Genomic DNA, 144,179 nt, shown 5'->3' on the forward strand with positions numbered 1-144,179 from the left:
AACTCCGCATATAAAGCTGGACATCCTGAAGCTGACGGGGTAAACTTAAACTGACGGCGTCAGTCTATGGAATGATTGATCTGCACGTTTACGTATATAAGTAAATAACTTGCTCCCCACGTTTCATGAAACCTAAGGATTCCTATATGGAAAGAATCCCGTAAAATACGCCCAAGAAGACTCCTATAAGGAAAAGACTTCTACTCCAAGGAAAAGAGGTCGACCCTCTACTACTATAAAAACCCAAGCACCCTCACAAACCAAGGTACGCATAATTTACCCTCTCTAGCACTCTAGAGCAGTGAGAATAGTTCTAACTTGACCTTTGGAGGGTGTTTGGCCGGTACCACACCGGTACTCTCTGCTAGGTTATTCCTTTTCGTTGTGCAGGTGCCATTTGCGATCGTACGAGGAACATGTGACTCATTGGTGGTATTATTTCCGGCATCATCAATTGGCGCCGTCTGTGGGAATCGTAGCACATTCTCGCTTCCTAGACAAAAGAGTTACATGGTACTCACTCGCTCAATGGCGACCACCAACGATGTTCAAGAAGAAGAAGTCCCTACGACTGCGCTTGAAAGACAGGTGAGGACACTCGCCGCTGTCGTAGAGCGCCTCACCAAACAAAACCACGACCTAGAAGAGCAACTGAAACAGAAAAATACAGCTCCCAACAACCAAGGAGCAGATCAAGAAGGAACCAGCGCCGACGGAAGAAATCAGGAAGGACCCCAAGCCAGCAACGCCCCGAGCAAACCAGAACGACAGAACACAAGCATCCCCTCCCTCGCAGAAACCACTCCGCCACTCGTTATCGCGGAGATGCAGGCCATGAAGGAACAAATAGAGGTTATGATGAATGCTCTCAAGGGACGAGTATCAAGCGACCTGGACGACCTTGTCAACCGAACTGACTCGCCGTTCACCGCCACCGTCAACTCCTACCCTTTACCAAGTAAGTTCCGCATGCCACAGATAGACAGTTATGACGGGGTCAAGGACCCACTGGACCACCTGGAGACCTTCAAGACCCTAATGCACCTTCAAGGAGTAGCGGACGCCATCATGTGTAGGGCCTTCCCTACAACACTGAAGGGCGCAGCGAGAATTTGGTTCAGCCGACTGACACCAAACTCCATCAGCACCTTCAAAGAGCTCAGCGCTCAGTTTACCGCACACTTCATTGGAGGCCATCGATACAAGAAGTCTACGGCTTGCTTGATGAGTATGAAACAGCGAGAAGATGAAACTTTAAGGGCCTACATCTCCCGCTTCAACAAAGAGGCACTCTCGATCGATGAAGCCGACGATAAGATACTTGTTGCGGCATTCACAAATGACTTGAAGAAGGGCAAGTTTTTGTTTTCCCTATACAAAAACGACCCAAAGACCATGTCGGAAGTACTTTATCGCGCCACAAAGTATATGAACGCTGAAGATGCGCTGTTAGCTCGAGAAGAGAAGCCCAGGAAAAGAGAAAGGCAGGAAGACAATCGGTAGGACCAAGGCCGAAAGAAGACAAAAACAGGAGACCGAAGGGAAGAAAGGCGCCCTAGACCCCTGGGGGGAAGGTTCACGAGCTTCACTCCGCTAACAGCCCCGGTAGATCAAGTCCTTATGCAAATCAAGGACGAAGAGGCTCTGACGTTCCCGGGAAAACTGAAAAGTAACCCCAACAAATGTTCCCGGGATAAGTATTGCCGTTTCCACCACGACCACGGCCACGACATGGCTGATTGCTATGACCTTAAGCAGCAGATTGAGGCCCTTATCAGACAAGGAAAGCTGCAGAGATTCGTTAGTAAGGAGAAAGCGGATCCCCCCCGCATAAGACCAACACCCCCGACGGGACAATAAGCGACCGAGGCCTCCAATCGGGGATATAAGGATGATCGTAGGAGGAACGGCTACCGCCGGGTCATCCAAGAAAGCCCGCAAGACCTATCTTCGGATGGTACAAAATGTTCAGCTGACGGGAGTCGTGCTGAAGATAGCACGGAGAGAAGGTCCCGTAATCGGATTCTCAGAAGAAGATGCGCGACGCCTTCACCATCCACATGACGATGCACTTGTCGTCAGCCTGCGTGTGGGAGACTACAACATGCACCGGGTGCTGGTCGATAATGGCAGTTCAACAGATATTTTATACTACACGGCGTTCCAGCAGATGAGGATCGACAGGGAGCGATTGATCCCAACAAATGCCCCGCTTGTTGGCTTCGGCGGGAGCCGGGTATTCCCATTGGGTGCGGTCACATTATCCGACATTATAGGCGATTACCTTCAACAGATAGCCAGGGACGTGACATTCTTGGTAGTCGATTGCTCATCAGCCTACAACGCTATCCTCGGGCGACCCACGCTCAACTCATGGAAGGCAGTAACTTCCACCTACCACCTAATGGTAAAGTTCCCGACTGACTACGGAGTAGGGGAACTGCGCGGGAGTCAGATGGCCGCACGCGAATGCTACATAGTCATGATGGAAATGGAGGATCAGGTTCAGGCTTTAAACATAGAAGAGCGCCGGACGGTAACAGAGCCGGTTGAGAAGTTAGAAGAGATACCCCTTGACAGTTCCGATCCTAGCCGAACGACCAAAATTGGAACGCTCGCTAACACCACTATCCATCAGGAGCTCATAACCTTCCTCAGACGCAATCGAGACGTATTCACGTGGGGTCATGAAGATATGCCGGGGATAGATCCTTCAGTCATGGTGCACAGGTTGAACGTATCGCCCGCCTTTCCACCTATCAGACAAAAGAAGAGAGTGTTTGCCCCTGAGCGAGACCGAGCCATAGCAGAAGAAGTCAGAAAGCTACGGGAAGCAAGTTTTATTAGAGAAGTATACTATCCCGACTGGTTAGCAAATGTAGTGATGGTCAGAAAGGCGAGCGGGAAATGGCGGATGTGCGTGGACTTCACCGACCTCAACAAGGCCTGCCCCAAGGATAGCTACCCCCTCCCGAGGGTCGATGTCCTAGTAGACTCTACGGCTCGACACCAGTTGCTGAGCTTCATGGACGCTTTCTCGAGGTACAACCAAATCCGAATGCATGAAGCCGATCAAGAGAAAACGTCGCTCGTAACCAGCTAAGGCCTCTTCTGTTACAAGGTGATACCTTTCGGCCTGAAGAACGCAGGCACAACGTACCAGAGACTCATGAACAAAATGTTCACGTAGCAGATTGGGAGGAATGTCCAAGTCTATGTGGACGACATGTTGGTAAAGAGCCGAAGGGAGGAAGATCATCTAGGAGATCTCAAAGAAACATTCGACACACTTCGCTCCTACAACATGAAGCTCAATTCAGGAAAATGTGCCTTTGGAGTAACGGCAGGAAAATTCTTAGGATTCATGGTGTCTCAGAGGGGAATCGAAGCAAACCCGGACAAGATCTGGGCCATCTTGGATATGGCACCACCAAGAAATGTGAAGGAGGTGCAGAGCCTCAACGGAAAGATAGCGGCACTAAACAGGTTCGTATCAAGGGCAACGGACAAGTGTTTGCCCTTCTTCCGAACATTGAAGAAATCCTTCGAGTGGACTGACGAATGCCAGCAAGCATTCGAAGAATTGAAGGCTTACCTCTCCTCCCCACCATTACTAAGCCTATCGCAGCCAGGAGAAGAGCTTTTTCTCTATCTAGCTGTCTCCCCCGCAGCCGTTAGCGCGGCCTTGATCAGAGAAGAAGAGAAAGTGCAAAAGCCCGTATACTACGCAAGCCGAGCGCTTCATGGTGCCGAAGAAAGATACCCGCCCATGGAAAAACTTGCCTTTGCATTAATTACGGCAGCCCGCAAGCTCAAACCGTACTTCCAAGCCCATACAGTGAACGTCCTGACTGACAAGCCCTTAAGGCGAGCAATGAACAGTCCCGAGGCAACGGGACGATTGGCATTATGGGCTATAGAACTGAGCGAATTTGATATTCAGTATCGCCCACGGACCGCCATCAAGGGACAGATCGTCGCCGACTTTATAGCTGAGTTCACTCATGATGAAGATAAGGGGGCAGCAGAGTCCCCTCAATGGAGTATATATACGGACGGGTCATCCAACAGACAAGCCGCAGGGGCCGGCATTGTGCTATTATCGCCCGAAGGAGACACCATTGAATGTATGGTCCGTCTCGACTTCCCTGCCACCAACAATGAATCAGAGTATGAGGCTCTGATAGCAGGGCTCGACCTCGCCAAAGCAGCAGGAGCCGCGAAGGTAGTCATCTACTGCGATTCACAGGTCGTCACTAACCAAATAAATGGAGACTACGAGTGCAAGAGCGAAAAGATGAAGAAGTACCTTGATGAAGTAAAGGCGAGAGTGGATGACCTAGAAGCCAAAGTCGTCCAAATTCCCAGAGAAGAAAACGAGCGAGCCGACCGCCTCGCGAAGGCCGCTTCAGCAGAACAAATGGTCATCCCAAGTAATGTACTCTCCTTCGTGCAGCTTTCTCCGCTAATAGATCTCAGCAACATGCAGGAAATATGCTCCGACAGAAGCTGGACGACGCCGATAGTTTCATACCTGAAAGAGGGGGTCTTACCAGACGAAAAGGAAGCCGCAAGGAAACTTAAGGTCCAAGCAGCGAAGTTCGTCCTGATAAAAGACGTCCTTTACAAAAGAGGTTTCTCCCGACCATATTTGAGATGCTTGGGTATGGAAGAGGCAGACTACGTCATGAGAGAGGTGCATGAAGGAATCTGCGGAAACCACTCAAGGTCCAGGTCGTTGGTACACAAGCTTGTGCGAGCAGGGTACTATTGGCCCACCATGCAGAAGGACGCCGAAGCCTATGTCAGGGCCTGCGACAAGTGCCAAAGGTTTAGCAATATTATTAGACAACCAACCGAAGAGCTGACCCTGATGACGGCCCCATGGCCGTTCGCACAGTGGGGCTTAGATATTATGGGACCCTTCCCTACAGCAGCAAGACAGCTAAAGTTCCTGGTGGTAGGCATCGACTATTTCACAAAATGGGTGGAAGCTGAAGCTTTGGCCACAATCACGGAGAAGAACGTACGAAACTTTGTTTGGAGATGCATCATATGCAGGTTTGGCATTCCTAGAGTCTTTGTCTCGGACAACGGACGGCAATTCGACAACGACCCCTTTTGAGATTTCTGCTCACAACTAGGAATAAAGAACCACTATTCCTCCCGCGCCCACCCTCAGGCTAATGGCCAAGTCAAAGTAACGAACCGATCCTTGCTCAAGATTATCAAGACTCGGCTCGAGGGGGCAAAGGGTATATGGCCCGATGAATTCCCAAGCATATTATGGGCATACAGGATGACAGCAAGGACACTCACAGGGGAAACACCATTCCGACTGATGTATGGAGGCGAAGCGGTCATTCCGGCAGAAGTTGGGCTCACAAGCTACAGGGTGCACAACCACAACGAGAACAAAAACGACGAGGCTATGCGACTACAGCTGGACCTAATAGACGAGATCGGAGCAATAGCAGAACAAAGGCTCGCTCGGTACCAGGACCGTATGGCTAAACATTACAACTCTTGGGTCCGACACAGGGACTTCCAGGTTGGAGACCTTGTTCTTAGAAAGGTCATGGGCGCCGCTAGGGACCCTACCCAAGGGAAACTCGGCCCCAATTGGGAAGGACCCTACAGAGTCACGTCGTGGCAAAGGAAAGGCACATACCATCTAGAGACGTTGGAAGGAAAGAAACTGCCGCACCCATGGAACGCCGAACACCTACGAAAGTACTACCAGTAGAAGCGGCAGCATGAAGTTCAACTTTTTCTTATTTTATCTTACATTCCAGCAAAACTTTAGTCTCACTCCTCAGAACTATCATTTACTTTAATCTTTTGCAACAATTCTTCTTTTTAGCCCAAGGGGGTAGGATTTGGTTTTAATTACTTTTATTTAAATGCATGGCAATAAGAGGAGTTTTATTCAGAAATTGCTGAAGTGTATTTTTTCTACGGTCCACTAAGTTCACGGCCAAATCACTAAGTCCATAACATACGGACCAACGAAGATGTTAAATACATCAAGGCCTAAAAAACTGACGGGCCAAAAAAGATGTCAAAGACATCAAGGTTAAGGTCGTGAAAATGACGGTCCGGAAAAGCTAAAAAGCTGACGGTCCAAAAGATGAAGCAATCATCATATGGACAAGGTCCTAAAAAACTGACGGACTAACGAAGATGTTAAATACATCAAGGCCTAAAAAACTGACGGGCCAAAAAAGATGTCAAAGACATCAAGGTTAAGGCCGTGAAAATGACGGTCCAAAAAAGCTAAAAAGCTGACGGTCCAAAAGATGAAGCAATCATCATATGGACAAGGTCCTAAAAAACTGACGGACTAACGAAGATGTTAAATACATCGAGGCTTAAAAAACTGACGGGCCAAAAAGGGATGTCAAAGACATCAAGGCTAAAAAACGACGGTCCGAAAAAAGCTGAAAAGCTGACGGTCCAATAGATGAAGCAATCATCATATGGACGTAGCCCTCAAACCAAGACATACAATAATGAGTCATCAAGCTGACGGATTTACGAGATTGACGACCTTAAAACAGTGTAACCAACCAACAAGAGCTGTAAACCGATGGTCACCAAGCCGACGGAGCTTGGAGCCTTGGCACGATGTCATGCCAACAGGGGCTTCCAATAGTTCAAAGAGCTGACGTGGTCCAAGCAGACGGGAATATTTACCAAAATTTCGTCTAGGGCCACCATCAACAAAGAGATATAAAAGCTACGGAAATTAAACACATACACAACTGTACATAAACAAAAGCCCGAAGAAAACAAAAAGAGCACTTAAACATTGCTTAAAATTACAACTGTTCTCTAATACAACTATTTTATATACATGGCCAAAATACGAAATAAAAGCTAAGGGGCAGGAACGTCAGCATCATTGCCGTCAGTTTGATGGTCTTCAACATCCACAATCATGGCACGAGAATCAAAAGCAACAGGATTGGCAGCAGGCTGAGCAAGGACCACACTGTCGTCACGCCTCGGAGTAGGCTGACGGAGGCTGTTGTCTCCGTCATCCATGGTGATCCCGGACAAATCCAACTCCGGGTAGGCTGACGCAACCTGCTGAAGGCAGTCTTCGAATCCGGTGCCATAATATTCACCACACGAGTCAAAGAAGGACTGCGACACTTTGAAATCTCTGATCGCGTCAGCCCCCGCCGTCTGCAGCTTTTCACCTAGATCCGTCACCTTTTCCTGGAGTTTATCATTCTGACGGTTGACCTCCGTCAACTTCTCCTTAACTTCCTGCAGCTCCTTGTTGAGGATACGGACGGCTTCCTTGTACTGAGCTTGCTGGTTCAACAGGTTCGTATTATGCTTGCGAACTCGAGTGACGACCCCTTCCTTCGCCGCACAACGGTCTTGAAGGGCCTTGACGCGCACGAAGGCCTAAGAAAACATATCCGTCAGTTGAAAATATATACCAAAAGCAAAGCAAAGCTTCCCCAAATAAAATTGTAGTAAACATACCCTAGTGAGGTCGAAGAGGGCTGACGCCCCTAGGTCCTCCGTCCCCACCTGGTCACAAGGTTCAATGTCCGTCGGTTTTATCAGGGACCCAACCTCCCCGACAGCATAATCCTTGTGAGTCAGGAGACGGCAGGGGCCCTTGCTGACGGGACCGGTAGAAGTCATCACCCCCTTGCCCGCGCCATGGCTAGGCTTAGGAGGGGACTTCTCCTTTAGTGGTTCGTCCCCAGGAGTGACGGCAACCTTCTTTGTGGGACGGCTGTCACCACCGTCAGGCTTCCTCTTCGTTACCTTAGCGACGACCTTTGGAGTTGACGAGGCCTCCCCTGCTGCCTCCTTATTTTTTCTCTCCTCCTTCTGACGGGCTGCGGCAGCCCTTATCCTTTGCTTCGCAGAGTCCATTTCTACAACACAAAGAACACCGTTGGGGCAAGTAACGGAGGAATAAAACTGACGGGATAAATGAAAGTTTACTCACGTCGGCGTGCAAATTGCTCCAACCTTCGGGCAGCCGCTGACGGTTCTGGACCCCCACAATATAAATGAAGGGTGTCGAGGGTAATCAAATCCCTGCACTTACGATCTTCCAAAGGGATTTCCAGAATCCATTGGATGAACTCCTCTTGCTCGTCAGTTACGTGTGGACGGGTATAAGCCGAAAGAAACAAAGTGTTAATGACGTCACCTCATAAAATAAACGGAAAGAACATAGCTGACGGGGTCAACCTGAGTCCTTGACAAAGGCCCAAGTGTTGTCAAAATAGCCGCGAGGCATCGTCGCCCACTCTTCCTGACGGCAAACCCAATCCGTCCCTTCAACAAAAAAGTACCTACTCTTCCAGTTCCTATTTGAATCCGGCATGTCTGATACAAGCCGTAACCCTTTCTCCCTGGCGTTGAAATGATATGTCCCCTTGGACGAGGCGATATGATGAGGCCTATAGCAATAAAAGAATTCGTCTAGCGTAAGCTGACGGTGTCCTCCACTAAGGTTGCCCCATAGGATTTCAGCTCCTATGAATGTCCTCCAGGCGTTAGGGGCAATTTGGGTGATGGATATGCCTAGGAAGTCTGCGAGTTGACGGTGTAGGGCCGTCAATGGTAACCTAAGTCCCGCAGCAAACATGGCATCATACATGCCAACGTCAGCTGTCCTCCCAGAGTAACACCTCTCGTCCTCTCTAGGGAGACGGATTGGGATATGGTCTGGGATTTGATAACGAACACGTAACTCCCTGAAAACTTTGCCACTCATCCTAGGCGAAAATTTGTTGACGGCCCAATCCTCAGGAAGAATGAAGGGACGGTTATCTCCGGGACCCTCCGAGGTTCCTTCACAGGATCCCTCATCCCCGTCGCTCTCCTCTCCGTCAACATCCATTCCATCCCCTCTCTCCTCTTCCTTATCTCCCTCAGCCAAACTCTCATCAACGTCAGGAGATTGTGCCGACGTCTCTCTCTCTGACGAAAGGGAAAAGTCTGACTCATCTCCAGAACCATAGGTCTCGTCGTAGCCCGCTCCTTCGCGGGCTGACGACTCCTCACAAGACGCGTCACTTGACATCTGACTACCTACAAGTGACGGATCCAATCTAAGTACCTAGACTGACGTTCTCACTAATGAGGTAGAAATAAAAAAGAGAGAGAAAGAAGAAAGAAGTGGAGATGAAAACTTACCGGTATGGAGGCCTTCTGGATGACTCTAAAAGACAGCGACGGATAAGCCGACGGAAGTAAAGCTGACGAGAGGAGAGCGACGGTCTTTCTCTCCACAAGATCAGCAAGGATGAAATAGTGAAAAATGAGGGGAAGTGCTGTTTATATATGGAAAAAATGGCGCGGAAGACGAAGCGACGTCTCATCAAAAGCAGAGCCAATAGGAACGAGCCACCTGTCCAAGGCATTAAATGCACAGATCCACGCGAACGATATCCCTACCTCTTTAGAAAACACTCCACAACCCGTCAGTATAGAGTCTGACGGAGGTATGAAGTAGGGGGCAAGTGATGAGGATAAAATTAGGTAGACAAGAGTGACGGCATACGCTTGACAAGGGTGACGAGGTGTTTTTGCCGTCAGCATTCCTTCAAGGCTGACGGGGATATGAAGAAAAAGAACTCCGCATATAAAGCTGGACATCCTGAAGCTGACGGGGTAAACTTAAACTGACGGCGTCAGTCTATGGAATGGTTGATCTGCACGTTTACGTATATAAGTAAATAACTTGCTCCCCACGTTTCATGAAACCTAAGGACTCCTATATGGAAAGAATCTCGTAAAATACGCCCAAGAAGACTCCTATAAGGAAAAGACTTCTACTCCAAGGAAAAGAGGTCGATCCTCTACTACTATAAAAACCCAAGCACCCTCACAAACCAAGGTACGCATAATTTACCCTCTCTAGCACTCTAGAGCAGTGAGAATAGTTCTAACTTGACCTTCGGAGGGTGTTTGGCCGGTACCACACCGGTACTCTCTGCTAGGTTATTCCTTTTCGTTGTGCAGGTGCCATTTGCGATTGTACGAGGAACGTGTGACTCACTGGTGGTATTATTTCCGGTATCATCAGAAATATTTGCACATAAGTTGAAATATTTGTGAACAAGTATAATATGAAAAATGTTTGATATACATTACATACGTTTAATTATAGTTTACAGTATTTTTGTCTGATATGATAAATTGGTTATATTTTTTTTAAAGGTACTTTAATAAAGCACTACAAAGGATATATTATTATTTATTTATCATCGTTAGATTATCACTTGAACCTTAGTTGTTGACTATTTGACTGTAAACAATCACTTCTAGACAAACCCAATAACAATTATTTTACCACCACAACTTTTTCAATAACCAATGAAGTAGACCACAATTTTTTAAATTTTATCATTGAGATAGATACATAGTGGGAGAGGAGGTGATATAAAACACAACAAACGTTATATAATTATTTATTTATTATCATTGGATTATTAATTGAATCTTAAGTGGTTGACTGTTCGACTATTAGCTCACTATTAAAAGAACCACCCAATAATTTTTCTTCACCTTCACTCTGTCATTGTACATTTGAGTTCTAGGGTCAAAAGTTGTTGCCTAAAACTTAAAGTTGCCCAAAACTTCAATTTTTCCTCTTATTTTCCTCTGTTTCATTCTTTTATTTTAGTGTGTTTCTTAGTTTTATTAAATTAGGCTTTTGTGTGAGAATTCCTAATTGGACAAAAATGGTTACTAGCATTATTAATTACTTGTTTTATGATAGAGACGAGGAATAGCACATATTCAGATAGTGCTGACTCCACTTTAACATACTTTGAAGACTCTCTAAGTAGAAGGGACCTCAATGGAACTAGAAGAAATTCAAATTTGCCATTATTTGATCTAAGAACCATAAATGTAGCTACAGATAACTTCTCTATTGCTAACAAGCTTGGCCAAGGTGGTTTTGGCCCAGTTTATAAGGTAGTCTCATTGAACGAGTCCCAGAATTTGCATAATCTCATTTCAAGTGTGTTTATGCATCATAAATTCCATCATGAATGTTTAGGGTACTCATTGAGTATGAATTTGTTGTGTGCAATTGGGCTTCCCCAAATAATTCACCAAGTTGAGTTTCTTTCAACAATTGTGCACTATGACAATGATATTTGGACTTTAATTGCAGGGTTTGCTATAAAATGGAATGGAAATAGTAGTAAAAAGACTATCAAAATGCTCTGGACAAGGAATAGAACAATTCAAAACAGAAGTTGAACTAATTGCTAAACTCCAACATAGAAACCTTGTGAGAATTTTAGGTTGTTGCATTCACAAAGAAGAAAAGATGTTGATCTATGAGTACTTGCCAAATAAAAGCCTGGACTCTTTTATTTTTGGTATGTCTTCTTTTTCACATTAACCTCACTCATCATCACTAGGAAACGATCCTCCCATTACAAACATATCAGTTCCAAGTAGCAAAATTTTATACCTAAGTAAAAAAGCCACGAATGCAATGCAATCTAATCCAAGTTCTCATTTCTTCATTTAGATGAAAAAAAAGGTCATGTTTAGATTGGGGAAAGCGATTTGAGATTATTTGTGGAATTGCTCGAGGGATCTTATATCTTTATCAAGACTCAAGATTAAGAATTATCCATAGAAATTTAAAGGCCAACAATGTTCTACTTGACAATGCATTGAATCTAAAAATTTCAGATTTTTGTATGGCTAGAATTGTTGGAGGAGACCAAATTGAAGCTAATACAAATTGCGTTGTTGGAACATAGTAAGTATGGTAGAAAACAAAGATATATTTTTTTAACTGATTTCTTGACTACCATTTTTACATCTAAGGAGAGTCCAAACTACTAGCCTTTGTAAGAAAAAAAAATATTAAGGATATCTCTATAATTCGTTTTCATATTGTGTTACTTCAAATTTTACATGTAAGTTAGTGCCCAAAGGGCTATCTTTGATCATTTTATGTTGAGGTTCAATATCTTCCTTTTCATTGTGCTATGACAGTGGTTATATGTCACCTGAATATGCAATGCAATGACTATTTTCAATAAAGTCTGATGTATATAGCTTTGGGGTATTGCTGCTAGAGATTATTACTGGCAAAAAGAACAGTACTTATCATCATGATGGTCCTTCCTTAAATTTGATTGGACATGAAAACAAATTCAATTATCCTGTTTCTACATGGTATCAAAGCTATTGTGACATACGTCCTTTTTTTTTCAATGGCTTCCAACTTCTTCTGTTAACATTGCTACTTCTCCTTCTCCCACTTCACTTACTACTATTCACCATCTCATCACCATCAAACTTACCTGTGACAACTACCTACTTTGGAAAGCTCAGATTGTTCCTTACCTTAAGGGGCAACATCTTTATGGCTATCTCGACAGAAGCACACCTACTTCGCCTCGAATTATCACCATTGTAGTTGATGATACCACTCAAGCTATCCAAAATCCAGAGTTTCAGCACTGGTATTTGCAAGATCAAATATACTCGGTGCCCTTATTTCTTCTCTTTCAGAGAAAATTCTAGCCCATGTGGTTAAATTTCGAGATGTCTGGCAAGCATTAGAACACATGTTCACCTCCCAATCTAGGGCTAGGACAATGCAAATCCACTATCAGCTCGCCACTTTGAAGAAAGGCAATTCATCTATTGCTGATTATTTTCACCAGTTTACTACATTGGTTGACACCCTTGCTGCCATTGATCAACCCTTGAACGAGTTTGAAATTGTTTCTTTTCTTCTCGCTGGTCTTGGATCAGACTATGATTCATTTGTCACCTTAGTGACTACAAGAGTTGATCCTCTATTAATTGAAGACTTGTATGGGCATTTATTAGCTCATGAACTCCGGCTTGAGCATCAACAACCAACCGTGGACCTCTCACTTGCAAGGGGTAAATTTTGCAGAGCAAGGGTGATGCAAATCACGTTATGAAGAACAAAGAGTTTTTACTATTTTCTTTTTCCTATTTGAATTAGGATTTATTTACTCTAGTACTTTGAATTAAAATCCTTTTCCTAGTTGAATTGGGATTTTAATTGTTTTTCTTTTCCTAGTTATATTGTTTTTCCTTTCTTAAGTAGAAGTAGGTTTATTATTTCTTTTCCTAAAAGGAGTAGGAGAAATTCTATTTCTATAAATACTCTTTATAGAGAGGTTATTTATATTATGTGTGTGTTTTGAATAAAAGTTTGCTAGAGAGGTTTTCTCTATTATTTTGCCTATTAGCCTAGTGTTCTTGTAGAACTTAGGTATAGTGGAAGAGTTGTAGTATTTGTGTGTTATAGATTTTGGTTCTACACGCCTACGTTGCATCAGTTGGTATTAGAGCCAGGTTAGGTTCCTACCATGGCACGAGGATCACGTGGGGGAAGGCACGTTGCTGTAGATGGTGAGTATGAATGCGATGAGATTGCACGCAATACACAACTAGAGGCACGCTTTCAGCGGATGGAAGAGCAGTTTGAAGCGCTAACGAAGCAACTTGCTGCCTTAGCCGTTGTTAACCAGCCTCGAAACTGTTTTCCAACTCTACATTTTGTGGAGGAAGATGAGGTAGACTATAATGTTGAGGATGAGATAGAAAATCTGTTTGTTGGACATAGAAGGAGGAGGGAGAAACCCTTGGTTTCATACAATTCAAACAGATGGGAATCTGGGTTCAAATTAGATATTCCAGAGTTCAAAGGTTGTTTACAACCTGTAGAATTCCTAGATTGGGTTGCTGCAGTTGAAGAAATTTTGGAGTTTAAGAAGGTGCCACAAGACAAAAGAGTTTCTTTGGTGGCGACCAAATTCAGAGGATGTGTTGCTGCATGGTGGCAACAATTAAAGCAAAGTCGTATTTGCCAAGGTAAATCTAAAATCAATACTTGGGAAAATTTTTTGAAACATATGCGTGCTGCATTCTTACCCTATAATTATATGTGTACATTATATCAACAACTACACAATCTTAGACAAGGTACACAATCTATAGATGAGTATACTCGAGAGTTTTATCAACTTTTAGCTAGAGTTAACCTTGCAGATTTGGAAGATCAATTAGTTTCACATTATATTGGGGGCATGAGGCAACAATTTCAAGATACTTTGAATTTATTTGACCCAATTTCTGTATCCGAAGCCCATCAGAGAGCTTTGCATTTAGAGAAGATGATGAATAGGAGGACTAACATGGTTTCAAATAGTAGTGGCAACTGACTACCACCAGTAGCTCCTCCTTATGGTGCAACTACACAATCTACACAAGGAAAAGGCCAAGTTAATCAAGCTAATCCACAACCCAACCGCACTGCAGCTAGTAGTTCTGGTCCTCAATGTTTCAAGTGTGGTGAGGCAGGGCATAGAATGGCTGATTACAAGAAGGGTGGCCGGTATGGTAAGGGTTTATTTATTGAGAGTGAAGAATGTACTAATGATCATTTAAATACCTTTAACCAAGAAGCTGTTTATGATGCTGAAGAGGAAGAGGAGTATGTGCAAGGGGATGATGGCCCTTTGTTAGTCACAAGAAGGGCATGTTTCACACCTCGCAAATTTGAAGGTGAGGATTGGCTCCGAAGCAATATCTTTCAAACTACATATACTATGGGGGGCAAGGTATGTAGACTTGTTATTGATTCTGGAAGCTGTGAGAATGTAATATCAGAGGAGGTTGTTCAAAAATTGGGATTAGCAACAGAGAAGCACCCTAACTCTTACAAACTATCTTGGCTTAAAAAGGGCAATGAGGTAATTGTATCTAAACGTTGCTTGGTTTCTTTTTCTATTGGGTTGAAATATAAGGATAATGCATGGTGTGATGTGGTAGTTATGGATGCATGTCATCTTCTCCTCGATAGACCATGGCAATATGATAGAGAGGTTCAACATGATGGTAGGAAGAATACATATAGTTTCATGTTTGGTAGCACAAAAATTGTGTTGTTGCCTTGTAAGGAGGTTGAAACTAAGCCAACTTCAGGAGGGGGTAAGAATCTCTTAGCTAAAAGGGCATTTGTTGAAGAGATGTTTGATTCAGGGTTGGTGATTGTATTGTTGGGAAAGGAGAGCTCAAAGGGTAGTGTAGTACCAGAGGCTGTAAAATATTTATTAGATGAATTTGCAAATGTATTTCCTAATGATCTACCTGAGGAGTTACCGCCATTCCAAGATATACAACACCAAATTGATCTTGTACCAAGTTCTAATCTACCTAATCGCCCACACTACCGCATGAGCCCAAAAGAGCATGAAGAACTTAGAAGACAAGTGGAGGGTTTGTTGTTAAAAGGGCACATTAGAGAGAGTCTTAGTCCTTGTGCCATGCCAGCCTTACTAACACCTAAAAAGGATGGATCATGGCGAATGTGCGTCGACAGTCGTGCCATCAACAAAATTACGGTCCGGTATAGATTCCCTATTCCTCGATTGGATGATTTGCTTGATCAGTTGAGTGGTGCTACAGTGTTTTCTAAGTTGGATCTAAAAAGTGGGTACCATCAAATTTGAGTACTTCCTGGTGATGAATGGAAGACAGCATTCAAGACACGTGAGGGGTTGTATGAGTGGCTAGTAATGCCATTCGGACTTTCTAATGCTCCTAGCACCTTCATGCGTGTTATGAACTAGATTCTTTGCCCCTTCATCGGCAAGTTTGTTGTAGTTTAGTTTGATGATATCCTGATATATAGTGCCAATATTGATTTACATCTCCAACATCTTCGAGAGGTACTCATAGTTCTAAGTAGGGAGAAATTTTATGCTGCCATAACCAAATGTTCTTTTATGACAGATAGTGTTTTATTTCTTGGTTATGTGGTGTCCAAGGATGGACTATCAGTTGATGAATCAAAGGTTACTGCTGTTAAACAATGGCCAATACCAACCACAGTCCACGAGGTCTGCAATTTCCATGGGTTGGTGTCATTCTATCGGCGGTTTATCCTTGACTTTAGCACCATCATGGCACCGATTACAGATTGCATGAAGGTTAGTAAGTTTTTGTGGACAACTGAAGCCACAAAGGCGTTTCATCAGATCAAGGAAAAGCTTACTATAACACCTATTCTAGCTCTTCCTGATTTCTCTTAACCATTCGATTTTACATTGTAATGCATCCAAGATTGGAATTGGAGCAGTTCTTAGTCAAAATGGCAAACCAGTGGCCTACTTTAGTGAGAAGTTGAGTGGGTCAAAATTGAATTACAACACTTATGATTTGGAATTTTATGCAATAATTTGCGCTTTGAAGCATTGGAGTTCTTATTTGGCTTATCGTGAGTTTGTCCTCTATTCTGATCATGATGCTTTGAAGCATATCAATAGCCAAGACAAGCTCTCATCTCGACATGCAGTTTGGGCTGCTTATATTCAACAATTTTCTTTTGTCATCAAGCATGAATCCGGAGCATTGAATAGGGTGGCAGATGCTCTTAGTTGACGGGCCTCTTTGCTCATCACAATGCAAACCAAAGTTCTGGGGTTTGATTTATTTCGTGAGTTGCTTTCTAGTGACCCATACTTTGGCCCTATAATGGATGATGTGGCAACATGAAAGCGGTTTGACTTCCTTATACACGATGGTTTCCTTTTTAAAGGGAATCAACTATGCATTCCCGATAGTAGCCTACGCTTAAGGGTTATTCAAGAGCTGCATAATGAAGGCCATATGGGACATGATAAAACCATGAAGCTTGTGATAGACTCTTATTTTTGGCCAACCATGCGAAAGGAGATTACCAAGTTTGTTGAGAGGTGTCATATTTGTCAAGTTTCCAAGGGCACCACAACCAACGCTGGCCTATATATGCCTCTTCCCATACCAGACCAGTCATGGATTCATGTTAGTATGGATTTTGTCTTGGGATTACTGCATACACAACGAGGTAACAATTCAATTTTTGTTGTTGTGGACCGGTTTTCCAAAATGGCCCACTTTATTGCTCGTAAGAAGACCTCAGATGCAGTTAATGTTGCTCAACTTTACTTTGGAGAGGTCTATCGCCTCTATGGCTTACCATAATCAATTGTTTCAGACTGTGATGTGCATTTTCTTAGTCACTTCTGGCGTTGCTTATGGCGTTTGGCCAACACCACACTTAATTTTAGTAGTGCCTATCATCCTCAAACTGATGGTCAAACAGAAGTGCTAAACCGTTCCTTGGGCAATTTACTTCGGAGCTTGGTGAGTGATCATCTTAAATCATGGGATCAGCGCTTGTACCAGGCAGAATTTGCTTACAACCGTTCTATTAATCGTAGCACAAATTCAAGAAATTCATACGGCTACTGCTAAGCGTTTGCAGGAGACTTCTGCTAAGTACAAACAAGCCGCTAACAAGAAACGTCGAGTAGTAGAATTTGAGATTGGTGATTTTGTTTGGGCAATTTTGACCAAAGATCGCTTTACTGTGGGAGAGTACAACAAACTAGCTGCTAGAAAGATTGGCCCTTTGGAGATTCTTGAGAAAATTAATCCTAATGCCTATTGGTTGAAACTTCCAAGTCATATGTGTACATCTGACATCTTCAATGCTAAGCATCTCGTTCCATATCGAGGAGAAAATTCCAATCCAGACTCCAAACTCGAGGACGAGTTTCTTCCAACCCAGGGAGGATGATGCAAATCACGTTATGAAGAACAAAGAGTTTTTACTATTTTCTTTTTCCTATTTGAATTAGGATTTATTTACTCTAGTACTTTGAATTAAAATCTTTTTCCTAGTTGAATTGGGATTTTAATTGTTTTTCTTTTCCTAGTTATATTGTTTTTCCTTTCTCAAGTAGAAGTAGGTTTATTATTTCTTTTCCTAAAAGGAGTAGGAGAAATTCTATTCCTATAAATACTCTTTATAGAGAGGTTATTTATGTTATTTGTGTGTTTTGAATAAAATTTTACTAGAGAGGTTTTCTCTATTATTTTGCCTATTAGCCTAGTGTTCTTGTAGAACTTAGGTATAGTGGAAGAGTTGTAGTATTTGTGTGTTATAGATTCTGCTTCTACACACCTATGCTGCATCAGAGGGCCTTCACGTGGTGGTTGTGACTCTTCATCCAAGAATCAACGGAATTTTCGAGGCCGAGGGCGTGGTCATTCTTCCTCTTCCTCCCAAAACCGTCCCATCTGCCAGGTTTGCCACAAGACAGGACATACGGCCTTGAAGTGCTATCATAGGTTTGATAATTCCTTCTCCACTGACACTACCAGCAACATGCATGCTCTGCTCGCCACTCCATAAGCTTCACCCGATCTCAATTGGTACCCTGATTCTGGTGCAACTCATCATCTCACTTCTGATTTTGCAAATTTGAATGTGAAGGTAGAGGAGTATCATGGTCCTGATCAGATTTGCATTGGTAATAGTATTGGTTTGAATGTTAAACACATTGGCTTTACTAAATTATCAATTCCTTCCTCTTTTTTTTTTTTTTTTTACATGATGTGCTCTATGTGCCTCATATTACCAAAAATTTGATTTTTGTTCACAAATTCACATCTAATACTAATACCTCTATTGAGTTTCACCCCTCTTATTTCTTTGTGCAGGATCGAACAACATGGAGGGTTCTGTTGCACGGGCTAAGTAGAAATGGGTTGTACCTTTTTCCTTTTACTTCCAATAAATTGCCTTCATCGTCATTTGTCTTTGTTAATGAATGTACTTCTCCAGCACAATGGCACTCATGCTTGGGACATCCTGCTTTTTGTATTGTTAATCATGTTCTTTCAAAATTTAGTTTGCCTGTTATTTCCAGCAAAATTGTTCACCCTTGTTCTGCTTGTTTCAGTTCTAAGAGTAAACAACTCTTTTTTCATTATCTTGTACTCAAATAAATTTTCCTTTGGATTTAATTCACACCAATGTATGGGGTCCATCTCCTATTTGCTCAAAATTTGGCTTCAAATATTATGTCTCTTTTGTTGATGTGTATAGTCGCTATACTTGGCTTTATCCCATCTATATATTACTAAAAGCTGAAACGTAGCGTTTAATGCTGCTGCGCTCATGTTGAGCCATATCAGCATCTACGTCATTATCTTTTTTCTTTCCATTTTCTTATAATTATTTTTAATATTTTCTTATTTCATATTTACATTTCTCCAACCTTTCTCCATCCCTTACCTTTTCATCTCCCCACTACTTCTCCAACCTTTCTCCTTCTCTCACCTTCTCATCTCCCCACTACCTTCTACATTAATATCATTCTTCATCTTTCCCTTCATCTTCTTCTATTTTTGTCTCTTCTTATTCACACCCTCTTCCTATAAATTTGTCACTATCTCTTTCATTCTATGCATAGTTTTCCCTTACTGAAAAAAGGTTCTCTCTCTCTCTCTCTCTCTCTCTCTCTCTCTCTCTCACAATTTTTGGGTGGATTTTTATTTTTTATTTTTCTTGCATCTTCACTTTAGGTTGATAATTTTATATATTCTTTAATCTACTTTAGGTTAATGCGATTCAGTTTTTTTTTTTTCTCTCTCTCTCTTTGATTGTTAAATACTATCCTATTGCATTATAAAGGATTAAATATAGTATATAAAAATATAATATTATTCTATTACATAGCATGATTTGGATAATTTAATTTGGTAGTTATTGTAATTTGATAGCATGATTTTTATAGTACTCAATTTAGATGTTAAACTATGAGACTTTAATCATTTTTGTTTATTTTTTAATCCTTTGTGGTGGACAAAGTACTCTTAATAATTGTATTAGAAGTACTCTATAATGCCATTTATTTAGAGAAAAGCAAAGGTTGGCTAAACAAAAATTATTGGATGAGAGACAAATTTTATCTTTCGCAATTTTACTTTAATTATTATTATTATTTTATAACAATGCATATATAGAAATTTAATTCTTAGGTTTTGCTAATAATTGTTTATTTGATAATATGTTTTGGGTGGATGAAATTACAATTTCTGCAAAGAAAATAACCTTAGTAGATTATAAACAACAAATTGTTTTCCTAATTGGTCCAATTAATCATAGTTAAGTTTTATTAATTTTTTTAGTTACTTTTTTCAATGTTTTGGATTGTAGGTAGAAAAAATAAGTTTGAGAAAGTTTGTTTAAAACTAAAAGAATAATTTCCAAATTTTATATTCTTTTTAATGATTCACAAAATGTTATAACTTTTATAAAAATAAATAAATATTTTCGTTAACTTGCCTTTTGAATTTCTGAGAAAAATTGTATTTTTTTCATTTTAGTACGACAAAAATTATTAAATTTATGATTTATGATTGTTCCTATATTACATTTATGATTATTCTTATAGTAAATAAAAATATAATTACAAAATGCATTACTCTTTATTAAATTAGTTTAAATTGTATAAAAAAAATTTAATAAAACCACTATAAAAATAATTATCATACGCAACGCGCAGGTCCGCGACTAGTGACAAATAAAAGTGATGTGCTTCCTGTTTTTATTAAATGGCAAAAATATGTTGAGCACTATTTTAATCACAAAGTAAAAGTTGTTCAATTTGATTGGGTGGTGAATATCGCTCACTTAATAAATTTTTCCAAAATTGTGGCATTACTCATCATGTATCTTGTCCTCACACGCCCCAACAAAATGGTGTTGTTGAGTGCAAACACCATCATCTTGTGGAAACTGGTTTAGCTTTATTAAATCATGCTCGCATTCCTCTTCAATATTGGGAAGATGCATTTCAAACAGCTTGTTATTTGATAAATAGACTCCCCACTTCCACAATACAAAATCTATCTCCTTATGAAAAATTGTTTGCTCAATCACCTGATTATAATTTCTTGCGTGTTTTTGGTTGTGCATGTTGGCCTAATTTACGTCCTTATAATTCTCACAAACTTCAACCACGCTCAACTGAGTGTGTCTTCCTTGGTTACAGTTTACTTCATAAGGGATATAAATGTTTGCATCTTCCATCAGGTCGTGTCTATTTTTCCAGAGATGTGCTCTTCAATGAAGATGTCTTTCCCTTTGCTAGGCCTTGTTCCACAAATTTCCAGTCACTGTCTACTTCAGATTTAAATTCTTTTCAGGTACAGTCCTCTTCTAGGCTTCACGCAGTAGCCCCTCTCTCTGTGGGACAAACTCACCTCTTCGGCCCACAATGAATCTCCACAGGCCCATTCAGAAACACTTGCTAGCCCACAATTGTTGGCCCATCCCCCATCTCCTTTACCCCATTCTGAATCCCTTCCCTCACATATCTCTCCGCCTCCCTCAACTCTCCCTAATAATACCCTTGACGATGGCACTGTTTCTTCCACATCCACCGACCCATGAATTTCGAGTTTGATGCCTTGCTCAAAAATCAGACATGGGATCTTGTTCCTCCTCACACTGCTCGCAATGTCATTGGATGCAAATGGGTATTTCTGGTTAAGCGTAATGCCGATGGTTCCGTTGAACGCTATAAAGCTCGCTTGGTGGCCAAAGGATTTCATCAATTGCTTGGAATTGGCTTCAGAGAAACCTTCGGTCCTGTAATCAAACCCACCGCTGTCAGGACAGTTCTCTCTATTGCTGTTTCAAGATGTTCAGAATGCCTTCTTACACGGCCATCTATTTGAAGATGTTTATATGTCTCAGCCTCCTGGGTTTGTTCACCCCCAATTTTCTAATCATGTTTGCAAGTTGAAGAAAGCTCTTTATGGGTTGAAGCAGTCCCCTCGAGCTTGGTTCTCACAGCTCTCTTCTCACTTACTTGCTTTGGGCTTCAGAGGATCGAGGTCTGATTCTTCTCTATTTATTTATCATAGTCCAACCGTTACTATATATTTTCTCATTTATGTGGATGATCTTATTGTTACTGCCTCAATTTTTTCCTTGGCATTGAGGTTCTGCCAAACTCCTCGGGTCTTGTCTGAAAGCAAACCACATTATATCAACATAGTTTATGGCAGGTCACACACCAAAGGTATGAATTGGGGATTTCTTATCTTTGGGAGTTTGGCCCTGTGCATATTTTGCGCATTGATGCTTCACCCTGACACTATGCTATATATAGTCATAGGGATTGAAATGAGTTCACTGAGGTGGCTGTGTCCCCTCAATTTGTTGAAGACAGTTTTTAAGCCATCTAGCCTACCCCCAGAACTTAGATTATTGTTCATTTAATGGAAACTTTACTGTTTCTGCGTAGCTTCTTGATTCCCATTCTACCATTCATCCAAATCAGATATACAATTTTGATAAGTAATAAATTGTATTAAGAGGAAAGAAAACAAAACAACAAAACAAAACAAAACAAAAGGAAGTCCTAGTGCATGGGAGGTACGCAAGGAAAGCACTTAAAAAAAATTTATTTAAGTAACAGTTTTCTTTTCATTGAGAAAGTGCAAAGTGGGTGCACAATCCTAGTACATGGGATCTTTACAAAAAGAAGAACCAAAAGAAATAAAATTAACATGTACAAAAGATAAACTAAAACTAATGAGGTCCGGCTTAAAGGGAATCTCCTCCCTTTGTAAGAAAATACTAAAAAGAGGGGATGTCTATAAATTCCAGAAACAAAAGTAATGGTAAGCTAGAAGTAGATGTCAACGTCAAAATCAGATATATATGCCCCTGATCGCCTTTCCTCTCAAATTTCTCTACCATTTTACTCAAGTCTCCTATCTTTCCCCTTCATTTTGCTGTTACATCCTATAGTAAAGGCTTTTCAAGCATGGACAGACTAGTGTAGGATTGAATATTAATTTATATTTGAGATATCCATAGCCTTTGAAGTGAAAGTTACAGCCTTTTAGTAAAGATTTTTAGAAGGCTTTGGGTAATATAGCTTGAATGACAAACACTTCATCTTTGAGCAGGCCACAAGAAGTAGTCATATTCATTGTTGGAGGGACGACATATGAAGAGTCACATTCTGTTGCTTTACAAAATGCCAGCAATTCTGGAATTCGTTTTATGCTTGGTGGTTCTGTGGTTCTGAATTCTAAGGGGTATGTATGCTTTTGAATCATCATTGTGATTTTAGGAGCACACTATTGCTGTGCTAGCTGTGGTTCATGCTTGGCACTCACTAGCTCTAAATGCTAACTTCTATGGCCTTCATCTTTCTTGCATCAGCTGGAAATTTGAGAATGTAGTTGTGGGTTGGATTGCATCATGTTAATTTGACACTTGGTGAAACTATGTTGGGCTTGTGGATGTTGGTTTGGCATTATTCATCCCATGTAGGTTGCAAGCATGCAATGATTTGTGGCTACTTAAAATCTACAAATCAAAATTCTATAACTTCAGTCACACTTTACTGAACTTAAATCTTAACTAATACAAATATCCATAAATTGTATTTATTTGATACTTTTGTCATATTTATAGGATACGTTTAGTTATATAGTGATAATTTGAGGCTAGTTTAGTTATTTGATGGAATGTAGTTAAGTGGAAACTATCCTTGCTTTACATGATTTCCTCTGATCCAATGATCGCTTTGGCCAAAAAAAAAGCAGGTTTCTGAAAGACTTGGAAGAAGCTCAAAGGAAAGCTCATTCTAGCACAGTAGTGATTTGAAGCCCCATCATATGTGTCTTGAGAGCCAAAAGATAATTTTTATGGCTTTATACGGAGCTTTTGACTTGGTGACTGGCAGTGGTAAGATTGTTAATGAATATTGGGAAGAGGAACTTGATGATCATCAGAATCAATACAATATTCACCAATTTGCAAAGGAATAAAAAGTAAATAGGTTTTTTGGAGACTAAACCCATTACATATTGGAATATGAGATATCACTTATACGCGGGAAACAATTTGCAGATAGCCTTATTGCTTGTTTAACAACACTACCTTGCCTTGTGAACGAAAATGTAAAATCACATACAATTTTTTTTTTCTTTCTTTTTTGGATTGTATAGATGCTTGATTTATCCTAGGTAGTTTTGTACTTGGACCATATTGTGAAAAGTTACGGCTGAGCATATGGTTGAGCCAGGGCCAGGGGTTTAGTTTATACTTTAGCAATCAATGTTCTGGTGAAATGGGAAGTTTATGAATATTTGTGTGTGCATAATTGGTATTGAAACTTTTGCTATTACATATATTTTGATCATGTTTTCTGGTGAATTATATTATCAAGGAGAATCTTTTGCTTTTATTAATTGGTGTTGTGTCCAATTATGCGCCTGTGGACCTTGGTCCTCTCGATTCAGTTGAGTCATCTTCCAAATTACACTATCTTTGCTTGCTTTGCCTGAACACAAACACAGACAATCTTTCATATAACCAAGCTGTTAGTAGATTGGCGTCAAAATGTACTTGTGATGCTTTCTACTTGCTAATGAAGGATGGGTGTGATCAATTTAAAATTTTTAGTAGTGAGCTACAAGTTCTTAAACACTTAGGGGCCATTTGGTATGGTAGTTTAAACAAAACTTTTTAGTTTTTAAATAACATTACTCATATTTTCACACATTTTTTCATCTACACATATTTCCAAAAAATACAAACAACATTACCAAACTGCCACTTAAACTCTGTTGTGGGAATATCTAACTGTTAGCATGCTCTCCCTGCTCTCTCTCTCTCTCTCTCTCTATCTTATGAAAAAAAAAAAATACCTTGATCAGGTCATTTCATTTTTTTTTTTTAATGTATAAAAATCATATCATGTATGGATTTTAACCGCCCAAAAAATTATAAAATTTAAGATAATTTGTAAATTTTATAATTTAACTAATGCCATGTGGGTGAGTTGGGCCATAAGTTGTGCCACTTTATGGGGCACCAACACAACTTGTTATTAAAAAGTCTCATAGGGGAATTGGAGATGATGCCATGACAAAGACACACAACGCGCAACTTTAATTAACAAGTTCAACTCAAGAGATGAAAGTCAAGACAAAGACACGCAACGCGCATCATAATTAACACGTCCAACTCGAGATGAAAGCCCAGACAAAGACACAACACGCATCTTTAATTAACAAGTTCAACTCAAGAGATGAAAGTCAAGACAAAGACACGCAACGCACATCATAATTAACACGTCCAACTCGAGATGAAAGCCAAGACAAAGACACACAACGCGCATCTTAATTAACACTAGTTGCGAACCCGCGTGTTGCGCATGATAATTATTTATATGGTGGTTTTTTTTTTTTTTTTACAATTTAAACTAATTTAATAATGAATAATGTCTTTATAATCATATTTTTATTTATAATAGGAACAATCATAAATCATAAACATAAATTTTGTCGTACAAAAATGAAAATAATACAATTTTTCTCAGATTCAAAAAGCAAGTTAATGAAAATATTTAGTTTTTCATAAAAGTTATTTATAACATTTTGTGCATCATTAAAAAGAATATAAAATTTGGAAATTATTCTTTTAATTTTAAACAAAATTTCTCAAACCTTGTTTTTCTGCCTACAATCCAAAACACCAAAAAACAAAACTAAAAAAATTAACAAAACTTAACGATGATTAATTGGACCAATTAGGATAAAAATTTGTCATTGATAATCTATTAAAGTTATTTTCTTTGCAGAAATTGTAATTTCATCCACCTAAAATATATTATCAAATAAAATTTTTTTAGCAAAATCTAAGAATTAAATTTCTATACATGTATTGTTATAAAATAATAATAATTATTAAAATAAAATTACAAAAGCTAAAATTTGTCACCCATCCGATTATTTTTGTTTGGTTAACCTTTGCTTTTCTCTAAATAAATGACATTATAGAGTACTTCTAATATAACTATTAAGAGTACTTTTTCCACTACAAAGGATTAAAAATAAACAAAAATTAGTAAAGTCTCATTGTTTAATATCTAAATTGAGCACTATAAAAAATCATGCTATGTAATAGAATAATATTATATTTTTATATGCTATATTTAATTCTTTAGAATGCAATAGGATAACATTTAACAATCAAAGAGAACTAAGAAAAAACAACAACAACAACAATTTAAAAAACAAAACTAAATCGCATTAACCCAAAGTAGAGTTCTGAAAAATATAAAAAATTATCAACCTAAAGTAGAGCTGCAAGAAAAAAATAAAAATACACCAGAAAATTGAGAGAGAGAGAGAGAGAGAGAGAGAGAGAACATTTTTTTTGTGAGGGAAAACTATGCGTAGAATGGAAGAGATTGGGACAAATTTATAGTAAGAGAGTGTGAATAAGAAGAGACAAAAATAAAGGAATATGAAGGGAAAAAGGAAGAATGATATTAATGTAGAGGATAATGAGGAGATGAAAAGGTAAGGGAGGGAGGTTAGAGAAGTGTAAATATTTTAAAAAATAAATATTAAAAAATTATAGGAAAGTTGGAAAGAAAAAAAATAATGACGTGGACACTGATATGGCTCAACTGGAGTGTAACAACAATAAATGCTACGCTTTAACTTTTAGATAGAAGTAAAGTAATTTATACATTTTCCTTATCTGTTGGTAAAAAGTGTTACATACGTAACGACACACCTTAACAAATACTATCAATAGATTCAATACTATCAATAAAAGTAATGAAGTTTGAAATATTTGCACATAAGTTGAAATATTTGTGAACAAGTATAATATGAAAAATGTTTGATATACGTTTAATTATAGTTCTATGTATTTTTGTCTAATATGATAAATTGGATATATTTTTTTTAAAGGTACTTTAATAAAACACTACAAAGGATATATTATATTATTTATTTATTATCATTGGTTATTACTTGAATCTTAAGTGGTTGGAAGATATTAAAGTGTTAATAAGGTGGCTCATGTGTTAGTGCAACATGCTAGAACTAGTATTGAGGATTTGTACTGGATTGAGGATTCCCCTTCTCTATTCATTGAACAATTGTATCAAGATGCTTGCCTTTTATAAATGAATGAATGCCATTTCCTTTTCAAAAAAAAAAGTGGTTGACTGTTCTACTATTAGCGATAAACAATCACTATTAAAAAAACTACACAATAAATTTTCATGACCAGTCACTCTATCATTTTACATCTAAGTTCTAGGGTCAAAGTTGTTTACCTAAGACTTAAAGTAGACTAAAAAGACTGCAGTTTTCGTTTAAGTATCTTTCACTAAGGTGAACTAGTTTTCATATGTCAAATAACTGATTTAATTTATTTTTAAAAGAAGAATGACTAATTTAAGCTATTTGAGTCAGACGTGTTAATTAAGTTGCACATTGTGTCTTTGTCATGGCTTTAATAGTTTCATCTCCAACTCCTTGTCAGACTTTATTAAAATCCATATGGCACTACTGACCTGAAATTTGTGTAATTAAAAAAATAATTTTGTAGTCGATATTACTGAAATCGAGTATCTCTTTATAGTACTTGAGCTTAGTGCAGTCGAGTATTTTGTTTTTTTTTTTCTTTTTTTTTCCTTTTTCTACTTTTTGTTTCTGTTGGAATGGCTTGAATAGTCAAACTTAGTGGCTTGACATTAGCTAACAAACCATTAAATGGCTTGCATGCCCATGTCAGGAAGATGCATGATATTCAAGAAGTTTCATGCATGAAGAAATGCAAGAGCTTGCATTAAATGTTCTTCATGAATTGTCAAAGAAGATGGCCAAGAACAACACCTAACATGCAAACCAAATTCATGCTTCTTTTCTTTGGCCATAAATGCTTGCCATTTTCTTTGACTTGACAAGCTTCTTTGATTTGCAAGAGTGAGTTCCTAAGGGAGATTAAAAAAAAAAACGAAGAAGATGAAGAAGAAGAAGAAAGAGTGCCTTTACATGAGACAGAGAAATAGAAAAGAACTCGACTGTATGAAAAGTAGAAAAAGGGGGGGGGGGGGGAAAGGTACTCAACTATATGAAGCTCGAGTACTATAAAGAAGTACTCGATTTCATTAATATTGAGTACCGCATTATTTTTTTAATTACACGAATTCCAGGTCAACAGTGTCATGCTGGCAACTCACTAGGAACTCGAGTTCACTAAACTTGAGTATTATTTAGAACTCAATTTTGTGGAACTTGAGTACTAAAAAAGTGGTAGATTGCTAAATATTTTCGAAACAATGCTAGTTCGCCACAAATTTTACCAAAACGTGGTATTTGAGTAATGTCTTTATAATCATATTTTTATTTATAATAAGAACAATCATAAATCATAAACATAAATTTTGTCGTACAAAAATGAAAATAATACAATTTTTCTCAGATTCAAAAAGCAAGTTAACGAAAATATTCTGTTTTTAATAAAAGTTATTTATAACATTTTGTGAATCGTTAAAAAGAATATAAAATTTGGAAATTATTCTTTTAATTTTAAACAAAATTTCTCAAACCTTATTTTTCTGCCTACTATCCAAAACACCAAAAAAAAAACTAAAAAAATTAATAAAACTTAACGATGATTAATTGGACCAATTAGAATAAAAATTTGTTGTTGATAATCTATTAAGGTTATTTTCTTCGTAGAAATTGTAATTTCGTCCACCTAAAATATATTATCAAATAAACAATTTTTAGCAAAATCTAAGAATTAAATTTCTATACATGTAGTGTTATAAAATAATAATAATTATTAAAATAAAATTGCAAAAGCTAAAATTTGTTACCCATCCGATTATTTTTGTTTGGCTAACCTTTGCTTTTCTCTAAATAAATGGCATTATAGAGTACTTCTAATACAACTATTAAGAGTACTTTTTCCACTACAAAGGATGAAAAAATAAACAAAAATTAGTAAAGTCTCATTGTTTAACATCTAAATTGAGCACCATAAAAAATCATGCTATGTAATAGAATAATATTATATTTTTATGTGCTATATTTAATTCTTTAGAACGCAATAGGATAACATTTTAACAATCAAAGAGAACTAAAAAAAAAAAAAAAAAAAAACAACAACAACAACTGTGGGGCCCAATAATTTATGGGCCAGGCCCATTTGCCCGTGGAGAGTCCGAAGGCCCAAGCCGAGGAGAGCTATGACCCAAGCTCTACAATACAGAGCACAAAACAGTTTTGGGATGCAGCCGAGGACAATTCAGTCCTCGGCAGATCCAAAATCCCACCGGAAAAGAGGGGTAAAACTGGTATAGGGCCAAACTTGAAAGAGAATCTAAGAATATCCGGGAAAGCTGCTCTCATTGCCATTCAATGCTCTGCACCTGACAGAGCCGTATTCTTCAGCTTTATCAACCATCCCCAACAATTCTGGGATTGGACTGATGGGACAAATGTCAGTCTTGTAAAGGTTGACCCTACACGTGGACGAAGGACAGCAAATGCAGGCTAGTATAAAAGAAGAAGTAAGTGAATCTGGTAGGAGGCGATCATCCTACCTCCAGAAAGAAAGACTCCATGGGTGGAAACACCCTAACAACACATGCATATCATAAAAAAGAACCACCGTCGGGTAACCAGGGTAAGACCTCAATGGTCCTCGGATCAAGTCCGAGGAGCCCAATCCCATAGGATGCGACGCTGTAGGGCTTAAATATTCAAACCCAACTCCTTTTTCCACAGGAATTCCTCTAAAATCAAGACCGGAACATCGCCCCGTGACCAAAGCCAAGCTTTTCAAGCCCACTCTCTACAAATCATATTGTGAGGGATCTTTCATGTGCGAGCCCAACAACATTAATGGGCCGCAAAGGAATCGTGTCCCTACAACAACAATTTAAAAAACAAAACTAAATTGCATTAGCCCAAAGTAGAGTTTTGAAAAATATAAAAAATTATCAACCTAAAGTAGAGATGCAAGAAAAAAAAAATACACCAAAAAATTGAGAGAGAGAGAAAGAGAACTTTTTTTTTGTGAGGGAAAACTATGCATAGAATGGAAGAGATTGGGACAAATTTATAGTAAGAGAGTGTGAATAAGAAGAGACAAAAATAAAGGAAGATGAAAGGAAAGAGGAAGAATGATATTAATATAGAGGATAATGAGGAGATGAAAAGGTAAGGGAGGGAGAAAGGTTGAAGTAGTGGGGAGATGAAAAGGTAAGGGAGGGAGGTTAGAGAAGTGTAAATATTTTAAAAAATAAATGTTAAAAAAATTATAGGAAAATTGGAAAGAAAAAAAATAATGACGTGGACACTGATGTGACTCAACTGGAGCGTAGCAATAATAAATACTATGCTTCAACTTTTAGATAGAAGTAAAGTAATTTATATATTTTCCTTATCTGTTGGTAAAAAGTGTTACATACGTAACGACACACCTTAACAAATACTATCAATAGATTCAATACTATCAATAAAAGTAATGAAGTTTGAAATATTTGCACATAAGTTGAAATATTTGTGAACAAGTATAATATGAAAAATGTTTGATATACGTTTAATTATAGTTCTATATATTTTTTTCTGATATGATAAATTGGATATATTTTTTTAAAGGTACTTTAATAAAACACTACAAAGGATATATTATATTATTTATTTATTATCATTGGTTATTACTTGAATCTAAAGTGGTTGGAAGATATTAAACATCTTATTAGGGGTCTACAGTGGGTATCTATTTCTCACACATGGCGTAGTGGTAATAAGGTGGCTCATGTGTTAGCGCAACATGCTAGAACTAGTATTGAGGATTTGTATTGGATTGAGGATTCCCCTCCTCCAGTCATTGAACAATTGTATCAAGATGCTTGCCTTTTATAAATGAATGAATGCCATTTCCCTTTCAAAAAAAGAAAAAAAAAAAAAGTGGTTGACTGTTCTACTATTAGCGATAAACAATCACTATTAAAAAAACCACACAATAAATTTTCTTGACCAGTCACTCTATCATTTTACATCTAAGTTCTAGGGTCAAAGTTGTTTACCTAAGACTTAAAGTAGACTAAAAAGACTGGAGTTTTCGTTTAAGTATCTTTCACTAAGGTGAACTAGTTTTCATATGTCGAATAACTGATTTAATTTATTTTTAAAAGAAGAATGACTGATTTAAGCTATTTGAGTCAGACGTGTTAATTAAGTTGCACGTTGTGTCTTTGTCATGGCTTTAATAGTTTCATTTCCAACTCCTTGTCAGACTTTATTAAACTCCATATGGCACTACTGACCTGAAATTTGTGTAATTAAAAAAATAATTTGGTACTCGATATTACTAAAATCGAGTATCTCTTTATAGTACTTGAGCTTAGTGCAGTCGAGTATTTTGTTTTTTTTTTTTTTTGTTTTTTTTTTTTTTTCCTTTTTCTACTTTTTGTTTCTGTTGGAATGGCTTGAATAGTCAAACTTAGTGGCTTGACATTAGCCAACAAACCATTAAATGGCTTGCATGCCCATGTCAGGAAGATGCATGATATTCAAGAAGTTTCATGCATGAAGAAAAGCAAGAGCTTGCATTAAATGTTCTTCATGAATTGTCAAAGAAGATGGGCAAGAACAACACCTAACATGCAAACCAAATTCATGCTTCTTTTCTTTGGCCATAAACGCTTGCCATTTTCTTTGAGTTGACAAGTTTCTTTGATTTTCAAGAGTGAGTTCCTAAGGGAGATTAAAAAAAAAAAAAAAAGAAGAAGAAGAAGAAGAAGAAAGAGTGCCTTTACATGAGACAGAGAAATAGAAAAGAACTTGACTGTATGAAAGTAGAAAAAGGGGGGAAAAAACAAGGTACTCAACTATATGAAGCTTGAGTACTATAAAGAAGTACTCGATTTCATTAATATCGAGTACTGCATTATTTTTTTAATTACACAAATTCCAAGTCAGCAGTGCCATGCTAGCAACTCACTAGGAACTCGAGTTCACTAAACTTGAGTACTATTTAGAACTCAATTTTGTGGAACTTGAGTACTAAAAAAGTGGTAGATTGCTAAATATTTTCGAAACAGTGCTAGTTCGCCACAAATTTTGCCAAAACGTGGTATTTGGCTATTTTCGCCCTTGTTGGGAAAAGCTGCTTTAGACCATACTAGTTCCTACCATTCATTAAGACATACATGTATCTTATTTAATTCTGCTTTGAATTGCAATTCGTCCTTCACTACCAGCCAAAGACAAAGATTTAAGGAATGCCTAGAAGCAGCTGCTTTAGACCATACCACTTTCCACCATTCAGCTGTATCCATCTTGTTTCTTATTTCACTCCAGGTTGAAATCCATGTGACTTTTCCATATTTAGATGAAATCAAATACATTGAGTTGCCTTAGCTAATTTTAATTGATGAAAATAAGCTTGTAGGGTAGTATCTTTTGATCTGATAGGTTTCCAAGGCTACTGCATTTCTTACAGAATACTTGATACTTTTGCAAATTGCAGTATCATACACCACCTATTGGACAAAGTTGGGGATCAAACACCTTCAAGATGCCAATTATCATGCCACATGGATAATTTTTTCACCCTTTCAACTAAAAGCTCAATGAATGGCCCAACCAATTCCCTGACATTTCAAGATTTTCTCTAGCCCCATCAACAGGCCTTAGGAACTTTCATCACCCATTAGCACAGACCTCTTAGAAAAGTGCATTTTAACCAAATGGAATTTCCTATCAATGATAAATAAAAAATTTTAAACTTCAATTTTTCCTCTTATTTTCCTCTGTTTCATTCTTTTATTTTAGTGTGTTTCTCGGTTTTATTAAATTAGGCTTTTGTGTGAGAATTCCTAATTGGACAAAAATGGTTACTAGCATTATTAATTACTTATTTTATGACAAAGACGAGACATAGCACATATTTAGATAGTGCTGACTCCACTTTACCATACTTCGAAGACTCTCCAAGTAGAAGGGACCTCAATGGAACTAGAAGAAATTCAAATTTGCCATTATTTAATCTGAGAACCATAATTGTAGCTAGAGATAACTTCTCTATTGCTAACAAGGTGGTTTTGGCCCAGTTTATAAGGTAGTCTCATTGAACATGCCCTAGAATTTGCATAATCTCATTTCAAGTGTGCTTTTGCATCATAAATTCCATCATGAATGTTTACGGGTACTCATTGAGTATGAATTTGTTGTGTGCAATAGGGCTTCCCTAAATAATTCACCAAGTTGAGTTTCTTTCAACAATTATGCACTATGACAATGATATTTGGACTTTAATTGCAGGGTTTGCTATAAAATGGAATGGAAATAGTAGTAAAAAAACTATCAAAATGCTCTGGACAAGGAATAGAACAATTCAAAATAGAAGTTGCACTAATTGCTAAACTCCAACATAGAAACCTTGTGAGAATTTTAGGATGTTGTATTCACAAAGAAGAGAAGATGTTTATCTATGAGTACTTGCCAAATAAAAGCTTGGACTCTTCCATTTTTGGTATGTCTTCTTTTTCAAATTAACGTCACACATTATCACTAGGAAACGATCCTCCCATTACAAACATATCAGTTCCAAGTAGCAAGATTTTATACCTAACTAAAAAGGCATGAATGCAATGCAATCTAATCCAAGTTCTCATTTCTTCATTTAGATGAAACAAATAGGTCATGTTTAGATTGGGGAAAGCGATTTGAGATTATTTGCGAAATTAGTCAGGGGATCTTATATATATCTTCATTAAGACTCAAGATTAAGAATTATCCATAGAGATTATAAGGCCAGCAATGTTCTACTTGACAATGCATTGAATCCAAAAATTTCAGATTTTGGTATGGCTAGAATTGTTGGAGGGGACCAAATTGAAGCTAATACAAATTGCATCATTAGAACATTGTAAGTATGCTAGAAAACAAAGGTATACTTTTTTAACAGATTACTTGACTAACATTTTTACATCTAAGGAGAGTCCGAACTACAAACCTTTGTAAGAAAAAAAATATATATTAAGGATATCTTTATAATTCTTTTTCATATTGTGTTACTTCAAATTTTACATGTATGTTAGTGCCCAAAGGGCTATCTTCGATCATTTTATGTTGAGGTTCAATATCTTCCTTTTCATTGTGCTATGATAGTGGTTATATGTCACCTAGTATGCAATGCAAGGACTATTTTCAATAAAGTCTGATGTATATAGCTTTGGGGTATTGCTACTAGAGATCATTATTGGCAAAAAGAATAGTACCTAGCATCATGATGATCCTTCCTCAAATTTGATTGGACATGTAAGTACACGTGCAAACAATGACTACAAAATTAAGCCTATATTGTTGAGCCTAATATGATTAATATCTTGTCTTAGGTTTGAGACCTATGGAGAGAAGACAATTCCATGAAAATGGTCGACCAATTACTAGATGAGGCATACCCTGCTAATGAAGTTTCAAGATGCATTCAAATTGGACTTTTGTGTGTGCAAGAACATGCAATAGACCATTCAACCATGTCAACTATTGCTTTCATGTTGGGTAATGACACACATCTTCCTTCTCCAAAACAACTTGCATTTATTTTGAAGGGTCCTTACACTAGTACAAACAAATCAACTAGTTCAGCACCTAATTCAATAAATGAAATAACACTTTCTACAATTGATGGTCATTAAAACCCCAAACTATTTGTGGCAGGTGTACAAATATTCCATTTCAACATAGGATTGAGTTACTCTAATTCTACTCTACATTACAACTTTTTTTTTTTTTTTTGTATGAACAAGTGAACACAATGTAGATACTGTAAAATTAATATATAAAAAAAAAGATAATATATTATTACACAAACTATTATTGTCCAGAACTTGCGATGAAATCACTACCATCTACTTTAGCTTTTCCTATCAAGTGGTTTTTGAAATTAGTATACAACAGGTTAACTGCGTATATATGTTCTGCGGAGATAACTTCCAAAATTACAAAGAGCTTTTCTTTTGGGGAGAAAGTTACTAAGTTTAACCATGGAGATTTAAAAGAGGAATTCTAAATACATAATACTGGTATTTAATTTGGATTTCAGGGTGTTTTATTATTGATATGCTTGGGTATGGCTAATATGTAACTTTAAAGAACACTTCAATCCAAGACAATATTACCAAATAAGTTAGAACAACAGTTTATAACTTTGATGGTAGATCCTCTTGTATAGCAAGGAGAAGTGTGAAGAAATGGGTGACAAAAATTTGTAACCATTTCCTCCTTTTTGTTTAAAGTTGGCCCAATTCTACTTTTGTGGTCACTTATATTTGTGAAGGTGCCTTATTGAGAGTGTGTCATTATCTCCTTGAAGTCACTTGAAAAAATTAAAAAAAAAAAGAGCAAACTAGTTTTCACAACGTCAACATCATATGGAACAAATTAATGTTATATAGCAGGACAGAAGTGATGAATATAATTGTAGAAAAATCTTATTATGTTGGACATCTACAAATTTTACACATATTTCAACTTGGCAACCTGCTGCTTATAGGTTTGCAATTTTTTTTTTTTTTGGGTGAAATGGGGATAGGTTTGGGAAAAAATTAAGAAAAAGAGAAGATAGCCATTGTGATTTTTTTTTTTTTTTTTGGGAGATGTTCTGGAAGTGCGAAATATTTGAAAATGTTAGAAAATGTGAGACTGATAGCTATTATATCATGTTATAATAAGAAATTATTAAGAAGACTTGAAAAACCTAATTGGAAAATCATCCTATTCAAACCTTTATTTTCCTTTCTTTCTTATACTTTAAACAGATTTTCCTGTACTTTCAGATTTTGGTATGGCTAGAATCATTGAAGGTGACCAAATTGAAGCAAATACAAAATTGCCTCATTGGAACATAGTAAGTGTGCTAGAAAACATAAATATATTTATACTTTCCAATCAATAACTTGCTACCAATTTTATATCAAAGAACTGTACAAGCTACAGGCCTTTGTAAGAAAAAATATAAAGGATATTTTTTGTTGATCTTTTTCGCCTTATGTTATTTCAATTGCTACAAGTTCTTAAACCCTCAAACTCTCAGCATGCCCTCTCTCTAGCATACACACAAGGGGGGAAAAAACACTCCTTGACAGGGTCACTTCATTTTTTTTTTTTTAATGTATAAAAATCATATCATGTATGGATTTAAACCACCCAAAAAATTATAGAATTGATGAAATTTTATAAATTTTTACTTAAATTAGAGAAGTAAAGTAATTTATATCTTTTCCTTATCTGTTAGTAAATAGTATTACACACGTAACGACACACTTTAACAAATACTATCAATAAAAGTAATGAAGTTTGAAATATTTGTGTACAAGTATAATGTGAAAAAATTTTGATATACATTTAATTATAGAAAACATGTATGTTTCAATGTATTTTTGTTTGACATGATATATTGGATATATATATATATATATATATATTTTAAAGCTACTTTAATAAGACACAACAAAGGATATATTATTATTTATTTATCATCATTGGTTTATCACTTGAACCTTAGTGGTTGACTGTTTGGTTAAACAATCACTTTTTAGATGAATCTAATAACAATTATTCTACCACCACAACTTTTGCAATAAATGATGAAGTAGACTACAAATTTTTTTTTTATTGAAATAGATAGATAATGGAGGAGGTGATATAAAACACAACAAATGATATATAATTATTTATTTATTATCATTGAGTTATCTCTTGAACCTAGTTGACTGTTGGTGGCTCCAGGAAATTTTTTCATGGTGGTCATTAAAAAAATTTAATAAAAATAAAACTTGAATATATTAACATCACCAAAACACTCGCAATTGCATAAAGTTTTAAAAAAAATTTCACAAGTTTTCATATTTTGAAATCGTTGTATGATGTAATAGCTTTGCTATCAATATTATCAACTACATCTTTTTCAATATACAGAATTAAGCAATCATTAAACTACTGATCTCCTTTTCAATTACCAACATATTGCCTAAATAAGTAACAATATAAACAAAATGCATTACCTTTTTTTAAAAATGTATCACATAAATCTAACAAATTCAACTAAAGACTGAAGCAAGCACTAACAGACTAGCTATTTAAAAAGTGTTCATTTTTTTGAAAAAAAAAATAGCAATTTTAAAATATGCCATTTGAAAACACAATTTAAAAAAACACAATTAAATGTTTGATTTGGGCTTTTAGGTTAATTTATTTGTTTGGGAAATTTTTGAAAGGGCTATGTCCAAAACATTTTTATTACAACACTTACACAACAAAGCCTAAGTGGTAAGTTTTTACTAGCTAGTTCTAATTTGAACATATCATTGACATTATTTTTTTGTCCACAAGTAACAACCTACTACTTAGGATTTACTGCAAAAGTGTTGTGAAAATGTTGTGAACATAGCATTTCTCGTAATTTTTTTGTTCAACATTCAACGAACCAAAATTTTGGAGAAGTTGAATTTAATTTTTAATGGTCTCAAATTGTTATTTAAGGTGTTCATGTTTTTTTAGAGTGATCAAGTTTTTATTTTTTATTTTTTATTTTTTATTTTTAAAGCGGTCAACAACCCATATTAATTTAAAATTCAATTTTTTTAAGGTATTTTTTTTAAAAAAAATTCAAGTCAGGGTGGTCACATTTGGCGCCTCCCCCATCTGTTAGCAATAAACAATCACTATTTAAAGAACTCAATAATTACCACTACACATCCTTAGCACAATGGTCACTCGACAATTATAAATGTTTGTAAGGTGTAGGGGGCAAAAGACAGAGTTCAAGTTTTCAGGAGAGAATTTCACACATATACACTTAGATTAGGCTAGAGTAGAATTTTTATCTTGTTTAAAAATAAATAAATAAATAAACCCAATAATTTTTCTTCATTAGTCAATGTACATCCAAGTTCTGGGGTCAAAAATTGTTTATGTAGACTTAAATGAAAGTTGCCAAAGAAGACCGGAGGTTTTGTCAAATATCTTTCACTGATTAATACTATGAATATATTAAAATGCACAATTTTATGCTACAACTCCTCACGTGGTGAGTTGTGATTGGTGGATATGTGGTTATGGGCCATGTGGAGACACACTTCCACCACTCACAACTCGCCATGTGGCGAGTTGTGGCCAAAATTATGATTTTTATCCATCCATAGCATGACTCTAATGTGAATGGGTTTTCAAGGTAAACGTGATTAAGTGTGTGGGTCCTTGACAAGTGGACGATAGCTTGCATATGTCAAATATCTCATTTAATTTTATTTTTAAAAGAAGAACAACTGATTTTTTTTTTTAATATATATATATATATATGGTTATTAAGTATCAAGTTATCTATAGTCTATGCTAGCCAGCCCGCCACAAGTCCTATTACTGTTCTCTTCATTAGAAAAAATGATGAATCCTGCTAAAGGGAATACAACATTGCTTCTTCTCTCCCTTCTTCTTGTTTGCCCAATCTGCACTTCCCTTGACACCATAACACCAGACCAACCCCTCAAGGATGGTGATGATCAACTTCTACTCTCAAACCAAAAAACCTTTGCACTTGGGTTTTTCAGCCCCGGCAGTACCAGTCGCCGCTACGTTGGAATTTGGTATAACTAAATCACCGAACGAACCATTGTGTGGGTTGCAAACAGAGACACTCCTCTCAATGATAAATCCGGAGTCCTCTCCATCAACGGTAAGGGAAACCTTGTACTCCACACCCAAAACCAAACCACTCCTATTTGGTCCACCAATGCTTCTTTTTCTGTCTCATCCACAAATAATTCTATGGCTAAGCTCTTAGATATAGGAAATCTTGTTTTGGTTCAACAAGACAGCCAACGTGTTACATGGCAAAGTTTTGATTATCCCACCAATACTCTGCTTCCGCTTATGAAACTTGGGCTGGACCGGCAGACCGGGTTGAATCGGTTCCTAACATCTTGGAAGTCCAAAGATGACCCGGGAATTGGCAACCATTCATTTCGAATGGTTCCAACTGGGTACCCTCAGGTGATCTTATACATGGGTCAGACTCTATTATGGCGTATGGGATTTTGGAATGGCGTAACATGGAGCGGTGTACCCAAAATCGCATCACCTTACTTCAGAGTTAGCTTTGTGAATAATCAAGATGAAAGCACCTTTATGTACAGTATTATTCCAAATTTACCCACCAAAGTTATTGTTAAAATGGTGGTGGATGAATTAGGAATTGTGGAACGGTCCTTATGGCAGGAGACTACATGGGTCCAATATTGGTCCGCCCCACAAGGGTTGTGCGATAAGTATTTGAATTGTGGTCCAAATAGTTATTGTGACCCACACAATAATATGGTCATTTTTTAGTGCAGGTGCTTTCCAGGATTTGAACCCAAGTCATCTCGTGATTGTATGAGGGAAAAGCAAGGAGTGTCCATGTGCAACAACGGAGAAGGGTTCGTGAAGTTGGCACATATGCAGGTGCCGGATACTTCAATAGCACATGCAAACATGAGTTTGAGTATGAAAGAGTGTGAGCAAAAGTGTTTGAGGAATTGTTCTTGTATGGCTTATGCAAGTGCAAATGAGAGTGTGGGAGGGATTGGTTGCTTGACATGGCATGGGGACTTGGTGGACACAAGAACATCTCCTGAAGGAGGACAAGATTTATACATACGTGTGGATGCGGTTGTATTAGGTACTCTTAAATATTTTTTCTTTAAAAATTTGGTAATACATTTTATGAAAATACACAGTGACTTTTCTCACTACATTTGGTGGCTGGGTCACCGGTTCGGAGAGCTAGGCAGATGACGTCGGTAGTCCGGTGGTTATAGCCACCACTCCGATGATCAGCGCCAACATTCTGGTAGCTAGAGCCATCACTCTGGACACTGATGCTAGTAATCCGGTCACTAAAGCTATTTGCTAGAGGTTTGATAACCGAAGCCACCATTCTAGTGGCCGGAGACATTGCTCTGGCAGCAATTGCCCCTTGTCCTGTTGTAGAAGACATCATTCAAGCTAAAATTATGACAGTCTGTCACTAGACCTCCTACACCAGCAATTCTGGTGACTCAACTATAGATTTTGTTTGTTTGCTTGAAAATATTTATTTGTCATACTAAATACCTGAAAATTTTATTTATTTTACTTCAAAACAAATAGAGTGTTAGTCAAAGTTCATGTCTATTGTATTATATTAGTCTGAAATTTATGCAGAATACTAGTTCAACATCTAATTTGCCCTATGGTACTAACCTTAAAGTTGATTTAGGTCATACTAATGAAAAATGATTTTCTCTACTTAAAATAGATCTATTTCATATTACAAATCTAAATGAGTATTACATTCCATATGGGAAAGAAATTATATATGGTTTTGTTAAATTATCTAAAAATATCAAAATTTTCATAATGCTGCCTTATCTATTTCATATAATTCAAAACTCAAATGATGTGTGGAGAAGTCGAAATTATTTAAGAGTTGTATACCCCTAACAACACAAGATTTCTACAATTATATTCATTACTCGTAGTAGGTCCTACTATGTAATACTTGTTTTATTTTATTTTTATATAGTTACAATAATAGGAGAGAGAGAATTTGAATTGTGATTCTACTTATATTAATAAGAAATACTCTCTTGGCGTTTGACATTGTTGTTACAAAAATAGGTTTGCAATTTTTGTTTTTCGTTTCTTCTTTTAACACGTTTTCGGCCTCAAAAAAGAGAATCACATATGGACATGACATTGTTGTGAGAACATGTTTGTCTTTTTGTTTTGTTCTTTTGATACATTGGACCTCAAAATGAGAAACACATTTTCTCCTTTTAAAAAAAATAATAATAAAATCACATATTTTCCTTAAGCCCATTGTTTCATCCTTACTCTCATTTTCCTGTAAAACTGCATCAATAAATATTTATGTTCAATCAACTTTTGAAATTTATGATGTCATTGGAATTTTTTTTTTTTTTTTACTCAGCTCAATATGCTAAGAAAAATGGTCTTACTCAGAAAAAGAGGATGCTGGCAATTCTGGGAGTTTCTGTTGCTATAATGTTTCTTCTTATAGTCTCAGTTGTGTATTGTTTTGTAATGAAGAAGAAAAAAGGTAAGGAAGTTTAGAGCAATTTTTTTAAACCTGTTTTTATACTTCTAAGGCCAGTGAACAAACGCTCCCAAGATTACTCCAACACTATGTTTCAGAGTTTATAAAAGAATAGGCAGAATACGTAAATCATGAAATAAAATTGAATAAAATGGAATGGAACTTGATATATTTTTGAAGCGTAGAAGTTGATAAAAGAAAAAATGAAAAAGAACTTGATATATTTTGTTATTATACTCATAATCATTTCTTTGGATCCAAAGATGGAATACTGAAGCAGCCAGGGAAATTTTTCAAATGCTATTCTTAAACTTCTTGCCTTTCAGCCTATGAATAAATGCATTAGCTCATTCCATTTGCACATTCTTATGTCTACCATATCCAAGTGTCAAATTCAAAAGAAAGAACACTCGATCTCGAGATGACATGATCAAAAATCCCTTTTGACTTCTACAAAAAACATACGTGAGCACCATTGTACCCCATTTTACTAGCCTTTCTTGGGAGGGAAACCTGTCCTTCACTACCAGCCAGGATATGAAGGACTTGTTGGGAAAAGCTACTTTAGACCATACCGGTTTCTACCATTCATTGAGACATACATGTTTCTTATTTAATTCTACTCTGAATTACAATTCGTCCTTCACTGCCAGACAAAGACAAAGCATTAAGGAATGCTTAGAAGCAGCTGCTTTAGACCATACTACTTTCCACCATTTAGTTGTATCCATCTTGTTTCTTATTTCACTCCAGGTTGAAATTCATGTGACTTTTCCATATTTAGATGAAATCTGGTACATTAAGTTGTCTTAGCTAATTTTAATTGATTAAAATAAGCTTGTAGGGTAGTATCATTTGATCTGATAGGTTTCCAAGGCTACTGCATTTCTTTCAGAATACTGGATACTTTTGAAAACTCAGAAATTGCAATATCATACACCAACTTTTGGACAAAGTTGGGGATCAAAACACCTTCAGGGTGTCAATTATCATGCCACATGGATCATTTTTTCACCCTTTGAACTAAAAGCTTGATGAATGGCCCAACCAATTCCCTGACATTTTAAGATTTTCTCCAGCCCCATCAGAGAGCCTGAAGAACTTTCATCACCCAGAAGCACTTACCTCTTAAAAAAGTGCATTTTAACCAAATGGGATTTCCTGCCAATGATAAATAGAAAATTGTAAACTTCAATTTTTCCTCTTATTTTCCCCTGTTTCATTCTTTTATTTTAGTGTGTTTCTCAGTTTTATTAAATTAGGCTTTTGTGTATGAATTCCTAATTGGACAAATATGGTTACTAGCATTATTAATTACTTGTTTTATTACAGAGAAGAGGCATAACACATATTCATATAGTGCTAACTCCACTTTACAATACTTCGAAGACTCTCCAAGTAGAAGGGACCTTGATGGAGCTAGAAGAAATTCAAATTTGCCATTATTTGATCTAGGAACCATTGTTGCAGCTACAGATAACTTCTCTATTGCTAACAAGCTTGGCCAAGGTGGTTTTGGCCCTGTTTATAAGGTAGTCTCATTGAACGAGTCCTAGAACTTGCATAATCTAATTTCAAGTGTGTTTATGCATCATATATTCCATCATGAATGTTTGTAGGTACTCATTGAGTATGAATTTGTTGTGTACAATTGGGCATCCCCAAATAATTCACCAAGTTGAGTTTCTTTCAACAATTGTGCATAATGACAAAATGATATTTGGACTTTAATTGCAGGGTTTGCTACAAAATGGAATGGAAATAGCAGTAAAAAGACTATCAAAATGCTCTGGACAAGGAATAGAACAATTCAAAATGGAATCTGCACTAATTGCTAAACTCCAACATAGGAACCTTGTGAGAATTTTAGGTTGTTACATTCACAAAGAAGAGAAGATGTTGATCTATGAGTACTTGCCAAATAAAAGTTTGGACTTTTTCATTTTTGGTATGTCTTCTTTTCCACATTAACCTCACCCATCATCACTAGAAAACGATTCTCCCATTACAAACATATCAGTTCCAAATAGCAGGATTTATACAGAAGTAAGAAAGCACGAATGCAATATAATCTAATCCAAGTTCTCATTTCTTCATTTAGATGAAACAAAAAGGTCATGTTTAGATTGGGAAAAGCGATTTGAGATTATTTGCGGAATTGGTCGAGGGATCTTATATCTTCATCAAGACTCAAGATTAAGAATTATCCATAGAGATTTAAAGGCCAGCAATGTTCTACTTGACAATGCATTGAATCCAAAAATTTCAGATTTTGGTATGGCAAGAATTGTTGGAGGGGACCAATTTGAAGCTAATACAAATTGCGTCGTTGGAACATAGTAAGTATGCTTGAAAAAAAAAGATATACTTTTTTAACCGATTACTTGACAACCATTTTACATCTAAGGAGAGTAAAAACTACAAGCCTATGTAAGAAAAAAACACTAAGGATATCCTTGTAATTTGTTTTCATATTGTGATACTTCAAATTTACATGTATGTTAGTGCCCAAAGGGCTATCTTTGATCATTTTATGTTGAGGTTCAATATCTTCCTTTTCATTGTGCTATGACAGTGGTTATATGTCACCTGAGTATGCAATGCAAGGACTTTTTTCAATAAAGTCTGATGTATATAGCTTTGGAGTGTTGCTACTGGAGATCATTACTGGGAAAAGGAATAGTACTTACCATCATGATGGCCCTTCCTCAAATTTGATTGGACATGTAAGTACATGTGCAAACAATGACCGCAAAATTAAGCCTATATTGTTGAGCCTAATATGATTAATATCTTGTCTCAGGTTTGGGACCTATGGAGAGAAGACAATTCCATGAAAATAGTCGACCCGTTACTAGATGAGACATACCCTGCTAATGAAGTTTCAAGATGCATTCAAATTGGACTTTTGTGCGTGCAAGAACATGCAACAGACCGGCCAACCATGTCAACTATTGTTTTCATGTTGGGTAATGACACTCCCCTTCCTTCTCCAAAAAGACCTGCATTTATTTTGAAGGGTACTTACAATAGTACAGACAGATCAACTAATGCAGCATCTAATTCTATAAATGAAATAACACTTTCTAAAATTGATGGTCGTTAAAACCCCAAACTATTTGAAGCAAGTGCACAAATATTCCATTACAACATAGGATCGAGTGCACAAATAACACTTTCTACTCTACATTACTACTTTTTTTTTTTTTTTGGTATGAATAATTGGAAATAATGTATGCACTGTAAAATTATTACAAAAAAGAAGATAATATATAATATTACACAAACTATTATTGTCCAGAACTTGTGATGAAATCACTACCATCTCCTTTAGCCTTTTCTTTCAAGTGGTTTTTGAAATTAATATACAAAAAGTTAACTGCGTATATATGATCTGTGGAGATAACTTCATTGGTTTTCAAAAAACAATGTCCAAAGTTATAAAGATCTTTTCTTTTGGTGTGAAATTTACTAAGTTTATCCATGAAGATTTAAAAGAGGAACGCTGAATGCATAATACTGGAATTTAATTTGGATTTCAAGGTGTTTTACTCAAAACGGAACCATTGTATTTATGAATTGTGCCAAGCCTATTGATATGCTCGGGTATGGCTAATATTTTTAACTTAAAGAGCACTTCAACCAAGACAATATTACAAAATAAGTTAGAACAACAGTTTATAACTTTGATGGCAAATCCTCTTGTACAGCAAGGAGAAGTGTGAAAAAATGGATGACAATAAGTTGTAATCATTTCCTCATTTTTGCTTAAATTTGGCCCAATTCTACTTTTGTGGTCACTTATATTTGTGAAGGTGCCTTATTGAGAATGTGTGATTCTCTCCTTGAAGTTCAACTAGAAAAAAAAAAAACCTCAAGCTCGTTTTCACAACATCAGCATCATATGGACCAAATTAATGTTAAATAGTAGAACACAAGTGATGAATATAATTGTAGAAAATCTTATTATGTTAGACATCTACAAATTTTAAACAATTTCAATTTGTCAACTAGCTGCTTATAGGTTTGCAATTTTATTTTATTTTATTTTATTGGTGAAATGGGGATAGGTTTGTAAAAATTTTAAGAAAAAGAGAAGATCGATTGAAAGAATTTTAATATTTTTTGGGATGGTTTAACGAAACTATATATAACTAATAAGTTGCTTGTGTGATGCACTGATAATTTTGTGATATTTTATGTAAAACAGTTTTGAATAATGTTGTACATAAATTATAAAGAAAAAGTAAACTAAATTAGAGTAAAGAAACATATATATTTTGAGATATTTAAAATTGGTTTAGTAGCTTCACTACATATTTGTAGCCTTCTTAAGGGAAGATTATTATTTTTTTAAATCATGAAACCAAAGATAAATGCAAAAGAGTAACGGGGTCATGAAAATCAACTAATTTATGTTATGCTCACATATTTCATACTATGAAATATAAGTATACTCAACTCTCTGACTGTCATCCACTCATCAATAGTGCGACATTAAGACATGGTGTGGGCAAGTGTATATGCATCTTATTGATGATTTAAAATTAAACCATAATAGAATATGACTTTACATTGTGTAACAAATATTCTCTCTACTTATATACCCAAAACAAAAACTAACTAAGCAAATTACCTAAACCTAAATCATATTTAAGTCCTTAATTTAAAAAGAAAAAAAGATTACCTGTAGAGGTTTTGGTGTCTTAATGGTGGTGGGAGGCTAGTATAACGGAGGTGGTGACCCCTTAGATTCCTCCTTCTCTCTCTTTCAAATGTTTTGTTAGTCTCAGGTCTTTTATTTTGGTAATATATAGTGAAATAGTGCCTTTTATTTAACAATCCACAACATTTTTGTGTCTCTCTATCTCTCTCTAAAGTCTTATCTTGTTAGTTATTACTATTAGTCCTTACCTTTTTTTTAAAAAAAAATACTAAAATAGTGGATATGCTAAAAGACATGAAGAATAGTAAAAAGTGTGGTGTAAGATTAGGCAATTAATGAGATAACAGTAAAATAAGATAATGTCAAATTTTGGGTAACAATAAAAAAAAGCTTAATGAAAGAGGTAAAAAAAGACAAAATGCAAAATTAGAGTGCCACTTGACATGACCTCATCCACTCTCGCATGAGATCTCTGAGAGAGAGACATTTTGTATAAACTTTTATTCTACAATATTCCTCCAAAAAATTTTTTTTTACTCATTCCTTAAACTGAATAATTATAATGGTTATGTATGTACAATTTATAAGTGTTGTTTCATTGCATATTTAAAGCCTTCTTAAGGTAAGTTTTTTTTTTTTTTTTTTTTTTTTTTTTTTTTTTTTTTTTTAAATCATGAAACCGCTAAAGTTCTCAAACAAGAGTTCCATTCCCCTTACTCGTATTGCAGGCAAATCCCGTTACTAGTAGTTATGGTTAGCCCACTTGCCCGAGCACACTCTCAACTTGTAGATGCGCCAATCCCGCCTTCCCCCACGAGAACAGAAAAACCAACAGACCACGAACACCAGCACGCATGAAAACAGCCCTTTTGAAAGCATACCCAAGGAGCGGGCATCCATCCAATCTTCACTTATAGACATAAAATGGCCTTATTTCCGTTCGTTAACTACTTATAACGAGCAAGTTAGTAGCCTACCTCGGCTGAATGTTGGGACAAACAGCAATAACCGTGCTTATCCTTTAAATCATGAAACCAAAAATAAATGCAAAAGAGTAATAGGACCGTGAAAATTAAATAATTTGTGTTGTGTTCACATATTAGATACTATGAAATAAAAGTATGTCCAATTCTCTCACTGTCATCTACCCATTGATAGCGCGACATTAAAACATGGTGTGGGCAAGTATGTATGCATGTGTCTTATAGATGATTTAAAACCATGATAGAATATGGCTTTATATTGCGTACCAAATATTCTCTCTACTTATATACCCAAAACAAAAATTATCCAACCAAATTACCCAAACCTAAATCATATTTAATCCCCTAATTTAAAAAGAAAAAAAAAATACCCGTAGGGGTTTCGGCGTCTTGTTGGTGGTGGGAGGCCAATATGACAAAGACAGTGGCCCCTCAGATTTCTCTTTCTCTCTCTTTCAAATATTTTGTCAACCTCAAGTTTTTTATAGTGTGGTAGGCCAAGAATGTATTGACCTCTTGTAATGAATTAATTGATTAATTAGCCAAGTTTATTAATTAATCAAATTAACATGCAATGTATGTGGCAGCACAACAAATCACCAATTAAACTAAGTATGCAGTGGAAAATAAATTGACACAATGATTTTTTTACGAACGGGGAAAACCTATACCGCAAAAATCCCACTGGGTAATTTTAAGGTCACCACTCCTGATAATCCACTATTATCAAAACAAGCGATTACAAGTAAAAAAATCCCAGTAACTTATACCAACCTACAGTTGAACCCTTACCCCAATACCCAATTGGACTTGTTCTGTAGTGACAATCTCTCCTTTTAATGCACGGCTCCCAATACGTAACTAACCAATTGCACGGATCCCAGTACACGACTTCAATCACCAACTAGAAAAGGTTGTTGGCTGCAAATTTCTTCAGTTCATCACATGATGAAGATCGAGAAGCTCCTTGGTTACAAAACCCTATGGTACACAAACACAGCAACTTCTTTACAAGAAAGATGAACTAGGACAAATTCTATCTCCGGTCACAATTTTCTTGAACAAATTTTGTTCAACACTTGTGCAACTTGTGTCACCTTTGACAGCCCTAAAAATAATCCTTTTATTCATCTAGGGTTGTGAGAAAAGAAAACCCAAACATATAACCACAGATTGGATGAAAAATAGAACAGAAAATGTGAATTTCATAAACCTCGATAGATACCCTATCTATTGAGCTGCTGTCCACAGGCTGGAATAGCTCTTCAAGGCTTGATAGATGCTAGCTGTCAAGCTTTAATGAACTGCACTTTTCACACTTGAATCTTGGATAGACTTGCATGGCTTTAACACTTGAACTTGAAACTTTGTTTTTTGAAATATTAAACATATCCTAGATCTACCCAAATACAAGTAAAGTGCGTTTTGTCAAAGGATTAGCCAATTACATAAAATAGTGACATATATTCCTAACAAGTGAATCACATATGTCCTAACATAGCGAAACAGTGCATTTTGATTTTGTAGTAAACTAATGCGTTTTATTTAACAATCCACAACACTTTTGTGTCTCTCTATCTCCCTCCAAGGCCTTATCTGGTTAGTTATTACTATTAGTCCTTAATTATTATTTTTTTGCTTTTTTAAAAATATTAAAATGGTGGGTATGCTAAAAGACATGAAAAAGAGAGAAATGTGTTATGTAAGCTTAGGCAATTAATGAGAGACTAATGAGATAATAGTAAAATATGTTAATGTAAACTTTTGAGTAATAGTAAAAAAATCTTAATGAAAGAGGAAAAAAATGCTAAATGCAAAATTAGAGCGCCACTTGGCAAGACCTCATGCACTCTCACATGAGATCTCTGCTTATATAATATAGCATATATATATATATATATATATAGATTTACATGAAAGGGTTTCCCTTTCCTAGTGGCTGGACCAGAAAATATGAGAGGTAGAGAGCTTGGGAGAGTTGAAAGAAGCTTCCTTCTTGCTGCTGGACTTTCCGTCTGAGGCAGCCAGCAAAATGAGCTAAGGGGAAGACTTTTGGGTGGGGTTTTGTCTTTCTTTTGGTGTGTGAACCGGTGGACTTGAGAGGAAGACTCAAGGGAGCTTCCTAGCACTTTCCTTGGGAGAAAAGAGTGTAAAGTGGGTGAGAATTCTGATTTTTGTACCCGTGGAAGTGGAGAGCAAGAGAGTTTATGGGATATCTTAGAGCTTGAGAAAGTCAAAGAAAAGAGTAGGTGGAGCTTGCTCATTGCATGTCCAAGTCTTGGTCTTTGGGGCCTATCAACATGCATAGTTCTTTGGCTTTGCATGTGTTGGATTTCAATTGGTTGCATGTGAGTGAAATTTCCACTAAAATATCTCATGCATCATACATAGTTAAAACACCAACAACTATAAATATATATATATATATATCTCATAACTTAATCACTTAATACAGTTTTGCACATGCTAAATATATATTTATAATACAAATAGCCATTTCAATTATTTATAATCTTTACAATTTCTTATTCAATGACATTATAAAATAATATGTTTATTATATACTTTTATATTAATTTTTGTAAATAAGTGGCTTAAAATATTAATAATATTTAACCACTTAAACTCATATTTTAATTATAAAAATTGGGTCGGGGTGTTACAACATCTCTTATTGGATTATATAAAATATGAATTTTATACCCCATTCTTACCAATTTCAAACTCTTTTTATTAATATCCTCAAAAACTTTTTTTTATTAGCTAAATTTGGAAACTAATATCCTGTTTGGTTGTAAGGGAGATGAAAAGGAAAGAAGGGAGGAAAAAGTAAGGGAAGGGTAAGGGAAGAAGAGAGAGTTGTACATAGAAGAATTGCATTAAACAATTTCTTCAAAAGAAAGGTCTTCTTTGAAAAAATAATGGGACTGTCTGAAGGATTGTGCTAAGAAAATTTCTAAAACATAAACTTTTATCAAAATTATGGGTTGTGAGAAAAGTATGAAACTTCATCAAAAAAGAAAAAAAAGTACGAAATATTGACGAATCGGTCCCTTAGATTTGTACCTAAAATAAAGGAAAGAAACCAATTGGACTGATCTGAACCTTAAAACACAATCCTTCACTTATGAGTAACCTTTAGCCAACTTAAAAATAAAGAACCCTAATATCAAACATATTTGTTGGATCTAGACCTCAAATTTCACAATTCGTGTTCCGGAGTTTGTAGATTTCGAGTTGTGCTGGGTGCCCCTGCTTGTCACCACTCTTCACCATCGTGTACATATTGGTTTTTTGTTTTTAATTTCTAATTTGATGAAAATAAATATTTTTTATTTAAATAATTAAGGTTTTGTTTTGCTATTTATATGACGTGGAATAGTGAAACCCACGTGTCGCGATATAATTTGATCAATCAATACACACCATAATTTTACATGTCACTTAACAGACACATCAGCAAAAAATTAAAAAAAGGGCTGCTAATCAAAACTGCATATAATGTTAGGGTGTAAATTCAAATTCTAAAACTTTAGGCAATGTAAAAAAAAATTTGGTGATGGCAATGACAAATTGACAATGGCAAAGTATGTGGCAAGTTGGTGTCTAGTAAAACCCACTTCTACAACCCACTACATGATAGTTGAAAGGACTATTGAGTATCGATATGTACTTTTAGTCATATGAACATTTTAATGAATCTTATGATTTGTTTAAATAATACACATGAATTATAATTCTTAATGTAATGGCTCGGAGGAGATTTCTTCAAATTGGTTTGGAGTAAAATTTTGTATTTTTCGTAATCTCTTACTAATCACTTTATTTAAATTGTCAATCAATTTTGACAAATTTCTTATTAATCATTGTCGTTGACTCATCAGAAACTATTATTTGTTGGTTGATTTAGTTCAACAAGGTAGTTGTTAGTTAGTGTAATCCGTGACTTGAATAGACCCTAAGATTTTTCAAAGCTCACTCATCTCAAGCTTACTTATAATGTTCAAGCTTAGACTAGTTAAAAATTCAAGTAAGGTCATCTTACTTCATTAGTCAAGCACGAGCTTTTTAGTTCATGTAATATTTAAAAGAAGAAGAAGAATATATTGCATCTTAAGAGCATACAATTGAAAACTAATAATTTCACATAAATATAAGGTTGTAAATGAGCCAAACTAAGTTGTATGCCTACAAATTAGGTAGGTTCTTTTTTTTTTTTTTCATGCCATGTCCATAAAAAACTTTAAACCTAGTCTAGGCTCAACTTGATTATTCTCAACCTTGTTCATAAACAAAATAATTTGCTTAATTCAACTCGCTTACTAGACAAACCTCAAAATTATATTCATGCTTACCTTATTTATAAACAAACAAACAAAAATAAGTTTATTTCATATTAAGCTAAGTTTCATTTGTTAATAAACAATTTCATTTAGTTTTACAGTCCTATAAACTCCATCTAAATTTCAAATGGGTATAGTATATACAAACTTTGTTGCTTTTTTTGTGTTGTGGTAGGAAGATTTCAAGGTTTTTTTTTTTTTTTTCGGATAACTTGACATGATTATTCATGTGGACAGCACATGTTACTACCTTTTTAGGCTCAATCATCAAAAAAAAGGGACAGTCTGTTGATCCTCATATTGCACTTTCATAATTGCAGAGACTCGTTTGATTGATCATTTAAGTTCACTGCCAAGTTTAGGAATAACGTCAAATTTTATCTGGTATGCCTGTTTTTCCTTTCCTAGGTTATTGATCTGGTTTTTTTCTTTTTTCTTTTTTTATAAATAAAGAACTTCATTATTGTTAATCATTACATTAAATTTGTTTTTATGTGTTTTGTAAAGAACTTCATGATCTAAATTCATGATTTGAACTCTTCATAATACCAGCACTAAGCAGCTCTTTTTCTTCTTCTCATGTCATTTTAATAAAATTGTAAAAATTCTCTTAAACTATAGCATAACTCACACTATGATTTTACAATTTTTCGAAGTTAAATTAGATGAACTTCTCTGAAAGTAAGATTTAGAGAAACGTAAGGTATGAACCATTTTTTTTTCCTTCTTTTTTTTAGGTATGAAATTTCCTTTCATAATTCACACTCAGCCCCCGAAACAATTTTTAGTTTTCTTTATTTCTTTCTAATTTTCTTTGTAATCTAACAACAAAGTAAGGTATCAAATTTTGGATGAGTTTAGTTTGGCAGAAAAATACACACAGACACTTGTTTCCCGGTTCCAAAAATATTCAAGATCCCCTGTGAGGAAAAAAAAATTGCACGGACAAAAATAAAGATATGAAATTGCTACTAAGATCATTGGAAATTTCCACTAATAAAACCCCTAATGAACATTAAGAGAGAGAGAGAGAGAGAGAGGATAAAGGCCCAACAAAAATTACTTGTTTTTCATCCTCTATTGGATCTTGATTAGAGTTAAGGGTGATGGTTTGGGAATTGGGATTCCACTAAGTTGGCCTTTCTATTTTGTTTGTTTTTCCTTTGTTTTCAAATTTCAATGAAATATTTTTATTCAGCCATAAATAAATAAAATTTTCCCAATCTGATAAGTCTATCCGCCACAATCATGAGGATCGAAATTTCAATAATTTATGCAAAGATGAAGTCATGGAACCACAATTTTATCCTTGGGGGACCAAAACATGAACCTAAATATTTTTACATTCAAAAATAACAAAATATACTAAAACCTAAAATTAAATTAAAAATGAAAAAAATAAAGCTAACATCCATTTTGTATTTAAATTAAACATAACATAACTCAAAGTTATTTCAAATATGAAAATTATGTATAATTGATTTTATACTAAAATTTGAAACAATTTCTCTTTTATGTACAAAATCAACAATTTCTCTTTTAATGAACATAACCTTGTCTGTAAAGCAGATTCAAGAAGGGTCCATGCAATGACCAAATACAATAACAAAGATTGAGAGTATTTAAGAGTACAGATTACTCTTGATATTGACCAGTAAAATAAAAATGAATGTGTTTTAATCTTTTTGGGAGGCAGGGGTCCACTAGAACCACACATGTCTGTTCACAAAAAACTAAAGTACAACATGCTTGCTGGTGAAAAGAACAATCCCAGGATCATTACATGTGGGATGTTTTAGGATCAAACAAACCCTGCCAACTATCATTACAGACATACCTAATCTCACATTTTCTTCATTGCTTACAATGACAACATGATTGAATAATTTCAACCCAACAAGCTAGATTTAACACAACAGCTTAGAGATGTGTACAAAACCTTACCAGTCATGAACCAACAAGAGACAGTCAAGTCAGTTCAAGCCACTTTAATTACAACATTGAATTCCATCAGGGACAAAGTTTTCCACCAAACCGGGTTGAGAGAATCTCCTCTAACTCATTACGTGATAGTTCATAAGACTATCCGTGTGTATTTAATCACATAATTCATTCAGGGTCCGTTTGGATACCGTTTATTTTGCTTAAAACTGAAACAATAAAAAAGTTACTGTTCACGCATTTGGCACTGTTCATGGACAATGAACAATGCCAAACACGCATCCAGGAAAAAAAAAACAAAAAACGCAGAAAACACAAACGTGTTAAATGCAATACCCAAACACCACCTCAGTCGTTTAAACATGTCGTGTGTCTATGTATTTAGATTGGTAATCTCATGCCTGAACAAAGCACATACTAAAAATGGAGAGAAAATTGTTTGTAGATGCAATAAACAGAGTTCTGAAATCACAGGTAACACAGCCAAACCACTGATTAAAGGCTTAAAGCAGTTGAACAAGAAACAGATATAATTTGTTTGATTTACCGATTTCATACTACTTATATGGACCATCTTATAGCTAGAAAAAGAATCAGAACTGGGACCTCTAGGGATTGGAACTATGTCAATCATGGCAAAGGAATGGTACCTATATCGGAATATGCTATTCAGATAAATTCATGAAGGGAAGATAATGACGTACAACCCAATCTATCAATTTGGGAGTGTTTATTATGGAAGTGGGACAGCTAAACTGCTGAAGAATAAATCTAAGTTCAAATATACAATAGCAACCATTAAACAGAAGGAATTTCTGGGGCCTTTGGGCTTGATTTATTGTTTCTAAAATGACTGATGTAGCAGTCCCTCCACTTTGCACTGGGCAGAGTTGAAAGTTGGGTATGAGCCTATATGGGCAAAGCATGGTTTCCACCTAGCATGTTCAAGCAAAGTTCATCTAGTGCATGCTGATCTGCTTCTGGATTCAACTCAGCTGGGAGTGAAGGCCATCTTCCTAGTGCTTAGGTTCTCTAGAACTTAATACGTAGACTGGGTATAAATACCAATAACCATAACTGGGTCTATTATACCACAAAATTTTGACATCAATCTCTTAAATCCCAACCAGTTTCTTTACTAAAGAAAGAAGAAACACAAACTTTCAAGGCAACATAAGCTTGTAATCATGTGAACCTTTTTGAATCCAAAGACAGAGGTGGAAAAACAGTTTATGAACAATGACATAGTGTAAAATATCCTGCCTTAAGCCCAAAGGGAGGAAAAAGGAAATTGACAAGGCTCATTGATGCATAATGTAAAGTTGAAAAGTATCATTTTATCCATTTATAGCGAAATAATAAAGTTCAGAATCTAAGAACACTTTCTCAAAAAAAAAAAAAAAAAAAGAATCTAAGAACACAAAATCAGTAAATTATAATATTCATGAAAAAGTGCAACTGTTTTCCACAAGTCTTTTCTTTTAGCTTATTTGCTTATGTACAACTTTTTAACGCCTCAATTTATCTTAAGTACAAGTATATTTTAACCAACTTTCAACAAATAAGCAATCAGCAAAGAGCTGTCCAAACGCACGTAAAGAACCAAAAAGGAAAGTCAATATCGTGAGAAAGGAAACGGTCCTAAAAAAAAAAAACCATTGTAGGCGTCTACACTCATAACCATCACTAATCAAACCTTCTTCAAACTCTGTGAAAATGGAAACAGAGTCCTTCAAGTTTTACACCTGAGCATAACAATCCAAGTATAAGTCCCCCAACAAAAGTGGTGCACACAATTAAAAAAGAAAAAGGGAGAGAACCAAAGAAGTTTTGATTATCTTACTCCTTTGAACCCTCGATTCCACCCACCCCTAAACCCTTACTCAAAATTAATCTCATACAATAGTTTTTAAGCCAAAATGTGAAACACATGGATAATATCAAGGATATCAAATAGAAGCAAAGCAAATTTTTTTTTTTTTTGGATGACATAGGAGAACTTCACTCAGATTAGTTGCACGTCATAGAGCATACTGTACAACAATCCTCATTGTTAATCAAACTCCTATCGGCAACTGACCCCACCCGCCAGAACTAGTTAACGAAGCAATTGACAAAAATGATAGTAGAAGGGGCAAAAACTAATGCAGGAAGCTTTTTATTCATGATTATCTTATATCATTATCATCATGAGTTTCTTATAATTTAAAAATTATAGTACAAAAAGAAAGAATTAATACAACGCCATGTTGGCATTCACGGTACAATAAACTTAAACATAAAACTTATTGCTGATTTATCACCTGAATTTGTCTCAACTAGATGGCCTTGTCTCATTTTATCTTTCTGTTGGAAAAGCATCCGGTGATTGTGACATCCACTGCCTTGCTTATTTTCCCTCTTGATCAAATTCACCGGCCATCCTCTCATAGGCAGGAGCTGGCTAGTTTGTGAACTCTGCACTATCTATATGGAAGAAAAATGGAAACAAGCACACTGGATGGAAGCATAGAACCCCTAGTCCAGACTCTCCAATGACATTTACAATGGAAATGGAAGAATTCATGAGCCACACAACTTATAATACCACCCTCTCCCCTCACAAGCTACACAAACATCCCTTGCAAAATCTTCCTGACCAAGCTCATACAGTAGCTTCCCAGATTGACTCTTGCCATAGAAAACCACATAACTTTCTTATTGCTTCAGAATATACAAGTCCAGCAAACTTGAAATGACAGTTGTTTAGTCACATACACATAGAGCCTATAAGCATAACAAAAATTGCAATCACAAAGTTACTTAACCATTTACCAAAACTCATTCCATCCTAAGGTAGTATTCTAGGCATATAGTTCCAATGGTTAAAAACCAGAGGGGAGGAGGGGGGCGGGTGAGAATATCACAAGCTTCAATTTGACATTTATCAAGATAACATCCATTATAAGAGCATTATAAATCATACAAACCAAAATCTTAAACTTTCCTAAGTTCCCTGGAAGGCTGCAATATGATTCCAGAAATCCAATGATGTCAAATTGCTTGTGAGGATAGTTTCCAGTTAAGTTAGCTCAATTAGTACATTTTTAGTCGTCCAATAAGAAATTTGACAACAAGTGACTTTATGAAGCGGTATTCAAATCCAATCACATCTATTAAAAAACACTTGCATGTGATCGAACCAAATGACAATGATCCTTAAATTCTTTATTTAAAAAAAAATAAAGGCCAAAATTTAATTTAGTCCATTGCCTTTCGCTTCAATTGTCAAATTACTCCTTAATGTTCAATCTTTTTCAATTTAGTCTCTCACTTTGTCAAAATGAATCAATCTAATCCTTTGATCCTAATCGATTAGCTAACGACACCGCCTAAACATTTGTTTAAAAGAATTCTAACCGAAAACATTAATGAGATGCGCCAATTAATAGATATGGTTGTTTGATTACTACTATTATTTAAAAAATAGACTAAGAATGTGTTTAAACAACTTCATTTGCTATCACATTTGCACATAAGGATCATATTGACTCATTTTGATAAAGTAAAGAACTAGATTAACAAAAAGTAGTTGAAGAATCTAAAGAATGTGGGCGATGTGAAAAAAAGTTATTGATGGAAATGACAATGTCAAAGTAACGGAGACTAGTAAAACCAACTTCCCTCCAACCACATTTCTCTCTCTCTTTTCTTGGAGAGACTTGAGAATGGGTGTGTGAGTGTCATTCAAGAATAAGGAAAGAAAAAATTAAAACATGTTAAAATCAAGTGATTAAATGATTAAATGATTAAATTAATATTTTATTAATTTTAATTTTTGGAAAAATCAACATTTTTCATTTTTCATCTTTGAATTATTGAAAAGTTCATTTTTATCTCTAAATTATTAAATTTTGTATAATTTAAAGGTACCTTTAGTTAGAGAAATGAAAAAGTGGGAGGATTGAATTTTCCTTCATATTTGTTTGGTTGAGAGATGCAAAATTCTTTTGTCTAGTTAAGAAGAAAAATGAGATAATAGAAAATAGTGATAGTTTTTAGACCCTTTAAAACACAATTGAATTAACCTAAGTAATTAGCCAATTTGTTACTTAGTCCAAATTCCAAATCTAGGTTATCACAATCACAGAGATCATATCATGCAAAGCAGCGGAAAGAGAAATAACACAAAGATATGATCACCTAGGAAACCAAACCAGTAAAAACCTGGGGAGGATTTGACCTACCTATCCTCAAAGTAAACTTGAATCCACTATCTTGAAAGAATCGAAGTTTATACAATAAGACTTACAAGCCCCCACGCTCGACTTCTTATTGCTACCCACTAGTAGAACTTACTAACATGACCACGTGCAAGCTCCAAATCCACGGACTCCTTCTTTCTTAAATTCACCACCAGATACAAGCACACCTGCTTGTGTTGCTTTAAGCTTCAATGGCAACAACTGAATTGATCATCAAGGTGTTGATAAAATTTCCTCCTTGAAAACCCTAAGTTTGTGTAAAGGAAAGCTCCTCTAGATCTCACAAAAGATTTACACAAACAGTAATATAAGCAACATTAAAACGTGGCTAAGGTTTACCTTTTATACTTATGACAAATTAGAAAACCTTAAACGTTTTAAACAACTAGAGCTGAGTTGGAAATCTGCAGAAAAACGCATTCTGCCCGAGATTCGATCGATTAAGCCAGGCCGAAATGCACAGTAACTTCTGCATTAGCTCAATTCCAACTTTACATAAAAGATACAACTTTGAGCAAGACTAAACACTACTAAACACATTGTTTTGATCATGGTTTGCCAACAATACACATTAGAGTTCTAAATACATAAAAACCTAAGTCTTTAAAACCTAACAAATAGATTTGGTAAAAATTTACTATTACGTTCCTATTAGATAAAACAAAAAGTAACCTATTATATTTTTATTAAAAATTTGTGTATGAATGAATAATTCATTAAAGAAAGGTACAAGAAGTTCAAGAACAAAAAATATTTTCTTAAAAAAAAAACTTAAAAAAAACTAAACTAAACTAAACTAAACTAAACTGACGTTAAAAGAAACAAATGAAAAAAAGAAAAAAAATGATAACTTCTTGAACAAGGCTAGGTGAATAGCAAAGAGGAAAAGACAAAAAGTAATATAATGTACCTGGGTAATAGGTGTAGAGCAAGAAAGAAACAGACAATTTTGTTCAAAATGAAGGGGGTAATTTTGTCCAAAATGCCTAGTCTCATTTTCTCCCCAATTTGGAGAGATGAAGTTTTGGTAAGCTCGGAGAGAAAAACAACCGAACTCTACCAATTTTCTCTCCTCCTTTCCTTCCAACCAAACACCTTTCCTACCTATTTTCTTTCCTATTTTTTTTTTTTTTTATCCTCTCTAAAATTACTCCAACCAAACATAACATAAGTTTCAATGGACCATCCTAAAAAAATTTATAGAACCACCACTGAATTAAGCTCGATATGTTTATGAACAACTTGATTCTTTTACAGCCCTAATCTCAATCTAAATTTCAAATTGGTAAAGCATAGTAGATCCAAACTTCTTTTTTTTCTTTTTTTCTTTTTTTTTTTGTGTTGTGTTTGTGCTTTTTCTTTCTCTCGTCTGGGCGATGGGAGGGAGGAATTGTGGTAGGGATTTCAAGTTTTTTTTTTCTCTTTCGGATACTTGACATGATTAATCATGTGGACATCACATGTTACCCAACTTTTTAAGTTCTTCAATCATCCGAAAAAAGGAACAGTTTGTTGATCCTCATATTGCACTTTAATAATTGCCTAGACTCGTTTGATTGATCTCGTAAGTTTATGGCCAAGTTTAGGAATAAGGTCAATTTTTTTTCTGGTATGCGGTGTACCTGTTTTTCTTTCCTGGGTTATTGTTCTGGTTTCATTTTTTGTTTTATATATATCATAGTTTAATGTTTATCATTCCAATTGAATTTATTTTTATGTGTTTTATAAAGAACTTCATTCTCTATATTCATGATTAGACGTTACTCATTGTCATAATACCAGCACTAAGCTGCTGTTTTTCTTGTTCTCATTTCATTAATTTTATTAAAATTACAAAAACCCCCCTTAAAGTTTAGTACAAGCCACACAACTATTTTATAATTTTTTGTAGTTAAATTAGATGAACTTCCCTCAAAATAAGACGTGAACATTATTTTATTTTATTTATATATATATGGGTATGAACCTTTTGATAAATCACACTCAGCCCCAGAAACAGTTTTTGATTTTATTTATTTCTTTCTAATTTTCTGAGTAATCTAACAACAGGGTAAGGTATCCCCACCAAGGTACTTTTGAATGAGAGTTTAGACTTAGTTTGATAGAAGAATAGAGATAAAGGCCCAGGAAAATACCTCTAGAATTGATTAGAGTTTGGACAATGTTTAGTTATAAAATTAGTTGTAGCCTACAATCTTATTTAATATCTTTTTATTGAAGATGAATTTTGACAAATTCACCATTGGATTACATCTTCTTCTTATATCCTTCATGCTTGCAAAATTTATAGAAAATTAAAGATCAATAGTTATGTCATCAATTGTTTAAATCGCAAGTTTTTATAGTTTAAAATTATGCATAAAATATAAACTTATAAATCATATAATAAAAAATATCCGATTGACACAAAATTTGACATGTGTATTAAAAGCGTAAATAACATTCAATTTAACGATTAGATTTTCAAAACATGTATTAATATTTATTTTTTTGAATAAGGTTATAGTTTAAGGCTACAACCAATTTTGTAACTAAATTTTGTCCTTAGAATTTTATTAAAAAATGTCAGCCATATTAGTTAAGATTATAACCTTGAGGTGTAGAAGAACATCCTCCATCCACTTTTGTATGTTGTTTCTTTTCAATGAATTTTTTATATTTAGCCCCAAAAAAAAAAAAAAAAAAAAAAATCTCAATCTGATAGGTCTATCCACCACAATCATGAGGAACGCAATTTTATGCAAATATGGAACCAAAAGGTCCAAAACATGAACCTAAATAAGGGTGATGGTTTGGGAAATGGGATCCTCTAGTTGGCCTGTATTTTGTTTGTTTTTCCTTTGTTTTCAACCAAAAAAAAAAAAATTATTCAGCCAAATTAGGGAAAAGGGGAAAAAAATCTCATTCTAATAAGTCTTACCACTACAATCATGAGGATCGTAATTTTATGCAAAGATGGAACAACGATTTTGTCATTTGGGGACCATTTTGTTGTGCAACTTAGTTTTGATAATATTTATATTTTAAAATGTTTCTTATATATAGTTCCAAAAAATAAAAATAAAAACTGGAGTAAATACAAGTATACCACATCATTTCTTTAAATCCTACCAGGTAAATTTCTTTAAATCCTCACCCCTCATTTAAAATTAATGGTTTAAGATGCTACCACATCATCATTCCACTAACTTACTCTTTTAAAAACACAAAAAAGGAATAACTTTAGGAAGCAGCCGTGATCTTTTAACTTTAGCAAACGGATCCAACTTTCTTTCTTTTTTTTCCTTTTTGGATGGAACAAATCTCAAACCCGGGAAATTCATCATCCCACAAATTACTCCCACCATTTTTCCCATCTAAATCCAAAAGACACTCCTGTGCAAGAAGAAACCGGACTTTCTTTTACAACTCTCCTACAGCCTTGAAATTTTCAGCTCTTTCAACCACAAATGATGGATCCACCCAGCTCAATCCCTTCAAACCATCCATGGATGACCATTGAAAGCCCAATGGAGGCCAGGTATATTAGCTATCTTACTCTCTCTCTATCCTCTGTTCTCTATCTATTGTCTACTGAGGATTAGTTTCTTCCTTTCTCTTTCTTTTTCTTTTTTTTTTTTTGGCGAAAACACCATTTTAGTCCCTACATTTTGGGGTTATGGTCAATTTGGTCCCTACATTTTAGTAGCAGTCAATTTGGTCTCTATTATTTTCAACTTATTGTCAATTTAGTCCCTACCGTTAACTCACTAACGGAAAATGCTTATGTGGCAAACAGTTTGCCTTGTTGGCGCACATGTGGCTAACATAATAATATAAAATCAATTAATCAAGTATTATAAAAGCCACGTCAGCATTTTAATAATAAAAAAAATCTATGTCAGAAAAAAAAATCTGAAAAGATTAATTAAAAGAAAAAAAATAAAGAAAATGAATTTTTAAAAGAATCCTCACTTCCTTTTATTTTCTTTAGAATTCTTGCACTTTCTTATTTTCCAAACACAATATACCCTGCAACACCCAACACCGCAACACCACAATATGAAATCAAATCCCAATACCGTGTGTTTAGCCAAAAAAATCCCAATACCCAGCCAAAATCTCACGGTCGCTGAGTTTGCTTGCTACTTTCAATACTTTCGTTTGCATGTTTCACAAGACAATGTAATTCTGAAATTGTAAAAGGCAATTTCACCAACAGTTGGATGGAAAGCTAAAAATGACATGGACCGCCATATGTCCATGGCTATCTTAACAAGATCAAAACATTCGGAAACCAAGTCCTTCATGTAAACTTTGTGTTTCAGGCACCACGTATCTGCATTATCGTAATCCTCGAGTTCCCAAACATCAAAATGGTAAGGATCGGCACGAAACATTTGGAATATTCGGAGATGCCCATGGAAAACTCCAAAGGAGACAGAGCCTTTGGGCGAAAATTTAATGGGTGGATCGATATAGCTTAATTGTTCTGGATCGTTGAATGGATCGAACACTGAAAAGCCTTTGATCATTTTTTTTTTTTTATCTATATCCACCCAATGTAGCTTCCCATTGCAAGCAACAAACCAGCCTGCAGAGTCTTTATTTTGAAGGAATTCAATCTTCGGTCCCTTGGCGACGGAACGACTAGATTTGAATCACACCAACTAAGTTACGTTTGCAGATCTTTATTTCACCGACTAAACACTTGATATTGGGATTTGATTTCATATTGTGGTGTTGCTGGGTGTTGGGTGTTACTGGGTTTATTGTGTTTGGAAAATAAGAAAGTGCAAGAATTCTAAAGAAAATAACAAAAAGTGAGGATTCTTTTAAAAATTCATTTTCTTTATTTTTTTTCTTTTAATTAATCTTTTCAGATTTTTTTTTCTGACAGATTTTTTTTTTATTATTAAAATGCTGATGTGGCTTTTATAATATTTGATTAATTGATTTTATATTATTATGTTAGCCACATATGCGCCAATAAGGCAAACCGTTTGCCATGTACGCATTTTCTGTTAGTGAGTTAACAGTAGGGACTAAATTGACTACAAGTTGAAAATAACATGGACCAAATTGACTGCTACTAAAATATAGGGACCAAATTGACCGTAACCCCAAAATGTAGGGACTAAAATGGTGTTTTCGCCTTTTTTTTTTCATTTTTTTTGTTTCTTTATTTCATACCTATGGTTGATATTAGATTTTTATTGTTTTGCAATTTCACTACTGCAAAACTATTTAATGATTGCTCAAGAAGAGCTGTGGTTTTTTGGGGCTATATCCTCTGCCTGCAAAGTGTTTGATAAATGTTCAAGATAAGAAATAGAGTAGACAAAGAAGATAGTTGTACTAGTTGCACTCTTCTTCTGCTTGTAAGCAATGTTGCGCGTGCACCACAAAAAACTTGAACTTCATTCATTTTTATTTTACTTTTTGTTGTTTTTATTGTCTTTTAGAAGCCAATATATATCTACTGGTGTAATCAATTTGCTTTGTGTTTTTGCTAGTTTTTCTAATGATTTGCAAGCTGTTGGATTTGGAAATCTGCCTTGGTGCTTTTCTTTTCATGTTATTGGGTTTAGCTATTGCCATGATTGTTTCAAACTTGTCTATTTAGTTTGAGTATATTAGTAATGAGACCTTGGTATATTAGTAATATTTGAAATATTCAGTTTCAATTAATTGGATTTGAGTTTTATTTATTTATTTATTTATTTATTTATTTATTTTGGTTGTATTTTTATAGGATGATGGACATTTCTTGTCAAAACAAGGATACCATGAATGATTGTACCCCAAAGGATGGTATGGAGTTTGATACGTTAGAGGCAGCCTGGATGTTTTGGAAAAATTATGGAAAACAAATGGGGTTTAGTGTTTGAAAGCATTATACAAATAAAAGTAAGATAAATGGAGAAATAATATCGAGAAGATTTTTGTATTTTAAAGAGGGTACTCGTAAGCTTGACAAATGAGATCATTTGACCAGTCAACATCGACAAGAAATAAGGGCTAATTGTCTAGTCCGATTGGGTGTTTCATTAGCTCGTGAGACTAGAAAGTACAAGGTGTACGATTTTGTATCAGAGCACAACCATGTTCTTCATCTTGCAGCAACTACTTTCATGATGCAATCAGAACGAAAGATGTCTGATGTCCAAGCTTTTGCTATTGATTTAACTTATGCTTCTGGAATTAAGCCTAAGGAGATACATGAGTTAATGAGTAGAGAGGCTGGTGGAAGGGCTAATCTTGGCTACATTGGAATTGATCAAAAAACCTATCTTCAAACTAGATGACAACGAAGCTTGATATATGGTGAAGCCGGTAGTTTATTAAGGTATTTTCAACAACAATTGATTCATAATCCATCGTTCCGTTATGTTGTACAGTTGGATATCGAGGAGCAAATAACTAATATATTTTGGGCTGATGCTAAAATGATAATTGAGAATTTTAATTATAAACACCTTGCAGGCAGAGGATATAGTCCAATTACCCAAGTTCATCATAAAAATTTCATTGAATCCATGTGAAGAACCAGTCAATTCAAAAGTTCTAGATTTAATTAAAAGTCATGAAAAGCATGTTTTTGTATAGATTGAGAAGACTGAACCCGGGTCTAAGGTTGAAATGCAATTTTCTAGTCACCACATTAACAAAAATTGCAGAATAGTTCCCTCTAAATCTTTCACACGGCATGGCCCACACCATGGAGCCCAAAACTCAACAATACGTAAAGGGGTCCCAATTGTCAAAACTTATCTTGAACATTTATCAAACACCTTGCAAACAGAGGATATAGCCCCAAAAAAACACAACCCTTCTTGAGCAATCATTAAACAGTTTTGTAGTAGTGAAATTCCAAAACAATAAAATTCTAATATCAACCATAGGTATTAAATAAAGAAACGAAAAAAACGAAGAAAAAAAAAGAAACTAATAGTCAGTAGACAATAGATAGAGAACAGAGGATAGAGAAAGAGTAAGATAGCTATTATACCTGGCCTCCATTGGGCTTTCAATGTCATCCATGGATGGTTTGAAGGGATTGAGCTGGATGGATCCATCATTTGTGATTGAAAGAACCGAAAGTTTCAAGGCTGTAGGAGAGTTGTAAAAGAAAGTCCGGTTTCTTCTTGCCCAGGAGTGTCTTTTGGATTCAGATGGGAAAAATGGCGGGAGTAATTTGTGGGATGATGAATTTCCTGGGTTTGAGATTTGTTCCATTCAAAAAAAAAAAAAAAGAAAAAAAAGGAAAAGAAGAAGTTGGATCTGTTTGCTAACGTTAAAAGATCACGGCTGCTTCCTAAAGTAATTCATTTTTTGTGTTTTTAAAAGAGTGCGTAAGTGGAATGATGATATGGCAGCATCTTAAACCATTAATTTTAAATGAGGGGTGAGGATTTGAAGAAATTTACCTGGTAGAGAAACCTAGGAACTCTAGAAAATCTGAATTCATATTATGCTTGTAATGATAAAGTACGAATTTTTTTAACCCAAAACTATAATTTTATTTATTAATATAGTACTATTTCAGAATTTTAAAATTCCAGAAGACCATGGCCCCTTGGTCCCCGGGTTGATCTTATATATGAGCCAGGGTATGGTGGATCGAGAGTAGGATTTGAGTTTTGTCTTTCTCAATGTTTGTGGGTATTTGAAGGTTAGAATACTATGATGTTTTTAGTTTTTTTAATAATTAAAAAAAAAACAAAACAAAATGAGAATTTTTTTTAAAGTTGTGGTTAAGACTGAAGAATGAAAATAATGGTGTTAAGCCTGTTATTATGCGTTCGAGCCAAATTATTATTGTTTTGTATTTTATATTTTTGAAAATTATATGTGTTTGTCATTGTCCCTTAAAACAAATCTTTAAAATAGTTGAGAACATATCAAACAGAACTTAAAAATATCTCTGAGTTAAATAATTAAAAAGCATAAATCCGATGAGACAAAAAAGAATGGTACTCTTTCAGTCTCATGTCCCGTTCTAATGTTGACTTTTATTTTATTATTATTACTTTTTTTGGTATTGTGACGCATCGTCATATGCCATTTTTATTTTTGCTAAATCATTGTCATATGCCTTAGTTGAAAAATTTATTGAAAGGACAGTGAGTGTTAGTTTGGCAAAAATTATTTTTGTCAATTTATTTTACTATTTACTTTATTTTTACTATTATTTATATGTCTCACTGTACATTTCGGTATTATTCATGGGTCTTACTATACTATTTCAACTAATTTTTACTTTTATTTACAATATTTCTAGTAAAAAAAATTTCAGTTTTAACAAAATAAACAAATCTCACACAGACCCTGATACCAATAAATTAAAAAAATTCTGATGACTCAATCAAAAAAAAAAAATAAATAGATATAGAAAGAAAAAAATATATATATCTTTTTAGCTATAATCTTGACAAACTGAACTACGTGAATAAGAAATATCTATCAAAAGATAAGAAAGCAATGCAAAGATTTTTTTTTTTTTTGGGAATAAAATGATAAAAAAAATTATCATATTTCTTTAATAACCCACCCCTCCCCTCCATGTCACGGACTAAGGCTTCAACATTCCCCTCGTACACCTAAGGTATGAAAAGGTAACATTCACCTCAATTCACTCAAATGGTAATCACAAAAAATTGAATCATATATGAAAAAGAAATAATAAATCTAAGGGCACATGTGAAAGTAATGTTACTTTCATCAATTACCATAAGTTAACAACTTTTTTTGGGCTAAATCTATTTCTGCTCTACTGTACTCCCCTTTCCTCTCCCTCAATTCAAATAAACTCCTAGTAATGAATAAAATTAGGTGTGTTCATAAGATTGTTAATAATATATATATATATATATATATATATATATCAAAACATAGGAGACAAGTTTTCAATACAACAAGTTCTTTAAACATTATTTTTGCCCATGTCTTCTTTTATCACTTAAACAATTTAATTCTTGAATGAATAGATATTTGATTTTAATATTTCTAATCCGCAATTTTTTTGTTAATGTATGTCCAAATATTCTAGTTCAAGGAAACTTGCAAAGTGACCATAAAAATATTGAAAAAAGAAGAAAAATTTTTGAACCTAAACAGTTGTTCTTCATATATATATATATATATATATATATATACTTTCACTGATACCGTTTTCAAATGGTTCAACAGTTATGTTGGCATTAAGTGCCTAATTTACACTAGGGTTTTTTTTTATTGTTTTATATATATATATATATATATAATTAAAAAAATGATTTTTTTTTTTTTTTTTTTTTTTGGATCAGAAAAAAAAATGATTTAATCTTAAGAAAGAGTAGAGAATCTAGAGATAATGTTTGTAAAGAGGATTCAAGAAGGGTCTTTGCAATGACCAAATCATGATTTACTGAACGTAACCTTGTCTGTAAAGTGGATTCAAGGAGGGTCTCTACAATGATCAAATACAATAACAACGATTGGAAGCACTAGAACCACACGTCTATTCACACACAACTAAAAAAACACTAAAGTCCAACATGTTTGTTGATGAAAACAACATTCTCGAGATCATTATACGTGGGACGTTCCAGGATTAAACAATCCCTGCCAACTATTATTACAAACAAACCTAAATCTCACATTTACCACATTGCTTACGATGACAATTATATGATCAAATAATTTCATCCCAACAAGCTAGGATCTAAACGTATATCAGCTTAGAGAGACACTTGTGTAAAAACATAATTTACACGAATCAGCTTACAGACGAGTCTAGCCAATTCAAACCACTTTGCCTTACTTTAACCTTTTTAATTACAACGTCAAATTGGATAAAGTTTTCTTTTAAATTGGGTTGGAAGAATCTCCTTTAACTCATTACGTCGCAATTCATAAGATTGGCTAGTAATTTTATGACAATATATTTAATCACATAATTCATAAAATCATTTGAACAAATTGCACGACTATATATTTAGATCTGTAATTTCATCATTTTCATGCACAAAGCACATACTAAAAATAGAGAGTAAATTGTTTATAAATGCAATAAATACAGTTTTGAAATCATGGGGGACGCAGTCAAGCCCACTGGTTAAAGCAGTTGAACAAGAACAAATATAATTGTTTGACTTATCGATATCATTCTACTTATATGGACCATCTTAATTCTTATATCTAGAAAAAGCAGAAGCATTGGCACATCTAGAGATTGCAATGGCACCATAATCAGTTTATTGCGACAATGGGACAGCTAAATTGCAAACTGATAAATCTAAGATCAAATGTACAATAGCAACTAATAAACACTAAACAGAAGGAATTTATGGGGACTTTGGACTTGCTTTACTGTAACTAATATGCTTGATATGACATTCCCTCCGCTTGTGTTGATCAAAGTTGGGTTTGAAGTATGAATGTATAAATTATTATTCGTGTTTGATCAACTAGGTTTACAGAAACACACACACATAATTTCTTGGTGTCCAATTAGAACTCTCTCTCTCCTCTCATTCTCATCTTAGCTCTCGCCACTCAGCAACACCGAAGGACAAAGCTGCTGAAGCCCTAGCCATCGCCAATTTGCCACCACAATACTGCCATCGATCCGCCACCACTAGCACCGAGTAAGTCCATTCTCTCTCTCTCTCTCTCTCTCTCTCCCCCCTTGCTTAGTTTGAATTTTTTTTTTCGTTTTTTTTTTTTTTTTTTGGGATTTGATGAATTGATGTTTAGACCTTAGGTTTTGATTTGTTGTGGATTTTGATATGTGGGTTTTGACTTTGTGTTTTGAATCTTTTGTGTGTTTGTGAGTTGTAGTGGTTGTTTTAGTTTGAAAATTTTAAATTGATAGAACCGACTGCCTCGATAGAGAAAAACCGCACTGCCTAAGGCCGAAGAACCAACCACATTTATGCGGTGTCAAAATTGGGGCAAAAACTACACCAACCGTCTCCTAATATTAGAAGTTTAAAAAAACTAGACCTATCATTAAACTCAACCCATCACTTTAATAGTTGAACTCACCCAACCTACTAAAAAATAAATATTATATTAACGCGGTTTGTGCAAATTAAGCTGTTATTGGCTTATTCCACAAGCCCAGCACCAAAAATGTTTGAAGGCAAAATTTATCATTTTTTTTTTAATTAGAAGTGAAGGCCCAAAAATGTTAATTTATTTATATCATATCATATCATATCATATCATATCATATATAATAAAAGTTGAGTTTAGACGTTGTGGTTGCGCCACAAGGCTTCACCAAATTGCAAAAATTTTATTAAAATTTTAGAAAGACTTTAATTCATTCTTATCATTAAATAAAATTAGATTAACATTATTTTTTTATTTGTTAGGATATATTTCTTAAATTAAGGGATAATATTTAACATACAAAAATTTAATTTAGATAATATTTATCATCTAATTAACATTATTTTTTTATTTGCTAGGATATATTTCTTAAATTAGGGGATAATATTTAACATACAAAAATTTAATTTAGATAATATTTATCATCTAAATTTTCAAAATTCTAATATTATTAAATTAATATTATTTTATCAGAATATCAAGGTACAAAACTTGATTATTAAGGAATAAGCACAATCCAAATTCTTCAAGAGGTTATTAATATAAATTTATCTCAAGAAACAGTATGTATCTCTAATAATTTTATAATCTCTATCTATTCTAAAAAACAGTATATATCTCCATTAATTTGATAATTTCTACGTTGATGAATTTTTTTTAAAATACATATATATATATATCAAAATTCCTTATAGCTATCAACCATGTTCTCTTTCTCTCTTTTTTTAAAATTTTAATTTTTTACATGTTACGTTATGTTGAATCAACTCTTTTTTCTTTTTTTTTCATATGACCTTTTTTAATTCCAATTTTTATGGGATAAAAACAAACACATTGATTAGATATCTTTAATTTCAATAAGATTTAAATGAATTATATTTCAAATGGAACTCCACCAATAGATATAACCCTATATATCCTTTTTGGAGTGAAGTTTATTTCAATATGTGAATGCCTAAATCCCATGACAATGCAGGTATGCATTCTTTCTTCTTTTATTATTATTATTATTTTCATTTTGTTTATTTTCTTTACTGTTATTATTGGTTTTTTTTGCTTCATGTAATTTTAATTAATGAATTCAAAACATTCGAAAATATTGTCAAGTTTTTAAAGGCTCCTTCTTTGTTTTTGTATTTTGTTTTTATTAAAATTGATTAGGTTTTGCGTATTGGTTGCCTTTTATTTAAACTAATTTTCTTAGCTTTGATCTAATTTATATGCTTTGGGTTAAGGTCTTAGAATTAATGATTAAATATGGTTAGAATTAATAGATTAATTTTAACAATTTTCTTATTTGATTTTTATGTTACATCAAATTATCAAGATGTTCTACATGTGTATTCTTGAATTATCAACTTTACTTTCAATTTATAATATTATCAAGATTATATTAATTTTAGATTTATCAATTATTTATTACATTTTAAAAAAAAAATAATTATCAACTTAAAATTAAATTCTTAGTGTAAGCTCGATTCGTAACAACCCCAAGATAATATTAGGCTCATACGTAAAGAGGGTCCAAACAATATCATTTATAGAGCGTGGATTTGAAAGGTTAGGTCTTAGTCACCGGACGGTAGTTCGGGTTGGCTCCGGTCAGTGAATCTCGTCCGAGGAGTCTGGGGAGCTCTATGCTCTTCTTATTCTCCTTATTTCTAGGACACCATGGCTGGGAGGACGGGTTGTCCCCCCACCTCTCACACTGCCTCTCTTATCCTTTTATACGAGCATTTATCCTCTTACCAGCATCCATGTGTAAGCTCAATTTCCTAAGACTTAAGACTTGTCATGTCAACCCATACCTAGAGTGGTTGGGGGTGGTTGTAAAAGCTGAAGAGCATGGCTCTGTCAGGTGCAGAGTATTGAATGGCAGTAATGGCAGCTTTCCCTTTGTCCTTGGTCGTTATACTATCCAGCGTCTTCTTCTCTATTGACATAGATATTTTAGATTTTTTCCCAAATTGTTCCTATACCGTTTTTGCCCTTTCTTCCAGGGGAACCTCGGATATGCCGAGGATAGAATCATCATCGGCTATGTCTCAAGACTATTTGGACTTTTATTACACATCCTCGGCTATACCCTTCCTCGGCTCGAGCCTTGGGCCCCAATGTAAAAATGGGCCAGGGCCACAAATTATTGGGCCCCACACTTAGAATTAATGATTAAATATGGTTAGAATTAATAGATTAATTTTAACAATTTTCTTATTTGATTTTTATGTTACATCAAATTATCAAGATGTTCTACACGTGTATTTTTAATTATCAACTTTAATTTTAATTTATAATATTATCAAGATTATATTAATTTTAGATTTATAAATTGTTTAGTACGTTTTTTTAAAAAATTATCAATTTAAAATTCAATTTGAAATTATCAATTTAATTTAGTTTTAGGAAGAAATCTTACCCCTTATTTTAGTGAGATAATTATTGAACCTATTAAAATATACTAGCCTCTGAGCACGCGTGTGAGCGCGTGCTCAGAGACTCTTCTATTTTTTGGATAAAGATTAATAATTTGCATTTATTATAATTTAGGATTTCTACTTTTTCCAATTAGTAAAAAAAAAAAAAAACCAAACGTGGGGTGAGTTTTGTAGATTAAAGGAGTTTTAAAACTAACAAAAAAGTAATCATATTTTATAGGGAGTTAAAGAGTAGAAGTAGGAATTTAAATTAACATAAAAGTATGAGCTTATTAAAAGAAAGAATGCATTTCAACGTAGAAATAAGAATTTATTATTTTTGTCAATTTACTATTTTAACCCCATTTTTAAGTTTTAGATAGAGGTATTTTTGACATTAAAAAAAAGCAATAACTAACTTTCTGAATCCTCTTAATATATACAAATAATTATTTATAAATTTTTTCATCACACCGTGCAATGCACGAGCCTCTTACTAGTTTTTATAAAAGGATGGGGATAAATTATCTTTTACGCAATTTTGATAAGCCTGCCTGGTTGATGTCTTCCCACTGAAACGGTGCGTTTGCCCCCCTCGTTTCCACTGCAACTTCTCTCTCTCAGATTTCAACAGTCAAACACTTTCGCTCCGAATCCGAAAATCCAGTACAAAGCAGAATTCAACTCCATCATCATCATCAATAAATCAGAGCCGTAGATCGGAGTAGACCTGAAACACATGGTGCTGATATCGGCCGTACGCGATTACATCAACCGGATGTTACAGGACATCTCCGGCATGAAGGTTCTCATCCTCGATTCTCATACGGTAATCCTCGTTCCCAAACACTCCTCTCTTCATTTCTTTGTTTGGACTTTGGAATTTGATTTCCTAGAAAATTCCGAGTAGGATTTGAATTTCAATATCTTGTTTGGAAATAAAGAAGTAACTGCAATTGAATTCACAGAGTGATATAACTTTATAGAGCCTATGAATTTATTTTTTTTCTTATTTATATGATTGACAATTTGAGTTTTTGGAATTTGAATTCTCGTTCCTATAATTATGTTCTACTTTGTTCATTAATCGTTAGTTCTATATCGTTGGATTCCATAGTTTCAATGCTGTAAAATTCAAAATGCCGAGAAGAACAATCGCTTGGGCCGTGTTTGAATTGCATGAAAATACTTCATTGTATTGTGTGTGCGCGTGTGCGCGCTGTTGCTTGAAGGGTCTATGGAACCCTGCATCATGGATGTTGTTGAAAAAAAATTACAAATTCTCGTGATTTTTTTTTTTTTGGGGGATAAAATCCTTCTTTTATGAGAGATTGTTAGCTTGAATTGCTAATGGAATAATGCTAGTACCGCAAAAAAACCGTTAGTTTTGCCACAACTTGTTCACAAACCCACCACTCATAACTTGCCATGTGGACAAGTTGTGGAAAAAGTTGTGGGTTTTTTTTTGTGGCCATTCAGTTTTTTCATGAGTAATAGATAAACTGCCAATGCCCCATTGTTGTTTGTTTTGATTCTGTTTACATTTTTTTTTTTTTTTTTTCGGCTGAATCTACTGATTTGGAATTTCATCATTGTGTTAGATTTGGATTGGGTCTAGTGGGTTAAGAAGGAAAAGAGAGATACTCCTCAATTTAGTTAATGATTTGCAGGTTAGTATAGTTAGTGTTGGGTATTCACAGTCAGAACTTCTTCAAAAAGAAGTATTCTTGGTAGAATTGGTAGATTCCATTTACAAATCAAAAGAACCAATGTCACATCTTAAAGCGGTTTACTTCCTTCGGCCCACTTCAGAGAATATCCAGCATTTGCGGCAACAGCTAGCTAGTCCTAGATTTGGAGAGTACCACCTATGTAAGTTTTGTTAATAATTTGAGAGGAGCAACAATGTTATCTTGCCACTGAAATTATAATTAAATGTTTTAAAATTTTCATTGGTGATTATTGGCTATTGATTTGAAGCTTCTTTGTGTGTATCTGAATTTCATACAGTTTTCTCCAACATATTGAAGGATACTCAGATTCATAATTTAGCTGACGCAGATGAACAGGAAGTTGTCCAGCAGATTCAGGTAACTCTTTCACCGACTAAAAACTGTTTTGCATTACTAAAAAATTTTTGGTTGATATTTTACTTTACTGTTTTTCATTTTAGCTACTCTGAAAAATAATATTCAACTCAACTTAGGGAATCTATCATAATTGAAAACGGGAAGAAAAATTGGGAAAAAAGGGTAAGCTTATAGTATCTTTAGCATGTCATTGTCACAGGCTTGCATATATGGGGTTGCTTAAACATGGTCTGAAACTCCAAATTCTTGTTCTGATGCATGAGTAGATGTTATCTTATTTGACCTTGTTTTTATGCCACCTCATATTAACTGTAAAGTTAGATATAATTATTATCTCTATCTTGCAGGAATTTTATGCGGACTTTGTAGCAATTGATCCTTACCATTTCACTTTGAATATGCCGTCAAATCACATTTATATGCTCCCAGCAGTTGTAGATCCTTCAAATTCGCAGCACTTCTGTGACCGAGTTGTTGATGGTATTGCATCCATTTTTTTGGCCTTAAAAAGAAGACCTATTATTAGATATCAAAGGAATTCTGATATTGCTAAGAGGATTGCACAGGAAACAGCTGTAAGTGAAGCACTGGAAGCTATAGTGTAAATATTACTTGTTCATGATATATGTATTACTGAGTTTCATATGAAGTTTGTGCATTCTGTTCTCAGAATTTAATACACACGCATGTAGATGTTACTTGTTCATGATATATGTATCACCGAGTTTCATATTAATTTTAAAGCATTCTGTTTTCAGATTTTTTTTTTTTTTTTAATGTGTAATTTATTTTTTATAATTTGATATTTACAATAGGGGAGGGGGGATTTGAATCCTGGATGTTATAGACACACTAGGAGATCTGTTTTTAGAATTTCATACACACATGTATATTTTTTCCCCTAGAAACTGATTGATGATATGTGTATTCATGATATTTCATATCATTGTTAATTTTACTGGATGCAGTTTCTCCTTTGAATTTTACTATTTTAGGTTCATAGAAATCTGACTTTAATACTTTTTTGGGATGTATCAGAAGCTGATGTACCAGCAGGAAAGTGGGCTTTTTGATTTCAGGCGAATGGAAGTTTCCCCATTGTTGCTGGTAATTGATAGGAGGGATGATCCTGTGACCCCTTTGCTAAACCAGTGGACCTATCAGGTATTTGGGGTTGTCAGTACAGATTTTACCATTTATATGAGAAATGCCTCTTTGTTTTGATGTAACATGGATGGTTTTATCATTTATTGAACTCATTTATCACATCATGTTCCATAGGCAATGGTTCATGAATTGATAGGTATTCAAGACAACAAGGTGGATTTGAGAAACATTGGCAAACTTCCGAAGGATCAACAGGTTACATTGCATTTCCTGTTATAGTGCGCATATTTATTTTTATGTTTTGCGTTGCTAAGAAAATGATCTTTGTTCAATTCACACTCACAGGAGGTTGTGTTGTCATCAGAACAAGATGCCTTTTTCAAAGCTAACATGTATGAGAATTTTGGAGATATTGGGATGAATATCAAGCGATTGGTAGATGAATTTCAGCAGATTTCAAAGAGTAACCAGAGCATCCAGACAATAGGTTTGTATGAGGCTTGATAAATTCAGATTTACGAGATATTATGTTACTAAATTAGCATGGTGGGTTGAGATATAACATTCCATCATTCAAACATTTTGAATTTCTGCAGAAGACATGGCCAAATTTGTTGACAAGTACCCTGAGTACAGAAAAATGCATGGAAATGTTTCAAAGCATGTGACATTGGTCACAGAAATGAGCAAGATAGTTGAAGAGAGAAAACTCATGTTAGTTTCAGAAACAGAGCAGGAGTTGGCTTGTAATGGTGGTCAAGTGGCAGCATTTGAGGTAGTGTAATCAATTGTATGGTGTCTTGTTTTTCTCTAAATATTGTTTATGTTACTTCATATATATCCATGAGCCTACTTAGTTATACGTTTTTCTAGATAATTTATAATAGAAATTATTATAAGATACATAAGTATGGATTTTGACAAAATTTTTAGACAGCTATATGATCATGAATCAAGCGCAAGGAGTAGATTATCCTAGTAAAGGAGGCTGAAGAAAAGGATGTTGTCTTGGCTGATTTTGTTGTATGCACACATGCATGTTGATACACTCATCAGTATGAGACAGATTAAGATGGATTATGTTATTTACCCTATTCTCAAATATGGTGGGGAAATGAATTTACAAATTGTAATTTGTTAAAATATATATATATATATATATATATATATAAAATGATACCAGTAAAAAAAAAAATTTGTTAAAATATATATAAAAAAAATGATGGCCCGGTGAAAGTAGTCTTACGAATTGGAACTAATAATAAACTTGAGTGGCTCCACTGACAGCAACTGCATTACTAGCTCCGTTTCTTACTATGTAAAGCATTTTCCTGACGAAAATGTTTTTTACACAATATTTTCAAGGAAAATAAATTGTTCTATTTTTTTTTATTATTATTATTATTATTTTGAGATCCTAAAATTTTTTTCTATTATTTGGTTGCACAAAATCTCTATGTTAAAACCAACAAATAGTTAGTAGGCGGTGGTGGGAGGAGCTTTTGTATATATATATATATATATATATATATTTTCACCAGGGGGGCGCGCCCGGGGGGGGGGGGTGAGGGTGAGTGGGAGGGGGCGGTGGTGCAGTGAAAGGACAGGGAAGGTAGGTAGGAAGGTGGTGTGGTATTTGGTTTTTTTTTTTTTTTCTAGCGTTAAGGGTATTTTTTTAATTATGTTAAAAAAAAAAAATTTAACTATGTAATTGTTTTTTGATAAGTAACGAAAAACAGCCAACCCGAGTACATTGGGAATGTACTATGGGGGCATAAATCAATAACCAAGATTACAACGATCAAGTAAAACAGGAAGGGAAGAACAAGAAAAATGACTAAAAACCACACTCCAATCAAGAAGATTGTGTTAAAAAAAAGACTTAATCTCTAACATAGAGCGTTCACAACCTTCAAAACTTCTAGCATTCCTTTTGCGCCAAAGACACCATAACAAGCAATTCATTTATAGGTAATTGTTAGTTGTCAGTTGGAGTTGTTGGCCTTGATTTTTAATTTATTTATAGGTAAGTCTTACTTAGTTTATGGACTTTTATGTGTGGTCTTTGGTCCAATTCATTCAGGAGTTTGTTTGTTATTCAAAGTAGGAGCTCTAGTTCTATTGGGCAAAGCTAAGATATAGAGTCTATAGAACTATCATTGCACTTAAAGAAAGATGGAGTTGCTTAATAGAAAAATCGTGTGTTTTGAGTATTGAGGGCACTTTGGCCTTAATGTTCTATTCTCACGTTCAATTCCCTCTTTCTTTTCTCTGTACCTTCTTTTTTTTTTTTTTTGGAATTAGTACCAAGTTTATTGAAAATGAGAAATACCTTCTGTTCACTTTCAATTTCCTCTTTCTTCTCACAAAAAGAATGACATCCTCTTAGGAACTCTGACACTCCAAATACTCTTCGAAGGAAAGGTATGAGCAGTAATGCCACAAATAGCCTGGTAGTGGGACCGCACATCAAAAGTACCACTCCCATTCAAGCTCCTGCTAACATTTTTAGGAAAGGAATGAGCAGTAATGCCACAGATAACCAGGTAGTAGGACTGCTCATCAAAAGTACCACTCCCATTCAAGTGCCATCAAAAGTACTGCGCATCTGTTACCATCCGCATTACTGTCCACATTACCATTCAGGTGCACTGTTCACAACTGTAGGTAGATTTGATCTTAATATCTTCTCATCTCTTTTGCAAACCTAAATCAAATCTTTTCTCATCTTCCCCTGTTATTAATTGACCCTAAATCCAAAATCTATCTAACCCTAATCCTACCACAAGCGCATGTAGACAAATTCCCCAATATGTCCTATGTCACAATGGTGTCAGCATGAAGGAGGGAGAGAGAGATTGTGAGGGTCATGCCTTGTATGGAGAGAAGAGAAAGGTGGAGGGGATATGGGTAGATGGCATAAGTTATTTCCCACCTTTTTGCTGTAATTTCCACTCACCCATTGACTAGCAATTTTCAGTTGCACTAAACATATTAGACACTGAAACAAATGGAGCCTAAACTTTTTGGGGAGTTGAATGGATGATTGATCAATCAAATAATTCTTATATGCAAGAAAATAAATTGACAATCTGTTAGGAAGTCAAACAGTTGAGATCATAGCATAATTTGAGAACTAATTTTAAAGAGATAGTTCATGGGATATGCTCTTTGCATTATGTTAGTGCCAGCTGATAAAGACTCGTAATGTAAATGCTTGAATTATGCAATGAATGATCAAATGTTATCTAAGCTTTTCAAACAAGTTTCATTTGATATATCACAGCATGCAATTGAAAACCCCTTATTTCTGGTGGTGATGAACATTGAGTGCTGGACTTATTATGAACATAAATCACAGTCATGATATTAGTGAACTGAGCCTCAACCTTTTCAAGTGTTGGTTTAGCTTAATGAGTATGAGACGAAATGAATTGGGCTGTCCAGTTGGTGTTTAGCTTTATATTACATGAGTTGGAAGATATATCTTCATGAATGATTCTTCAATTGAGATTCGGTCTTTTTATTGTGAGTTGAGGGAATCGTCCTTTGTTATCTTTCCTTGGAAAGCAATTTGGGGGGTTAAGGCTCCCTGAAGAGTTGCCTTTTTTGCTTGGACAGTGGCATGGGGAAAGATCTTTTGCTCGGGTGGAGGAACAGGTGTGCCTTTGAGGATATGGAATGCTTGAGGGAGTGACTTCTTTAGTCTTTTATGGGACTTTGTTTGATTGGTCACAGGTTTGGGGACTCACATCTAGTGAGTCCCTCCCAATGTTTTTAGATTCCCTTTCTTCTTGTACATAGCTTTATGTCTCTTTCTTATTTTTGTGGCTACTTCATGTTTTCTTCCATGTCGTAGTCTTTTTTATCAATATCTTATCTTACCCATCAAAAAAAAAATTTAGGATGAGAAGACAATTGGCTAGTGACCACACGCTTCATGAAGCAAAGGTCACTAGTTCAAATCTCCTCTTGGCTGACAGTATTGCCAAGTGCTTAACTTTGCAGGGGTTCAGAAGCACTATTGACACAATAGGACAAAAGACAGTTTGGGTGTCACAAATGTGGGGTTGAAAGTCCGATTGGCAGGATCTGGGGTATGCAAAGAAGTATGATTGGCAATTTCTCCTCACTAGATAGGGCAGGGTAATTGTTGTGATTGTTTTTTTTTTTTTTTTTTTTTTTTTGGATAGTGTAGGGAACTATTCTAAGGAAGATCTCTTTGCTCTCTCCTCTAGCCATTAAAACCTACAAGCAACTTCTCCCGCCTGTCAAAACCAGTTGCCGGGTAATCTAGGGGCTTTCACCCTTAATGGGCTATTATAGAGTTTGTCCCCCCTATTCTCTTTTTTGTTTATTTTTATTTTAGGCTTGATAATATTTGGAACTGTGACCTACCTATCAAAAAATATATATTTGGAACTGTGATCAACCCTAACCCAATCTAAGGCTTATCACTTGACCAAAGCTGAAGTAGGATGATACATTAGTGACAGGTGCAATATTGAGGTTTCTGATACCAATCAAAGCATTGGCATTAATTTTTACTTTACTAGTAATATATGACATTAAGTGTGGTTAGGCTACAAAGAAGATTTTTGGTAATGGATTTTAATAAATTTCAGTTGGATCAGACCCATACATTATTTATTAGTAATTTACGCATTTATAGGAAGTTTCAATTGGATTGGAGTTTGGACTTGTTAAGTGGGGCAAGATTGGGCAAAATTTTTAAGTAATCCTGAACACGTTGGGGCAAAGGTAACCTTATATATCCAAATGGGTGTTCTTGGGCCAAATGGATAACAAGCAAAAAGGTTTTATCCTGTATGTGTTTGCAAAGTTTTTAATTAGGACGGTCAGTATTGTTGTCAAAAGAAGATGAGAATTAATTATTTGTGGTGCATGAAGTTGGGGTGAAAAATGCATTTTTTGTTCTAATCATTAAAACAATTTGATTGTTAGTATTAACATCCAAAATTTACAAATCACATGCAAGAATGTGATACATCCCTTGCTTTGGCATTTCTTTATCCTCTCAGTGGATTCTCATAAAAGAATCTTTGCACACACATTAAAAGAAATTTCCTTTTGTTTCCCTTTGAGTTTAGACCAATGGATAATCCAAGGAACTAAGGTTTGGTAAGTTGCACCTCTAGTTCATTTTGTGAAAATTAAGCGGAAGATTTTAAACAGGAAGTGCTGGGCATTCTTTGTTTCCAAAAAATACAAACAACGTTACTAGAACAACATCACCAAACGGGCTCTCAATTTCAAGTGTTTTTGGGTGTTATTGTGTCTGTGTTTCCATTTCAATTTGGAGAAAAGTTACATCCTAGTTTTAAGCTCTCCAAAAGTTTTTGATCTGCCCAATGTTTGAATTTAGGGTTTAAACTTCTTTCCTTGATGAAACCAACAAAGCCTAGGTTTAGTCTCATTATTATAAATAATAAAGCCTTAGTCCTTTGGGGTTGGCTATGGATTTTTTTTTTTTAAATTTTGGGGAGGGGGTGGGGGGATAAATAGGTTCTCTAGAGGTGTTATGTAAGTTATTTGAAGTTTCATAGGCGATTAGCAGTTAATGACATCATCCAATAGGATTAACTCAAAATTTATGCCTTCTCATAAAAATGAAAGCCCTATGCAATAAATATTGCTTATGTTTGATTACCTAATTTTCCTTTCTGTGTTACAAGATTATAATGCTATTTGGTCTCTTGAATTATTGTTTTATTTGCACATCATGTTCATTCCCTTCAAGTTATTGTCTGAAACAAAGTGTTCATCTACTGATATTGAGTGGTGCTACATAACATCGTTTAGAGACTTTTTCAACCCCCCCGGCATGTACACTTACATGGGCACACCACTAAACACTGGGGAGGGAGAGATGTGATGGTGCTTTTTTGGTGTCAATAGACTTCCCTACTGATTTATGATTTGAGATTCCTGAATTTGACAGCTTGAAATTAGAGCCGGAAATATCTAGTATACTGTTCAAATGTTGAGCAATGACATTCTTCCCTTTTCAAACTTCAATGCAGGCAGTGACAAATCTTTTAAACAATGAAAGTGTATCTGATATTGACCATTTACGCTTAGTGATGCTTTATGCTTTGCGCTATGAGAAGGAAAGCCCTGTTCAATTGATGCAACTTTTCAACAAACTGGCTTCTCGGTCTACCAAGTACAAACCAGGGTTAAAATAAGCAAACCAGCATTTCTTTTATGCATGCTTTGATGCTTTAGTAGAGCAGCAAATATGTTGAAATTGTTGTGTTCCTTGCTAGTTGCTAGATGATTCACTGGTTTTGAAAAATTGGCCATCATGGTATGACAGCTTGTCCAGTTCGTCTTGAAGCAAGCAGGGGTTGATAAGCGAACTGGGGATCTTTTTGGAAATCGAGATCTTTTGAATATTGCTCGTAACATGTCTTGTGGACTGAAGGTTAGTTAGAAACACTTCACTTTCTGCTTGCGGATGTGATTAGATGCTTATACACACCACCAGCCCCTTTTGTTCCAAACCATGGAAAGCATTTCCAAGGGACGGTTGAGAGATGTGGACTACCCATATGTTGGCAATCACTTTCAGCAGGGCAGGTTCGTTTTCTAAAGTAACTGTTTCTTCCCAGGAATGTTGTAGTTTATCTCTTGCAAATTTTGGAATGTAGCGCAGTTTCTTTCCACTGTTTTAAAAACCTGAGCAGACCAGCTGATTCAACTGGTTCAATCAAGAACTCTATACCAATCCAAATATAGCCTAAAACGATAAAACAAGATTTTCTGAAAAAACCGGGCTTAACTGAATAACCAGTGGTCAGACTGCAAAAATTGGTAACTGGAACTTCTTGTGCATGTGTGTGTGGGGTACATGTTTATGTATGTGTGTAGGTTTGTATGTACATGTATGTGTGCATATTATCAGGAAGTAGTGCCAAGATAATTCTAGTTATGTTACTAATTTTACTCTTTAATAATGAGAAGAGTTTATGAGGAAAAACCCACTTCATACAAATTTCTCAGTCTAAATACCATATTATCGCTCATCAGATATATGATGCTAATGTCTAACTTTCAGCACTTGTTAAAGAACGTATGCTGGTCCATAATTCCACAACCCCCACCCCCCCCCCCCCCCCAAACCACCACCCCTCCCAAAAAAAAAAAAAAAACAAGAAATGAAGTAATGCTGGTCCGCTAATGGCTCATTTGAAGCAAACCAATCAACATAGTTTATGGCAGGTCACACACCAAAGGTATCAATTAGGGATTTCTTATCTTTGGGAGTTTGGCCCTGTGCATATCTTGGGCATTGATGCTTCACCCTGACACACTGCTATATATAGTCATAGGGATTGATATGATTTAACTGAGGTGGCTGTGTCCCCTCAATTTGTTGAAGACAGTTTTTAAGCCATCTAGCCTACCCCCAGAACTTAGATTATTGTTCATTTAATGGAAGCTATTACTGTTTCTGCGTAGCTTCTTGATTACCATGCATCCAAATTAGATATATAATTTTGATAAGTAATATGTTGTATTAGGAGGGGGGGGGGGGAAGGAGAAATCCTAGTGCATGGGAGGTATGCAAGGAAAACACTTAAAAAAAAAAAAAAAATTTATATAGTAGTTTTTTTTTTCATTAAGAAAGTGCAAAAGGGGCACAATCCTAGTACATGGTATGACAGAAAGAAGACCCAAAAGAAATAAAATTAACATGTTCAAAAGAAAAACTAAAACCAATGAGGTCCAGCTAAAAATGAATCTCCTCCCCTTGTAAGAAAATACTAAAAAGAGGGTGGAAAATGACTAAGATATGAAATTAAAAATGTCTGTAAATTCCAGAAACAAAAGTAATGGTAAGCTAGAAGTAGATGTTAACGTCAAAATCAGATATATATGCCCCTGATCACCTATCCTCTCAAGTTTTTCTACCATTTTACTCAAGTCTCCTCTCTTTCCCCTTCATTTTGCTGTTACATGCTACAGTAAAGGCTTTTCAAGCATGGACAGACTATTGTAGGATTGAGCGTTAATTTATATTTGAGATAGCCATAGCCTTTGAAGTGAAAGTTATGGCCTTCAAATAAAGATTTTTAAAAGGCTTTGGATAATATAGCTTGAATGACAAACACTTCATCTTTGAGCAGGCCACAGGAAGTAGTCATATTCATTGTTGGAGGGACGCACGTTCTGTTGCTTTACAAAAAGACAGCAATTCTGGAATTCGTTTTATACTTGGTGGTTCTGTGGTTCTGAATTCTAAGAGGTATGTATGCTTTTGAATCATCATTGCGATTTTAGAAGCATGGTATTGTTGTGCTAGCTGTGGTTCATGCTTGGCACACACTAGCTTTAAATGCTAATTTCTATGGCCTTCATCTTTCTTGCATCTGCAAATTTGAGAATGTAGTCGTGGGTTGGATTGCATCATGTTCATTTGACATTTGGTGAAACTTTGTTGGGCTTGTGGATTTTGGTTTGGCATTACTCATCCCATGTAGGTTCAAGCATGCAATGATTTGTGGTTTCTTAAAATTTACAAATCAAAATTCTTTTAAAGTTCCATTTTTGACCCAATCTCAACCCAAGCCTAGAGAATGGAAGGTTGTTATAAGCCAGACTTCTATAACTTCAGTCATACTTTACTGAACTTAAATCTCAACTAATATAAATAGCCATAAATTGTATTTAATTTATACTCTTGTCATATTTATATGATATGCTTAGTTATATAGTGATAATTTGAAGCTAGTTTAGTTATTTGATGGAATGTAGTTAAAGTGGAAACTATCCTTGCTTTACACGATTTCCTCTGATACAATAATCATTTTGGCCAAAAAAAAGCAGGTTTCTGAAAGACTTGGAAGAAGCTCAAAGGATAGCTCGTTCTAGCACAGCAGTGATTTGAAGGCCCATCATATGTGTCTTGAGAGCCAATAGATAATTTTTATGGCTTTATACGGAGCTTTTGACTTGGTGACTGCAGTGGTAAGATTGTTAATGAATATTGGGAAGAGGAACTTGATGATCATCAGAATCAACCCACCTTTCTTGCATAAGACATCCAATATTCACCAATTTGCAAAGGAATAAAAAGTAAATGGGTTTTTTGGAGACTAAACCCATTGCGTATTGGAATATGAGATATTACTGATTCGTGAGAAACAATTTGCTGATAGCCTTATTGCTTGTTTAACAACACTACCTTGCCTTGTGAACGAAAATGTAAGCTCACATACAATTTTTTTTTATTTCTTTTTTGGATTTTATAGATGCTTGATTTATCCTAGGTAGTTTTGTACTTGGACCATATTGTGAAAAGTTACAGCTGAGTGTATGGTTTAGCCAGGGCCAGGGGTTTTGTTTATACTTTAGCAATCATTGTTCTGGTGACATGGAAGTTTATGAATATTTGTGTGTGCATAACTGGCATTGAAACTTTTGCTATTACATATATTTTGATCATGTTTTCTGGTGAATTATATTATCAGGGAGAATCTTTTGCTTTTATTAATTGGTGTTGTATCCAATTATGCGCCTGTGGACCTTGGTCTTCTCGATCCAGCCGAGTCATCTCCCAAATTACACCATCTTTGCTTGCCTTTGCCTGAACACAAACACAGACAATCTTCCATATATGATATAACCAAGCTGTTAGTAGATTGGCGTCAAAATGTACTTGCTGATGCTTTATACTTGCTAATGAAGGATGGGTGTGATCATTTTAAAATTTTAAATAGTGAGCTACAAGTTCTTAAACCCTTAAACTCTGTTGTGGGAATATCTAACTCTCAGCATGTACAAGGATAAAAAATATAAAATAAAATAAATAAATAAAAGAAACCTTGATCGGGTCATTTCATTTTTTTTTTTTTTTTAACGTATGAAAATCATATCATGTATGAATTTAAACTGCCCAAAAAATTATAAAATTTAAGAATATTCTTAATTTTTTACTTAAACTATAGAAGTAAAGTAATTTATATCTTTTCCTTATCTGTTGGTAAAAAGTGTTACACGTAACGACACTCCTTAATAAATACCATCAATAGATTCAATACTATCAACAAAAGTAATGAAGTTTGAAATATTTGCACATAAGTTGAAATATTTGTGAACAAGTATAATATGAAAAATGTTTGATATACATTATATACTTTTAATTATAGTTCACAATATTTTTGTGTAATATGATAAATTGGATATATATTTTTTAAAGGTACTCTAATAAAACACTACAAAGGATATATTTTTGTTTATTTATCGTCTTTAGTTGTTGACTATTAGGCTGTAAACAATCACTTCTAGACAAACCCAAGAACAATTATCATAGAATCCGACATGTAAGTTAAAAATAAAGAAATAAATAGAAAGCTACGTCCAAGACTTTCAGTATATATGGCTATCAAACTCTATACCAGCCAGTCAGGTCAACCACAACCTATACCCTTCATTAGAAAAAAAATGATAAATCCTGCTAAAGGGTCATGGAATACGTTGCTGCTTCTCTCTCTTCTTGTTTGCCCAATTTGCATTTCCCTTGACACCATAACACTAGACCAACCCCTCAAGGATGGTCAAGGTCAACATCTACCCTCAAACAAGGACTAACAGACTAGTTATTTGAAAAGTGTGCATTTTTTAATAAAAAAATTGTGATTTTAAAATATGCCACTTGAAAACACAATCTAAAAAATCACAATTAACGTTTGATTTGGGTTTTTAGGCTAATTTGTTTGTTTGGGCAATTTTTGAAAGTGCTATGTCCAAAATATTTTTACAACACTTACACAACAAAGCCTAAATGGTAAGTTTTTACTAGTTAGTTCTAATTTGAACATATCACTGAAATTATTTTTTTGTCCATTAGTAACAACCTGCTACTTAGGATTTATTACGAAAGTTTGCGAAAATGTTGTGAACACAGTATTTTTTGTAATTTTTTGGTTCAACATTCAACGGACCAAAATTTTGGAGAAGTTGAATTTAATTTTTAATGGGCTCAAATTGTTATTTAAGGTGTTCAAGTTTTTTTAGGGTGGTTGAGTTTTTTTTTCTAGAGCGGTCAATAACTTATATTAATTTAAAATTCAATTATTTTAAGGTATTTTAAAAACAAATTTTCAAGTCAGGATGGTCACATTTAGCTCCTCTCCTGACCGTTCGGCTATTAGCAATAAACAACCACTATTTAAAGAACCCAATAATTATCACAGTGTATTCTTGGCGTAATAGTCACTCTATAAGTATAAGTGTTTACAAGTGTAAAAAGCAAGAATCAAAGTTCAAATTTTCAAAAGAAAACTTTACGCATATACTACTTAGATTAAGATAAAGTAAAACTTAAATCTGATATAAAAATAAATAAATAAATAAACCTAGTCAATGAACATCCAGTTCTAGGGTCAAAAATTACTTACGTACTTAAATTGAAGTTGCCAAAGAAGACCAGAGTTTTCGTAAAGCATCTTTCACATGTGAGTTGGTTTTCAAGGTAAACGTGTGGGTCCTTCTCCTTCAAATGTGAATGTGGACAACAACTTGCATACATTGAATAACTCATTTAACTTTATTTATAAAAGAAGAAGATCTGATTTTATTTTAATATATGGCTATCAAGCCAGTCCGCCACAAGTACTGTTCTCTTCATTAGAAAAAATGATGAATCCTGCTAAAGGGAATACATCATTGCTTCTTCTCTCCCTTCTTCTTGTTTGCCCAATCTGCACTTCCCTTGACACCATAACACCAAACCAATCCCTCAAGGACGGTGATGGTCAACTTCTACTCTCAAACCAGAAAACCTTTGCACTTGGGTTTTTCAGTCCCGGCAGTTCCAGTCACCGCTACGTTGGAATTTGGTATAACCAAATCACCGAAAAAACCGTTGTGTGGGTTGCAAACAGAGACGCTCCTCTCAATGATACCTCCGGAGTCCTCTCCATCAACGGTAAGGGAAACCTTGTACTCCACACCCAAAACCAAACCACTCCTATTTGGTCCACCAATGTTTCTTTTTCTGTCTCATCCACAAATAATTCTATGGCTAAGCTCTTAGATATAGGAAATCTTGTGTTGGTTCAACAAGACAGCCAACGTTTTACATGGCAAAGTTTTGATTATCCCACCAATACTATGCTTCCGTTTATGAAACTTGGGCTAGACCGGCGGACCGGGTTGAACCGGTTCCTAACATCTTGGAAGTCCAAAGATGATCCGGGAACTGGCAACTACACATATCAAATGGTTCCAACTGGGTACCCTCAGTTATGCTTATACATGGGTCGGACTCTATTATGGCGTGGTGGATCTTGGACTGGCCCAAGATGGAACGGTATACCCGAAATGACATCAAATTTATTCAATGTTAGCTTTGTGAATAATCAAGATGAAACCACCATTATGTACAGTACATTTTCAGATTTAGCTGACCCCAAAGTTTTTCCTAAAGCGATGGTCGATGAATCAGGAATTATGCAACGGTCCTCATGGCAGGAGACTAGATGGGTCGAATATTGGTCTGTCCCACAAGCGTTATGTGATAAGTATATGACTTGCGGCCCAAATAGTTATTGTGACCCATACAATGAGGTCATTTTTGAGTGCAAATGCTTTCCTGGATTTGAACCCAAGTCATCTCATGAATGCGTGAGGGAAAAGCAAGGAGTGTCCATGTGCAACAATGGAGAAGGGTTCGTGAAGTTGGCACATATGAAGGTGCCAGATACTTCAATAGTACATGTGGACATGAGTTTGAGTACGAAAGAGTGTGAGCAAAAGTGTTTGAGGAATTGTTCTTGTATAGCTTACGCAAGTGCAAATGAGAGTGAGGGAGGGATTGGTTGCTTGACATGGCAAGGGGACTTGGTGGACGCAAGTACATATCCTGATCTAGGACAAGATTTATACATACGTGTGGATGCAGTTGTATTAGGTACTCTTTCATCTTTTATCTTTAAAATTTTAGAAAAACATTTTATGAAAATACACAATGACTACTCTCATCCCATTTGGTGGCTAGTTCACCGGTCCGATAAGCTAGTCAAATGATGTCAGTACTTTGGTGGTTGAAGCCACCGCTTCGAGGAGCGGTGCCAACATTTTGGTGGCGAAGCCATCACTCCGGCAACAAATGCTAGCAGTACTAAAGTAGCATGTCAGAGGTTCGATAACCAAAGCCACCATTCCAATGACCAAAGACACTGCTCTTGGGTTGCCTAATCTTGGTTGTTTGCTTGAAAAAATTTATTTGCCATACTAAACACCTAAAACTCGTACTTGTTTTACTTCAAAACAAATAGAGTGTTAGTGGAGATTCATGTCTATTGTATTTTTTAGTCCAAAGTTTATACAGAATACTAATCCAACGTATAATTTTCCCTATGGTATTTACTTTAAAATATTGAAAAATGATTTTCTCCATTTAAAATAGATCCATTTCAAATTATATAGTACAAATCTAAACAAGTATTACGTTCCATATGGGAAAGAATTTATATATGGTTTTGTTAAATTATCTCAAAATATCAAAATTTTCACAATGTCTACCTTATCTATTTCATAATAATTCAAAACTCATATAATGTGTGGAGAAGTAAAAATTATTTAAGAGTCGATACACCTAATAACACAATATTTCTACAATTATATTCATCACTCGTAATTGATCCTCCTACTCTGTAATACTTGTTTTATTTAACTTTTTCTTTTATTGTTACAATAATGGGGAGAGAAGATTTGAATTATGATTCTACTTGTATTAATAAGAAACACTCTTGTTGTTTGACATTGTTGTTAGTTTTGCAATTTTTGTTTTTTGTTTCTTCTATAACATATTTCCGGCCTCAAAAAAAGAGAATCACATATGGGACTTGACATTGTTGTGAGAACATGTTTGATTTTTTTTTTTTTTTTTTTTGTTTTGTTCTTTTGATACGTTGGACCCCAAAAAGAGAATTACAATTTCTCCTTTTTAAAAAAAAAAATAATAAAATCACATGTTCTCCTAAAACCCATTGTTTCATCCCTACTCTCATTTTCCTATAAAATTGCATCAATAATAACTATTTATGTTCAATCAACTTCTCAAATTTATGATGTCATTTTTTTTTTTTTTTTTTTTTTTTTTTTGCTCAGCTCAATATGCTAAGAAAAATGGTCTTACTCAGAAAAAGAGGGTGCTAGTAATTCTGGGAGTTTCTGTTGCTGTAATGTTTCTTCTTGTTGTCCCAGTTGTGTATTGTTTTGTAATGAAGAAGAAGAAAGGTAAGGAAGTTCAAAGCAATTTTTTTTTAAACCTATTTCTATATTTCTAAGGCTAGTGAACAAATGCTCCCAAGATTACTCCAACACTATGTTTCAAGTTTTATAAAAGAATAGGCAAAATTCATAGATCATGAAAAAATTGAACAAAATGGGACAGAACTTGATTTATTTTTCAAGTGTAGAAGTTGATAAAAGAAAAATGAAAAAGAACTTGATATATTTTGTTATTATACTCATAATCATTTCTTTGGACCCAAAGATGGTATACTGAAGCAGCCAAAGAAAATTTTCAAATGCTTCTTACACAAAAGTCAAATTCATAAGAAAGAACACTCGAAGACAACATGGTCACAAATTCCATTTGACTTCTACAAAAAACATACATGAGCACCATTGTACCCCATTTTACAAGCCTTTCTTGGGAGGGCAACCTGTCCTTCACTGCTAGCCTAAATACGAAGGACTTGTTGGGAAAAGCTGCTTTAGACCATACCAATTTCTACCATTCATTGAGACATTCATGTTTCTTATTTAATTCTACTCTGAATTGCAATCCGTCCAGTATTAGGAATGCTTAGAAGCAGCTGCTTTAAATCATACCACTTTCCACCATTTAGCTATCTTGTTTCTTATTTCACTTCAGGTTGAAATCCATGTGACTTTTCCATATTTAGATGAAATCCAGTACATTGAGTTGTCTTAAGGTTTGTTTAGAATGTGCTTATTTTGCTGAAATTAAAAACTTTTTGTTGAAAGTACTATAAATAAACGTAAAAATTAGTTGTAATAATACAGTGAGACCCATAAATAGTACCAAAAAGTGTAGTGAGACCCATGAATAGTAGCAAAAATAAACTGAATAGTAAAATAAATTGACAAAAATAATTTTTGCCAAACGGACACTTAGCTAATTTTAATTAAAGAAAATAAGCATGTAGAGTAGTATCTTTTGATCTAATAGGTTTCCAAGCCTACTGTATTTCTTTTAGAATATTGGATACTTTTGTAAACTCAGAATTGCAATATCATACACCACCTTTTGGACAAAGTTGGGGATCAAAACACCTTCAAGGTGTCAATTATCATGCCACATGGATAATTTTTTCACCCTTTCAACTAAAAGCTTGATGAATGGCCCAACCAATTCCCTGACATTTTAAGATTTTCTCCAACGCCATCAGCAGGCCTGAGGAACTTTCATCTCCCATAAGCACTTACCTCTTAGAAAAGTGCATTATTTTTCCTCTTATTTTCCACTCTTTCATTCTTTTATTTTAGTGTGTTTCTTAGTTCTATTAAACTAGGTTTTTGTGTGAGAATTCCTAATTGGACAAATATGGTTACTAGCATTATTAACTACTTGTTTTATGACAGAGAATAGGCATAGCACATATTCATTTAGTGCTGACTCCACTTTACCATACTTCGAAGACTCTCCAAGTAGAAGGGACATTGATGGAACTAGAAGAAATTCAAATTTGCCATTGTTTGATCTAAGAACCATTATTGCAGCTACAGATAACTTCTCTATTGTAAACAAGCTTGGCCAAGGTGGTTTTGGCCCAGTTTATAAGGTAGTCTCATTGAATAAGTCTCATAATTTGCATAATCTCATTTCAAGTGTGTTTATGCATCAAAAATTCCATCATGAATGTTTACGGGTACTCTTTGAGTATGAATTTTTGGTGTGCAATTGGGCTTCCCCAAATAATTCGCCAAGTTGAGTTTCTTTTAACAATTGTGCATTATGTCAAAATGATATTTGGACTTTAATTGCAGGGTTTCCTACAAAATGGAATGGAAATAGCAGTAAAAAGATTATCAAAATGCTCTGGACAAGGAATAGAACAATTCAAAACAGAAGTTGCACTAATTGCTAAACTCCAACATAGAAACCTTGTGAGAATTTTAGGTTGTTGCATTCACAAAGAAGAGAAGATGTTGATCTATGAGTACTTGCCAAATAAAAGCTTGGACTCTTTCATTTTTGGTATGTCTTCTTTTTCACATTAACCTCACTCATCATCACTAGAAAACGATCTTCTCATTACAAACATATTAGTTCCAAGTAGCAAGATTTTATACCTAAGTAAAAAAGCACAAATGCAATGCAATCTAATCCAAGTTCTCATTTCTTCATTTAGATGAAACAAAAAGGTCATGTTTAGATTGGGGAAAGCGATTTGAGATTATTTGCGGAATTGCTCGAGGGATCTTATATCTTCATCAAGATTCAAGATTAAGAATTATCCATAGAGATTTAAAGGCCAGTAATGTTCTACTTGACAATGCATTGAATCCAAAAATTGCCGATTTTGGTATGGCTAGAATTGTTGGAGGGGACCAAATTGAAGCTAATACAAATTGCGTTGTTGGAACATAGTAAGTATGCTAGAAAACAAAGATATACTTTTTTAACCGATTACTTGACTGCCTTTTTTACATCTAAGGAGAGTACAAACTACAGGCCTTTGTAAGAAAAAAATATTAAGGATATCTTTGCAATTCGTTTTCATATTGTATTACTTCAAATTTTACATGAATGTTAGTGCCTAAGGCCTTTTTTCTTTTTATCATTTAATGTTAGGGTTCAATATCTTCATTTTCATTGTGTTATGACAGTGGTTATATGTCACCTGAGTATGCAATGCAAGGACTATTTTCAATAAAATCTGATATATATAGCTTTGGGGTATTGCTACTGGAAATCGTTACTGGTAAAAAGAACAGTACTTACCATCATGATGGCCCTTCCTCAAATTTGATTGGACATGTAAGTACATGTGCAAACAATGACTACAAAATTAAGCCTATATTGTTGAGCCTAATATGATTAATATCTTGTTTCAGGTTTGGGACCTATGGAGAGAAGACAATTCCATGAAAATAGTTGACCCGTTACTAGATGAGACATACCCTGCTAATGAAGTTTCAAGATGCATTCAAATTGGACTTTTGTGCGTGCAAGAACATGCAACAGATCGGCCAACCATGTCAACTGTTGTTTTCATGTTGGGTAATGACACTCAGCTTCCTTCTCCAAAACGACCTGCATTTATTTTGACGGGTACTTACAATAGTACAAACAGATCAAATAGTGCAGTAATTAATTCAATAAATGAAATAACACTTTCTAAAATTGATGGTCGTTAGAAACCCAAACTATTTGTAGCAAGTTTACTAATATTCCATTGCAACATAGGATTGAGTTACTCTAAGTCTACTCTACATTACAATTTTTTTTTTGGTATGAACAATTGAACATAATGTATGCACTATAAAATTATTACAAAAAAGAAGATAATATATAATATTGCACAAACTGTTATTGTCCAAAACTTGTGATGAAATCACTACCATCTCCTTTAGCTTTTTCTTTCAAGTGGTTTCTAAAATCAATATACAAAAAGTTAACTGTGTATATAAGTTCTTTGGAGATAACTTCATTGGTTTTTAGAACAAAATGTCCAAAGTTTCGAAGATCTTTTCTTTTGGTGTGAAATTTACTAAGTTTAACCTTCAATATTTAAAAGAGGAATGCCAAATGCATAATACTGGAATTTAATTTGGATTTCAGGGTGTTTTACTCAAAACGGAACCATTGTATTTATGAATTGTGCAAAGCCTATTGATATGCTTGGGTATGGCTAATATTTTTAACTTAAAAGAACACTTCAACCAAGAAAATATTACTAAATTAGTTAGAACAATAGTTTATAACTTTGATGGCAGATCCTCTTGAATAGCAAGGAGATGCGTGAACAAATGGGTGACAAAAAGCTGTATTGATTTCCTCATTTTTGCTTAAATTTGGTCCAATTCTACTACTTTGTGGTCACTTATATTTGTGAAGGTGCCTTATTGAGAGTGTGTATTCTCTCCTTGAAGTTCACTTGAAAAAAAAAAAAAAAAATCATACTAGTTTTCACAACATCTGCTTTATATGGAACAAATTAATGTTATATAGCAGGATAGAAGTAATGAATATAGTTGTAGAAAATCTTATTATGTTGAACATCTACAAATTTTAAATAATTTCAATTTGTCAACCTGCTGCTTATAGGTTTGCTATTTTATATTCTTTTTTTTTTTTTTGGTGAAATGGGAATAGGTTTGTAAAAAATTGTAGAAAAAGAGAAGATATCCATTGAGAGAATTTTAATATACAATTTCTTAGCAACATGCATAAAATCTGGATGTTCTAGATGTGCTAAACATCCTAATTCAAATCTTCATTTAGTTAAAAGGTAGAACTAAATATTATACATCTCGATGAAAATACGGTGTATTGATGACCTTTCTTAAGACCTCTACTATGATGATTTTACTTTGTCTTCAAACAAGAAGTGATTCATTGATGCCAATTTATTTATTTTTATTTATCAATGTGAATTACACACAATGTCGGGTAATACAAAAAAGGGCAAAACTTAGATACAATACCTTATATACAATTCGTTAGGTTCCCCACTTATATTTTAGCCACCTGTCATAATTAAAAACTTCAACAAACGGCATTAAAAACCTGTCTTTCTGTTTCTTTTTTGTTCTTTATTTTATCTTTCCTAGTTGTCAATAAATATCAACCTTTTATCTCTCCAACTTTCTCAATCTAGAACTGAAAAGAACCAATTTGGCTTCAGTAAAGTCAAACAAAGAATACGTAAGGCTAGGGGTAAGAAGAAGAAGGTAAGGAATGAAAATTGCCACCATAAAAACCTACCACCGCAGATGTGGTCCCACAACCAGGACTTCACTCTAAACCCCAAGCCATCGGTGCAAGCTCTTCTCTGGTGGCCAAGACTAAAGCCCAAAGGCTACTAAAACCAAAAAAACAAAGAACAAAGCATGAAAACCATGGAAATCAGTTTTCATTTTGATGGGTTTAGATTGCATTTATTTCTTATTGGTTTTGATTTTGGAGATTTGGATTTCCAAGGAGGTCATGGGAGAGAGAGAAAAGAACTAGCTTTTTTTTTTTAATGGCTTTTGAGGATGATGATGATGATGATGATACAGATATAGGATATAATATTAATAAAATTTTGAAATAATAACATTTTTTTGTGAAGATATGGATCAAGATCTCTCAAGCCATTCTTAGCAAAAGAAAAATCTAGCATTCTCTATTGTCCAACTTGAAGTTTGAGAGATGCAAAGACGAAGGGATGTTTTATTGCAGGTGAGACGGAAAAAACTAATAATATTAACAGAAAGAGAAAAGATTTAACGCCGTTTATTGAAGTTTTTAACTATGATGGATGGCTAAAATATAGGTGGAGAACCTAAGGAACAGTATGTAAGGTATTGTATCTAAGTTTTGCCCCAAAAAGAATGCAAGTAACCCAAATACAATTCCTTTTTCTTTTTTTTCCTTTTTTTTTTCTTTTTTTTTTTTTGGACAAGAACCCAAAAATGTAGCCTGCTTTCCAAGCCCTTCACTGAGAATGGGCTTAGATACCAAAAATGGGTTTTTAAAAGGTGCTACCATATCATACACGTAATCATGTACAACAATATTTCACAATACGCAACTAGATGTTAGGATTTTACATTTTATGGTGCAAAACATATCTTTACAGATGTTTGGATTTTACACTTTAAAATTTTAGAATTTGAATTTTACCCCTAACGTCATTTGCTGTTTTGATTAGCAACCCTCCATTAAGTTTTTTCTAATGTGTCCATTAGCACGTAAACTTATGATGTGTATCTATTGATTCATTCAAATCATGACACATGGATTTCACTGTTCCATGTCGTATGAATAGCCAAAATAAAAACAAACTTTAATTATTAAAATAAATTCTTTAAAATTCAAAATTGCATAAACTAAATAAAATAAACTAAAATAATACAATTTTTTTCTTAGATTTGTACCTAAAATAAAGGAAAGAAACCAATTCTTGTTTCTCAGATCAAGGATTGATCTGGACCTTAAAAATACAATCCTTTATTTATGAGTCACCTTTAGCCAACTTAAAAATAAAGAATCCTTAATATTAAACATATTTGTTGGATCTAGACCTCAAATTTCACAACCCGTGTTCCTGAGTTTGTAGATTTTGAGTTATGCTAGGTGCCCCTACTTGTCACCACTCTTCACCACCGTGTACATATTAGTTTTTTGTTTTTAATTTTTAATGTAATGAAAATAAATATTTTTTATTTTAATAATTAAAGTTTTGTTTTGCTATTTATATGTCGTGGAATAGTGAAACCCATGTGTCGCAATATGATTTGTTCGATCAACACACACCATAAGTTTACATGTCATTTAACGAACACATCATCAAAAATTAACAGAAGGGCTGCTAATCAAAATGGCATATAATGTTAGGGTGTAAAATTCAAATTTTGAAACATAGGCAATGTAAAATAAAGTTAATGATGGCAATGACAAATTGACAATGGCAAAGTATGTGGTGAGTTGATGTCTAGTAAAACCCACTTCTACAACCCACTACATGATAGTTGAAAGGACTATCAAGTATTGATATGTACTCATATGAACGTTTTAATGAATCATATGACTTGTTTAAATAATACACATGAATTATAATTCTTAATGTATTAGATTGGAGGAGATTTCTTCAAATTGGTTTGGAGTAAAATTTTGTATTTTTCATAATCTCTTACAAATCACTTTATTTAAATTGTCAATCAATTTTGACAAATTTCTTATTAATCATTGTCATTGACTCATCAAAAACTATTATTTGTTGGTTGATTTAGTTCAACGAGGTAGCTGTTAGTTAGTGTAATCCGTGACTTGAATAGCCCTTAAGATTTTTCAAAGCTCACTCATCTCAAGATTACTTATAATGTTCGAGCTCAGACTAGTTAAAAATTCAAGTAAGGTCATCTTACTTCATTAGTCAAGCACAAGCTTTTTTGTTCATGTAAAATTTAAAAGAAGAAGAATGTATTGCATCTTAAGAGCATACAATTGAAAACTAATAATTTCACATAAATATAAGGTTGTAAATGAGCCAAATTGAGTTGTATGCCTACAAATTAGGTAGGGTTTTTTTTTTTTTTTTTTTTTTTTTGGTTTTTCCATGCCAAGTCCATAACAAACTTTAAACTAGTCTAGGCTCAACTTAATTATTCTCAACCTTGTTCATAAACAAAATAATTTGCCTAATTCAACTCGTTTACTAGACAAACCTCAAAATTATAGTCATACTTACCTTGTTTATAAACAAACAAACAAAAATAAGTTTATTATATATTAAGCTAAGTTTGATTTGTTAATAAACGACTTCATTCAGTTTTACAATCCTATAAACTCCATCAAAATTTCAAATGGGTACAGTATAGTATATACAAACTTTGTTGCTTTTTTTGTGTTGTGGTAGGAAGATTTCAAGGTTTTTTTCTTTTTCTGATAACTTGACATGATTATTCATGTGGGCATCACATGTTACTAACTTTTTAGGTTCAATCATCCGAAAAAATGGACAGTTTGTTGATCCTCATTTTGAACTTGCATGATTGCAGAGACTCGTTTGATTGATCATTTAAGTTCACTGCCAAGTTTAGGAATAAGGTCAAATTTTTATCTGGTATGCCTGTTTTTCCTTTCCTGGGTTATTGGTCTGGTTTTTCTTTTTTCTTTTTTTTTTTGTTTTATATATAAAGAACTTCATTATTGTTAATCACTCCATTAAATTTGTTTTTATGTGTTTTGTAAAGAACTTCATTATCTAAATTCTTAATTAGAACTCTTCATAATACCAACACTAAGCGGCTCTTTTTCTTCTTCTCATTTCATTTCAATAAAATTGTAAAAATTCTCTTAAACTATAGCATAACTCGCACTATGATTTTACAATTTTTCGTAGTTAAATTAGAAGAACTTCTCTGAAAGTATGATTTAGAGAAACGTAAGGTATGAACCCCTTTTTTTTTCTTTTCTTCTTTTTTTCTTTTTCTTTTTTTTTTTTTTTTTTTTTTTTTTTTTTTTTTGGTGTGGATATATAGGTATGAAATTTCCTTTCATAATTCACACTCAGCCCCTGAAACAATTTTTAGTTTTCTTTATTTCTTTATAATTTTCTTTGTAATCTAACAACAAAGTAAGGTATCAAATTTTGGATGAGTTTAGTTTGGCAGAAGAATACACACATACACACTTGTTTCCCGGTTCCAAAAATATTCAAGATCCCTATGAGGGAAAAAAAAATTGCATAGACAAAAATAAAGATATCAAATTGCTACCAAGAGAGAGCGAGAGGATAAAGGCCCAACAAAAATTACTTGTTTTTCATCCTCTATTGAATCTTGATTAGAGTTAAAGGTGATGGTTTGGGAATTGGGATTCCACTAAAATGGCCTTTCTATTTTGTTTGTTTTTCCTTTGTTTTCAAATTTCAATGAAATATTTTTATTCAGCCATGAATAAATAAAATTTTCCCAATCTGATAAGTCTATCCACCACAATCATGAGGATCGAAATTTCAATAATTTATGCAAAGATGGAGTCATGGAACCACAATTTTATCATTGGTGGACCAAAACATGAACCTAAACATTTTTACCATTCAAAAATAACAAAATACACTAAAACTTAAAATTAAATTAAACATGAAAAAAAATAAAGCTAACATCCATTTTGTATTTAAATTAAACATAAAATAACACAAAGTTATTTCAAATTATGAAAATTATGTATAATTGATTTTATACTAAATTTGCAACAATTTCTCCTTTAATATACAAAATCAACAGTTTCTCTTTTACTGAACATAACCTGGTCTGTAAAGCGGATTCAAGAAGGGTCCATGCAATGACCAAATACAATAACAAAGATTGAGAGTATTAGAGTACAGATTACTCTCGATAGTGACCAGTAAAATAAAAATGAATGTGTTTTTAATCTTTTTGGGAGGAAGGGGTCCACTAGAACCACACATGTCTATTCACAAAAAACTAAAGTACAACATGCTTGCTGGTGAAAAGAACATTCCCGGGATCATTACATGTGGGATGTTTTAGGATCAAACAAACCCTGCCAACTATCATTACAGACATACCTAATCTCACATTTTCTTCATTGCTTACAATGACAACATAATTGAATAATTTCATCCCAACAAGCTAGATTTAACACATCAGCTTAGAGACGTGTACAAAACCATACCAGTCATGAACCAGCAGGAGATGAGTCAAGTCAGTTCAAGCCACTTTAATTACAGCATTGAATTCTATCAGGGACAAAGTTTTCCATCAAACCGGGTTGAGAGAATCTCCTCTAACTCATTACGTGATAGTTCATAAGACCATCCGCGTGTATTTAATCACATAATTCATTCAATCATTTAAACATGTCGTGTGTCTATGTATTTAGATTGGTTATCTCATGCTTGAACAAAGCACATACTAAAAATGGAGAGAAAATTGTTTATAGATGCAATAAACAGAGTTCTGAAATCACAGGCAACACAGCCAAACCACTGGTTAAAGGCTTAAAGCAGTCGAACAAGAACAGATATATTTGTTTGATTTACCGATATCATACTACTTATATGGACCATCTTATAGCTAGAAAAAGAATAAGAACTGGGACCTCTAGGATTGGAACTATGTCAATCATGGCAAAGGAATGGTACCTATATCAGAATATGCTATTCAGATAAATTCTTGAAGGGAAGATAATGACATACAACCCAATCTATGAATTTGGGAGTGTTTACTATGGAAGTGGGACAGCTAAACTGCTAAAGAATAAATCTAAGTTCAAATATACAACAGCAACCATTAAACAGAAGGAATTTCTGGGGACTTTGGGCTTGATTTATTGTGACTAAAATGCCTGACGTGACAATCCCTCCACTTTGCACTGGGCAAAGTTGAAAGTTGGGTATGAGCCTATATGGGCAAAGCATGGTTTCCACCTAGCATGTTCTAGCAAAGTTCATCTAGTCTGCATCTGGATTCAACTCAGCTGGGATTGAAGGCCATCTTCCTAGTGCTTAGGTTATCTAGAACTTTTTTTTTTTTTTTTTGAGAGAAAGGTTATCTAGAACTTAATACATAGATTGGGTATAAATACCAATATACCATGACTGGGTATATTATACCACAAAATTTTGACATCAATCTCTTCTCTACTAATGAAAGAAGAAACACAAACTTTCAAGGCAACATAAGCTAGTAATCATGTGAACCTTTTTGAATCCAAAGACAAACGGGGAAAAACAGTTTATGAACAATGACATAATGTAAAATATCCTGCCTTAAGCCCAAAGGGAGGAAAAAAGAAATTGACAAGGCTCAATGATGCATAATGTAAAGTTGAAACATATCATTTTATCCATTTATAGCCAAAGAATAAAGTTCAGAATCTAAGAACACGAAATCAGTAAATTTTAATATTCAAGAAAAAGTGTAACTGTTTTCCACAAGTCTTTTCTTTTAGCTTATTTGCTTATGTACAACTTTTTAACTCCTCAATTTATCTAGGTACAAGTATATTTTAACCAACTTTCAACAAATAAGCAATCAGCAAAGAGCTGCTTCCAAAAGCACATTAAGAACCAAAAAGGAAAAGTCAATATTGTGAGAAAGGAAACAGAGTCCTAAAAAAAACCATTGTAGGCATCTACACTCATAACCATCACTAATCAAACCTTCTTCAAACTCTGTGAAAATGGAAACAGAGTCCTTCAAGATTTACACCTGAGCATAACAATCCAAGTATAAGTCCCTCAACAAAAGTGGTGCACACCAATTAAAAAAGAAAAATAGAGAGAACCAAAGAAGTTTTGATTATCTTACTCCTTTGAACCCTCGATTCCACCCACACCTAAACCCTTACTCAAAATTAATTTCATACAATAGTTTTTAAGCCAAAATGTGAAACAAATGAATAATATCAAGGATATCAAATACAAGCAAAGCAATTGACAAAATTGATAGTAGAAAGAACTGGAGCAAAAACTAATGCAGGAAGCTTTTTATTCATAATTATCTTATATCATTATCATCATGAGTTTCTAATAATTTAAAATTTATAGTAAAAAAAGAAAGAATTAATACAACGCCCATGTTGGCATTCACAGTACAATAAACTTAAACATAAAACTTATTGCTGATTTATCACCTGAATTTGCCTCAACTTGATGGCCTTGTCTCATTTTCTTTTTCTGTTGGAAAAGCATCTGGTGATTATGACATCCACTGCCTTGCTTATTTTCCCTCTCGATCAAATTCACCGACCATCCTCTCATAGACAGGAGCTGGCTAGTTTGTGAACTCTGCACTATCTATATGGAAGAAAAATGGAAACAAGCACACTGGATTGAAGCATAGAACCCCTAATCCAGACTCTCCAATGACATTTACAATGGGAATGGAAGAATTCATGAGCCGCACAACTTATACCACCCTCTCCCCTCACAAGCTACACAACATCCCTCGCAAAATCTTCCTGACCAAGCTCATACCGTAGCTTCCTAGATTGACTCTGCGGTAGAAAACCACATAACTTTCTTATTGCTTCAGAACATACAAGTCCAACAAACTTGAAATGACAGTTGTTTAGTCACATACACATAGAGCCTATAAGCATAACAAAAATTGCAATCACAAAGTTGCTTAACCATTTACCAAAACTCATTCCATTCTAAGATAGTATTCTAGGTATATAGTTCCAATGGTTAAAAACCAGAGGGGGAGGAGGGGACAGGTGAGAATATCACAAGCTTCAATTTGACAATTATCAAGATAACATCCATTATAAGAGCATTATAAATCATACAAACCAAAATCTTAAACTTTCCTAAGTTCCCTGGAAGGCTGCAATATGATTCCAGAAATCCAATGATGTCAAATTGCTTGTGAGGATAGTTTCCAGTTAAGTTAACTCAATTATTAAATTTTTTGTTGTCCAATAAGGAATTTGACAACAAGTGACTTTATGAAGCGGTATTCAAATCCAATCACATCTATTAAAAACACTTGCATGTGATCAAACCAAATGAAATGATTCAATGACCCTTAAATTCTTTATTTAAAAAAAGGCCAAAATTTAATTTAGTCCATTGACTTTCACTTCAATTGTCAAATTACTCCTTAATGTTCAATCTTTGTCAATTTAGTCTCTCATTTTGTCAAAATGAATCAATCTAATCCTTTGATCCTAATTGATTAGCTAACGACACCACTTAAACGTTTGTTTTAATAGAATTCTAACCAAAAACATTAATGAGATGCACCAATCAATAGATATGGTTGTTTGATTACTACTATTATTTAAAAAATATACTAAGAATGTGTTTAAACAACTTCATTTGCTATCACATTTGCACATAAGGATCATATTGACTCATTTTGATAAAGTAAAGAACTAGATTAACAAAAATTAACTTTAAAGACTGATGGATAACAATTGAAGTAAAGCAAAAACAAAATCTTATAATTCTCCAATAACATCATCACATGATCCAAAATCTTAAAAGCTCCCCTAGATAAATTCACTCATCAACCAAACTTAAGATGAATGAAACAGCAAAGAATCCATTCATCAAACCTTAAAAACTTGTCCAACTTCTTGTTGGGTGGGGTTTAGCAGCAGATTAGTAGTTGCCAACTCCATACAATCCGGCGGCGTTTCGAAAAGTGACAATGAGAATTGCTTGAACACAACTCCAACATCAAAGTAAATCAAACCAGAGCTTGGTATATCCACACGAATCCCTTTAACTGGAAACCAAAGAAACAACTCCTGAGCCGAAACACCAGACAACCCAGCAATCTGACCGAAACTTAGAGTCCCAGAAACGTTTCTGTCATAATGCAATTGACTTTCAAACTTAGCATTGCAAGCTTGATCCAAGTACACCTGAAAGTGCCCATTTGTGTCTACATCAAAGTCTGTGATACCCTTTGGTAATAGTCCCATTGGGAGCCCATGAGCCTTAAGGATTTCATATATTGATGGTGAAAATGATTGAGCTTTAGCATTGGAGAGTGGGATGAGAGTGTTTGATAGTAATGAGAGAAATGATAGGAACAGAAATCGGATTGGGACCATTGTAAAAGCTCTCTGTAGGTGTGTTTTTCTGTTAACAAGGCTAGTGCATAGGTATTGATAGGTACTATGTTTTGTAAGAATGAAAAATAGTACAAACTATGTAATGAAAACTGGTGTTTGTTTTTGTTGTTAGTTGCAGAGAATGGAAGTTTTAGAGTACTGGGTTTTAGCAAACTTTGGAGTTTGAAATGAGAGAGAGAGAGAGTCAGAGAGAAGGAGACAGTGAGTGGTGGCAGCCAGGCCAGCTTGAGTCCAGAGAAGATTACGGGAGTAATCAATTATTGGTGGGTGACCAGTGAGTGTGGGACCTTTTGCAAAATGGGTGAGATTGTGACAGGTGATGTCCTGATGTTTCAGTAATTTTCCAATGCATGTATGAGTAATGTTTTTTTTTTTTTTTTTGATAGGATATGAGTAATGTTTTATAGTGTCACAAAATAGTGTGTTTCATTAATTAAGCATATAGTAAATCCTATCATTGGTTTAAAAAATAAATAAATAAATAAATAAGTAAATCCTATCATTTATATGAGATGAAAAAACATTCCTTAGAGTGTATTAAATAACTTTCCCACAATAGAACATTATTTAAGTATACTCTATAGCAATAAATACTATTCATTTAATATGTAAATATGGCATAAAATTATAAATTAATGTGAAAAAAAAAATCAATTATAATATTTAGTTAATGTGTAGTTATTGGAGTGGAGTACCACATCAACACTTTTTTTTTTAAAAAAAAATTGGCATCCCCTTTATATACTTCATAGATATTTTATTTTAATTTTTGGCTTTTGTTAACGATGTCTTTGTGCACCAGTTAAGAAGACAAGCAAAAGATCTCACCTGCATTAGAAAATAAAATGCTTATGAGATATGAACTTTAACTTGAAAGTGGCTTAACTTCCATTCAAGCCAATTAGTTGCATTCAAAAATTATGCCTTAACGGGTGCACGAGAACACTATCCCTTAATTTTATTTTTTATTATAAAAATATGAACAATATTTACAATAAATAGAGAGATCTAAGAGAAAGAATTTAATATTAGGAGTTACCTTGGTTTAGTGTTTAACCTTAATAGGTATGTATCTACAGTGTAGCATAAAGCCTAAAATAGCAATATTTTAACTTATTCAATTTTGTCATGTATGGCATCAATTATTAAGACATTCAATGGCTTCTTCCCCATTTATGAGAGTTCAAAGAATTATTTATAACTGTAATAGTAAAATGTTGTGATCTCACGAACAATATTTGTAAAAGGGTAAAAAAAAAATTGTCTTACTATTTATTATATATGAAAAGAATAAGTTAATCAAGTAATTTTTTATCGAGTTCAGGTTTATTTAATAATAAATTGAACCAAGCTTGAATACATAATATAATTTGATGATGAATTCAAACTCAACTAGTATTAGATATAAAATTAAATGAATAATCCTTAATATATTTAGAGTCCTACTCCTAATTATCATTTATTTGACAATTTCACCAAAATTAGGTCGAGTTCAACATATAATGATCTAAACCCAGTGGGCTTGATCTCAAAGATCCTATGATAAAAAATGTTCAAACTCAATGCATGTTAGCACGTGTTGTACATCCACCTAATTCTCAACTAAAAACGAAAATACATTACAACTTCATTTTCTCCATAGACTACTTAATAATTTTTCGTACCTAGAATTTCTATCCATAAAAAAATATATATATATATAAAAAAATAAAAAAAAAGGATAAAACAGGTCATGGCTTATTGTCATAATTATTAGTGAGCAAAGTATGAATTTCATGTATCCCAATTTCTAGCATCGCACTGACTATCTAATGGTCCATGACCTAAAAGATTACCAGGCAAAGGACCATGTATAGAGAGCCCCTTCCACAAATTAAGGTACATCTCATGCCTATGAGCTGCTATAATTAATTATTGAAGGAACATATATAGAAAATACAATAAGATAAATAAAATACATTTTTTTTTGGTGCCAAAATACATGGTTGGTCTGCCAAGTTTATTGACTAAGTGCTCTTAGTCATTAGAGTTTTCAAATGAGCACTAATCCCTTCGTCAACTTCAGTTAGTTTCTTTGCTTAAATATCCATTTTTACACATTTTTTAAAAAATAATATGTGTGGCTTGTGTGAGCAAATAATTGCTGGTAGCTTGGCTACAAAGCACAAAAAAGAATTTTTGGCATGCGAAGGAATTCATTTTGGACTTAGAGGTGGTATTATTTATGATAATAATAATATGTAATACGAGAAATTATATTTTTACTCATCAATATCAACTAGTAACAACTTACTACTATTTGTTGTAAAATAATATTCCTTACATCATATAAGATTTTCACACTTTTATGGTAGTGAAAAAACAAAATTCGGATTCCTGGGAATCAGTTTAGATGAAAGATGTTTTGGGTACATGAGGAGCATGAGGGTTGTTGGGATTGGGAATGCCAGAAAGGAAAGAAAAGGAAAGGAAATGCGTGTATATCGTGTATTGGTGCTGAATCCTGTCGAGCCAGAGTTGGGATTTGGAAATCCGATTTAAGAGGAAAAACATTTTCTAATAAGAGAAATGATATGTCTATAACATTTTTACAATAAATCATAAGTGGTAAATTGTTACTGGTTATTATCGTTGGAGCAAAAAAGTAATCTTAATATTAGGTTCGAATTTGAACCAATAATAACTGACCACCTATGATTTGTTGTGAAAATATTATAAAAATATTGTGGCCATAACATCTCTCTTCTAATAATCCAAGTTTTGAAAGTAGACAAGTTGGGTGAGAATGAGATTATTGGAGCGTGACAATGATTATGATTTTGTCCTCACATTAATAACACACAATTATTTCAGTGACTAATTGTAAATAACTCTGTCAAGAAAATTCTTTATGAAAATTTATAATAGATCATGACAGAAAAATTCAAATAATGTATTGTCAAGTTGTCCAACCATGTTTTCGTATTGTTTCAATTATATATATCTAATAATAGATCTGGACAGAAAAATCCAAAGAGTGTATTATTTAGTTGGCCAACCATGTTTTTGTATTGTTTAACTACATAGATGAACCAGGAGTATTTCACTTTTAATGAGTCAAATCATGAAAAAAAATTAAAATTCAGAAATAAGAACTATTCAAAGATTTTAAAAAAAAATTTAAATTAATGTATAGAAAATAGAACTAGTGTGTATTTAGTATTAAATTATTAATAAAATATAATTCAAATAAAAGACATAATTTTTTTTTAATAATACATTTCAATATATCAACCATCAAGATGAGACTCAACATTTTTTAAAATGTTTGAAAATCATCTATAGTTGATTTTGTATCCTAAATTCTCCTATCTAAATAAAATTTTGTTGTTATATCCTATATAACAGCCTAACACAATAACACCTAATTCTTAAATCAAATTTAAAAAAAAATTAAAAAATTTGAGAAAATGTAAAGACTAAACAATTTGACATGAAATAGCATTTTCAATTCGACTGTATCAAATCCACTCAAAATCATGTTAATGATTTTCAAAACATAATATGTTTTTTGTTCTCTTAATTATATAAGCATTCAAACATAGTTAATCTCCCTTTTTAAATGTTTAATATTATAAATGACATTAGTAAACTAACCCGGAAAAAAAATTAAAAATTAAAAGAAAGGATATATTTTTCTTTTTTCAACTCCAACGTTTAAGCATTATATATAGTAAAGAAAATAGAGTCACTCATAAGGAACTCCCTTGTCCCAGCTGTATAAGGAATGATAACGTGTCAGATAAGCACAAAAAAAGTCTTTATTATTTACAAACCCTCTAAATATTTTGTTTGTTTACTGAATTAGTAACAAATAAATAAGGATAAGGACAAATTCTAGTATCGTTACACCATATATAGATTTTGATAACGATAAGGACAAATTTTGGCTACAAACTTTACATTTTTAATACACATATCAAGTTTTGTGTTAATCAAATGTTATTTATCATTCGATCTATAAATTTATATATCATGAATAATTTTAAATTTACAAAAACTTGAAATTTAAGTATTTATGACATAACTATGAACCTTTGAGATTCTGTAAATTTTGCAAGAAAATGGAGGATACAAGAAAAAATATAATCTAATTATAAATTTGTCACAGTTCACATCCAATAAAAAATGTTGAGTGAAATTGTAACTCTAGGCTACAATCTAATTTGTTACCAAACTTTATCCTTTTGATAATAAAAAGATGCATACCTCTCTTAGCAACCCAAGTGTATTGCTTTCAAGTGTTAACGTTTTTCTCTTTTTCTTTTAGGATTTTACAAATAATTACTACATCACAAAATAGTTCTCATGACCAATTAAATTGTGATATGTCTTATTTATAAAACTTTAGTAGAACCCTAGAGTGGGCAATTTAGGAATCTAATAATTCTTCATTCTGAGGATTAGTTAACACATTGCAAGCATATTTCATAATTTTACCAAAAAAAAAAGAGGTGCTACGTTTACAATATTTTTACAAAAAAATCATAGATAGAAAATTATTATTGGTTATAATTTAAATTCAAGACTTAAATTAATTTTTTACCTATCCGTAATAACCAATAACAACCTGTCACTTAAGATTTGCTGTGAAAATATTATAGATATAGCATTTCTCTTAATAGATATTGGACTTCTATAAATGGTTATATTGTCTCATCAAAACATTGCAATCGAAACCTTAAAGATATGAAAATTATAAGGGAGGTCTCTTTATCTTCAATTTCACAAATTCTCCTTGCAGTGTAACAACCCGCGCGTGACCAATACCAATCCTACACTCTTTGTATCCAAAAAAAAAATTCCTAAAGTACTCTTAGATGAAGAAAGAGGGGTCATTTGATAAGTAACAGAATGACCTGGGATTAAGGCAATACTTCGGTCTTTGATCAAGTCATTTTTGGAGCAAATTTCTTCCATATTCCACATGAGCCACCAGGAACAAATAAATATCACTATCAAGTTCCTAGCTCATGTAATCTTTAATTCCTCAACTTTCATAGTTTTGTTTGACTTCAAAATAATTTCTAAGAACTCTATATATATATGAAAATTTTCACGGGGCCATTTTTTTTAAAGTCTAACTCTCAATTGAAAACTAAACGGATATAATATATATTTAAAAACAGGTGGATTCTTTGTTGAGCATTTCCCAGTTTACTAAAGCTTGGTCTAGTGTCTACTTGCATTTGACCCATAAAAATAATAAAACGTGTCGTTATCTAATGAGTTCAGTATATTAATCCAAGTCCCTTTTACCCACACCAAAAATAGTAAGACTTAGATATAGTACTTAGGTCTCGTTTCTTAAGTTCTTCTTTTAAGATTTTACCATGTGAATTTTTCCTCAAGTGAAGGAAATTTATTTTTCAATTAAATAGTCATATGATTGAATCTTAAAAAAAAAAAAAAAATCTAAAAAACGGCACATAAAATACTATACCTAAGTTTTTCCCCACAAAAAAAGACTCCCTCTCGGTCGCTTTTATGTAGGTTGTCTTAAAGCCGTATTAAGCTTTTACATTGCCCTCCCTACGTTTCTACAACTTCTCATGCAAACGAAAATGGGTTTACGAATATGAATTCCTATAATAAAAATAAATAAATAAAGAAAAAGAAGAAGATTGATGAGTTGACACTGCCAGCTCATCCCCTGTCTCCTTGTAATAAATAACATGAGAAATGTTAGGGATAGCCTACACATCCCCTGTCTCCTTGTAATAAATAGCATGAGAGATGTTAGGGATAATTTACAACCTTAGGGCATTAACATCAGTTTGTTTAAAAATTTTCATCTATTTTAGTATAAAATCTTACTTTCTTTTTTTTCTATTTTATATAGTTACTTTGTAAAAAATATTCACACTATATTATCTATTATAATTCCTTTTTTTTTTAAATAATAAATTTTTATTATATCTCCTACCCTAATCAGAACACTTTCTCTTTCTTCTCAAATAAAAAGCATTTCCTCTTAGCTCTCTCTCATTCACCACCGTTTTTTCTTCTTCTCCTACCCACATCAAACCTCTCTCTCTCTCTCTCTCTCTCTCTCTCTCTCTCTCTTCTTATTCTTCTTCTTTATTTTGGGTTTGGGTTGACGGGTTTGAGCTACCATTGGGTTTGATTTGGGTTTTTCTGGGTTTGATTTGGGTTTTTCAGCTGGTGGGTTGATCGGGTTTTGTGAAAGGTGACCTAAGTTGTGACTTGTGGTGGTGGTGGTGGTGGTGGTCACTAGTTGGTGGTGGTTGAGTTTATTTGAGAAAGATAGTGAAAAGAAGAAGGAAGAAGAAAGGAAGAGAAAGATGAAATAATGGGAAACTAATAAAATATTTACATGATTATTGTAGCAAAATGTAAATTTACAGTGTTTTAGATGGACTGATGTGGGATGTTTTTGAAAAAAAAATGTAAAATTGACAACTTTTTATATTTTACAAGGACTGGTGCAATTGCTCTAAGGTGGCATTCGGTATCCTGATCTTTTAGGATTTTTGGGAGTGTTGAATTTTGAAACATTCCCATGTTTGATTGTAAATTATACAAGGAAATCAGATGTTTGGAGAATTTGGATTCCCACTCAATTTTTATAGGAATGTGGATTCCTTTCAAAACAAATGGGTAACCACATTGTCATGTCTGGAAAAAAAAATTTATATTTTTCAAAATTGATACTTTTTTCAATTCCTTCTTACCCTTTAACTAATAGAAATAAAACCATTCCACTCACTAACCTTAAGGTTTGGGTTAATTTCAACTGGGTCCAAAATATTACAAAATTGTCCAGTCCTAAATATTTACCCTAACAATTGTTAATGGAGTCTTCTCTTATTTTAAATATTAATTGAATAATATTTTATGTTATGATATTGTTTCATTTAAAAAAAATTGTAAGGACACGATTTGCTCCTAAAGCCCAAATGAAGGGTCAAAGGACCAAAGAGTCCAAAACAATGAATTTATTAGAGAGTGGGTTTGAAGATGAACTTTCAATGAGTTAAGTGAATGGTAGTCAAGTAGGTTAATTATTGTTGGAAAGAATAAATCAAACGGTTTTGAACAAGAAAAGTTCTTCTCGGTTAAGTTCGAGAATGAGTTTTTTTATTTATTTATTTTTTTTATGGGAAATTCGTAAACTTTATTTGAAAAATCAGGAATAAAACATAGCATCTTGAATCACTAAAGATTCAATGAACGGTGGACAATCTTCCACCCAAGTTACAATAGAGTCAATATCTTTTGCAAATGCTGCAAGAGCACGTGCGGACTTTTTTTTTTTTTTTTTTGAAGAGATGTGCGGACTTATTGGCTTGCCTTTTCACATGCGAAATGTCAAAGGTCCTAAACTCATGCAACCTAACACTTGTCCCTGCCACTATAGTAGAGATAGATATTGGAGCATTGGTGGGGTCCGCAAGTGCATGGCATGCAGTACGTGAATCTGATTCAAAAATGACGTCCTGTACTCCAATGTCTCTAGCAAACAGAATAGCTCCATCGAAGATGGTTTGTTCTTATATATTTCTCACATACTTATACAAAATTATAGTTCTTGAGCCTACAATGATTTTTTCTTAGATTTTTTTTTATGATCTTTTTGTAATGGGGTTTTTCTCCTTTATATTCTCCTTCTTTCTTTCATTTCAGCCCTCTACGTGTAGATTAGATTGTTGGCTTTGATATTTATCTCATCAGCACTTTCATGAAGTCTTTGAGGGTAGTTGTAAGGTTGAAGGTTACTGTTCAGGTATCACCTCCACATTAATGTGGTTAGGGGGTTAGATGCAGAGCATTCAATTAGGTGGTTGCAGCTTTCTTTTCTAATATTTCCCAACTCTCTTTTGCCTTATAGCTCTCTAGTGTTTATCCTTTCAAGCACGATTGACTGTTGCTCTACTCTTGATGGATTGCTAGGACCATTTGACCTCTACTCTGCTTAGCTGAGGAGGTATTTCTCCTCGGACAATGTCCCCAACTTCTTATGACCAAACTTTTTCCACGGCTCATTAATCATTATGCCTTTGTTAGTATTTATTTGTCCTCCTTCAGGTACGGCCCATGGCCCAATACCTATATATGGGCCCTTCATCGCTACAAAAATTATTGTCTTTTAAGTTGCAAGATTACTGCTAATTAGTTTATTTAATTTTTATTATACATGTGTGTGTGTTTTAAGTTCCTCCAATATTTATTTTTCAATTAGTAATATCACATTCACTTAATCTTTCTTTTGAAATGGTCGATCATAGGACATTGCTTATATCCCAAGCTTTTGATCAATAATTTTGTAAATTTCATTAATAGTGACTAGATTTCAAATTCAAATCTCTGTCCACCCAAGCCATATATAGAGATTAGAATTTGAAAAAAAAATTGCAAATTTTTTGGGGAAAAAACTAAAGGTTGTGCCAAATCTTTATTGGCACAACTTAACATAAATCTTTTTTTTCTTTTTTTGTGGACAAAATCTTGTTATAAAATTGGTTGTAACCTAAAACTACAACCTTATTCAATATCTTTTTACTGAAGGTAAATTTTGACAAATCCACCATTGGATTACATCTTCTTCTTATATCCTCTATACTTGCAAAATTTCTAGAAAATTAAAGATTAATAGCTATGTCACTAATAAATTGTTTAAATTGTATGTTTTTGTAGTTTAAAATTATGCATAAAATATAAACTTATAGATCATATAGTAAATAATATCAGATTGACACAAAATTTGACATGTATATTAAGAGTGTAAAGAACATGTAATTCAACAGTTAGATTTTCAAAATATGAAGTAATGTTTATTTTATTAAGTGAGGTTATAGCCTAAGGCTATAATCAATTTTGTAGCTAAATTTTGTCTTTTATTTTTATAGACTTAACGTAAATAGTTGATTACATATTGTAAAAATGTTATTTTCATGATTTATTTTAGGAAATTCTTTATTCCCATAACAATTTTTTTTAATGGATATTCCCAAAAAAAAAAATTTAAGCATCATGTCTCAGAGTTTTAAACAATAATAAAATTTCATCTACATTCTCACTTTCTCTTTTAACTCTATTATTTAACTATTGAACAATTGTAGTATTTGTTTTACTCCATAGAAGCTTTCTATTTTTTTATTCATTTTAATTTGGGGACTTGTAAGATGTGTTTTGATTGTTGGTTCCATTCAAACATAATTTTTTCTTGTTTGTTTGCTGAGAAAATTTTGAGATTCAATGAAAATTATGGTTTCTTTCAAGTTTTTTTTTTTTTTGGAGTTTTTCTATTAGTAGTTTTAGTACCTAAGGATTTGTTTGGTCACAAATGAGGGAAGAGAAGAGAAAAGAAATGAATAACGGAATGAGGAAGAAAAGAAAAGAAAACTAATTTTATGTTTGGAAATAGGGAGAGAAGGGGGAAGGAAAAGAAAAGAATGCATTTGAAAATCCAACTTAATTGTGAGTTTATTTAGATATTATTATGTGTGATAGGATGTATTGAGTTTTAAATAAAAAGTTGATGTGACAATTATTTATTAGACGGTGTAAACACATGAATTTTACACCCCATCTTTACTAAATTCATACTCTTTTTTTAAACTATTATCACCCTCCAAATCCACCCAAATTGGGCAAATTGCAAAACTATGGGCCCAAGGGAAATAGTTTGTACCCTTTTCTTTTCTTCCATGGTAACCAAATAGAGGAATCACTATCTTTCTTCTCATTTCTTTTCTCTTCGTTTCTCCTCCAACCTTTCCAAACAGGCAGTAAGGATTAAAGGAGGAAGGGAGAGGTTTGAATAGTAGTAGGTGATTCTAACTAAGCTAATGGTCCATTTGATTGGATGGAAAAAAAAGGAGAGAAAATGGGGAGGGAAAGAAAAATGCAAGCATTAGCATCCGGGGATGCATACCAGTCTATATTTTACATCCTCAAACACTACTTTATTTATTTTATCAACTCATTTCACAACTCACTCAACATCCCAATTCTTATCTTTACATACAATCCAACAAAATAATATAAACTACAAAACAAATACATATAAAAAAAAAATAAAAAATAAACTATTGATTTCTCTCTCATCTCTTCATCCCTATCTCTCTCCTCAACAACAAAACTCACTACCAGCACCACCGAACCAGCCAGCCAGAACACACCAATCCAACCAAACAACAACACCACCACCATCACCTTTGAAACACCAAACCTACCATTGGAACACAGAATAAGATGAATTTTGCAATTCCGCAATTAAGATGAATGTTTTTTAAGAAAGGTATACTTAGAAAGGTATCTTAGAAAGGTATGTTTATTAAAAAAAATGGATTCATATCCAATTCTGCAATTAAGATGAATGAAGTAATGTAATTTGAGAAAATTGTGTTACAAAGGTATGTTTATTTAAAACTTGGTAAATTATATAAGTACCACCGCCACAAACCTTTTTTTTTAGTGTGGCAGACTTCTCAGTCCCCTTAGTTACCATTATTACTTTTCATTATTTTCTTTGTATGATCATGCAAAGAAAAAGCAATCTTAAATCATCAAGAATCTACTTATGGAGTTTTTGTATTTTATGATGAAACAATACAAAACAAAACAAAAAGAAAATTATTAGTTTAATTAATTTCTTCTATATGAAACAGCACCGACTTATTAGAACCTGGAGATGCAGGAAGGATGACCGAAAATTCAAACTAACAAAGCATACAAAATTAATATTTGAACTTCAATGATTTTCTTAAATAAAGGATAGTGAAGCCAACTATTGACATGGTGCTATACATGTGTTGTTCATATCACGACATGCATCTACATGAATGATACCAAAACAAGTTGAATTATGATACAAACTTACATTTAATGGTAAAGGTATTGGGCTGTATTTGCCAATGATCTAGGTCCCAATAATCTTTAGTCTTCAAACCACTTCATAGCAAACCAAATCACTTCCAAGAATTAATCTGCTACCCATCACTACCAAATTTTAATGGATCAAATCATCCGTAGAGTGGTGATGAACCTCAGGTAACAATCTAACAAACTGCCTAAAACAAATGAAACAAATTACCACCAACTATGAACTACCATCACCATATAATTATTGAAGGCCACCATAACCAAAAAGAAAGTAAACAAAATAATGAAGATTTCTTTGTTCGAGTTGACTAAAGCTTCCTAAGAAATTTGAAGATAACAACTAATTATGCAGAGAAATAAACAGTTTAGGTGCAAGTGCAAATGCATTTCCTCTATTAATTCCGGAATTCAGCCTTCAAGGCTTGAATCCAAACACATCTCACATGCCAATAAACCATCAAAATATCCAGCTGAATGAAAAAACACATAGAAGAAGCTTTTAAGTTCAAAGCTTGAATCCAAACTCCAAAGACTTTTTTTTTTTATTAATATGTGGACTTGAATCTAAAGATATACAAAATGTAAATGCATCATAGATTCATCCTCCTTCAGTTTTCATTGTTCTCAGCTTCCTCTTTAAGAAATTAGCAACAAAAATTTAGCAATCATCATGCCATTAGCTATAATCAAGATGCCTCATAAGAGCATCTCTAGCAAATTCATCAAATTTTTGTATTGTTTGGATAATGAACAGTGACTTTTACATTTTATCTACCCACTTTTTCAAATACAATTTCCAACAGATTCTCTATCCCATTCTCTATCTCATTTAAATATTATTTCTTCATTCATTATTTTTTTTTTTTAACAACTACACATCTTCTAACATTTTTTTTATTCAACACCTTGATTATTATAATAGAAAAAAAATTTGAAGAATGAACAGTAGCCCATTAGACTTGATGAACTACTGTTCATGAGCCAAAAAATTTTTTAGGTATAGAGAATCCATTGAAGTGGCTTTTTTGATCTCATTCTCTATTATAGAGAATATTTTGCTTTTGCATAGACCATTGGAGATGCTCGTGCTTTAAAGAATGCTGGTTCAAAATAAGGTTGTAAGACACAGGGGATGCTGTTGATAGTCTTTTTTCATGTTAAATCCTCTATAATATACTTCAAACTGTATATCTCAGGGAAATTTTACACAAGTTTATATTTCAAAAAGCCAACTCCATACTCCAATACACACAGAACCACACTATACTCCAATACACACAATCACAGCACATCGAATCAAGGACCTTAAACCATTGTCTTCTTTGTAAAAAGTTTTTTCATCTATAATAGAAAAGTACCAAACACGATTGGGGTATTTTTAGGGTAATATTACTTCAGCAAATAAAAATTCGAACACAATGTAAACAATCCAGAAAATCTGTAATAGATTCAAAGCCTCTAAACCATCTATTTGAAAGGGTAAGCATAATAATATCATATAAACAAAAAACAAACCAAAAAAACTTCTCCTTTATTATTTTCTCACCAACCAAACAACAGGGAAAAACAAAGGCAAAGTAGAGACAGTGCTAAAATCTAACAATTTTCTCAAAACCCAAATGCCAAACACACAAATCAGATAAAGAAACAAGCTGAGAGAGTACAAAAAGGGATAAGGTAGCACTTGATTGGGTTGGAGGGGATCATCCGTGACAAATCATGCAAATGAGTAACGTTTCTTTATGCTCGTCGGCGCTGCTAGGTCACGATGGAGGAAATAGCGCCACGGGTACACGTTGGAGAGATGAGTGTTGTTCACCGGTGACGATCCTAATGAGGTGAGAGAGCTTCTAAAATTTTTATGGGTTCGGGTTTGGGTTTTGGGAGAGCAACAAGGGTGAAGGAGAAATGAGAAAAGAGAAAAAGATGGGTCCGCGGGTAGGCTAACAGCTTCAGTTTGACCAAGTTACAGGTAAGGGTCCCACAAAAATTAGAAAAGTGTGAGTGATGAGAAGTTTGGGTGATGAGTGCCAAATGGGTGGGGTAGGGGAAATTGGAGTATTTTAAATGATGAGAGAATGATGAAAATTGAGTAAGAAGTAATGCATGATAAAAAAAAAAAAAAAAAAAAAAAAACCAAACGGAGATATTACTACTGTGTATATTTCTATTTCTATTTCTATTTTTCCCATGCTAACGTAAAGGGGGAAAAAAGAAGAAGGTTGTGGGCCTTGTGGATAACAATTTAGGAATTCTTTGGGAAGAATATGAAATATGAAATTCAAAAAAAAGGAGGCAAATACGTAATTTGAATTTTTGATCAAGGCAGCAATTACGTAATACACACAGGCTACGAGTGAAGTGGGCAAAATAAACTTTTAAATAAAAATCTTCCTTTTTTTTCTTTTTCTCTCTCACATTTCAGTTTCACAATATGAAAAACTCTCAAGACTCAGAGAGAGAGAACCTCAAACAAAACAACGCACATTTCATTCAAGATTCAACACTCATGGAAGACCAAGCCCAGGTAACGGTAGCTACTACCACCGCCGGTTATACAACGTTGTCGTTTTCCTTAATTTTTAAAACTTCGATTTTATTATTATTATTTATTTTAACTTGCCTTTTCGTTTGTAAAATATAAGTAGAGATTTGAAGTTGAAAAAAAAAAAAAATTTGTGTGTGTTTGTGTTGGGTTGCAGAAAATGGATGCGTTGAAGAAAGCTTATGCGGCGGCGCGTGTAGTGCAATCGGGGAGGAAAGCACTTCGCTTTCAGCACAATCCTTTAGGGTTTAAGAAAATTAAAGGGAGAGAGATGAGATGGGAAAGCTTATGCGGCGGCGCGTGTATGTATGTCTCTCACTTTTTCTGATTTTGCCCTCTCTTGAAATGCCCAAATGGTCAAATCCTCAGGAGTCTCTCTGTTTTCATTTTCTGTATTCAAACTCACTTTTTTTGGATATTGAAAATGAAAACTGGGTACAGATTTGCAAACCAAACCAAAATTTGTGGTGGGTCTCACAAAAAACTGAAATTGAATACAGAAAACACCACTTTTTTCTTCAAACCAAACAGGCCCTTAGAAGTTCAGGGTTAGTTCAAACTTTGGACAATAGAACAATTTTTGTACCAAATTTTTTTTAAATAATTTTTTGGATTTATAGATAAGCAAATAAATAAATAAAGAAATTAGCGCTACTGATTACCAAAAAAAAAAAAAAAAACTTTATCATTCTTTCATGAAATTTAATTACATATAAAATTGATATTATTCTAAACGACCTTTCCAATGTGATACAACTGTTCATCATTTTCCATGTTAAAGAGTATGCAGGATTGATCTTATTTTTCTTTACCTGTAAGGCTGTAACTATCCAATTTCATCTGACGTTTGAAATGACGGTTGGAGCAGGGGAGTTGACGAGAAAGATTGGTGGAAATGACGGGAGTAGAAATGCATGGCAACATATTTATACATACATATGTATAGATGTGCAATCAGAAGTTTTTATTTTTTTATTTTTTTATTTTATATAAAGTTTTATTTTGAATGGTTTTTCCAAATTTGTTGTTGTTTGCAAATATAGGCTCAATTGACTATGGGTATTGTATTTATATGATTTTGTTATGAGTTTTGCCATGTCTGGATTGTGGAATTAAAAAATTGAGACTCCACCTTGATTTTGGAAATCAATTCTTGAAGGTATTTGTGTTGCATGCAAAATGTTTTATGAAAGCTTCCAATGTAGAAGTATTTGAGTAGTTAAAAAAGAGGCATGGACTGATAGTCTAGTACTCCATTACGTTATTGAAGAGTTAATTGGTTAATATCACCAGTTTGTGGGGAGATGATAGTGATGATGTTCAAGCCATTTCTCAATTTAGGCTCAACAACACTGAAAACACTACTGCCTTAAAATTATGCTTTTTTAAAAATCACTGCAAGGCTTTAATATAAATTATAGGAAATTGGTTTAGACTTCCTTCTAAAGTATTGCAAGTTCTCTAGGAATACACATTTACTGTCAACAATTTAGTTTCATTGTAATGATTGTCTCTAACTTTGCCAAGAGTTTCAGTTCATTATTCATAGATAAATATTTCGTTCTGATTTTTATTGTTCAATCTAATTTGCTAAATCCTCATTGTACGTAGGGTAAACTGGATAGTGACAGTAAGAATCCTAAAATCATGAAAATGCTGTTGTTTGTTGTAATCGCTTTGATTACTTAGGCTAGATTCTAATGGTTGTTGATTGATTTTCTAATCATTGAAAGTGAGCAGATGTTGTCAAAATCTAATGTAGTTTGTTGTTTCGCTGTAGTTGTTTGCTATTTTGGACTCAAATTCACTAAGCAACATATGCTTTTTCATTAGCTTCTTTTGTTTGTTTTTTGGGGACAATGTTTGCTTGTTTAAGTGTTGATATGTTTACAGGAGGAGAATTTGTGATTTGGACTTGCAACAGATTTTGCACTGTGCTGGCTTCAACAATAAGAGCACTATTCTCTTTTCTTGATTTCAGTTTTTCCTTTTGTCTTTCAACGCTCTGTTCAATCATACTTGATACTATTCCACGTTCATTTTATTTTTATAGATTTTGGTGCTAGTCCCCTATTGAAGGCCTTTGTTGCAGAAAAGTTGGCTGCCCTTAATTGATTTGATTAGTTCTATAGGAGCACAAGTATGTAAACTTTCCTGTTCCTTTCTGTGAGATAGCTGGTAATTAAGAGCTTTGGCTGCATTTCTTGAATTTATTAATTTCATCACTCTCAAAATGTTTTTAGCTGGCTACTTTTTTAAGGAGTTTGTTTTAGCAAACTTGGCTTCTCAGGATTTGCTTATTAATATTAAATTTACTATTCCCTTAAGCATGATACTATCTCTTGATCAATTTATTTTATGGATTTTGGTGCTATGCAGTTTTCAAGGTTTGTATGTTGCGGCAAAGTTGTCTTTTTCTAGATTATTTTGGTTCTTTTTTTTAGGAGCACAAGTGTATAAAGTTTACATACTTGTGCTCGTCTTGTGTTGTTGGACCACGCTGAGGGGTGTTTTGGGGTTTTGATGACTTTGTTACCCCAATTCCCATGTTTACAAAATTTAAATGCTGTGGTATATCTACTTGGGCAACAAAGTTTGATGGCATTTTAATTTTTATTTCTTCAAAAAATTTAAAGGTTTAGTTATTGGATTAAGATATTTATGTGTTAAAAAAATAATTTGTTGTAGTGACATTGGGTTGAGATATTCTCTTTGTTTTTCTCAACAATCTAATATTGGTATTTTTCTATTATTATGCCTTAAAAATTATATATTATATTGAATAGAGATATTTATCATAACCTTTTTGCAGTTGTCTTAGATTTTAGTTACCTTCGATCTTAATTCTTCCTTAATTACTTGTGTAAGGACACAATTCCATTGCGGCCCAATGATGATGTTGGGCTCGCATATGAAAGATCCCTCATAATATGATTTGTAGAGAGTGGGTTTGAAAAGCTAGCCGCTGGTCACGGGGCGATGCCCGGTCATGGTTTTAGAGGAATTCATGTAGAAAAAAGGAGTTAGGCTTGAACATTTAAGCCCTAAGGCGTCACACCCTATGGGATGGGACTCCTCGGAGTTGATCCGAGGACCATTGAGGTCTTACCCCGGTTACCCAATGATGGACTTTTTTCAGTGAAGTCCGGTGTTGTTGAGATGTTCTCCCCCATGTAGTCTTTTCTTTTTTGGAGGTGGGATGGGACTCTCCTTTAGGTTTACTTACTTTCTTCTTTTATACTCGTCTGCGTTAACTGTCCTTCGTCCACGTGTAGGGTCAATCTTTACAAGACTGATATTTGTCCCATCAGTCTAATCCCAGAATTGTTGGGGATGGTCAATAAGGCTGCAGAGTACGGCTCTGTCAGGTGTAGAGTCTTATCTGGAAGGGTAGTAAGGATAACTTCCCCCAAGATATTTTGGATCTCCTTACAAATTCGTTCCTATACCAGTTTTACCCCTTTATTCCGGTGGGATTCTGGATCTGCCGAGGACTGAACTGTCCTCGGCTGCCTCCCAAGACTGTTTTGTGCTCTATATTGTAGAGCTTGGGCCACAGCTCTCCTCGGCTTGGGCCTTCGGATTTTTCAGGAGCAACTGGGCCTGGCCCTTAAATTATTGGGCCCCACAACTTGTATGCTTTAAACATTGTTGTTCTAAATGCTAGGAATGTATTGGATTAATTAGTGAAGAGTTATTCTGTTCACTGTTTCTCAACTTTTGCAACTTTGGGTGCATGTTATTTAGACAGGTGCTGGATTTTGTTTTGGGTGCTTGGCTGCGTAAGCAGCAGAGTTTGATTTGGTGATAAGCTCTGTCTGTCTCTTCCTTTTTCCTCCCTGGTTTTGTTATTTTCTCTTTCTCCAGTTTCTCATAGTGAGGGTTTGACACTTTCGCTACAATTCTTTTCCTTTGTCCCTTTATTTATTTGATTATTATTTTTAATTTCAAACTTTTAGTCAATTCTTTTTTTATCCAGGTTATATCTAATTTGAATGTGGTAATCCTCTTATTGGTGTGGGGCAGTTAGATTAACAGGGATTGTGATAAACTTTTAGTCAATTATTTTTTGCCTTTTCCTGTTTTAATTGGTGTTAGGCTTGAGTTTTTGGGCATTAAATTGCTTTAACTTATTTTTTTGGATTGGCATGATTATTCATAATCTTGGAACTTGCTTGGTTATTCTCAATTCATTTTTTGCGAGTGAATTGTCCAAGAATGACATCTTTATAAACTTGTTAGGACAATGTTTGATAATATTGATCTTGATATGTCTTCAAGAAGGAAATTTTAATTTGGACTTTCTTGTACTTGATAAACAGAGTTTGTGGAGAACTGTTGAATCTGAAACAATAATAAAACTCCTGTCTTATTCTTTTGATTTAATTTTTCTTTGAAGTTTCTTTCAATATGATGTTCCTCCAAACATGATCCTATACAATTCCTTGTTTGATTTATTTTATAGATTTTGGTTGAAGGCGTCTTCTGGATCAATTTGGTTGTTTCTATTAGAGTGCAATCACTTTTTGTTGGCTGGCTGATAATTATGGGTTTAAGAATTTAAGACTCACTTTTAAACAAAAATTGTGGCTTGCTATGTCTATATTTCGGGCTCCATTTGTTTGGCAGAAATTGGTGCTTGCTATGTCTTTATTTCAGTGGTTGTGATTTATCATCTTTGGACATTTGAGTGGCTCTTCTTTCATAAATGATTTTTTTAGTGCCAATCTTAGTGTATGTACCTGGAAATTAAAATTCTTCATGGAAATTTTGAATTTTTTCACTGAAAATTTCATAATATGTTTGCCAAGAGAAGAATAAGAAAACTCCATTCTCATTCTTTTGATATAATTTTTCTTAAAAGTTTCTTGCAATATGCTGTTACTTCAAACATGATCTTATTCAATTCCTTTATTGATTTATTTTATAGATTTTGGTTGAAGGCGTATGCTAGGTCTCTTCTATTAGAGCACGATCACTTTATGTTGTCTGGCTGGTAATTATGGGTTTAAGAATTCAAAAATCACTTTCAAAATAAAATTGGTGGTTGCTATGTCTATATTTTAGGCTCTATTTGTACGGGTTTAACATATTCCAGCACTAGTCAGCTGGTTTATACTGCTTACTCTCTCTACTGCCTTCTGTTGTACTTATAACAACTTTTAAAAGTTAATCTATTATTATTTTTTGGAGCTTTATCAGTGTTGTGATTTATGTTCTTTGGACAGTTGCATAAGATAAGAGTTGCATGTTTTAAACATGGTTGCTTTAATTCCAGGTTAGTATGGGTTCCTCTTGTAGTGAAGAGTTCTATTTTTTGTTTTGTAACTTTGAGTGCATGTTAAGAGTCCCGCTAATGACATGTTGACAGGTGCAGGAATTTTCTTTTTGGAGCTTGGATGTGCAAGTAGTGAACTTTTAATTTGCGATAAGCTCTCTCCCTTTGTCTCTCTATCACTTCTTTCTCTCTCCCATTTTTTTGGCCATTTTCTACTGCAATCCTAACTATTGGTTTATTTTCTTTTCATTCATTTTGATTTAGGTATTTGTGTTAGATTTTGTTTTCATTAAGGTATTGTTGTTGGAGTTGGTTCTATTTTGCATATTTGTAGATTTGGTTTTGCTTGGGTAGTTGGGTTAATTGATTTTGGGTTATTTTCTTGAAAATCCATTTACAGCCCTTATATTTCATTGGAATCCTTGAACCACATTGGAAAAAAAAATTGTTTTAAAAATCTACTTATTCATTTCAATAAGCTTGTGCGACTCCCATGTATAGTCAGCTCTTTTTGGTTGTTTCTTTATCTTTAAGTTTAGTATGTTTACTGTTTGTTTCGTGCCTGCTTGCTGATTTAATTGCTTCTTAGAATTTTTAAACAAGTTCTCTTACATGCCATTATCTGATGTAAGTTGTAACTTATCACCCAAAACTCAAATTTAGGTCTACAGTGTGCCCATGATAAGGGCATTATATACAGGAAAAATATTAGATGGGTGATTGTCTACAATAGGCATCTTGAAAACCGCTGGGTTCGTATTGAAATTTAACCTAGATGAATTGTGATAGGAGTTTATCCCAAAAATGTTTGTTAAAATGGGGGGCCAGTATTGAACCGAAAATTGAGTGAGTTGATGTAATTAACTAATTATATATAAACTCACAATTTCTTTTTACGTTGTTAGCAAAGTGATTTCTTTGAGAAAGTTATGATCCTTTGAACTTCCGTGGTTGGACTTCAATAAATCTATAATCTTTCAAGCTTGGACTTAACTATATATTTTTTGCATTTTTTAAAAGAATGAAATGGAACATGGTGTATTTTTTCTTTGGTTTTTCATGTTCTCTAAAGTTTTCTCAATCCTAAAATAAACTTGCTTTGTTATTATCAGTGACCAAGCATTGGATCAGTGACATCGATAAGTTTTTGTATGCTTAAGTGTATGATTACAGAGTTGTAGTTTCTGCAACTTATTAGGGTTGCCATTACATGTTTACAGAAAAAAGCTGACTATTCATCAACCTTAAGTATTAGTGAAAATACCTGTAATCAGGGGTAAACATAGCAAGGTAGTGGGCTGCTCTGACTGTTACAAGGTCAGCCCGACTTTACTGCCATTTGATATATTGATTTTATAAAGTTTAGTGCATTAGAGGTCTAATGGAGCTTGAGTGTGTTTAAGTGTGGAAGAATAGGTTTAGTTGATGTTAGAGAAAAATAATAATAATAGTGACACTTACTAGCCTCTATGGGTGTTATGATCTATATATGTTGATTGATCTTTCTGCTGGTATTTTTCTAGTAGGTAGACTATAATTTAGAACCTATATGTGTATTAGATTTATTAAAGTCCCAGCTTTTGATGATTTCTAATTTCTGCGCTATGATCTATGTAAAGTGTATATATATTGGTGGTTTGATTCTGCTGAACTATTTTGGTTCAATCTGACATGGTTATTGGTAAATGTGCTTGCTGTTTAGGGACAAGCTGCTGAAATTGAAGAAAATGATGCACCTCTTTTGAATCATTTTCTGTTGTTATTGAGAAGATCGAACCCCTTTACAAGATATGTATATGTACATTGTATTTATTTTCCCCCTTTTGGTTCTGTTTTGGCAAGAATGTGTAGCAGAATCATTGATTTTGTGATATATGAGGTGAGTTATTGATTCTAAGATGAATGCAGTTTGTTGTCGATAGATAGGAGACTGGTATCTTTAAAACCCTACTAAAGAAAATTGATTCCTGGATTTTCTATCAGATAGTTGAGTCAATATGTTGGTTGGTTTAGCTCCATATGCAGTCACTAGGTGAGAATATGTCAACCAATAAAACCGTTGGAAGGATGGTGGGACCAGCTTTGGGTGACCAGTAGCGAGGAAACTTTTCTATCAACATATTGAAGATAGCTTTTGAAGATGCTCTTCAATGACTGACCCTTTCAAGAAGGAAGATAGCTTTTCAACATATGGGTTCCTCTGTCTCTGTTTGTCTTTCTATCTCTACTCTCTCTCTCTTCCCTTCTCTTGAATTCTGTTTTTGATTATGAGTCTTTCAATAATAATCTAACGTGATACTATTCCTTGTTCAATTAATTCTATAGATTTTGTTGCTTGGCTGCCTTTTAAGGTTTTGTTGCAGCAAAATTGGCTTCTCTAATTGGTTTGATTCTGTTCTATACAGGCACAAATATTTTAACTTTCCTTTCCTTTTTTGTTAGATCACTGGTAATCAATAATCTAACGTGATACTATTCCTTGTTCAATTTATTTTTATAGATTTTGTTGCTTGGCTGCCTTTTAAGGCAGCTAAATTGGCTTCTCTAATCGGTTTGATTCTGTTCTATACGAGCACATATATGTAAACTTTACTTTCCTTTTTTGTTAAATGAATGTTAATTATGAGTTTACAAATTGGTGCTTTCATTGTGTGTATTTCAGGCTGGATTTGTGTGGTTTCAACTAATTCCAGCACTCTCAAAATCTTTCCTGGTTTTGTTTTTGTTTTTGTTTTTTTTTTTTTGGTTTTTGTTTTTGTTTTTTTTTTTTTTCTACTACCATCTACTTGCACTTATAAAAACTTTTTGTACTTTTGTTTGTCAGTGGTGAATTTTGTAACAACCTCTTTGATTTTTGGAGCTCTAGTCAGTATGGTGATTTGTTGTCAGTGGTGGTCAAATAGGATGTTATGTGCATGCTTTAAACATGCCTGCTCTATTAAATGCTAAAGTGTGACATGAATATGTTTGTAGAGGCAAAACTGCACCAGTTTTACTTTCCCTTCTCCTTGCATGTATTTAGCTTTTCGATTTAACTTATTTCTCTAGATTTGCTTAATAATTTGTTAAGTTAGCTATTTTGTTTTTCTGTTTTTTGGCTTTACTATATGCATACTGCCCTTGTACCTGTTAGCGTCCTTTCTTCTTCTTTTAATGAATTATTTGTAAAAAAAAAAAAAAAAAAAAATGTAAACGTGGATTCTTGCTGATCGATTTCCTAGATTTGGCAGCATAGGAGAGCTAGCCTATTTAAGAAAAATGGATTTATCTTATATTTGTTGGATTTGACTGTCATATAGTAGTTCTTTTATTTCTTGTTTGCTTCTCCTGCATTTGTTTAGTTTTAACTACTTCCAGCAGTATTATCATATTTGTATCTACTAATTTTTGTGGAGTATGTTGCAGCAACTTGGCTTCTCATGATTTTCTGTTAAGTGTTTTATATATTGTTCCCTTAACCATGATAGTATCATTCGTTGAATTGATTTTATGGATTCTCGACAATGTTTTTTTAAATTATCTATGTTGTTGCAAAGTTGACAGTTCTAAATCAATTTGGTTTTTGCTTGTTGGTTATTAAGTGTTCAAGAATTTAAATTTTCACTTTATAAGTGAAAATTGGTGCTTGCATTGTGTGTATTTTAGGATGCATTGTCTAGCTAATAGTTTTCTCCTTATTTTAATTATTTAGATGAGGATTATAAGTTCAAGTTTCTCTTAGTGTGGGTTTGAAACTTTTATTCAAGTTTTTTTCCCTTTGTCCTGTTGTTTCTTTTTTAAAGTTTAGTTATTCTTTTTTAGCAAGTTCATGTCTCATTTGCTGTAGTTGTTCTCACTAATGTTAATGTTGGTTAACTTTTCACTTTATAAGTGAAAATTGGTGCTTGCATTGTGTGTATTTTAGGATGCATTGTCTAGCTAATAGTTTTCTCCTTATTTTAATTATTTAGATGAGGATTATAAGTTCAAGTTTCTCTTAGTGTGGGTTTGAAACTTTTATTCAAGTTTTTTTCCCTTTGTCCTGTTGTTTCTTTTTTAAAGTTTAGTTATTCTTTTTTAGCAAGTTCATGTCTCATTTGCTGTAGTTGTTCTCACTAATGTTAATGTTGGTTAACTTAATTTCTCTTCTATGCTTCTTTTCCCATGCTTAATCTCTATTTTGCATAAAAATTTAATAATTCATATATATGTTAATTTTAATTTTTTGTCTCTAAGCTTTTGCCCATGGCTGATTTCAGTTTCTGATGTTTAAAGTAGTCACTTTTTTAGTCCTTAACAACTTTAATTGATTGCTTTTAGTTTCTTCTAACAAATTTTAAATGATTGCCTTTTGTCTTAATATGTTTAACCAAGTGATAATAGATTGGTTTTTAGTTTGGCCGCATACTAAAATCGCTTATGAGCTAAAGTTGAGGGGCCAATGTTGTATTTTAGCTAAAATATTTATCTTTTAATGTTTATGGGATTATGTGATTTCATGGTTAGTGGTGTTTGTATCATGAATGTAGTTCTGTGTTAAAACTTTATGCCTATGTTTCGGTGGAGAGAAATCCGCAAACTTGTCATTGTGTCCTTGTATCTTTAGGAATAGAGAATAGTTGGGCTTGACACCTGATAGGTACCTGTTGCTTGTTTTGATCAGGCTAATTGGCTGAGAAAATTCTGATTTTGTGACTGGAAGTTTGATATTATATCAGTGGTGATGGTGAGCGGATAAAGTTGGTAGGGAAAATCTTAAAATGTTGGTCAAAGTTGAAGTTAAAATCTGCTAAAACATTAAAGTTAGAATTATTGATTTGTTGATACTTCATTACTTCTGTTTTTTTTGTTTTCATTGCACTTAGTTTTTACTTCTCCAAGTAAGTGCAAAATGATATTGAAACAAATTTTGTGTTATTTTGAGTGGGTTTTAAAGAATAAATTTGTATTTACCCTGAATTTACTGGATTGTGTTAATAAGGAGATGCTATTTACCATAGAAGCAGAAGATTCATTAATTTTTTTTTACATGAAATTTCAAGATTAAGAAGGTGTTTGGATGTAAATTATAATTCCTGCGTTTGTTTGGTTTTTTTTTTTTTTTTTTTAATAATCCAGCGCCCATGAACAGTGCAATTAGGCAAATGCACAGTGATTTCATTAATGAACAGTACCCGGAAAATATTTTTTTTTTATTGTTTTCAGTTTTTAGCAAAATAAGCGGTATTCAAATGCACCATAAAATATGAATTATGCCCATGTGTTGATGATTTTGGAAAATATATTTCACACTTGTGAACAGCCATGTGGCTCCGTAAGTAGCAATTTATTTGAGATAAGAATTTTTGCTTTATTTTTGATGCATTATTGGAAGTAGACACTAATTTATTGTTTCTCAAAATCTCCATTTTCCGGAATGGTGAATCAAAGGATGCATGGATTATTATCTCTTAGTATTTTAATTTAACTTGGCCTGTTTAGAACTAACATCTTTTCTTACAATGGTTATAAACTTACTCTTAGGTTTGAGAAGCAATACATGGAGGAGCTTAAGCTCAAAGCAGCATAGGATATAAAAGATGATAAAGTGAAACAAGCTTCTGGCGAAAATGAGAAAGCAGAAGGGATGGAGAACTTGAAGGGTAAAACTTCCAACGCTTCAACTGAGCAGGACTTGGATAAATTTCTTTTGTGAGATCTTGAAGACAGTGATGGGGGTGCATGTATACTTCCTTGTTGACGTGTGGTCATGTTCAACAGCCTCAATTGCAATTTAGAATTTCCCTTCATCTGTTTGTGACATATTTTAGTGTTGCATTATTTACATTCTAGTCATAGTGTAAACTACAGCATAATTTTGCATGGAATCTAGATGTGCACTCTAGCAGGTTTTGCATTTCTCCCGATTTTCCACAGCTTAGCACACTGCATTCCCTTAGAGTTTACTAATATCAAAAGATTTATGGTCTCCCATTTGATCAATTGCCCTTCTTTTTTTTATGGAAGTGATCAACTGAAAGTAGTGTTGATTGTCTAAAACGGAATTAGAACTCTGGAATATGAATGTCTTTCTGTCCGTTGTTTTGCGTTTGTCATTTAGAGAAACAATGTGGCAGCATAATAACAGGACAAATACCCTTAAATTTTCAAACACTTAATAAAATAGATGGACACATTTAAAATTTAATAAAAAATAATAAGCTTATTCAATTATTCTATTTATATGGACTCTAGGCACTTTCATATTACATATCGCTTACAATTCTAAGGTGTTTGGCTTGCCAATGAGCTCTGATTCAAATCATACTTTTTTCCCCTATTAGAATTGGGTGGAGGGTGGGGTCAAGGTTTAGGACCCATTTGGTGTATGTGTAATTGATCAATAGAAAATATGTTCTACTAGTGCACGGGGCTCTTGCTTTTGTGGGGTCTAGGAGGCTAATTTGTGGACACAAACCTATGACACATTGCTTGGACGGAGGGCACTTGCCATCGCACCAATGTCTTACCTCTATGTAATTTATCAAATCAATGTGGGAAAAAATTACTAAGGTGTTTGTCTTAAAGTATGGTTGTTTCTTTTGATCAATAGTTATATTTTCTCAGTGAAGTTATGGACAATTTGCGTACAAGATTTGCAATGTAGTGTCATTTAACTTATTAATAGTTTGGTGCATGTTGAGTAAAACATCTCTGATGAAATAAAAATGTGGTGAATATTGAGTTATGAGTCTTATGACTCTTGTTTAGTTGGTTGATTATCTTGTGTAGTCTTTCAGATGATGGTGAGGAAAGCTTTGATGATGATTTTGACAAGATTGACAATTCAGTAAGATTTACTTATCTCTCGATTCACATATCCTAATGTACAACTAAAGTTATGAACTCTTATAGTCTTGCTTTCAAGTCTGACTTAGAAGGCTCATATTATAGTTTATCCCTTGAAAATTGAATAGAAAATGTGCCTTCTTCTATCATAAACTTTTGGTGAGCTTGAACTACATTCCAATTAAGGTGAATATTGTCAACCCCATTTCTAATCATAAAACTTGATTTCTTCTTTCAGATTTGTATATTCCTTTTTGTTCTTCTTTTTTCTTATTTCAATTTCATTCTCTGAATTCAATTTGGTTTTTCTTTGTTTTTTCTTTCTTCTGCAGCCCTGCTATGGCTGTGGGTTTTGATGGAAAACAGAGATCCCTCTTTACAACTGAAGTCCCAAAGTTGTTTACCTTTCTTAGAATGTCAAGAGTAAAGGTACCATTTCTTTGGTTGGAAGTCATGTTTTTCGTTATGTTCAAAATTTTTAAATTTTGTGTATTTTTTGGTCTTTTGATAGATTTCAAACTGTTAATTTGTCAGTTTAATTGTTTTTCTTTTCATTCTTTGTTTTAATATAGGATATATGGCTATTTTTTTGGGGGGTGATATTGGGGATTTTGGACCTGTATTTTTGTTGTAGAAATTCGAAGGCTAAAATGTAAATTACACCCTCTAGGTTTGACTGAAATTCTTTAAGTCCTCTGGCTCTAACTTTACTTTCTTTCAATTTAGCTCTCTAGGTTTCAAATTAATTCAATTCAGGCTTTCCGTCCAATTTCATTAAAGATGTGCCATTAAGAAAATATTTTTACATTTGTCAATTGTGAATTTGCTTTTGCTCTACATCCTCGTAGGATTTGCGGAGCTTTAGTTAGTATGGTGATTTTTTGTCACTGGTAGTCACATAAAATCTGCATTCTTTTCACTTGACTTTGTTCTGTAAATGCTATATGTTTAGGCTTGCGCTTCCTTACGTGCTCTCTATAGGTGAGTTGCTAGGGGTGTCAAAGTTGTATAGTTTTCTTTTGCATTGTTGGATCGTGCTGGGATATTGGGATTTTTTTATAATTCTGTTGCCCCAAATTGATGCTTTATACATATGTTACTCTGGAATGTCTACTTGGGTGACGGAGTTTGTTGAGGAGTAATAAGCATGTCTTCTTTATTTTTTTGGGATTCTACTGAAATTCCTACTTTAGTTTAGGGTTTCTTTCAAGAAGTTGGGATGCTTTGTTTATTAGTAAGGTTTTATGAGGAATAATAGAGTAACAGTATAAGGATTTTATCTTATATTTGTTGGATTTTACTGAAGTATCCTAGTTCTTCAATTTGTTGTCCTGCAGCTATTGCAATTCTATGCGCATGTTAAATAACGGAAAAAGTTTTTGGGGGAGGGGGGGGGGGGAATGCCTTCAACCCACTAGTGGCAAGACGATGATGAATCAGCACCACTTTATGGGTTACACAAGATTCTACCAAAATACCAATCCTGATATTTTGGCTGGTGCCGTGATGTTTCTTTTTGTGGTTTAGTATGGAGTTTGATTTGATGGAAGGTAATTCAATTTGAATTTGCTAACCGTGTAAATTTACACTGGCACTATTCAATTTGCATTTAGTTTTTAATTTTTTGTTCTTTATATATCACAAGGATGAAGGAAGAGAGTGGATAGTGATTGTCATGTGTGAAGAAAGATAAATAATAAAAATATAGAATTGATATCTTAATGAAATATGATGTAAAATAAATAATCTAACGTGGGGTGTTTTGAAAACTATGTAAAATAGAAAAAGTAGGTTCTTATGTTAAAATAGACAAGAATTCTTGCACGAGTTGATGCAAATGCTATTATATTGTTGCTAATTGATTTCTTAGTCATTGAGAGTCGGCAAATATGTCAATGTCCAATGTAGATCATGGGTAGTATGAAGTTTGTAGCTATTTTGGACTCAAATTCACTAAAGATATGCTTCTTTATAAGCTACTGAGTGCCAACTTTGGTTTTTTGAGGACAATTTTTGATTGTATTAGTGTTGATATGCCTACAGGAGGGGAATTTGTGCTCATTTCCTGTCAGGTGCTTCAAAGTAGTGTACACAATTGGATTCGGTGTGCCACGCAATTACCCCATTTTCTTCACATTTTTTTTTTTTTTACATTTTTAGCTCTAAATTTTTACTTCTTTTTAATAGTTTTTTATTTAGTGGTTGAGATTGAAAATTGTTTTTTCTAATATTCAATCTCAACCTTTCATTGTTATTGCATTAGGTGCTATTCACCTACCGAAGTATGACTATGTGAGAGTGGTGTATGCCACTTTAGGATATGACCTTTAAATCATTCCTTTTCATTTCCAAATGTGGAAGACATTGTAGTTGATGATGCCAAAAATCGTTAGTGAGTCGCATAGTCTTCACGTGCGAAACGAACACACAAAAGACCTTACAGAGAGTACTGGTGTGGTACTGACCAAAAACCCTCCGAAGGTTAAGTTAGAGAGAGAATTTCTACAACTCTAGAGTGCTCAAGCTGGGGAATTATGCATACCTTGATTAATGAGGGCTTTGGGGTTTTTATAGTATTAGGACATATGTGAATCATGTTAGAAACATATGTCAATATAGAATTGACTAATCTTTTTGACAAAATGCACTTTACCTGTAATTGGGTAGATTTAGGATGTATTTAATGTTTTAAGGAACAAGGTTTCAAATTTAAGTGATAAAACCATGCAAGTCTGTCAAAGAATCAAGTGAAGAAGTGCTGAATTTTAAATCTCGACAACTAATATCTATCGAGGCTTAAAAGGCTATTTAAGCCCGATGCTCGACAGTTGCTCGATAAATAGGATATCTATCGAGATTTAAGAAAATCAGTTTTTCAGATCTAATTTCACTCCAATCTGTGTATAGATGTTTGGACAACACACTATTCAATCTAACATGACTATTCCTTGTTCAATATTTTTTCTGTGTAGATTTTTGTGCTAGGCCACTATTTAAGGCCTTTGTTGCAGCAAAGTTGGCTTCTCTAAATCGGTTCGATTATTTTCTATAGGAGAATAAGATTTTAAACTTTCCTTTTTCTTTTTTGTCAAGTGGCTAGTGATTTTGAGTTAAAAAATTTTAAATTCACTTTGTCAATAATTCCCGTTGTCTTAGCATGTTTTTATCTACTAATTTTTATGGAGTATGTTGCAGCAACTTGGTTTCTTACAATTTTCTGTTAAGTGTTTTATATATGGTTCTTTAAAAAATATATTTTCCTTTGTTCAATTTATTTTATGGAATTTGGTGCTCAACAAAGTTTTTTTTTTTTTTTTTAAATTATCTATGTTGTTGCAAAGTTGACTGTTCTAAATTGATTTGGTTCTAGCTGGTTGGTTATTGTGTGTTCTAGAATTTAAATTTTCACTTTGTAAATGAGAATTGGTGCTTGCGTTGTGTGTATTTTTAGGCTGCATTGTCTAGCTAATAGTTTTCTCCTTATTTTAATTCTTTTCAATACCTGCGCTGTGTTTGCTCATCTTTCACTTCCTTTCAATCAGGATTGTATATTCCAGTTTCTCTTGGTGAGGGTTTGAAACTTTCATTCCAATTCTTTTCCCCTTGTCCCATTGTCTCTTTTTTTAAGTTTTAGTTATTTTTTAGCAAGTTGATATCTACTTTGAATGTGGTAATCCTCTTACTGGCATGTGCCAGTTAGATTAACAGGGATTGTGGTCTAAATATGGTTGCCAAGAAGAATAAGAAAACTCCACTCATTCTTTTGATTTAAATTTTCTTGTAAGTTTGTGGAGAAATCTCGAATTTGAAACAAAAAGAAAACTCCTGTCTTATTTTTTTGATTTAATTTTTCTTAGAAGTTTCTTTGAATATAATGTTCCTTGAAACATGATCCTATACAATTCCTTGTTTGATTTATTTTGGGACAAAATTTAGTTACAAAATTGGTTGTAGCATAAGGTTGCAACCTTACTCAATATCTTTTTATTGGAGGTGATATTTAACAAATTCATCATTAGATTACATTTTCTTCTTATATCCTTCATGCTAGCAAAATTTCTAGAAAATGTCATCAATATATTGTTTAAATTGTAAGTTTTTGTAGTCTAAAATTATGTATGCTTATGGATCATATAGTAAATAATATTTGATTGATAGAAAATTTGATATATTTTTTAGAATGTAAAAAACATGCAATTCAACGATTAGATTTTCAAAATATCTAGTAATGTTTATTTTATAAATTTTGGTTGAAGACGTCTTCTGGATCAATTTGGTTATTTCTATTGTTGTGCCATCACTTTTTGTTGGCTGGCTGGTAATTATGGGCTTAAGAGTTTAAGATTCACTTTTAAGTTTAAGAAATTGGTGCTTGCTATGTCTATATTTCAGGCTTCATTTGTATGGCAAATATTGGTGCTTGCTATGTCTATATTTCAGGCTGCATTTGTATGACAAAAATTGGTGCTTGCAATGTCTCTATTTCAGGCTCCATTTGTATGGTTTTAACTTATTCAAGCACTAGTTAGCATGGTTTTCCTGCTTCCTCTCTACTGCCACATATTGCACTTATCACAATGTTTATGAACTTAATCATTTATGTTTTTTGGAGCTTTGTTAATGTTGTGATTTATCATCTTTGGACAGGCACGTAGGATACGAGTTGCATGTTTTAAACATGGTTGCTCTAATTGCAGTGAAGTTTGGGATTCCTCTCGTAGAGAAGAGTTCTTCTATTTGTGGTTTTGTATCTTTCAAGTGCATGTTAGGAATCTCACTGATGATATGTTGACAGGAGCTGAAATTTTCTTTTGGGTGCTTGGCTGTGCAGATAGGGGAGTTCTATTTGACGATAAGCTCTCTCTCTCTCTCTCTCCTCCCTGTTTTTGTTATATTCTATTGCAATCCTAACTTTACAGGGAGGATTGCTCCTTATTTTAGCTCTGTCCATTACTTGCACTGTTTGCTCTTCAAAGGCTTCATTTCCTAGAGGAGTATGAATTTCAGTTTCTCATAGTGAGGGTTTGAAACTTTCATTCCAATTCTTTTCCCTTTTGTCCTGTTGTTTTGTCGTAGTTTTAGTCAATCTGTGTTAGCTATATCAATTCTAATTGGAATGTAATGCCTCTTCCTGATGTGGGGCAGTTAAATTAACATGGATTATGATCTCAACATGGGTTCCAAGAGAATTATAAGACTGGTTTTGCTTTGTCCTGTCATGAGTGGCATTTGGCATGAGGTCTTTTTGGGAATTAAATTACTTCAACTTATATCTTTGGATTTGCAACATAATTTGTAATCATGGAATATGCCTAGTAATTCGCAAGTGTGTGAATAGATGCCATCCTTATCGAAGCATGACATATTTATAAATTTGTGAGGACAGTGTATGGTAATTTTGATCTTGATATGTCTAGAGGAGAAATTGTTGTCTTGGACCTTCTTGTACTTGAGAAATATATTTTGTGGATAACACTTGAATCTGCAACAATAAGAAGACTCTTATCTTATTTTGATTTATCTTTTTGTAATTGGTTTCTCTCAATATACTGTTTCTTCAAACATGTCTTATACAAGTCTTTGTTTGATTTATTTTGTAATTTTTGGTTGATGTCGTTTTCTGGATGAATTTGGTTCTATTCTATTGGAGAGCAATCGCTTGTTCTTTGTTGGCTGGGAATTATGGTTTGAAAAATTTAAAATCATATTGTATCTATATTTGAAGCTCCATCTGTGTGGTATTAGCTAATACCAGCACTAGTAAGCATGTTTTTCTGCTCCCTCTCTCTACTGCTATCTATTGCACTTGTCACAACTTTTTAGAACTTAAAATTTGATGCTTCTTGAAGCTGTCAGTTTTGTGATTTATCATCTTTGGGGAGTTGCATTAGTTAAGAATTGCATGCTTTAAACATGGATACTCAAATTCCAGTAACGTGTATGATTTCTCTTGTAGGGAAGGGTTCTTTTATTTGTTGTTTTGTAAGTTTTGACTGCATGTTATGAATCTCTATCCTGACTTTTCTTGTACAGGAGTTCTTTAATTCATTGTTTTATTGATAGGATAACTAAGGCCAGGTGTAAAAGATTTGTTACTTTATCATTCATGTATAACTTACTTGGGGAAGAGTTTGCAACAACTAAAATTCTGATCAAATGTTAAAAACTTCGATATTGATGTTTCTACTGGAATGCAAATTTTTCTTTGTTGTAAAGCAGGGTTCAATACATTGGTCATTGCTTTGATTTTCTAGTGCCTCTTCCACGATGTTGGTGATTGTTTTTATGAGGAATTGCAAAGAGTGACGGTAGAGATTTTATATTTATTCTTCTTTCATCTTGTAGAGAAATATCCTAGTTCTTCTGCACGTTGTTTTGCAACTATTTCAATTATGAGCGCATGTTGAATATCTTATCCTGATATATTTAGAGGAGCTAGGAAGTTTCTTATTGTTCATAGTGTCAAAGTTTGATTTGGAGATAATTTAATTTGAGTAGGGTAATAGATCTTACTGGAATGAGCTAGACAATCTTAAATATTGATTAACAAAGATCATGTCCTGAATATGTTTGCCGAGGGAATATAACACTGTTTTGATTGGCATGAGTTGGGATTTCTGTGAATGACATATCTTTGGTTTTGCATCATAAATCGAAGTCTTAGATTGTTGCTGATTGATTTCCTAGTCATCGAAAGTGAGTAGATACTGCCAATGTCCAATCAAGTCCATTGTGAGTTTGAAGTATTTGCCAATGTTTGATTTGTGAGTTTGTGCCATGTTGACTGCAACAATAAGAAAACTCTTCCCTTCTCTTGATTTCTATATTTGATTATGAGTCTTACAACAATAATCTAACGTGATACTATTCTTTGTTCAATTTATTTTATTGATTTTGTTGCTTTGATGCCTTTTAAGGTCTTTGATGCAGCAAAATTGGCTTCTCTAACGGGTTTTATTCTGTTCTATCCAAGCACAAATATGTAAACTTTCCTTTCCTTTTTTGTTTGATGACTGGTAGTCAATAATCTAATGTGATACTATTCCTTGTTCAATTTCTTTTACAGATTTTGTTGGTTGGCTGCCTTTTAAGGTCTTTGTTAAAGCAAAATTGGCTTCTCTAATCGGTTTGATTTTGTTCTATACGAGCACAAATATGTAAACTTCCCTTCCTTTTTTGTTAGATGATGGTATTTATGAGTTCAAAAATTGGTGCTTTCATTTTGTGTATTTCGGGCTGGATTTGTGTGGTTTCAACTAATTCCAGCACTCAAAATCTTTCCTGGTTCTTTTTTTCTACTACCATCTACTTGCACTTATACAAACTTTTAGTACTTATGTTTTTCATTTGTGAATTTTGTAATTTGCTCTTCAACGTCTTTGATATTTGGTGCTCTAGCCAGTATGGTGATTTGTTGTCATTGTTAGTCATATAGGATATGATCTATATGCTTTAAACATGCCTGTTCTATTAAATACTAAAGTGTGACATGAATATGCTAAACATGCCCGTTCTAGTAAACTTCGCTCTTATTCTTTTGATTTAATTTTTCTTGGTAGTATCTTTCATTATGCTGTTATTTCAAACATGATTCTATACAGTTCCTTGCTTGATTTACTTTATGGATTTTGGTTGAAGGTGTGTGCTGGATCTCTTCTATTTAGCAAAATCACTTCATGTTGGCTGGCCGGTAATTATGGGTTTAAGAAATCAAAATTCACTTTTAAACTAAAATTCGTTCTTGCTCTGTCTATATTTCAGGCTGTATTTGTGTGGTTTTAACGTATTCCAGAACTTGGCAGATTGTTTATCCTCCTTCCTCTCTTTACTGCCATCTATTGCACTTTATCTATTAATTTTGTTGGTGCTTTGTCAGTGTTCTGATGTCTCTTCTCTGGACAGCTGCATAAGATAAGAGTTCCATGTTTTAAACATGGTTGTGTTAATTCCCGGAAGTATGCGTTCCTCTTGTTGTGAATAGTTCTTTTATTTGTTTATTTTTGCAACTTTGAGTGCATATTTAGTGTCTCACCAATAACATGTTTACAGGAGCTGAAATTTTCTTTTGGGTGCTTGGCTACGCATGTAGCGGACTTTTATTTGGTGATATGCTCTCTTCCTTTGTATCTCTATCTCTTCTCCTCTTCTCTCTCCCTGTCCTCCCTGTTTTTGTTATTTTTTACTACAATCTTAACTTTATAAGGACAATTTCTCCTTATTTTATTTCTTTCCTTTACTTGTGCTGTGTTTGCTCTTCAAAGGGTTCATTTCCTTGAGAATTATGAATTCCAGTTTCTCTTAGTATTTTAAAAATATATAAGGCTCATGAAAATTCCACTGTAATTCATGCCCCTTTTTCCTGCTAATCTGTTAAGTTTTTGGTCATTTAATATGAGTCTTTACTGTTTGAAATTTGTGTGGGGTTGCCAAGAGAAGAATAAGAAAACTCCCCTCTCATTCTTTAGATATGATTTTTCTTATAAGTTTCTTACAATATGATGTTAGTTCAAATATGATCTTACTCAATTCCTTTATTGATTTATTTTATAGATTTTGGTTGAAGGCATGTGTGAGATCTCTTCTATTGGAGCACAATCACTTTATGTTGGGTGGCTGGAAATTATGGGTTTAAGAATTCATAAATCACTTTTAAAATAAAATTCATTGTTGTTATGTCTGTATTTTATGCTCTATTCGTATGGTTTTAACATGTTCCAGCACTAGTCAGCTGGTTTATACTGCTTACCCTCTCTACTGCAATGAATTACACTGATAACAACTTTTAAAAGTTAATCTATTATTATTATTTTTTTTTTTGAAGCTTTGTCAGTGTTGTGATTTATGTTCTTTGGACAGTTGCATAAGATAAGAGTTGCATCTTTTAAACATGGTTGCGTTACTTCCAGCTAAGTATGGGTTCTACTTGTTGTGAAGAGTTCTTCTATTTTTTGTTTTGTAACTTTGAGTGCATGTTAAGAGTCTCACTAATTACATGTTGACAGGGGAGGGAATTTTCTTTTTGGAGCTTGGATGCGCAAGTGGTGGACTTCTATTTTGTGATAAGCTCTCTGCCTTTGTCTCTCTATCACTTCTTTCTCTCTCCCTTTTTTTGTTATTTTCTACTGCAATCCTAACTTTCTACTACAATCCTAACCATTGGTGTATTTACGTTTCATTCGTTTTGATTTTGGTATTTGTTTTAGATTTTGTTTCCATTAGGGTATTGTGGTTGGAGTTGGTTCTATTTTGAGTATTTGTAGATTTGGGTTAATTGATTTTGGGTTTTTTTTTTTTTTTTTTTTTTTTTTGAAAATCCATTTACAGCCCTTACCTATAAAAGAAAAAAAAAATCCATTTACAGCCCTTATATTTTATTGGAATCCTTGAACCACATAGGAAATATTACCCAATTCAATAAGTTTGTGCTACTCCTGCGTATAGTCTGTTTTTTGTGGTTGTTTCTTTATCTTTAAGTTTAGTATGTTTAGTGTTTGTTTCGTGACTGCTTGCTGATTTAATTGCTGGGTTTGAATTTTTGAACAATTTCTCTTATGTGCCATTGTTTGATGTAAGTTGTAACTAATTAGCCAAAATTTTTTTCCCTCTCCCTTGTGTGTGTGTGTTTGTTTCTAAAAAATCTGCCATAATTCAAATATGGGTCTACAGTGTGCCCATAATAAGGGCATTATAATGGCATACAGGGAAAATATGGGTAATTGTTTTACAAATTAGATGGGTGATTGTCTACAATAGACATGTTGAAAACCACTGGGTTTGTATTGAAAATGAACTTGATGAATCGAAATAGGAATTTATCCCAAAAATGTTTCTTAAAGTGGGGGGCTAGTAATGAACTGAAAATTGAGTGAGTTGATGTAATTAACTAATTATATATAAACTCATAATTTCTGTTTACATTGTTGGCTAAGGGTCTGTTTAGAATCCGCTTATTTTGCTGAAACTGAAAACTTTTTGCTGAAAGTACTGTAGATAAATGTAAAAGTTAGCTGTAATAGTACAATGAGACTTATGAATAATACCAAAAAGTGTAGTGAGATCCATGAATAGTAGTAAAAATAAACTGAATAGTAAAATAAGCTGGCTTTTAAGGGGGAGCCAAACGCACACTAAGTGATTTCTTTAAGAAAGTAACTTCCAAGTTTGGACTTCAATGAACCTATAATCTTCCAAGTTTGGACTTAACAATATATTTAGGTGCTCTTAAAAGAATGAAATGGAACATGGCGTATTTTTTCTTTGGTTTTTCAAGTTCTCTAAAACTTTCTCACTTCTAAAATAAACCTGATTTGTTAATATCAGTGACCAAGCATTGGATCAGTGACATCGATAAGTCTTTGTATGCTTAAGTGTATGATTACAGAGTTGTAGTTTCTGCAACTTGGTAAGGTAGTCATTACACGTTTACAGCAAAAGCTGACTATTCATCAACCTTAAGCTAGTAGAGAAAATACCTGTAATCAGGGTTAAACATAGCAAGGTAGTGGGCTGCTTTAACTGTAACAAAATCAGCCAGACTTTACAACCATTTGATATATTGATTTTATAAAATTTAGTGCATTAGAGGTCTAATGGAGTGTGAGTGTGTTTAAGTGAGGGAGAATAGGTTTACTTGATGTTAGAGAAAAATAATAATAATAATAATAATAGTGGCACTTACTAGACTCTTGGCCTCCATGGGTGTTATGATCTATTTATGTTGATTGATATTTCTACTGGTATTTTTCCAATAGGTACACTCTAACTTAGAACCTCTTAATGAGAATTTGATTTATGAGAGCCAGAGCTTTTAACTATTACTAGTTTATATATATACATATACACATGAGCACATTACAACCTACCGACTTGTGGTTTAAAATTTGGCATTTTACCCACTTGTGGTATGGTTTATTAGGGTTCTGTAATCCACCTCTTCCCTTCTCCGTTATAAACATGAAACACATAAAAAACTTAAAGAAAACTAGATCAAAATGAGGCATTTGTAAAAATTTAAAACTTTGGCTCGAGAACTTCAATAGAACACAAAAGTCACTGAAACATGAACTTTACCATAAAATCAGCCACTTGGGCAACAACAAAAAGGTAAAAGAAGTCACTAGTCTCTCTCTCTCTCCCCCCCATCTTCCATGATCCAGAGTCCATACCCACTACTGATCTCCAACCAACATCGATTATCAAGATATAATCACCAACTTGAGCCGCCATCGCACCACCAAACCCTTGGCTGAATTTTTCCCTCTATCTCACTTTCCGATCTGGCCTACCACGATTCAAACCCAGGGCTTTGATGTATTCACATATTCTTTTCTAATGGCTGACTTGGAGGTTGAATCATGGATTAAGGTATGGATCTTGAACAAAACCCAAATTCAAGTCGTTGAAAATTTCACTTTTTTTTCTTTCCAAAATGTAGATATGGATGTGTTGAATGTTTGATAGTGGGTTATTGATTGGTGATGGGTTTTCTGAATTAAGAATTTGGTTAGTGGAAGGTGTTGTATTAAGGTTGATCATGGTTTATTTTGTTGAGTGACGTGGTTGTCAGTTGCAGAGGTCAAGGTTGCCTCATGGCAGCAGCAAGGTGGTTGTCTACAAGGAAGAGGGTTTGTTTGGGGCTAATGCTCACAGTACTGAGATTTTTTTGATGGATTTGTTGTTTTCCTTTGGAAACTGGGGTTTTTCAAAATCTGGGACTGTTTTGTTGTTTTGCTGCAAGCTTAAGGAATAGATGTTGAGAGCTGTGGCAATTCTGGATTTAGTGTTTTTGGTTCAAGTAATGTTTGTGACTTTGTGGTGCTCATTGTAATGGTCACTTACGTCTATTGGTATTAAGAGATTAGGTTTGTATGAGGCCTTGCCCACTGCTGATTATCACACTCAAATTAAAACTTTGGCAAGCACGACGACTTGATTTTTTGTCTTCTTTTTAATTTTTCTTGATCTAGCTACTGGGTGGTTGTGTACACAAATGGTCTTTTTTTTTTAACCTCTAAATTGTATACAGCTCATAATTGTTTATTTGAGTTCTTTTGAAGTTCTTGAGCAAAATATTTAGAAATTTTTACAAATGCCACTTTTTGATCTCATTTTCTTTGATTTTGTTATGTTTTTAATGTTTATAATGGAGAAGAGAGGAGGAGGGTTACGAAACCCGAAGAGAGCATACCTCAGGTGGGTAAAGCGCCAAAATTTGAAAGGTAGGCAACTTAAATTTCAGCTAAACCAAAGGTGAGTAAGTTATAATTTGCCATATATATATATGTGTGTGTGTATATATTGCTGGTTTTATTGTGCTTGCTGTTTAGAGACAAGCTGCTCAAATGAAGAGAATAATGCACCTCTTTTGAATCATTTTACTGCTTTTATTGAGAAGATCAAACCCCTTTACAAGGTATGGATATGTACATTGTATTTATTTTTCCCCCTTTTGGTTTTGTTTTCGCAAGAATGTGTAGTAGAACCATTGATTTTGTGATATATGAGATGAGTTATTGATTCTAAGATGAATGCAGTTTGTTGTCGATTGATAGGAGGCAGATATGTTTAACCCCATTAAGAAAATTGAATCCTGGATTTTGTCTCAGATAGTTGAGTCAATATGTTGGTAGGTTTGACTCCATATATGCAGTCACTAGGTGAGAATATGTCAACCAATGAAACAGTTGGAAGGTTGGTGGGACCAGCTTTGGGTGACCAGTAGCAAGGAAACTTTTCTATCAACATATTGAAATAGCTTTTCAAGATGCTGTTCGATGACTGACCCATTCGAGAAGGAAGACTTGAATGCAGCTAGTAAATGATGTGAAATGAGCTCCCCTATTTGAAGGTTTGGCAAGTTTTCTAATCTTTACGTTGACAGAACAATCTGGTAAATGTACTGAACTCAAATATTTTTCAAGGTAATGCCACCTATGCGATTCAAACAAAAGTCATAGAATGAAAATTAATATTACCTGTGTAATATTTAGCCAAATTTTAATGCTTTATTATCTGGTCAATAGTGGAACTTACTTGCCAATGTAATTTTAAATGTAGATTAAATTGCTCTATCTCCAAACATGAATTCAAAGCTATTAAATTGATAAATTTTACTGGGCATATCTCTTGGTTGAATTCAATGATTTGTCTGACATAATTAAAGAATTTTATCATCTGAAATTTTATTAAAAATTGTTGGAAATTTCAGTTGGTTTTGTAGTTCATTTTACTTACGTGGTCCTTCAAGTATCCTACAAATAACTTGCATCCAAAATTTGATGTTTGTGGATGATGTACTACTTTTGTTTTTAACTAATTTACTAGAATGTATTGGAATTTCTAATGTTGCTAATTTTCATTTTTGGTTGATCTCGTAATATAGTGTCACATAAGCTTTTCACGTCTCACATTTTTACACGTCATTATTTTAGTATTTAAATCATGTTCTATAGTCAAACATTCCTTTGGAATACTCTATAGTTTCTCTAAATGGTAGAATATATGGTTCTGTAGACAAATACAATCATAATAAATGCCTAATACTAGAATATATAATTTCATATACATATACAATTATAATAAATGTTCATTAGTTATCATATTTATCAAATTTCTTATTTAGAAAGAAAAAAGGTCATACTTTCCCATACATTGCTCGGGTTGCTGGCTGGTTTTGCTTATGAGTCTTTCAATAAGCTGTTCAATCTTACATGATATACTCCCTGTTCAATTCAAGGGTTTAGTCTTTAGATTTTAATTTTTTTTATCAGTTTCTCTCAATATGCTGTTCCTTCAGAAATGATCCTTTACAATTCTTTGTTTGATTTATTTCATAGATTTTGGTTGAAGGCGTCTGCTGGATGTCTTCTATTGGAGCACAATCACTTTATGTTGGCTGGTCGTTAATCATGGGTTTAAGAATTCAAAATTCAGTTTTAAACAAAAATTAGTGCCTTCTATGTCTATATTTCAGGCTGTATTTGTATGGTTTATCATGTTCCAGCACTAGTCCACTTTTTTATCCTGCTTGTGTTCTCCATTGCTGTCTATTGCACTTATAACAACTTTTACAAGTTAATCTAACTTTTTTTGGGAGCTTTGTCAGTGTTGTGATTTATCTTCTTTGGACAGCTGCATAAGATAAGAGTTGCACATTTCAAACATGGTTGCTTTAATTCCAGGAAAGTTTGGATTCCTCTTGTAGTGAAGAGTACTTCTATTTGTTGTTTTGTGACTTTAAGTGGATGTGAAGAGTCTCACTAATGGCATGTTGACAGGAGCTCGAATTTTCTTTTGGGAGCTTGTTTGCGGAAGTAGAGGACTTTTATTTGGCGATAAGCTCTCTCCCTTTGTCTCTTTACTCTACTCTCTCTCTCTCTCTCTCCTCCCTGTTTTTGTTATTTTCTACTACAATCCTAACTTTATAAGGACAATTTCTCCTTATTATATTTCTTTCCTTTTCTTGCGCTGTGTTTGGTCTTCAAAGGCTTCATTTCCTTGAGAATTATGAATTCCAGTTTTTCATAGTGAGTGTTTGGAACTTCCATTCCAATTCTTTTCCTTTTGTGCTGTTGTTTTGTTAGATTGATATGGATTATGATCTAAATATTTGATTGAGGAAAAAATGGTGAAACGGAAAGATGTTTTAGAAAGCTAAGTTACTTCGAGAAAAGAATGAACTAGCTCTTCAAGAGACACACTTAGAATAATACCTCATAGGTAGAGATTTCTTGGATTCAAATTCAACTAGCTACAATGAGGGCTGCCTTGCTTATTTATAGTTACATAAGCAAGTTATTGAGTTAGTTACAAGAACCCACTATGTGGTTGCCATGTGATTTGCCAAAGCCTAACAAACTTCTATAGCTAACTAATAGGCTATTGCACTTATCACTAACAACCTATCAACTAACTAACTTTCTGTTACTAGTGATAAAGGCTATTAAGTGTAAAAGGAATCTACTCATTATAAAACATAAGATAGTAACAGCTAAATTTGAAAATGAACTACGTCAGGACTATCCCTCTTTGGAACACACTTGTCCTGAAGTATGGCTTGTAAGCTGATCTGGTGCATGATAGGGCAGCAGGTGATATACATTGAAACTGTTAGAAATGTGTAGATGATCAGGTAGCATGACTTGGTAGGCATTGTCATTGATCTTATGTAGTGTAGGACAAGGACCAATCTTCTCTTGTTGCAACTTAGTAAAAGGTCCAGCAGGTTCCTCTCCTTGGTCAGGATCACTCATACCAGGTCACCTTCCTTGTAAATCACTTGCCTTTTCTTCTTGTTAGCTTGTACCTTGTACTTAGCATTGCTGGCCTCTTTTTATTTCTTAATGTCTGCATGTAGCTGTTGTATGAATTCCGCTAATTCAGTGGCTTTCGGATGCTCCTTCTTGGGTGATGGTAAGCTTGACAAGTCGAGAACATTGGCTGGTTGCATTTCATAATTAATCTCAAAGGGAGAGTGTTGAGTTGTAAGCAAACTCTGCTATAGGTAAAACATTCTCCCATTCCTTAGGATTTTCCCTTACAAAACACCTTAGGAGGTTGCCCAAGCTCCTATTGACCACCTCAGTCTATTGAAGCTAAATGGATGCACCTTAAACATATTGGATGCTACTGACGTATAGTAGTTCTACTTGTTTGTAACTCCTGCAATTTTCAGTTCAAGTTAAATATCTCAGCCTTGACTTGTCTAGGGGAATTGATATCTTATTTTTGGTGTGCTTAGCATACAACTGTTTTTTTTAGGCTATGGTATCCGGGTGTATTATGAATTCTTGATTCACTTGGTGAGGTTTTGAAATTTCAATTGCAATTTTTTGTCCTTGTCGTAGAAAGTTGGTGAGCCGATAATGTCGATGTCCAATCAGGTCTATATTAGTATGAAGATTTTACTTTTATGGATTTGTATATTGAGCACCCAATAACGTATGCTTTTATGTAAGTTGGCGATGTTCCTTTTTTGGGTTTGTGATGCTCAAACTTGGGCAGTGTTGATTGCATCAATAAGAAATCTCTTTTCAAATTGTCTTGATTCCATCCCTTACTAGTCTTCTAATCGGCTGTTTCCTCATATGTGATACTATACTATTCGTTCGGTTTATTTTACAGGTTATCATCCTTGGCGGCTATTATATGGCATCTGTTGTGGCGAAGAAGGCTTTTTTACAATGGTTTGGTTCTCTCCTATAATAGCGCAATCTCCTATTTCTAGATGGGTGTTAATTATGAGTTTAAAATTTTAAAATTTGCTTTGTAGACACAAATTGGTGCTGGAATTGTGTGTATTTCTGGCTCCATATGTTTGGTTTTTAATAATTCCAGCACTTCCTGGATTGGTTTTCTAGGTTGGTTTTTCTACTGCCATTTACTTACTTTCACAACTTTTCAGAATATAAAATCGTCAGTTTTGTCATTTGGCTGCCATATAAGAGATGAATTTTATGCTTTAAGCATTTTGTTCTAAATGCTAGGGAAGTGTTTGATTTACCTTTTATAGAAGATTTCTTCTGTTCAATTTTGCAACTCTGGGTGCTTGTTATAACAGCTGCTAGAATTTCCTTTTGGGTCCTTGGCCGGGCAAGTGTCGGAGTTTGATTTGGCGATAAGCTCTCTCTCTCTCTCTCCTGCTTTTGTTATTCTTTCTTTCAATCCAACCTTTATAAGGACAGTTTTTGCTTGTATTATTTCTTTTTAATACTGGCACTGTGTTTTCTTTTCTTACATTTCGTTTCCAAGAGGATTAAATAGAATTGTTACTTTCCAAAAATGCTTGCTGAAAATCAACTTTCATTCCTGTTCTTTTTCCTTTTTTCTGTTGTCTTGTTTTAGTCATTCTGTTTTGGCAAGCTCATGTCTAATTTGAATGTGGTAATGCTTCCCATTTGTGTGGTGCAGTTAGATTAACAGTGATTGTGATTTTAAGATGGAAGCCAAGAGAAGAATAAAACTGGTTTTTGCTTTATTCTGTAATGATTGGCATGAGTTTGAATATGCTTGGTTTTTTGCAAGTCATCCTTATATGGAAGTGATTGGACAGACGCATTCTTGTCCAAGCATGACTTCTTTATTTGCTTGTGATGTTTGTTTTTTGATTTTGGGAGGACAATGTTTGATAATTTTGAACTGGATGTGTGTATATGAGGGGGAATTTTAATTTGGACTTTCTTGTACTCAAGAAATAGAGTTTGTGGTGAACTCTTGAATTCACTCATCTCTTGTTTCTTTTTACTTCACATTTTCTTGTGAGTTTCGTTCAATATACTGTGCCTTTGAACATGATACCATACAATTCCTTGTTTGATTTATTTTGTGGATTCTGGTTGAAGGTGCTTTCTGGATTGATTTGATTCTCTTGTTAATTTCACTTTTTGCTAATGAGTCTTTCAAATTCAACACAGTGTTCAATCTAACATGATTCTATTTATTGTTAAGTTTATTTTTATATGTTTCTGTGTAGGCTGTTAGTTAAGGCCTTTGTTGGAGCACAGTTGGATTCCCTATATCGGTTTCTTTCTATTCTGTAGTTGCACAAGTATGCAAACTTGCCTATCCCATTTTGTCAGATAGCTAATTATGTGTTTAAAATTTTAAATTCACTTTCTAATTGAAAGTTGATGCTTTCG

At 34.0% G+C, this 144,179-nt stretch overlaps 4 protein-coding genes and 1 pseudogene across 13 annotated transcripts; 4 read left to right on the forward strand and 1 right to left on the reverse strand.

Moving 5' to 3' along the window:
- Window positions 1–21,230: 21,230 nt before the first annotated feature.
- LOC115960344 (vacuolar protein sorting-associated protein 45 homolog) lies at window positions 21,231–24,091 on the forward strand. Of its 2 annotated transcripts, none has more exons than XM_031079195.1 (3): window positions 21,231–21,735; window positions 22,819–22,950; window positions 23,464–24,091. In XM_031079195.1, the coding sequence occupies exons 1-3, from the start codon at window positions 21,587–21,589 to the stop codon at window positions 23,522–23,524; spliced, it is 342 nt and encodes a 113-aa protein (XP_030935055.1). In that variant the 5' UTR covers window positions 21,231–21,586; the 3' UTR covers window positions 23,525–24,091. The 2 variants fall into 2 exon arrangements, 1 of the variants encoding a protein (XP_030935055.1); XR_004085164.1 differs by lacking the exon at window positions 21,231–21,735 and adding an exon at window positions 21,742–21,923.
- Window positions 24,092–38,093: 14,002 nt separating this feature from the next.
- On the forward strand, window positions 38,094–44,614 carry LOC115960341 (G-type lectin S-receptor-like serine/threonine-protein kinase At1g11410). Its single transcript, XM_031079190.1, has 8 exons — window positions 38,094–39,005; window positions 39,084–39,409; window positions 40,703–40,831; window positions 42,161–42,360; window positions 42,566–42,776; window positions 42,930–43,167; window positions 43,404–43,554; window positions 43,632–44,614. The coding sequence occupies exons 1-8, from the start codon at window positions 38,518–38,520 to the stop codon at window positions 43,932–43,934; spliced, it is 2,046 nt and encodes a 681-aa protein (XP_030935050.1). The 5' UTR covers window positions 38,094–38,517; the 3' UTR covers window positions 43,935–44,614.
- Window positions 44,615–54,488: 9,874 nt separating this feature from the next.
- Window positions 54,489–101,239, reverse strand: LOC115960343. Of its 4 annotated transcripts, none has more exons than XR_004085163.1 (3): window positions 100,502–101,239; window positions 99,074–99,436; window positions 54,489–54,506 (listed from the first exon to the last, which is right to left on the reverse strand). XR_004085163.1 is itself a non-coding variant. In XM_031079193.1 (2 exons), exons 1-2 carry the CDS (start codon window positions 101,003–101,005, stop codon window positions 55,324–55,326), a joined length of 612 nt encoding a protein of 203 aa, XP_030935053.1. In that variant the 5' UTR covers window positions 101,006–101,239; the 3' UTR covers window positions 54,907–55,323. The 4 variants fall into 4 exon arrangements, 2 of the variants coding, with proteins under 2 accessions (XP_030935053.1, XP_030935054.1); XR_004085162.1 differs by lacking the exon at window positions 54,489–54,506 and adding an exon at window positions 98,317–98,649; XM_031079193.1 differs by lacking the exons at window positions 54,489–54,506; window positions 99,074–99,436 and adding an exon at window positions 54,907–55,431.
- LOC115960346 lies at window positions 71,045–83,151 on the forward strand (annotated as a pseudogene). Its single transcript, XR_004085165.1, has 13 exons — window positions 71,045–71,327; window positions 72,169–72,370; window positions 72,509–72,588; window positions 72,936–73,163; window positions 73,627–73,752; window positions 73,870–73,950; window positions 74,041–74,182; window positions 74,292–74,470; window positions 79,740–79,904; window positions 80,036–80,147; window positions 80,187–80,298; window positions 81,849–81,967; window positions 82,549–83,151. The product of XR_004085165.1 is annotated as a vacuolar protein sorting-associated protein 45 homolog (transcript).
- LOC115960338 (G-type lectin S-receptor-like serine/threonine-protein kinase RKS1) lies at window positions 85,325–91,257 on the forward strand. 5 transcript variants are annotated; one of them, XM_031079179.1, is made up of 7 exons: window positions 85,325–86,635; window positions 87,838–87,966; window positions 89,341–89,540; window positions 89,746–89,956; window positions 90,111–90,348; window positions 90,589–90,739; window positions 90,817–91,257. In XM_031079179.1, exons 1-7 carry the CDS (start codon window positions 85,360–85,362, stop codon window positions 91,117–91,119), a joined length of 2,508 nt encoding a protein of 835 aa, XP_030935039.1. In that variant the 5' UTR covers window positions 85,325–85,359; the 3' UTR covers window positions 91,120–91,257. The 5 variants fall into 5 exon arrangements, with proteins under 5 accessions (XP_030935039.1, XP_030935040.1, XP_030935042.1 ...); XM_031079183.1 differs by lacking the exon at window positions 85,325–86,635 and adding an exon at window positions 86,772–86,864; XM_031079180.1 differs by lacking the exon at window positions 87,838–87,966.
- Window positions 101,240–144,179: the final 42,940 nt, after the last annotated feature.

Source organism: Quercus lobata, chromosome 9 (assembly GCF_001633185.2).
Source record: "Quercus lobata isolate SW786 chromosome 9, ValleyOak3.0 Primary Assembly, whole genome shotgun sequence".
In the NCBI taxonomy this organism is placed as follows: Eukaryota; Viridiplantae; Streptophyta; class Magnoliopsida; order Fagales; family Fagaceae; genus Quercus; species Quercus lobata.

Coding starts and splice junctions, on each gene's coding strand:
- LOC115960338 (XM_031079179.1), top strand. CDS start 85,360: ATGATGAATCCTGCTAAAGGGAATACATCATTGCTTCTTCTCTCCCTT. Junction 86,636..87,837: donor TGTGGATGCAGTTGTATTAG/GTACTCTTTCAT, acceptor TTTTTTGCTCAG/CTCAATATGCTAAGAAAAAT. Junction 89,957..90,110: donor CTTGGACTCTTTCATTTTTG/GTATGTCTTCTT, acceptor TTCTTCATTTAG/ATGAAACAAAAAGGTCATGT.
- LOC115960343 (XM_031079193.1), bottom strand. CDS start 101,005: ATGGTCCCAATCCGATTTCTGTTCCTATCATTTCTCTCATTACTATCA. Junction 55,432..100,501: donor AAGTTGGACAAGTTTTTAAG/GTTTGATGAATG, acceptor TTCTATGGCAAG/AGTCAATCTGGGAAGCTACT.
- LOC115960344 (XM_031079195.1), top strand. CDS start 21,587: ATGTCTCAGCCTCCTGGGTTTGTTCACCCCCAATTTTCTAATCATGTT. Junction 21,736..22,818: donor TTGGGCTTCAGAGGATCGAG/GTCTGATTCTTC, acceptor ATCTTTGAGCAG/GCCACAAGAAGTAGTCATAT. Junction 22,951..23,463: donor GTGGTTCTGAATTCTAAGGG/GTATGTATGCTT, acceptor AAAAAAAAGCAG/GTTTCTGAAAGACTTGGAAG.
- LOC115960341 (XM_031079190.1), top strand. CDS start 38,518: ATGGCTAAGCTCTTAGATATAGGAAATCTTGTTTTGGTTCAACAAGAC. Junction 39,006..39,083: donor TATTGGTCCGCCCCACAAGG/GTTGTGCGATAA, acceptor TTTTTAGTGCAG/GTGCTTTCCAGGATTTGAAC. Junction 39,410..40,702: donor TGTGGATGCGGTTGTATTAG/GTACTCTTAAAT, acceptor TTTTTTACTCAG/CTCAATATGCTAAGAAAAAT.